Consider the following 126,002-nt stretch of genomic DNA (forward strand, 5'->3'; position numbering starts at 1 on the left):
TTTGTTAAAACCATGAGGTACAAAGGTGGAAGTATGTTACAGCACTACACTAAGGCAATGCTGGACACATTCCAGAAGTGCTAAAGGGCGGTGGCAATGAAACACGTAGGTTTCAGCCAGTGCAGATCCATCTCACTTGCACCTGCGGGAAGATAAATAGGATGACTCCCTTCTGCTTATCTCCCTCCCCTGACTGTAGAGGAATCCTGCAGGACTACAGATCACTGCTCACAGCAGCAACTGCTGGCTCCTGCTCAGCTCCGAGCCTTGATGGGTAACCAGTTAACCAGCACCAGAAAAAAGGGTGTCTGGAATGTGCAATATTCTGCAAGAGATGGGATGACGTGCCCCTCATGCAACCAGAAGAAACAGGCAGAGGCTGCAGTATGCAGCACAGCCATAGGGTTTCTTCCAAAGGTTTGGGTTTCCAAAGTCCTCTGTAGCTGTTTCTTCCTTGTGGAGGGAGGGGAAGTCCAGTGGGAAACACCCCCATGATGTTTGTCTACTCTTCATCAGCATCTGCTGTGTGTTTATCCTGCTGCACTGGGGCTGTGTGCAGAAGCCCTGCAGGCAAACAGCTCTCTCTTCCAGGATAGGACATGGTAAACAGGGAAGTTAATTTTGCAGGGACTTTATTTGGTACACAAGTGAGTTTGTGCATTGTAGTGTGGGCAGTTCATTAAAAACGGGGAACAGTTTTCCTGGGGCAATGTGCTTGTTGGATAAAGACTTTCCTTAGAGAGGACAGTTGATATTATTTATGGCTTGAGCTGATCTAACCGCTTGCTGCCAAGGGAAGGAAAAGTCCCACTTCTCCCTCCCTGCACCAACACCAGCCCTGGCAACACTGAGCTGGCTCTGCTCCCTGAGCTGGCAGAGATAACCTCCTCAAGTCCCAGGGGAGCAGAAACCAGGAACAGGACAACTCCTTGACTGGGAGCTGTGGCAGAGGGAAGGGATCAGAAAGCTGTTAGATCAAATCAGCAGCAGGGCGCAAATTCCCCTTCAGTGCTAGACAGAGGTAAGATGAAACTCTTTGATTTGGCTTCTTGATGTACACAAATACTAGTAGAACCTGATCGTAACATTATTTTCCTGCAGGACACCTGCTTCATTCAATGGGCAGCATGGACTGCCCAATACTCTGATTCATTCACTGCACAACATCTAGCACGTTAGGCAAGAAACACTTGCCAAAGAGACAAACAAACAAGTAATGAAGCAGCATTGTAACAAAAAGGCACCGAATGACAAAGTTGTGGAGGGAAGCACAACTTACTTTCTGTAAATGCCTTAATTCTAAGTGTTTTTTGCATACTACTACTTATTTTTTTCAGTGATAAAGACACCACATGCAACAGAATGTTGTACCAAAGCAAAGCAACACCCAGCAGTGGAAGAGGTTATTTGGGAGCATGTCGCTGAGGTCCCTCTTGTCATAAAGCACAGACAGGTCATTTATCTCACTGATCTCGTGCTACTTGGACCATTCTAGGGGGAAGGAGCACTGCCAGCATCTCCTGTAGCCCTGGTTAATGGATTAGAACTTTTCCCTGTTTGTCATCTCAGCACAGCTCTTGAGGGTCAAAATCTTGAACTGAAGCACCTGTAGTGACCAGGTAGCATTTTCTAAGTACTTCTGTGGAATGGATTGTAGCTCCTGTAAGTGCTGAATTAACCTCTTTCCATGACCTAGAAAGAGTATTTTTCCTGCATACACACCATTGCTCAGGGCTTATTGTGTCTGTCTGAATATTTGGTGTTTTCCTTAAATCTCTTGCCTGTGAAGAATCTGAAAATCTTAAATGCCATCAAAAAAGTTTTGATTATTCTGGTTGGAAAGGAAAACTCATTGCCCAAGTGCAGTCTGTAGATGCAGCAGCAGAAGGCAAACCTCCCCGGGGCTGCTCAGCTGCAATCATTATTCCCAGCAGCTGCTCTCCCTCTTCAGTCACTTGCCTCAGTACAAAATAACCAGAAGCAGTTTTAACACCTCTGCACTCAATTCAGGATTTTACAGGCAGGAGCTCAGATGACCATGTGAAGTACAGATTTGGGCAGGCACACTGTGGCAAGACAGTATGGCTATGCTTAGCCTGTATGCAGGACTAAACTATAGCAGTTGCTCTCACCTAATGACCTCTCCACAGTATGGAAGGGGGAAGAGACCTATGGTTTGAAATTAAAATTGATTTAATGAAACAGCAAAACTGATACCAATGCCAATGCAAAGTACACAAAGTTATACTCAGCACAGCAAATGTATGGCAGTCCCAAAAACCGGAAAAGTAGTCCTCAGGAGCAAACCCCTCCGGGAATGGGAGAAGGAGGAGTCCCCATCCTCAGCAAACTTCACCATTAATACTGCTCATGACTTGTACAGTCTGGAATACATCCTGCAGCTGTAATGCAATGGCCTGCATGTAATGTATGGCTTACCTGTGACTCCCTCCCAGTGAAACCAGTACAGTGTCAGGCAGAAGAGGGGAACAGTCAGATGGCAAGAGGTCCAGTGACATGAGTGGGATCCAGCCAGGCACCTCTCCCGAATGCATACCCTGAGAACCCATCCACCTGAATTTCTTCTCACCGCATGCTACACTGCTGCCAGAAAGCCACTTTAAGCTTGACATGATATAAAAGTCTCATTGATATCACCTGTAATTGAATGCATTTAGATCCATTAACATGTATTCAGAAAAGCTGGGAAACTGAGGAATGGTGGCTTTGCTTGCCATCCTGATTTCTTGTTGCAGTGATGCTGTGACTTGAGTCTGGGGGCAGCAGTCAAAGACCCACCGAGGGAGGTCTGCCTGCTCCCCAAAGGTTTCTGCTTCCTTGGCGGAGCTGGCTTGCAACTAGCAACAATAATACATGTCACTGTTTTTAACACAGATGGAGTATTTATAGTTTAGGGCTTTTGTACTCTCTTCCATAGTTTAATTAGCTATGTAATTTCCTGTAGATCTCCCTGTACTTGTGAGAGCAGAGGAGAATGGCAATTACTGAAGCAAGCCAGGGGTGGGGGGGGGAAGAGGAAGAAAAACACAGAGATATACACAGAGCCATCTCTCCACAAGTGGTGTAATGAGGAGAGAGCAGTGAGCTGGTGCTGGCCAAGGGGATGGTCTGTGGTGGGTTTGTAAGGAAGTAGTGACTCATTTCATCTTTGACTTTGGGAAGGTTTCCTTGTTGCATAGGAAGAAATCTCATACATATTGAAATGAACCAGCACAGCCTGCATTATCAGTGCCTTCACATTTAAACAAACAGGACCTAAACAACACTGTGACTGTGCCCAGGAAATCTGAACAGCTGTTGAAGCCCTGAAATAACTATGTTTGGGTAAGCACTTGAAGGCCATATTTTCTAAGAAGCTGTGCAAACATAAAAGACCAGATCTATGCACTGAATCTAGCTTTTTTTGTCCTGGCAAAGGAAAATAAGGGAAAAGAAGTTGAAAAAGAGAAGCAGTTATACAAGGAAGGACATCCAGACCGAAGGGTCTCTGAGATGCACTGTTCCCACAGACAAATCCTAATCAGCCTAATCAGATCCTCTTTCCCTAGACAAGTATTTCTCACAGAAAATCCTTCTCCAGCCTCATGCCCTGCCACAGACAACCAGAATTATGTATGTTTATATCATTCTACAGGCTTTTCTCCTGACCCCATCTCCTGATACTGGCTGCAAAGAACCCCCAACAGAGCTGTAGCTCCAGTTGGTGCAGGGGAAGGGGCTTCAACTGCAAAATTCCAGGCTGTGAGTTCCTATTTTCAACACCCCTAAGTATGACAGCACTCATGGACCTGGGCTGCTTTCTCAGCTGGCTTCTAGTTCCGTGTTGAGCAAGTTTATTCAGAAAACCTTTCCCCCCACTCCCGCCCCACCAAGCGAGAAATTCTGAAGCTCACATCTACATCAGTATTACAGAAACCTTTGTAGCATTATAAAGAGAGAAACAGAAATTGCTTCCCACAACACTTCGCTCCCATGAGGTAGATAAAACTGTTTTCACCTGAGAGAAGCTATGAACAAGAAGGTGGAAAGAATTAAAATGATCCAAAACTCAACATAGCAGCAGAGTTTTGACTGCAATCCAGGCCCCCGTGACTTGCTGCTCAGCTTTACCCTCTGCAGAGACGCTTTCTCCCACAGCATCCTTGGCCCCTACTGCAGCAGCTGCCAGCTGAGTCAGAATTCATATTTTAAGCAGTTCTCGATGGAGCAATTATGTATTTTACATGACTGGTTTGTAACTATGTGCACAACAGAGGTATGGTTCCCTTAACTGCCACCGTGTGCATCCCCCCAGGCATCATTTAAAACCAGCAGGGAAAACACTTAAGAGAAGAGTTAGGAAAGGTGAGCATCTGCATGTTTATGAATGAGAAGAAAGAGCTGGTAGCGCTGTGCTTGTCCCCAAGCATTGTTTATAAACCAGTTGCAGGATGAAATTGAAAATGCAGTTGTGGCCACAGCTGCAAGTACCCTGTAGCAAATCCCAAGCTGGCTCAGGCAGGAACACTGAGCTACAACTACAGTTTTCTCCAAGCTTCCAGCTCATTCAACCCACACACTTTCTGCCCAAATCCTTGTGAGATGCCTGCTTTGCTGCAGACGTCCCGGGACACAGCTCTGTAAAGCTGCCTTGATTTTGTAAGTTAGTGTATACATGTGTAGTCTGCGTGTGTATAGATGTACACAATGTGGCCTGGGGTCTCTTTAGCAAACCAGCAACTGCCCTGTGCTTCTCTCAAAGGTCAAGAAACAGCTCACAAGGCTGAATTGTTGCTGCGCCTGCCTGAATATCTTCTGTGACTGGGCAAGCCTGAACTCACTGCCCAGTTCATGCTTTACACAGCAACTGTAAGTTCCCTCCCTGCTTCCTCTGTCCCACCACATCTGATCATGAAAGCATCTCAGCCAGTGATACCGTAGTGCTAGAAGCAGCTTCCTAGAGCACAGACAGGGATCAATGGACCTCGGGTATTTAGGTACTTATTTGGTACATAGCTGGCACTTGGGCATCTTCAAACAACAGCACTCAGGCTGCCAGTGCCAGGCTGTGAGCAGCCCACATATCTAGGGGAGGGCAGAGGGATGCTGGGGGTGTGGATGAAAGTGGTGGGCAGCTTTTTCACCTTCCTTCAAAGCACTCTTTATATAGCTGGTTACATAAAGCTGTGCAATTTGGCTCCTGTTGGGAAACGCAGGCGTAGGAGTACTGTACACCAAACCCGACTGCAAAAGTCATCTGTGCGCTCTGGGTTTTTTTCCTGTCATTCACCACTAATCTCTAGAACAGCCACTGCTAAATATTTAATAAAGCAGAGCATAACTAAGCAGTAAGTCATGGCCATGCCTCTAAACCCCGAGCTGGCAGCCAGAGGATGGCCCCCGGTGCGGTTTTCCAGTTGTGCCTGTATCAAGGCTTGGGGGCAGTGTGACAGTGCTCAGCCCCTTCTTGTAGCAGGGAGACAAGGGTCAACGAGAGGTGAGGGGGAGCTCAAGGGGAGCCTGGCTGCTTCATCTCCAGAGGGGCGGAGCTGCCCCCTAGTAAGAGAGGCGAGGGGTGCTCCCTTCCCTTCTCCCCAGTGCTGACAGCTCCTTGGCCGCGGAGAAGGGTGAGCACACGTTTTTGGGCTTGGCCTCAGAATGGAAAAAGCGCCGCTTCCCCCAGACTTGACATTTATTCGTGGTGCTTTCCGTGCCCGAGACGAAGCCCAGCTCCGCCGTGCCGTGGTGGGGCCGCGCCAGCGCCGCTGTCGCCTCCTGCGGGTAAGGAGTTTTCCATAATGAAAAGCAATTGTGCTGAAGGGAGTTTGGGAGCCGTGCAGCCCAACATCACGTACAGACGAGCTCGCACTCGCAGCCAGCTCCGAGCTCCGAGCCAGGTCCTCATTACACAGGTCACTGCCATTCACTGCCGAACGCGAGGCGGCTGCTGCAGGGCTACGGGAGGCAGGGAGGGAGGCTGGCGGCGCACAGCAAACCCCGGAGCGCCTGCGGCGCTCCCAAGCCCTCCAACCTCTGCTGCAACGACGAAGGCGGCAAAGCAGCGAGGCCCAGACAGAAAATGTGGTGCTTTCAGCTAATGGCCCTGGGGCTGGTCCTGCATCAGTCGAAGTTTTCACGAGCTGTGGAGCAGATAACACTGTTTCTGCAGGTTGAAGTTCCCAACTTCCCACCACGTACCTCACCTTTCAGCATATATAGGGTGTGTGTAAGACAGATGTTTTACCAGGGCCTGCAGTGACAGGAGAAGGAGCAACAGTGTTAAAACCAAAGACTCTAGGGTGAGACTGGATGTAAGGAAGACATTTTCTATGATGAGCGTAGTGAGGCAGTGGAAGAAGTCCTGTGAAGCTGGGGATGCACCATCCCTGAACGTGTTCAAGGTCAGGTTGGACAAGGCTCTGAGCAACCATGGCACGGTGATCTTTGACCAAATCATCCTGAGATGCTATCCCTCGTAGGTATCCATCCCACACACTTATTATCCAGGCACAAGATCCAAGGTGCCAGCTATTCCTTACCTAGTGATGGCACAGCAGATGAAGGACCTCATATACAGGATGGCTTCACTAAGGGCAAATTTTTCCTTTCAGACAGTAGCCTTCGATGATGGAGTGACTACATCAGGGGACAGGAGATGATTCTATCTGGACTCATAGAAGACCTTTGACACGGTCCCCCACAACATCCTATTCACCAAGTTGGAGAGATATAGATGTGATGGGTGGACTGTTCAAGGATAAGGAGTGGTCTGGCTGTTTAGACCCAGAGGGCAGTGGGCAATGGCTCGAAATCCAGATGGAGATCAGTGACAAGTGGTGTGCCTCAGGGGTCCATACAAATGCAAGTTTGCAGCTGACACCCAGCTGAGTGGTGCTATTGATATGCTAGGGGGACAGCAGGTTAGCCACAAAGACCTGGGCAAGCTGAAGAGGTGGGCCCAGGTGAACCTCATGACATTCAACAAGACCAAGTTCAGGGTCCTGCACCTGAGTCAGAACAATATACAGGCCGGGAGATGAGGTGATAGAAGGCTGTCCTACAAAAAAGAACTTGGAAGTTCTGGTGAATGAGAGGCTAGACATGAGCCAACAATGTGCACTTGCAGCCCAGAAAGCAAATCACATCTAGGCTGCATCACGAGGAGTGTAGCCAGCAGGTTGAGAGGTGATTCTGTCACTTTGCTCAGACCTCACCTGGAGTAATGTCCAGGTCTAGAGCCCTCAACACAGGAAGGATATGGACATGAGGAGCAGGTCCAGAGGAAGGCCACGAAGATGACGGGGTGGGGGAGGCTGGAGCACCTCTCCTACAAGGACAGGCTGAGGGAGCTAGGGCTGTTTAGCCTGGAGAAAAGGTGGCCCCATGAAGACCTGATAGCAGCCTTCCAGGATGCAAAGGGAACCTGCAAGAAGGCTGGAGAGGACCTACAAAGGTTTGTAGCAATAGGACAAGGGACAATGGTTTGAAATTAGAGAAGAGTAGATTTAGATCAGATGTTAAGAACAAGTTCTTTACCATGAGGGTGGTGGAACACTGGAACAGGTTGCCCTGAGAGGTGGTTGAGGCCCCATCCCTAGAGATATTCAAGGTCAGGCTTGACAAGAATGAGGAACATGATTGAGTTAGTGAGGGATGTCCCTGCACACTACAGAGGGGTTGGACTAGATGACCTTTGGAGGTTCCTTCCAACCCAAATGATTCTATGAATCTACATCCACTTGACCCTGAGATCCCAAGCAATAGCACTTCTATATGTTGAGGGGTGGCTCTTCTCATAGGTGCTGCCTTACTTAGTCCTAATGTACTCTGCATCAATCTGAACTGAAAAAAAAAATAAATAGAAATGAGGTGGAGAAGGCAAATCAGCTCTCAGACCTCAGCCATAGCTCCCTGTGAACTGGCAGCAGGCAAATAGGCTGGCAGCTGTGGTGGTGGGGTCTGCTGGTGGGCAGCACAAGCAGAGGGGTCAGTGAGGATGTGGATGCAGCTGTGGGGAGAGACAGGAAAAGGCTCAGCACAGACACTGCTGGTGAGTGCAGTGGTGCTGCTGGCCTTGCTGCAGTTTCAGTCACCCTCTCTCTGCCTGGCCAACCCTGCAAGGACACAACTGGGCTGGAAGCAGTTGGTGCTGGTGAGATGCATTGGCAGAGCTGGGTGGAATGCAGCTACCACTCCAGGGGCGCATTTAGGCTCCTTGGACGGCAGTGAGCAGCCCTAGCGAGACAGGGGACCCTTACCCAGATACTTTCCCAACAATGACAAATAAACCTGTGTTGAAGCACAAAGCATTTTTCAAATGGACCATTTTTCTAAATTGGGTAAGACTCAACAGATCCTCTGGGCCACAGCCAGGAGTCATTTTCAGAGATCATTCTCCCCGATTCAGTGACAAAAGACAAGCCTGCTGTAGGAACCTACAGCCCAGAAGTTTCCAAACTTTAAGCAAACATGAACAAAGAGCATTAAAACTGGGACACAGCAAGCAGGCTACTTTGCTGTTCATAGCAAGAAATACAAGCTGGTGGTCTCGGCTGTGGCTGGGCTATCAGTCAGCACCAGCCCCACTGGGCTGACTTCCATGCAGCTCCAGGGGAGGACCCAGCCCCAGTCTTGCTGTAGATGTACACAACGTGCTGATAGAACAAAAAAGCCCATTAATCACAAACAATGAGCAGGACAAGAAGAGGGGAAGCTGTAGTTTGTAATTGCTCCTAATCTATCAAAGCACTGCTTCTTCCAGGGAAAGCTGCTGCCTTGTAGCCCGCAGGGGGATGAACTGCTACCAGTTTTGCTTTCCACACATCTGAATGATGGGGCTTGTGACTGCGCCAGCAAGGAGACACGTTGCAAATCTTGCTGGCTTCCTCTCTCAATAGGTGTCAGGGAACACCAAGGGCCCATCACTCAAAGCGCTGGTAAATACAAAGTGCAGAGCAGCAGAAAATGTAACGTACTGCAGCACTCACAATGTAGGAGAGGGGGAGCCAATGCGCTCCAAACCTCTGAAGCCTCTGTAGTCAGAAGAAAAGAGGGCTGAAATGATTCTTGTCCTGGGGGACAGGCTCTCCATTCCCAGCAGCCACTATTGAGACATGTAAAACATGCTCCACCAACAAAGTAGGAAATTGTTTTCTACAAAGACAGCAACAAATCTCCTGCCTGCATTTTCTGGCATCCACATTGGATGGAGCATGTAAGGTTGCAAGAGATCCAGTAAGGCACAAGCCTCAAGGATTTCTTTCCACAGCAGGAGTTAAGGAGCTATTGAACTCCCAGCAAGTAAATGGTATGCCTCTTCAAGCCATCTTGAGGCCTGCTAGGCAGCAGGAGGGGTGTGGGGTCTGAACAAACAGCAGCAGCCACTCAAACCCTCATCAGCCTACATTTCAAGCAACTGCAGTACAGATATGTGTTTGGCTTGGAGAAGTTAGTCATGCATGTTCAAAAACCACACGTGGAAAAGCAACCTTTTCATACCTGGCATTGCAGAGGAGCAGGGACACAGTGCCCTTAAACCAAGGCTGAATATGCAATTTTGTATGAAAATGATAATGCACCATAAACTCTACTAAACATCACAGCAAAGAAAGTGGCCTCAGTAGTTTCTAAGAGTGATGTCTGCCAAGTCAGAATTGCATTCATCATGAATTTGCACTTTTTAGCAGTTCACCTCTGCTTCACTTAAACACAGTGGGATTACTGGAAAAATGCCAAGAAATTATATTAGAGCTACCCATTTCATCTCTTCCAAATGTGGTAGGTTGAGAGAGGGCTTAGCTCTCCCCCCCTTACCTCCCTTTTTCCCCAAAAAGGGGTTAGAGAGAGAGAAAGGCAAGTTACTAAGGAAAAGAGTTGTTAGCAAGCTTCAAAAGCCCATGCAGGATTAGTGTTTGCTTATCTGAAGGCCAAGTCCAGCAGTTCGCAGAAGAAGCAGGCAGGGAGAACAGGCTGAAACACCAAACTCCCCCAACTCCCAAACCGAACTGAACTGAGGAAAAAATTTTCCAACCGCTTCACAATCTAAAGCTGAATTTTTGTTTATCAACCAATGGAATTCGTTTAGAATATCAGAATGTTTTGGTTCTAGTACCAAAAACATTAGCCAGTGTGTTCCAGCAGTGTTTGTTCTTAAAGGCACAGCCTCAAACGACCACACCAAATAAAGATTAAGACAGTCTATTCCTCCCTCCCCTCCCTACCATGTGTTCTTTCTCCAATATATTTCACAGAATCACAGAATTAACCAGGTTGGAAAAGACCTTTGAGATCATCAAGGCCAACCTATCACCCAACACCATCTAATCAGCTACACCATGGCAGTGACTGCCTCACCCAGTCTTTATTTAAACACTTCCAGGGATGGCAACTCCACCACCTCTCTGGACAGCCCATTCCAATGGCCAATCACTCTTTCTGTGAAGAATTTCTTGCTAACATCCAGCCTAAACTTCTTTTTTCTTGCTGTTTGTTCTTCTCCTACTTGATATCCCCTATACTCCACTCTGGTAAGACCCCACCTGGAGTACTGCATCCAGTTCTGGAGTCCCTATTACAGAAAGGATCTGGACACGCTGGAGTGTGTCCAGAGAAGGGCTATGAGGATGATTAGAGGGCTGGAGCTTCTCTGCCATAGAAACAGACTGAGAGAGTTGGGGCTGTTCAGTCTGGAGAAGAGAAGGCTCCGAGGTGACCTGATCTTAAAGGGGTCTACAAGAAAGCTGGTGAGGGACTTTTTGGGGTATCAGTTAATGATAGGATTAGGAAGAATGGAGGAAAAAAATAGAAATGAGTAGATTTAGATTGGATGTTAGGAAGAAGTTCTTCACTGTGTGGGTGGTGGGACACTGGAACAGGTTGCCCAGGGAGGTGGTCAAAGCCCCATCTGTGGAGGCTTTTAAAGCCCGGCTGGATGTGGCTTTGAGCAACCTAATCTAGTCTGAGGGGTCCCTGCCCATGGCAGAGGGGTTGGAACTAGATGATCCTTGAGGTCCCTTCCAACCCTAACAATTCCATAGAATTTGGCCATAGAATAGCTGACAGTCAAAGAAAATTATAGGTTGATTGGCTGTCTTCCTTTTGACACATGAGTGAATGTTACAAAACAATGCCAGGAAAGCCTAAAACAACACTCAAAACGATTCATCCCTGCTTTGGTCCATGGAGGGAAGGACACAGGCTGAAACAAATGCAGCTGGCACAGCTGATGAGGACTAAGGACTCTTAAGAAAACCACTCTAAGCTCTCCCCGGGGCTGGGTCAGTAGTCAGGCAGACACTGAACCGCTCTTACCGTGCCTGACCACCACAGCTCTGGAGTGGACCCAGCTGCCTTTGTGCCTCTGCATCTGAGGAAGGTGGGGTGGAGGGCAGCGATACACCCCCTGTGAAGCGGCAGGCAATGCTGCCCGGGCTGCTGGGGGGATATAGGCTGCTCGGCTCCCACATTCATGGCCTTCCTCAGCAGTTTTCATTGGCAGATGTGGGAGGCTCACCAATACTAATACATGGTGGCCCAGCAAGGTTCCCAGTACCTTATTTCAGGCTGCAGGATCCCTCGACGAGCTGTTCAGCCTCAGCACTCTGGAGGAGCTGTTGCCCTGCCCCCTGCTGCTCCTTCCCGCTCACCGCCCGGCACGGCGCTCGCGCAGGGCGGCTGGGGCCGGGGCAGCCTTCCCGCCCGGGGGCGGGGAGGACAGGATTGCGTTTTACAAAGCAGGATCGGTTCCCTGACAAATTCGGACTGCAGCACCCTCTCCACACGGGATTAACAGGGCAGGTCAGTGCTAACCCATTGCGTGAGCTCTGCCCTCAGCTTTGCCGCTTAGCTTAGCGGGCACATCTGGGCGCCTTGAGAGGAAAGGCATTAACCTGGCATCACTGGAAACCATCAAGCCGTACACGCTGGCTAGAAGAGAGGAGTAAGCAGAAAGCCAGGTGGGAGCTTGAACACCAGCACTCTGCAATCACAGGCATTGTTTCGCCCTGGAACATGCTTGGAAGGGCTGGGGCTGGCGGACACCACAACGCAGCCCCGAGTCCGCCGCTCATGGCCCCGGTGGAGGCAGGGGGACGGGACTGAGGCGGGGCCCGCGCGCCCCCTCACGGCCAGGGAGCGGCCCTGGGCGGGCTCCCGGTGCCCCCTGGCGGCCGCCTGTGGCAGGGCCCCTCGTGTGGTTCAGCCGCTGCCTCGGAGCGACACAGCTCCTCCCCGAACCCCTTTCTTAAACTGCAGGAGGCCCCTAAGAACCTGCTTTTCCAGTTACTAAGGTATGAAGGCAGAAAAGGGGGCCTGCCCATCTAGAGCATCTCTCATGGACAGTCACAGCGTAACTTGGTGCTCTTTTTCTTCATGTAGCAAGGTCCGAAGGCTGAACTGCCTGGAAAAATTTCAACCAAGCCTCCTCCACAAACAGCTTAACCTCATGAGCTTGTCTGAGTAACTCCTGGTATGCTGCACCACCAGTGCTATATGCTGTTAGCACTGCTGTGACAAGGTGTTCTGCACCAGTGTCTAGGAAAAAGCCCTTCCAAATCGCTTCCTGATGAGAGAAAAATAAAACATTGAAGATCATCGAACTGAAAGGGAAAACTCTCTTAACAAATGTGCAAAAGTAAGACTGGCCATGGTCTGCTGGAACCCAACTGCCATCTTTCTAGACTTTTTTTTTTTTTGAAAGATGACTGAAAACCAATGCAAGATCATCTTTGACATTACAAGAAAGCCATGTGATTAAGATACTACATCCACAGACTACCTAGATTTTTGAAGCAAAGCTAGTGTTCCCAGACATGGACTCAAATGGATATGCAATCTTGGAGCATGTGAATTGGTTTCCCCTCAGGCAAAACACCACCAGTATATAGACTCCAACCACTAACTGGGGCTCCAAGTTCCCCAATTCTTATCAGATACAGACCTGAGGCTGACACCAACAGCAAGAAGCAGGGGACTACAGCGCAGTGGTTACAGCATCTTCTTTGCCAGCTCTACATCATGCTGAAAGTGCCGGTCATGTCATCTTTTGATTAAAAACAACACAACACAAATCCAACCCCCCCCACCACAAAAAACACCAACCAAACCCTTTTTTGTTAAATGGCATCTCAATGAGACTCACCAGCTTTCGTCAAAAAGGCCTAGTTTTTCCCTAAAGAGCACTTTCTATATATGTACTGTGCTCTTTCATTCATAAATCAAGACCAGATGCAGCTGCTGGTTGTCATCAGGTCTTGTACAGGCAAACGGTAGCAAGTTCCAGGGCATGGATAATGTTTTGTTTCAATTTAAAAAGCAAGGAAACATCCAATCTTTAATTTGAAACACCCAGTGGCTGATCAATCTCCATCATTGTTACATGGGAAAAATTTACTTGTAACTCAGAGACACAATGTTGTATTTCTCTGTGCTAGTGTGAAGAAACCTGAGCCAGTGTACAGACAGCAGCTCGGTGTTTAAATTAGTACCTCTGGATCAACAAATGCTTCATCTAAGTGTAGCATTCATCAAGACTTTACACAAAGCCACACTCAGCTATCAGATCAAGGGCAGCAGAAAGTTACAAATCCCTGATTAAACCACACTAGGTAAGATATTTCCCAGGGAAAGGTGAAGAATGGAAAATTGCATAAAGACAGTACAATACTACTCTGGGCTTTGGGGGAAAAAACCGAAACAAAACCAAACCTCCCAGCCAAACCAGAGAGAAGACTATGATAAATACAGAAAATGGTGCAACAGACAAGAGAAAAACATTAACTGTATAAGAGAAGGTGGTAGATTACCAGTATTCGTTAGATAGAACAGAGTAGAATAAACCAGGCTGGAAGAGACCTTCAAGATCATCACCTCCAACCCCCTCTAATCAACTAAACCATGCAACCAAGCACCCCATCAAGTCTCCTCCTAAACACCTCCAGTGATGGTGACTCCATCACCTCCACAAACAGCCCATTCCAATGGGCAATCACTCCCTCTGTGTAGAATTTCTTCCTAACCTCCAGCCTCACCCTACCCTGGCACAGCTTGAGACTGTGTCCTCTTGTTCTGGTGTTGGTTGCCTGGGAGAAGAGACCAGCCCCTGCCTGTCTACAGCTTCCCTTCAGGTAGTTGTAGACAGCAATAAGGTCTCCCCTGAGCCTCCTCTTCTCCAGGCTAAGCAACCCCAGCTCCCTCAGCCTCTCCTCATAGGGCTTGTGATCCAAACCCCTCACCAACTTTGTTGCCCTTCTCTGGAAATGTTCCAGCAAGTCAACATCCTTCCTAAACTGAGGGACCCAGAACTGGACACAGGACTCAAGGTGCGGCCTAACCAGTGCAGCGTACAGGGGCAGAATGACCTCCCTGCTCCTGCTGGCCACACTGTTCCTGATGCAGGCCAGGATGCCAATGGCCCTCTTAGCTGCCTGGGCACACTGCAGGCTCATGTTCAGCCTACCATCAGCCAGCAACCCCAGGTCCCTCTCTGCCTGGCTGCTCTCCAGCCACTCTGAGCCCAGCCTGTAGCACTGCATGGGGTTGCTGTGGCCAATGTGCAGAACCCGGCACTTGGATGTGTTCAATCTCATGCCCTTGGACTCTGCCCATCTGTCCAGCCTGTCGAGGTCCCTCTGCAGAGCCTCTCTACCCTCCAGCAGATCAACTCCTTCCCCCAGCTTGGTGTCATCTGCAAGTTTACTGATGATGGACTCAATGCCCTCATCCAGATCATCAATAAAGATGTTAAAGAGCATACTAGTATTGATGCCTAATCAAGGAAATTGGTACGACACTGGCAGTAAAATAGGAATAGTTGAGTTTTTCCCTTTCTACTACCACAGCTACATAGGAGAAATAATTTCAAAGTAAGAAAATCCTTTGTTGAAGTAAATTTTTAAAGGGGATTAGGATTAGTGAGGCATTTTTAAGAGAACATAATAGTGCAATAAATGACAACAAGTGAAAAAAAAAAGGGTTTTTTATTTCTCAGTGTTTCTCCACTGTCAATACTGTCCTTTTGATGCAACAGGTTGCAAAAGAAAACTCTGCCTTTTCCATTTTCAACAGCTACAATATTTACAGGCCGTTTCCAGTAACACACGCAGACACATACACGCTCACAGACACGCAGGTACATATATCCCTATCCCTGGCAAGGTATTCATTTGCTGGTAGAGGCAATATATATTTTCATTGTCCATTAAAAACCAAAGCCATCCTCTCATTTATGCTTTACTCCCCTCTCCCTCCATTTCCTAACCAGCAGCTTATTGTCAAGCTTTTTGGGGGCGTCTGTGTTAACAAGTCAACATAACCAGCTATTGAACTGCTGTCTTTCAGGTGTGGACTAGGTGTACTGGGATTATCTATTCAAACTGTACAGCTCAGAAGTCCTAAAAATTGCTCATATTTGGATGTCTGTGACCAAGTGATGTACATATACTCCCAGAAATCTTTTGGAGCAGCCATCTTAATCACCTTTTTGGAAACATATCATGCTGGGGTGAAACAAGCCACATGCTTTACTTTTCCACCACGGTGTTATGCACCCACTTTTTTACTAAGGCACCAGTAATCACCAGTATAATTTTCTGAAAGAGTCCAGCGCCACTTAATGTACTGCATTGGATTATCAAATAGGAAGCCAGACAAGAAAAGAATAGATGCCTATATAATAGGTATAAAATCCCTTAATAAAATTAAGTACATAAAACCTGTGGTGGTGAAACTGCAAATCCAATAAAAGTTGAGTAATATTTGAATAGTATTATCATTAATGGTAAGAAATGCAATCTATCCTGCTCCAGTTTGCGAATGGAGAGCTCTGTAACCGAGAAAGATCTTTAAAGCAGTCTTTTTAGCTACACTCCTAGGTTGTATGGTGGTGTGTGCGTTGTCAGAGAAACAATTTGAAGTTGAATCCAACCGAAAGGGTTCTCTTTCCTTCCCCCTTGCCCCCCACCCCCCAATCCAGACCAAGCCCTTTGGCTAGTTGCCCAATAGCCAAGAGCAAGGACCCATGCCACAAGTCTTCCATCTTCATCCTCACCAGTCATCTGGGCTTCTCAGCAGAGTTCTTCAGTTCCACAGGGCCACAAACATGGGTAGAGAATCCACGGCGATAACTACACAGCTGACCAGAAAATGGAGATCACTGCTCAGAAATGTGCCAAATGTCCCAGGAAAAGTGGCTGTAGGACCATTCTACTGACATGGAATTACCTTAAATATTAACCATCATCACTTTCCCCCCTACTGTCCTCCTAACTCTGAAATGACCTCATAAAGGCTGCATCATGAGAGAGAACTCATCACAAGTACTGCACAGTGCAAGTGGCACAGAAGTCTGGCTGTCATCACTGGTGTCCCATACATGTCTCAGGGTTTTGTTTGTTCTAATTTGAACATTTTAAAAGATTTCACAGGGAGGTAAAATGGGAAGAGGTTTTTTTAAAAAGTAAATAATTAATTAGCAACCATTTTTACTAATAAACAACCTGATTAGTGGGTTTTTCAAGCACTCCTCTGTAACTGAGTATTTGCTTTAGGGAGCAGTTGCATCCATATGCATGTACACAGAGATACCACCTACAAAGAAATCAGAGAGAAACAGATTGGGAAATACCTGGAAGCTAAACCACTGTGATTCAACTGCAATGTTTTTATGGCAAGACAATCCTACACAATGCAAGTGGAGAGAGTTACAGCACTCATCTGCAACAGGTTTTCATGAAAGCTTGAAAGAGATAAAAAGCAAATAATTCTGCTCTATGCTCAATCTGGACTGACATGACTCAGTTGAAAACACCCCATCTTTTCCATACTCACAACAGGAGAAAAGTATTATACATCAAGACAAAGGCCAAAGAAAAGATGAAATGATCTCCATCTGGAAAAGAGGATTCCATGGACAGATCAATCCTGTGAGGAGTCAGAAGAAAACAAACTCTAATTTGTGACTTGCAGAGTGGAAACCAAGACAAACTTTGCACAAGCCAACGTAACATCATCTTTAAGTCTAAGATCATCTTTAAGTCTTAAGAGCTCCAAATGCAGGAAGAGTTTTTTTAAACAGCTACTTTTTCAAAGCCTTGTGGAAGTGTGAAAATTTCAACTGAAGTGGCTTCTGTTGAGCAGATCTGAAACAGACACAAGCACCATGTGAATGGCTTCCCAAACCAGAGTGTTTGCTGAGTATCTGAAAGAAGGTATTAACTTGCTAACTGGCCACATTAAAATTCACCTCCTGAAGGCAACACAGCAAAAGCCCTAAGATATTAAGAATTAAAGGAGAAAAGAGAAAGATCCATCAATTCTCTTTACCTCTTTTAAAAGAAAAACCCCTTTCTTCCCCATCTGCTCTCTGCTGCTCTAATTCCAGGCAGTCACTTATTTTCCAGGATATTTGTAAATGAGCCATTAATGCCTATCCTGCCTATTACCAGCAATGTACAGTGTCATGATCTTGCCCTGAAGAGAGTGAGATTGTTCAGAGCCACGGTTAACACATTGAAAGTTGCTTCAGTCCAGGTTTTGAGAAACTTGTGCACTGTATTTTGGTTTCAAGTAATTTTTTTTACCTCAAGGCAGTACAAGAAAAAAACCCCACAACCTTGTTCTGCTACTATCAAGTCAGGCCTGTTTCCAAACAAATTCCTTTTTCTAAAATGAAGCACTATTTCCAGCAACACAGGAAACCCTGCAGTTACCTGCAGGGAAAGACAATAAAAACCTTAACCAAAACACCCTCAACTCAAAACTTACACATTTGCTTTGTTCATGACAGTGATGTTACCAGGCTGCTGAAGAAGGTTCATTCATCTGCTGTACTACGTTTTCAGGTATGCAGGAGATGAATTTGACTACACTGCAATGTGCACATCTGATAAACTATGGGGAACAGCAAAATTATTTCACTGGTGGCAGATCCAGAACGGTGCATTTATATTAAAGGTAACTGGGACTGCAGATGCATGAACCAAATAGTAAAATGCAACTGTAACATGCACAGTACTTGGAGTACAGGTTTGCATAGTATATGATGTACCCAAGATGCCAGTAGAATTTGCTGTGAATAGTATCTAGAATTGATTAGTGACCAGGCACACAGACTTACCCTTTTCATGACAAGATGGCATACAGTGACTAGAGTTGGAATACCAATACCTCTTAGGTAGCTGTTTCTTCCTCATTTGTTTTCCATCCCATGTAATTTCACTCTTGCATTAGATATATAATGAACAAATTTTTTTTTCCCCAGTGTCAGAGAAATAATTGCAATGACCTCTGTGGTACATCAGAAGTCTCTTCTGGTTTCATTACGTAGAAAGAAGCGAAGGTGACTGGGAAGAAGATGGCTGCTCCCAAAAGCTAGGACCATGTGCAGTTTCCCCCCCAAAGTCCTAGGTCATTACAGGTCAGAAACAGGAAACGATCACAACAGGTACATTTGTTTTTTTCTTATGGGTTACGAGAGTGAGTCATAGGAAAGGCAAGCCAAGAACAAACCAGTTTCCCTCTCACACTCCCATGATAGTTGAGTTACTTGTTTCCCTGAATACACACTTTAAAAAACCAAAACCAAACAATTAAACCTAGGATATGTAACACATGAATAATTCAACTTCACAGTCATAAATACTCAAATTACACTTACATAGAATATATAATCACAGAAAATAAAATTCAAGTAATAGAAAAGAATGAAGACTAAAGGGAAAGAAAAGGCAAGGTGGTAAAAGTGATACAAGTTTAGGGCTGTGCCTTCTATAAAAGCTCTTCAAAAGTTGAAGTCAAGTTTTTCTTAGTTTTGTTTCAGGGGGTTTATTGTTGCTTTCTTTTTAGATTGGATGGTATCAAAAATACCTTCAAGCATCCATGAAGTATTCACAGACCTGCACCTCCCCCTACAAAACTCAAACAAGCGTCTCTGCCAGAGAAGAGCTAATGGAACAACTTAAGCAGCTCTGGGTGTAAAGAAGCAAAGTAGCCGTGGCTAGCAAAGGGAGGACAGATGAAAGGTAGTATACTGCAGAGTCCACTTTAAAGCTAGACATGTTGTACAGATTTGAGGTACCACTGCCACCACAATACAGTCTGATGCAGTACAGGGATACTCAGGTGCTTTTCTAGATATTTGTTATTTCACCATTTATTGTGAAGAGGATGCAGCAAATGCACTTGTACGAAATACAGAACATAGAACCAAACCCATGGCACAGCCCTTACCATCAACATGTATATGGAGAGGGAGGGGATTAATCCCAAAGGCAATTTAAATAATGGTATTTTATATACTTATATTTATATATATAAATAAATGTTCTCAGCAATCTCAGGGTTGTTTTTAGTGCATTGCTGTAAAAAAATTAGTGCAGTTCTCATTAATGTTTAGCTCACAAGGAATAAGAATCTATACATCTGTTCAGTCTCTTCTTGCCACACCTGAAAAACCCTTACACTGTTTCACCAAACTGAAGGTTTGTAGTCAATTTCTTTAAAATAAGGTGGATGAATTCCACACACTCTGTGACAAGACATGACTATTTTTGGCAAAACAATTAGAAAAATATGAGGTGCTCTGATCTTAGAACTGAAAAGTTTGTTGATTTAAAGCATTACGCAATGCATAAACAAAATTTATAAACAAAAAGATATGTCTCAACAAATCTATCCTTCATGCAAATGTTTCTTCAGCAGCTAACAACTGAAAAAAAAAAAATTTCTTACACTTGTTTATTTGGGAAAAGGGACTGAGACAAATCTGTGTTTCAAGTCCTTTCCTACACCTGGACTGAAGGTTCGTGTCCTGGGAGCTGCTGCTTCTGGACCCTTCTCTCTTCTGAACCATTGGAGAAAGGGAAGTCTCAGTCTCAAAGAGATTTTACACCTCAGCCCCGAGTTCAAGGACTCCAGTTTCAACAACAGCAACATATTTATCTTCAATTTGAACCAGCAGGATGGTTTTGTCTATGTGGGACCGACTACTTGGATCTCTGCTGCAAGGCACCCAGCGGTGAATCACCTGGGGAGAGAGAAAAAAGTATAACAAAAAAGAGTTTTATTGGGAGAGCTGTGGCTCATAATTCAGAAAGGGAGTAATAGTGCTACACTGACTTAGCCACTCATTTTGAAGTGACAACATACCTACAAATAAGCTATTCATTGCATTTTTGCTGCAGACCTGCAGCTTACTTGAGAACAACTAGCCTCTGATTTGAGTTTCAGCAGGAACAAATGACTCAGCCTGAATCAGAACAAAACAGTTAATGCATAGTGAGTAACAACTCAAAAAAGTACACATGGATTTGGGATAATTTTGATGTTCTAGCTGTAGTAGCTTTAAAATCCCTGTGTTATACAGCACATAATAGCACAGAACTGCAGTTTATCAGGAGTTAGGTGTAAACTACTGTTCCTTCTAAGTCAAATCCCTTGCCCTAGTTTCGTTCCTTACTGTGAATTCCAGGCTGATATTTTAAATAATTTAAAGATAACTGAAAATGAAAAAATATTACAAAGAGGAAAGGTTTCATGAAGTTCCACAAACTACTGTCCCATGCTTCCTTGGAAGGTACTTTGATCTGCTGCTTCCAAGGATCCCAACTATATTGGCCATCAAAAGGTCCCTTTTCCACACAGGCCCCTTGTATGACCTTATATGTCTCTGCCTAGCTATCTCCATAAAAATACACTGGGTACCTGAGCAGAACTACAAGGATGCTCCACTAACATGGTTTTAAGCATTGCCAGTTCCACAGAAACAGAATTATCACAGATTTGCCACTTAAAGAACCCTAATTTCAAGACAAAGTAAGGTAAAAAGCAAATAAAATCTAATTTACACAAAACCCAGAACACCACAGTTTTCAAGAAATCTGACTATACAGATAGGGAAATAAGGGCAGAACGCCACAAGTAATCTACATGTCCCTAAAATCAAATCCAACAGATCTCCTTAATCCTCACAATATCCAGTTGTTAATTACTCTGACACTTGGGTGAAGGAGATTCAGCTTTGTCCACTACACGAGATCTACACTGCATTCATGTAAGCCAGGGAAGCATGGCATCTTAAGGGTTTTTTTGTCTTTGATGGAATAGCACAGTATGTAAGAGGCATGCTCAAGTCTGACTTACACTGCTGTATATGTATGAAGCCAGGAATATTTTATCCCTGGACACATGAAACATTTCTCAGAAAATTTAAGTACTGCATCCTTGTCCAACTTGGCTACCTGAAAGACACTGGTTCTAAGAGATGACTCCAAAGGCATCCGTATCATGGCTCCTTAAAAACTGTGTACATGGAAGAGTAGTACATAGATTCTAACTCACTGGAACCATTCCCCCACACTCAGTTTTGCCATTTTATTTGATGCCCACAAAATGATTGATAACATGGAAAACTATGCCACTAGATAGTCAAGCAGTGATAAGAATCTCTTGAGGAAAGAAAGGGCTTCTTGCATGTGCCAGTGTCAGGTATTGCTGAAAGATAATGCAGAGTACACCTTCACCTTGAAGTCCTGGGGGGAAAAAAAAAACCTACAATACACAAAGAATAGCTAAAATCTCATTTCCTTAAGGAAACCCTATAATGTCTGTGTATCATATAGAATTGTACCATACTCAGCAAAATAAAAAGCAAAGTCAGGAAAACTGCCCCATTTTTTTTCCTATCCAGTAGAAAAGTTATGAACAACTGAGCACTGAACTGGATATCGAGAGCACTCAAATAAGGCTTTCACTGGTAAACTGCTTGATAAGCAGCATTTTAGCAGTCAAGAATCATTTCTGCCTGTTTGCAGAAAGGACTGCAGCTGCAAGATCAGAAAAGGAAGACTTTCTGAAGAACCAATGGCTTTACTGCTACTAGTAATTTAACCACAGACAGCTGAAGCTGGCAGTGGAAACTAATGTCATCAGGTTAAATCCTCCACTAATCACACAAAGGATAATCTGGTGCTTTCCCTCTTCCTTCTTCAGTTAAAAGATGATCTTCTGAAAAAAACAAAAACCCTGCCAGTGTGCTGCACCAAAAATAGATGAGAAACTTTCAGAATGGTAGCTTCCTCTGACCTTCAAATCCTCTTGATTTAATCTTTCTGTAGCATCAGTGTACGTGTCTGCATGTTGCACTTTGCAAAACATGCTCCTGAACTGAAAAAGTTAACCAGGCAACAGTGCACATTTTGAAATAGCCTTTTACATTCCTCACCTCCACAACAGTCTTGATCTGCAATAGCTAAGAAAGAAATTCCAAAAACATAATGTCTAAATTTGGCATTGAGTGTTTACAACAGCATTCTACTGCCAGATGTAACCTAAAAGGTAAACCTTCTACCTGAAGAGTGGAGTGTCAGCTATGATACAATTATGCATGAATGGAATTTACTTACAGGTCCCTTCCTTCCATACATGTAACACTGAGGTAGCTCTGGCAGACACTTTTATCAGCATTATTTCCATTTCTAATCTGAACTTTGCACATCCACAGTGATTAGATGCAGGCTTTCAGACACCAAAATCCAGACCCTGAATCCAATTTATGAGTAACACCTCCAGTGAGGTAAGCACTCACAGTCTTGCAAAGTGTCAGAACTGACATATTCCAAAAGTAAATGCAGTTGATCTGATGAATCAATGCAGACAATATCAGTGACTCTCCTCTTTTGCTATTTATCACTGAAAGAGCATCTTTACAGACACAAAGGACCAAAAAAAAAAAAAAAAAAAAAAAAAAAGGGGGGGGTAAAAACCAAAAAAGTCTTAAATGTAGACCTGGGTTTTTATCCTCCAAAAGAGAACATAAATTGGAAGGTTAAGTTATGGAGGGAGTAGTCTCTTGGGAGTTTTAGTTGCAGATTTCCTTCTTCAGGGAAATCTCAGGACACCTTCTTAAGAACTGTCCTTCTCAAACACTTAGCACATACCTAAGGAAAAAGAAATCTAAAGACAATCTTACCTAGCCCTATTTTAATCAGAGTAACTCAAGCCCAAGTACTGTTAACCATTCAGTTAAGGAGTTGTTCGTAAATCGACCTTCTGTATTGACAGCTAATGGAAAGCAAAATGAAGGCTGGATGAATGAGTGCAATGCCTGAGAGTTCATGAGAAGAGCTAGGAAGAAGGCAAGGAAGGAGAGGTGGTTGACAGCTTTTGAATCATCATCCTGTATTTTTTCATCTATAGATGATATATCATATCTATAGATATATTTCTGCACTTCAAATTAGGATCTGCTCTTGCAGCAACAGTGACTTGCAGGACAGATACTGATCTAACTTACATGATCTCATGTATGTTTGGCTTTGACGTCTGGGCAGACTGCCACAGAATCAAGACGCTGCCTTTTTTCAAGTTAGCTTGTCGACTTCTAAGCAAAACTTACATGGCCTTCCATGCCTTCCTGAGGACTCCAGTCTTTCCAGCTGTTTCTTCCAGCTTTTAGCCGTATCACCTCATCTGGCCACTGCAGCTCTTTCCTTTTTGACACGTTGATCCCTTCCAGTACTTGACTGGGATCCATTAACTATAAGTAGGAATTGAGTTTTGACTGTTAGTTCAGCCAAAATTTAAAAGAAACAGTAACCTTTTGCATACTTCCAGAACACTGACTTTAACCCCCAGACATTTATTTTTGATCAACTTCAACGTTGGAAACTCAAGCTCAGGAAAAAGCCTGAGCATCACAGAGCAGTTCACTGCTGTCTGAAATGGCAACTCTGGTTCCCTTTCGGTTACACTGGCTTGTGGCAGCGTCTGAGTTGCTGGTACAATGTAAACACTGGCAGCACATGGACCAGCAGCAGGGAAGAGTTAACTGATGATGAGCTGTTAAACTGGCTCATCACTTCCTACCCAGTACCTTAGGAAACATGAGGAATTTACTGTTAGGCTTAAAAAAATACTTGTCTACTAGCATGGTTAGTTGAGACCCACTCCTTGTTTTGAAGTAAACTGGACCTTCCACAGGGGCAGCAGAAAACTCCTTCCTCTTTAAGGACAGATAATATTTACTACCCAAGGGCAGAGATCAACTATGCCTGTATCCTCCTTACACAAAGGAAATTAAGCAGTTTCTTGCAAACAAAAGTTGTAAAGCACAGATCTGAAAGAAAGAAATAAATTCTTTTTACCACTATCATGCAGTTTACTAAGGATTGCTCTAAAATGAGGTGGTAACAGCAATGGAATCATATTTGTCATGATCTATCCTAAATGCTCCTCTTGGTGTTTCCCACCAAGGCATGTATGCAGGGCTAACAAAAGCTAGAAAAGCAAGAACTCAAATTTCTGGATTTTCACAAAAATCAGTATGGCTGCCATGATTAACTTCATTAATGGTGCAACATTTGCTGCTCAGGAAACCCAAGATCATGGCAATAACCAAAGAATGAATACACATGGAAATGAATAAATACATATGCAAGTGAGCAAATTAGGAGGTTTTGCCTACTTGTGTTGGTGGTTTTCTTTTATTGTTTTTGTTTGCTTTGTTGGGTTTTTGTTTTGTTTTTTTTGGAGGAGTTTTTTTTGTTGGTTGGGTTCAGTTTTTTGGTTGGTGGTTGTGTTGGGCTTGGGTTTTCCCCCCCCACAAACACACTTACTTTTGTGGAAAATATCCTTGGTGTAAAATAATAAAGTTAGTTGCTTTCTGCCCTGCAAATGGAACCACTTAACTTTACATGTTGGAATGAACAAAGGCAAACTAAGTATGAATTGGAACCAAGATTAGCTGACATTCTCAAAGCTGCACTACAACAAAACATACAAGTAATGTAAAAACCAGGGATGTCTAAGCATGCAGGAAGGCTGGCTGTCCAGAAAACCTTTGCCTCAGATTAGCTCTCCAAACGTAACTGCACAATACTGAGACATTCCAGGCTGTATGCACATTTGAAAGTAACAATTTGAACAACACACAAGGTAACACTAGCAAAAGCACATGGAAGCATAGGTTAACTTTTCTTCTGGACTATTCACCTGGATTCTGTAAATAACGTCATCCTTTTTGGCTTGCATTTGATTTGCAGGGCTTGCATTGCCGCCCGACTGAGAGTCAGTTGTATTACTCCCTCCTTCTGTCCCTAGAAAGCCCACAAGGGCATGCTGTTTACAGGCTGGGATGCTTTGGCTGGAGCTGCTAGAAGAGGGCAGTCCATGCTGCACGCTGACCCCAGTCTGGCCAGTAGGTTCCATTTGGTTCACCATGGAGAGGCGGGACTGGATGGATGATGGGAGGTTACGAAGGGATATCTGACTGGTGGAAGAGCGCCGACAAGGCACAAAGCCCGTTGTGGATGTGCGAAGAGATGAATGACGACTGCCGTAGCAATAAGATGAATGGCTAGCTACTGAGGCACGGGCAGGGGAATGTCTGACAAGGCTGGACTGCACAGAGTGAGAGCTGTGACTGGTGCCTAAAAGTAAAAGATACAGAATCAGGAGTTTGATCAAGCCTCCCACACCCGTATAGACAGCCCACACACAAATGTTTTAGAGCTTAGGTACAAAATTGATGGGTCTCATCAACAACATCTGAAACAGCTGTACTGCAGAAGACCTGTCGTATTTCGTGTAGCAGAGCATTTGAATAGGTTCCATTTTTTGGCCTCGAATTTCATGTTCTGTTCAATTCACAATCCCTGCAAGACAAGCAGCTTGAAAAACACTTCAGCCTTGCGTTTCCTGCATTAGCAATGTGTTTCTTAACACCTGAGTTTCCCGTACGCAAGGCATTAAAGCAGATGGGTATGTCCCGTGTTTCCAAACACCATATATTCTTTCTTAACATACTTGACTGGATGTTCAAAGATTAAGTCAGAAAACATTAGTGCAAAAGCTGTTTTCCAACAAGATCAGAAGAATTTAATACACTTAGAGAAACCCAGGAACTGCAGTTTATGAGCACTGGTGTCACTGCTATTCCTATACTACATACGTGCAGTTACCTCTCCACCAATGACAGACCTAATTATATTGTGCAAAAAACCCAAAGTTCAGTCAACTACACACACTTTTACATTCTTTATGAGCCAAGGCAGTGTTTGGAAAGCTTTTTTCCTCAGCTTTACCATTCATCACTCCCTAACTATAGATCACTACAGACTTTGGATAGGATTCAGCCAAAATACAGCAGAATTGACTCTCCATATCAGCGTAAATAAAGACATTTGTTAAAAATGACAAGTTTAGCATTTGCACACAACATGACAGAAGTGAAAAGATCCAATATGTAGAGATGTGTTATAAAAAGTTCTTGAATCTGTTTTGCCAGCATGACTATACCCCTTGTTGCTCAAATCTGTTTGGGAGCTTCACATTGCACAGAGCAGCACTGTGGCTTGAGATGGATCCAGCAGCTATTCACACTATGTCAAGGCATTTTTGTTTGCTTTTTTCTTTTAACTTTGGCCGAATCTGAAGAAATGAGAGGCCAGATATGGCTATAGGATTACATAAACTGTAGCTTTGCTGAGTTTCAACATTACCTAGAGTGGAGGGGTGAGCTGGTGGGTGAGCTGCAGGAAGAGCTGTGGGATGAGCTGCAACAGGAGGGTGCTGTACTGCTCCAGGTGCCTGCCCTGTATTTGCATTCCCTCCTCCTTGCGACATGCTGCTCTGAGACTCATTGATAGTTGCATTGTTACTCGTGCAAGAAGCTCCACCTCCAGCATCTGAATCTTCTATATTTCCACCACTATTGCAGCCAGCTCCACAGCCTTTCCTTAGTCTGAAAACACAATGCAATTGGCACATTAAGTCAGGCCTCCTAATCATTGGGATTCCATTAAATGCCTTATGATGACAAGCTTTCCACAGCATTTCATAAATCAGGTAAAACTGCACTAATATTTTCCCAGAACACACTTTGCAAATATAAATGCTGCTTTCTAAAAGATTGCCATTTTCTTGATGACAGCTATTCAAGTAGCAGTTGTTTTTGATAAGCCAAATGCTCATACAAAATTGCTTGGGGTGTGTGTGGGTCAAGTTAACTCTGAAGTACAAAAAAGTGAAAATATTCCAAATACCAAATACTGGTAGAACATCTTTTGCAACAATTTAGTAAAATTCATGCTCCTTAACAGACCAGTCATGAGTGTATTCTTATACTACAAAATCAGTGGGATAACAATGTTAGTTGGGTTTTTCACTTGGTTCGGGGTGGGTTGTTTCAGGGTTTTTTAATGTGTCCAGTTTCCTTCAGTAACTAACAGAGTTGTTTGAGGCTTGTATTGCAACTGTTTGAATACAAGTTCTTGTGCAAATTTTAAACATTCCAACAGGAGGTCAGCCAACTTTTTCTAGTGTATATAACCACGCAGGCTTTTCATCACATTGTTTGCATTAATAAACTTCAGACAGATAAAAAAAAAACCACACCATGTTCTTCCTCCTTTTATCTCCTACTTGTTACTATTCTTTCTGTTACACTCAAAGACACTGAGCACTCCTTTCCAATTTATTTGCCCCCAGGATCCAGGATCTTGAAGCATACCCAGCTCGGAACCAAATGCTATTGTTTGTTGTACTTTTCCACCTATTATTCTATGCATATGCTGGGCATGTAGATGGTGACAGAAGGCAAACGTCACAGACTGTAGCAAGTGTGGCATATCCTAGGTTGAAGCAACAGGTTGTGTTTTGATGGACTGTAGATGTCCAAGTGTAAATAAGACCACTGGAACAGCTACAGGATTGTTCCAACTGTGGGACCAGCTCCTGAAACTTAAGAACTAGGATGTACACTTCTGAGTGCCACCCATCACTTCCACTTGCTTTTGGAGCCACAGTCCAAAGGGATCAGGAGTGTAGTAGACATTCTCATAGGACACAAAACACCACCCAGCAAGAGTTTGTACTGGGTTACTGAGGGGTCACATGGAAAGGGGATTGTATTGTCATCACTCTGGTTACTTGTTCTTGTTCTAATATACAGGGCATTTATAAACATCCATGAAATAATAAACAACAGCAAGACCTTGTGTTCTATGTATGAGCATAGTCTAACAACATGAAAATCAGCACTTGCATGCAAAGTATTTGCCAGACTGGAAGCCTACCACAGTCTTGATTCTGTAAAGATAGTACAGATAAACAGTAAAGCGATGGTACTGCAAAAAAACCACAACAGTACAGAAGGTGCACTGCCTCTCATTATTAGATGTGACATTAGAACTGAAATGGTAGGTGTTGCATCTAGACTTCCTGTCCTGTTTTATTCTGAGGTGTTATTTACATACTTTGTGGTGTATTACATATCCATCTTGAAGATTAATCCTGTACCAAAGAAGCTTCCATATGCTACAGATGTGCCTGAAACCAAACTCAAGGCTTATTTATTTGTATGTGACTGAATATTTTATATTATGCTGTAATGGACATGTATGAAACTAGTTAATAGAATAAGAGAGCATGAACACATCAAGTGAACACTCATTTTTCCCAGCTTACCTGTGCCATGTAGAAACTATGAAGTTTCTGATATTTCCTAAGCTGATAGCTCCCCCAAGAATCTCCCTAAGCTGTTCATGACTATCTGAATAGGAAGTAGTTAAAGGTGAGACGTAGATTGGGTATCCAATTGGCTGGTCACAAGAGGAGTTGATCATGTTCCTCAGAGCTTGTTTTGCATTTTGGATGCTTCCTCTTTCTGGATTACGATTACGCAGGAAGACAAGCTCCTGCTGCTGTCCTGCCCACAGGCCTCGCACACACTCCTTATTCACCTGCAAAAGCCAAGTAGAAAAGCTGTGTCAGAAAGGGAAGCAATAAGAGTGTGTGATGATTGCTTTGCTTTTCCTAGGCCTGCATGAGCTTATGTAATACTGCACTGCAGAATGCAGGCATTCATATTCCCTAATGTAAAATTAACTGAATATACCCTTAAGAAAGGTGGACTCATGGGCACAGGTTGCACCAGTGAGAACAGCAAATCTACAAATAGAAGTATCACAGTATCACTAAGGTTGGAAGAGACCTTGAGGATCATCGAGTCCAACCTGTCACCACAGACCTCATGACTAGACCATGGCACCAAGTGCCACATCCAATCCCCTCTTGAACACCTCCAGGGATGGTGACTCCACCACCTCCCTGGGCAGCCCATTCCAATGACGAAAGATTTGGTGAAGAACTTTCTCCTCACCTCAAGTCTAAAGCTCTCCTGGTGCAGCTTGAGACTGTGCCCCCTTGTTCTGGCTGCCTGGGAGACCAACCCCTTCCTGGCTACAACCACCCTTCAGGTAGTTGTAGACAGCAATGAGGTCACCCCTGAGCCTCCTCTTCTCCAGGCTAAACAATCCCAGCTCCCTCAGCCTCTCCTCATAGGGCTTGTGCTCAAGGCCTCTCCCCAGCCTTGTTGCCCTTCTCTGGACACGTTCAAGTGTCTCGATGTCCTTCTTAAACTGAGGGGCCCAGAACTGGATGCAGGACTCAAGGTGTGGCCTAACCAATGCAGAGTACATGGGCACAATGACAAGAACTGGTTTTCTGATTAACTATTCCATTTTATAAGCAGCAGCAATCCTAGCAATGATAGGCCAATAACAAAAAAGTACTGACTTGCAAAGCAGCCATTTGGTATAGCTATTAAAATGCACCACAACATAGTGCCACGCTGGGGATCACGCACACAGCTTACCTTAATGACCCTGAAGCTGAGATACCGCTTATTCAGCATAATGATTTTATATTCATTGGTGCCATCATCCATCACATGGCGCAGAGCAAGGAGGGAAGGAGAATTGGAAAGCACTGCACTGCGCCAAGCAGGGTCCCCTTCATGTGCTATAACTAGATTTTCTTCATGGGTGGTTATGGCTTCGTAAAGGACAGAAGGATCATCATATTCATCTGGAGAAGTGAAATGATCCTGTTTCCAAGAAGTAAGGTATGATTAACATTTCATCTGTAACTTCAGGTAAAAATCAAACATTTCACACCTCCAACTCTCCCAGACATTTTTAAAAGAACAAACACACAGAAATGAATGGAACACACCTTCCTGTATAACCTCTCACCTGATGTAGCTTAAGTGACATCCGTATTCCAGGAACCACTACTTTCCTCAGCAATTCCATATCAGCAAAGATCCACTCATCTCTGATTGAAGATATACGAAAGTCACCCTTAAATAGGGCATGCAGGCCATACAAGAAGGATTCCAGATTACTGTTGGGATGGGGGGGTGGGGGAGGGGAGAGAGAAGGAAGGGAATAAAAAAAATAAGAACAGCCCAAATATTAACAGAAACAAACACATCCACAAGTATCATCATTTACAAGAGCAGCAAATACTGAGATTTACAGAGAAAAATTGTGCTTTTCTGCACAAATAACTTAGAGTAAGACAGGGAAAGTGTAAGAGTAAGGATACACATTTAAGCAAAGCTTGGACACTAGGTGGCTACGTGGCTACGTGCACTGAACAGGTAATGAATAAACCATACATGCAAGAGGCTGTTTACATAGACTAAAGTCAACAGAACACTGAAGAAGGCCTGAGTTCACACTGAAGATTTTTAAAGAGAAAACCTTTCAAGGAACTTAATACTACAATGTACCCATTAGCAATGATACATAGCTTCACTTGTGGATGGTTTAGTACAGTATAAAAACCTTGACAGCTTCCTCACACTTAAAGGCATTATTTCTTTTTACTAAGCTAACTGAAGAATGTGGGGGGAGAGGGGAATCATACTCTCACACGTGCATATCTTCAAGACCTTCAGAAGGTGACTGGCTGGTACACTTAAGAGAATTAGTCAACAGTTTCCCTTGAAGCAGAACAGGTTTCACAGCCAGCACCTAGCTGACCAATAGATTCCATGTCCAATTATGCTTGGTTATTTTCTTTTTCAGAAATCACCCTGTGATTTCTTAAAACATACAACTGTATTTTATATTTGCTTTCTAAAGTAAGTTGAGGTTATCATTCTGCAAGAAACAGGCTGCTGGATGATGACAGAGCTGAGTTGAAGGAGATTTGTCCAAAACAACTGCTTGCCATGGAGCCAGCTGTGAAACCTGTCATAATGGTCTGATTGAAATTCCATGAGGACTTGTGCTCTTCATTATAAGAAGCTGCTCTCCTCTTCTTCCTATTTCTATACAGAATGCATACTTGCAGCAGAAACTGGAGCTCACTTTCAGAACTCAACCAGTTCTTGCTGTTTTTTGCCAGTTATAACCAGTCCTTATCTACATCAATTCTCACCCTCCATGAGCTTGATAAAACAAATTGCTCAAATTCCAATTCTGCTTGCATTTCACTGGCTGTTATAACAACGACAAGTTACATTGTGCATATATGTCCTGTCTAAGGAAAGCTGGTATGAAATATATTTCTTTTATGAATGGGTTCTCATCTAATACCTGAAGTGGGAACACAGGAATTTTCAGGAAGGGAAGCTTACAACAGTATTTTATTACCTCGACATATGATGTGAAGCTGTTCCCAATGCTCTCCGCCCCAGCACACACAGTCCGTAACACAATGTTACCAGGGGTGAGTCTTTACTTGAATCCAGTGGCTTGTGGTAACAAAAGAAAAAGAACAGTCAGGTGAATGAAGCAAAGAAAAACCATTCTTGGACTAAAAAAGTCCAAGCACATATGAAGGCACACAAACTCCAGCATATCAGTTACTCTTCTCAGACTTTCTATAAGAATTCCTCTTTAAAAGTTTTGGAAGTAGAGGCAGACACAGGGCATGTAATGCTCTAGGTAACAAAGCCATTCAAGTGATTAAACCTGATTGTCAATACCTACACAAAATATTGCACAAGACTGACTTGGAGGGAAACTGTTTTCTTTGGCTGCTGTTTGTCATTTGACTGCAGAACGCTTCAAATCTTACCCTCGTTAAAATATGCTAGGAATTACTCTTTTACCTCCAAAGTAAAACTGAACTCTGAAGCCTCAGATCCTTCATTAAACATAAATTTCAGTTACATTCCCATCCCTTTAATGTAAAAAAAAAATTCCTTATTTCAAAGGGAACATTACTTTGAGTAGATCACACACGGGGGTTTTTTTGTATAACAGTAAGAAGACAAGGCATTCCTCTACAAACTTCCTGAAGTTCTATTTAAAAGGTGGAAAGTTTCGGAGAGAAGAGACTCATGTATGAGATGATCATTTTCATAAGCTGACAATTCCAGTGGTCTAAAGGAAGAGGACAGCATAACCACTAAGAAAGAAGTGTTCAGCTTTGAGTTGGCAATCACTACTTATCTTCTCAGGGTCTGTGTTTTGCTTTGGATTTTTTTCCAAGTTAGGGTTGATTTGTAAACACTGACACCTGAGCACAAAACATCATTTCTATAACTCTACACTTTGTATGTAGGTAAGTGCCTGACTAAGATTCAATTCAACTGGATTTTCAGCTGGTAAATGAAAACTCATTAGTGAGCAGGTTAAATCATACACTACTTACAGAATTTAAATTCACATCTCAAGAGCAGAAGGCAAAACCCAATAAACTACAAATTAATATTCTGATTGCAAATCTTTACTATAAAAGAAGATTAAACCCCTCTGTAACTCAAACCAACAGTGACAAGAAAGTGACCATCCTAGAACAGTATGTGGCTTTCCTCACAGGTTTGGACTTACCTTTTCTCTTCGAGAGCAGCAATATTCTATCCAGTTCAAATATATCAAACAGAAACTCTCTCTTGAGATCCCTGCTAGACGGTGGTCATAATCCTCATCAATATTGGGGTTAAATGTTGGGTCTACATCAACATAATTGCGGTCTGTGCACAACCGCAGTCCTTCCTGCATTGTCTCATTAGCTAACCATTCCTCTAGCTTGGGGGATGTTGTGACATAATAGATGATTCCCTGAAACAGCAGCAGTTAAAACCGTGAGTCAATAGCGCAATAAAGAGTCAGCAATCTTAATTGTTTCAACTAATCTGAATTCTTCTCCTGGTACTGAACCAAACTGACACAGGGTAGCTTTTACAAAGCTCATGGATGCAATAAATCTGCACAGAAACCACAGTACAGGTATGTGTACTGTCAAGACTTCTGAAGCATGCACTGAAGGAATAAGGAAAAGCAAGGAGGATACGAAAGGACTCCAATTTTGTAGAAAAACAAATACTTAAGATTTTTTTTCCTCTAGTTAGCACAGAGGCTTAGATACTAAATTTCTAAATAATTTAAATGACTAATACAACGCCCTTGTGTTCAGGGGTGGGAGGAAACACAACCATGTGTAAATGTCCTGGAAATATTCCAACCTCAACATTTTCAGCTTCCTGAAAGAACAGATCTTATGAAAGATGTCAATTAGTGCACTAATTATCTGTAGAGATTGGAGGTCTTGAGTGCTCCTACAACTGCAGGGCAAAGATTTATTATTGTTTTTAAGCAGAAAGTGTCTTCTTTCTGTTCCAGACTACAGAGTCGTTGTCATGTTCACGGACTCAAGTATCAAACAATCAGTCAAGCAAGCTCAGCCCTCTCTTGATGGTGCTCATACATCTGTAATTTGTATTACATTCTATGATCCTCATATGAAAGACATCGGAAGTTCAAGCCAACCATCTCCCAGATGTAATCCAGCCTCCCTCCCCACAAGGGTTGTACAAATTTGAATCCCACCTTCACGTAGTAAGTTGTGAGAATTTTCCGGAGATCAAAGACTTGAAGCATGGAAGCTGCACTGTTGTCAGTGATGCTGTAGCCCTCCAGAACATACTTGGTCACAAGTACCTCCCAAGCCAGCCAACGCTGCCCAAAGGCAGCATTAAAGGAAAGCATGTGAGGAAGATGGCCTGGTTCACAGCAACAAAAACCTTCATCTTCCTCTACACCTTCGGTGATGGCCTCTACTTCTCGTTGCTGGCAATAAGTTCCTTAGGAGAAAATAAGAAAGCATTGAACACTTTGTATGATTCCTTTACTGTTGACTTGTGGTTTAAAGTATTTAGAGTCCAACTCATGTCCAATTATTACAGAAGTGTAAGAATTCATCTGCCAATGAAAAAAGATTCAGACAATCTATTTTAACACATTTTAGTTAGGTGTCTCTAAGAATTAAAATGTGGTAGCCATGTTGCACTAAAATGGAAAGAGAAACTTCACATCAGCTCTGCTAGAGCAAGCTAGTATTCCTCACATGTGACAGGGGCACAAAGAGGCTCCATGGCCCATTTTCAAAGAAATTAATTTGTAACTGAACTGAAAATAACTTCCGTTTCCAAAGCAAAATCCCACTTAGTACAGACATTAAAAGTGTAACACACTCACCTCTGAACTCAAGCCCTCTCAGCTGGAAGGTGACCAAGCCATTTCCTATCTCTATAAGGTGTACTAGTGCATTGAGGTAGTCAGAGGCTAGGATGAAGCAGTCCCCAGTACTATAGTTTCCCCACCGACCCAACAACAAATCTCCACACAGGCTGTGCTGAAGGGAACGGGTTAAATGTTCATAGAAGATTGAATTCAGGTTGTTATCATCTGAACCTGCAGGAAGATTGGATTTGGGTTATTATCTGAATCTACAGAAAAATATCAAACCTGAATGTCAATTATCTCTTCACACTGAATCCTATACTTCTCCAACAGTGGCAGTGTTTGAAGGTCATTCTCCACACCCCATGCTACCCCCTCTTTTAACGAACAGCTACTCCAAAGGAATGCTAAGTAGCATTTAGCATTCCCAATAATTTTTTCCCTTTCTTAGTAATTCCCCCCTTTTGCAAATTATGCCATCAGTTCCACTCATGCATCTCTCATTCTATTCCATGCAATAAAGTACAAGAGCAAATGAGCACAGAGGTATCTCAAATGACTGTTACACTGGTCTCATCACCATGGCACTTCAAAACACAGTCTGGGTGTTGTGGGTTTTTTTTTTAAGAATAAAAAGAATAGATTAATACATATTATGATTAAATAAACCAGACATGCATAAAGGTAAACAAAACCTGTGATAATCTAAAGAATAAAGCAAGAGAGATAGAGGAGAAAGTAACAGACAAAACCATAGAAAGGCTGGGTACAGGTAGAGACAATGAAAGGGCAAATTGATCATAAATTCTATAAGAGTCCTATAGAAGTCATTTATATTTGACAAAACCACAACTGCAAAAAACCCCAACACCATGGAACCAAAACAAACAACACAAAAGCCCAACAACAAAACCTCAGTCAACCCAAAATAATTCACCACAGAACCCCCAAACCAGCCACCAGAATAAACTTCACCAGAATCACCTCATCACTCTAAAGAAAACCCAACCTCCCCAAAGAAAAAACCAACCAACCAAAAAAACCCCACTACACCAAAAACCAACCACAAAAGATAAAAAACACAAACCAAAAACAAACCCCAAAACCCCTGAAAACACAGACACACCATCATCAACCTAGGAAAGCTACCTGGATTTCGATCAAGCTGCGAAGCCAGTCTTGTGTTTGAATGATCCACACGCTTTGTGCTGAAGACAAAATAAAGCATATTCAACAGAAAAATCATTACTGTAAGAAAATTTCAAGGAGGAAACTATTAAAAGAATAAAAATTGCTTAAAAATATTGCACTGAAATACTTTCAAAAAGTTAATTCAAAATAATTGTACATGCCCATTTGCTGCACTTCTTCCATCCAAAAAAAGTATTTTCTGCCTGTGACAGAATTATGATCCAATACCTAATAGTTGGTCCACAGCAGGTGGACCACACACCTAAAGATAAAGATGACTAAGTGTACATATTCTCTTAGATAGAATTAAATAAAATAGAATAAACCAGGTTGGAAGAGACCTTCAAGATTGAGTCGAACCTATCATCCAACACCATCTAGTCAACTAAACCATGCAACCAAGCACCCTATCAAGTCTCCTAAACACCTCCAGTGATGGTGACTCCACCACCTCCTCGTGCAGCCCATTCCAATGGGCAATCACCCTGTGTAGAACTTCCTCCTAACCTCCAGCCTAAACCTCCCCTGGCACAGCTTGAGACTGTGTCCTCTTGTTCTGGTGCTGGTTGCCTGGGAGAAGAGACCAACCTCTGCCTGACTACAACCTCCCTTCAGGTAGTTGTAGAGAGCAAGGTGGTCACCCCTGAGTCTCCTTTTCTCCAGGCTAAGCAACCCCAGCTCCCTCAGTCTCTCCTCATAGGGCTTGTGTTCCAAACCCCTCACCAACTTTGTTGCCCTTCTCAGGACATGCTCCAGCAAGTCAACATCCTTCCTAAACTGAGGGGGCCAGAGCTGGACACAGGACTCAAGGAGTGGCCTAACCAGTGCAGTGTACACAAAGCCTTAGCTATAACAATCAAATTAGGACAGCTAATATTCTAGTAGACTTAATTGAAAGGGTAAATTTCATAATATTAATTCATTGCTTGCAGTTATAACCTTAACTTTTTCATGTAGGAGCTGGAGCACTGTATTTCAACTATTCCAGTGTTAGAACACGGGGAGGAAAAACCACAGCCCACAATAATACACCACTTAAATGAAAAATTTATTTTCCATGAATACCAGACATATCTATTCTTACCCTGTGTTGTCTATCTAACATTTCACTAGTCTGCTACTCCGTCAGCAATGGTGGACTTTGGAGAAATAAAACATAGGGATGGATAATCTGACATGAAGTGTCTTACTATTGATCTCACCTTGATCAAAAGAAGTTTACTTTAAGGATTGTTTTATATTGAGGTTAGCAAGTTTCAGCTGTGCCCACAACGTTTTTGTACATAAATTCACTGTGATTAAAATTGCACTTTGCAATTATGTAACTCAGATCTTAGAAAAAGATTACTAGGATGGCACACCACATGGAAAACATAAGTAGTAGTCCTCTGGGGAAAAAAAGATGGCAGCACTTTGAGAAAACAACAAAACACTAAAGCAACATGTTTAGCTACAGTTACATTTTTCAAAACAAAGGACACAAAATTCAAGGGGCTTATTTCACCTACTTGTAGTCTCTTTCCCAGAATTTGACAGGCCTGGCATATGAAGTGATGAATATTGCACTTCCCAGAAAAGGATTCAGGGGAGTAGAGAAGAAAGCTGACACAGCTGCTTGGACAAACAACATTGCAGAATCTGGACAACAGAATTAAGGAAAGTGAAGCAACAACTGCCTTCCTTACCCCAAAGGCTCCTGTGATAGTACCTGAAACAGGCTGCAACACCACTTAAGTGCAAAATGAGATCTCTGAAAAGTTGTATGCAGCACAGTATCTTTACACTACCTCCAGCAGTAAGGGGATGACTTTTGGTTTTAAAAACAGAAACAGGTGAAAATTTGGCACTAGACATAGTGGTCATTCCCAAATTCTGCAGAAAATACTAACTCAACACTCACAGAATCACAGAAAATAAAATCCATTTGGAAGAGACCTTAAAGACCATCCAGTCCAGCCTTTGACACAGCACTGCAGGACCAACACTAAACCATGTCTCTAAGTGCCAGGTCCCCACAGTTCTTGAACACCTCCAAGAACAGTGACTCCACCACTGCCCTGAATAGACCATTCCAATATTTGATAACCCTATCAAATTCCATTCATATCAGTCTACAGAAGCTAAAAATACAAAACCTCAGAAACTAAAGCCATAGTTAATGACTCTTGAAAAAGGAAATGACTGTCAAAAAGAAAAGCCACCTGTGTCATGAAAAAGCTCTCTCATTTTCAGAATGAGGTAATCAGTGCTCTACTTTTTTCAGAGCACAATTCTATTCCTCCTCTACCTGCTACTGTATTAATTCATAGCATTGTAGGAAGGCAGGAATTGTGTACATTTTTTTCATACATAGCCACTACACAAACATGTTCATTCAGAACATTCAGCCCATAATAAATAATCCATTATAACACAACATTCAGAAGCTATATGTACATGACTTCAGGATAATCTGTGTTTTCAAAGGATACGTGGCACAGCAAACGGCTGGGCAAAAGCATGGAAGGCAGAGCCCCATGTGATCTGCCAGGGAGCAATGTAGGTATAAACAAATCTCAATTTATAAAAGAGTTCCCAAAGCTACAAAAACAAACAAACAAACAATTTAGTGCTTTGGCTGAGAATCAGTATGATTTGCAGTACACAAACACCCTTAGGAATTTACTGCCCACCCTAGAGCTCTTGTCTATCAGAAACATTAAGATTTATAAAAAGGCTATAACAATTAAGTAACATAATACACATTTCATTGTTCTACAAGCAGTAAGCTCATAAGATGCTTTGAAAACTACACATGCTTTCTCAAGCTAACATAAATGCTTGGAGAAGGAGAAATCTTAGCTGTCTAACAGTATATTAATGACAGTACCAACAGGATCAATCTGGAAGATTATCTGCCCATTAGGACTACCTGGTTTCCCTTTTGGATGACCTTGAACACCTAGAAAGAGAGGGGTGATGTTACCTTGCTGAAGAGAATGGACATGAAGAAGAGATCTAGCAGCATGGTCTCAGTAAAACTTTTGTAATCAAAAGTGAAGAAGAGCACTGTGAAAATAACAGTGACATACTGGCACGTTGGGCTACTGAATGACGAACGCAGTAACTTCAAGCCAGCTATTGTGATCATTAAAGCACCCAACCTGCGTAAGAAATTCACACAAAACAGTTACTTCTCTGCTGTTAAAAAAATAGGTTAAAAAAAAAAAAGTCAGTGTTCTCATGCAATGACAATCTCTTCAAACTCAAGGTATAGATTTAGAGTAGGGGTATGTGTTTAGAAACAACTTCACTTAAAAAAAAGAAAGAAATGTGTTTCAAGGTTCCTAACAAAGTCTTTCTATCAGTATTTTCAAGCCAATTCAATTTCAAGGATTGTTATAACTTGTGCTCTGAACAGAAAGCTGTGTCTTTAAGGTTATAAATACTGAGATGTAAAAATGGTAGAAGTGCTCTAGATGAATCACATAGATGATGCTAATGAACTCTGGATTATCACCATTTCATGCATGACTACACTGCTCCAGCTTGTATTGGGGGAACTGCAACTTAACACTGAACTTATAATGATATTCTTTTTCAGAGATAGCAACTGACTGATCCAAGAGTTTAATGTTAGTGTAATGTCAATATTCCTCCCAAAGGTCTTGAAGTGACAAGTGTAATGAACCCAAAACAAAAGCCAGGGATTATTAAAGTTCTAAAAACTCCACATCTGAGAACAAATAATTCCCAACAGCTACCCATAAATACATATTCCATTGTGTTTCAAGATTTATTTTCTCCACAACAGTTCTGTTCTAAATTAACAGACCTTCAAGTCCAACAAGCCACCTGATCCTTGTTCTTGAAGGTAAAAAATGCAGGGTGTGTTACTGAACTCTGAATTGCTGAGACAGATGCAGTGCTGAAGTAATTATAACTAAGGCTCAATTTGAGAGGAAGTGTGCAATTCCATCAGATAATACTTAGGGGCTAGAAGGTCTGAGGAATTCCTTGAGAGCAGAAAGGTGCAGATGGGCTGCAAGCTGGCACACCAACTCAGGGAACATTACACAAGTCTTAAATTCACACCTGACAAAATACCAGAAGGTACTGTCACTATCTTGAACTTGCAGTCTGGGTAATCCTATCAGGCTCTGAAGCTCAACAAGGAAAGAGTGATATCATGCCAGAAGATAATTCTGCACCCTGCAGTTGTTATAATATACATCATGAATTGAATCGTTTATCTTTGTGCGGGTTCCTTGTTTAACACCGCAATACTCTGTTCAGTTTAAGTCAGTAAGGTAACATGGTTCTGTAAGAGCTTTCAAATAGATGAAAACTCTTTATACCTTTCCTTAGTTTTAAGGCAATAGCATTATTTGTCTTCCCACTGAGGTCAGAACCCACTAATTTCCCACTGCAGCCAACATACTCTGATTACTTGGTAGTTTTACTTACTCAGTATCCAGTTTCTTTGGACTAGCAATATTCTTAGCACTGCTACTAAGCTCATTGAGGACTATCAGTGGATAGATAACATTCTTCTCTACAAAAAGGAGCCAAATGTGAAGTTTCTCAAACCACATAACGTGTGCAGCATCTATCAAGATACATTAAAAACAAAAAATCAGTTTGCACTGTCAAATCACACTCAGATAACAGAAAAGAGGTTCTTGATCCAAATACTAACTGTATTTCCATACTGGACTTCCATAGTTTTATCTAACCAAAAATAAAGAGAAGCTCCTTCAAAGCTATTGTTGGTAGAGTCTTTACACTGCTGAACATCCATACAAAATGTATTGCAATACAGCAGTTTGAAAGCTATCTGCTTACTACACAGGAAACAAAAAGGAGTGCCACCTTTTCCATCATTTCAGCATTGATACTGATCAAGTTGTCTGATATCACACATTATCTCTCTTGCAAAAGGACATTTTCCAACCACATTTGAACTAACCATTTCTGATTTATGACTAAATATAGACGAGCACATGTAGCCTGCCAACACAAATGTCTGAGACATAAGAACTTCTTTTACATTTCTACATTGACTGCAAAATATGTACCAGGATTGCTGTGTTCCAGATTAGCACAAATGTAGTGTTACAAAGCAGTACAAATATACATAAAGTGTCATGAAATCAAAGAATAAGGAATTGAGAAGCTAAGACATTTCTAAATTAGATGTCACTAAATACTCCATGGTGTGAATAACAAGGGGAAAAAAGAGTAAGTGTGTCAATCTGGGAACACAAGTTGGCCAGCAACCACGGCAACTTCAAAGAAAGTGTCATGAATCTTACTTACTTCGGACTTCAAACTGATAGTATTCCTTGGTTTTCAGCAGCGGGTGAGAAAAGCAATGCCAAGGAAGCTGCTTTCGGAGTTGAGGCAGAACATAATGGTTCACAAAGCCTACCGTACCCACCAATGCATAGAGAACATAACTTAAAATAGGCTAAAAAACAGAAGAATTGGATAAATTAAGGCTTGCATTTTTTAATTAAAAATCACACTCTAGTAATGCAATACTTTTTACAGCATCTAGGCAGGTGCTCCTGTTAGAGTCAGTTGTGAATATCTTTCTGCATAAGTATTACTGTATTACCAAATTTAAGATCAAACAAGAAAAACCTGTGAGAGAACAAAACCATTCTATCAAATTCCACTGAGCTGGAAAGTATTTTGAAGTAAAGGTAGTATACCAATCTCCCTTCACAGTCCATTGGTTCCTACCCACCTGCCTTTTAATTTTACAAATAACAAAGCTATAATCCCCTAAAGCCCAAACTCAATTTACATGTTCATCTCCCAGATAAAAGGAGATATAGGCAAAAGCAAAACCAAATCATTAACCTTAGGTTCTCAAGAAGGCAAATAAGAAGTCTCCCATCAAGACCAAACCCTTTCACAGAAGTCACAAAACACTGCTTATATTAGCGTGGTATGGAGACTGGACTCCAAAGTAAACACATTCTATGGGTTAAACTTCTCTAAATGTCAAGACATGTCATAGTAAAATCAGCATTACATTACCTTGTCATATGTTCTTTACTAAGAAATTATGTGAAGCTTCAAACCTATTGAACAATACAACTGGTAAGAAGCCTATAACCAAGTTTCTCAAATGCGTGAGAAGGTAGCACTGGGAAGGAGTGCTGAACCCCGGCCACACAATACAAAAGATGTTTTCCTTAGGGAAAAAATCCACTTGAAAGCCTAAAGCTACCTAAACGTACATGCTTTTTAAAATTAGTTTCTTACTTCAACTGTAGGCAGCAGCAGGAGGGTAAAAACTTTAATTTGATGTGAGGCTGGTCATAACCAGCCAAAGGTTTCATTAGAGGAACATCGAAATAAGAATTCAACAGTTGCAACTCTTTAGGCAAATGCCTTTAACTCAAAAGAAATTCAAGCATAGGATATGGTCCCATGCCATCATTGTCAATTAGCATCATATATACACATTAAAAGAATGTGAAACTAATATTAGCTAGACTCACAATCAAAAATGTTGAAAAAAACAACAAAAAAATCAAAGGCTCTTTGAAGTCCTGGAGAGAACCATTGCAGTAAAGGGCAATTTCCCTATACTACAAACAGCTACAGAGTCAGCTTCCACACATCTACATCATTACGAAACAACCTTTTTTCTTAAAATTTCATTTTTCTTTACTCCAAAATGATCCTGAAACTATTTGAGAGAGATGATACAGAAGAGGGCATTTTGTATGAGAGACTAAAATAAAAATCCAGAATGTAAGAAGAAACTAGGAATAAGAAGAGTTTTTGAGCACAAAACTGGAATGTGAAGATCTTCGGTCACATACTTGTTATACCATACATTTGAAGACCACCTAAAACTAGTCAAATTATCTGATGCACTACCAGAATGAAGTGTTCTATCTCCTTAGGAGTGTTTGTATACAGAAAACAAATGGCAGACAAGATGGAACACTTTACCTGTAAAACTGTAAATACTGTGCTGACATGAATTGCAAAATAGAGGACACCAATGACTATACACACGATCAGGTCAGACTGCAATCGCTCACTCTGGGGAGTCAAAACAAAAGTTAGTTTAGAAAATGCCAGCTTTGGTGATTCTCTTTGTACTCTTAATGTCCATCAGCAGTAACAGTTAAAATTATTAAAGATTTTTTCAAATTACACCACTATTACAGAAATTTCACAAGATAAATCTTACAGCTAAGAGCATTTGTTCAATGAGGTAAATGGAAAGATGTATACCCAAGGTGGGGCATGAGAAATTAATATACTCAACATGTTCCCTAATTCTGGGCTGTGAGAAGCTATAAGGACTCCCTGACAACACTGATAAAAGAGTTAGAAAGGCTAACCAAATTCCTCATTTGTGACTAAGAATTTATGGATCATTTAAGAGCTCTGGAAGAGAGCTACCTAGACAGAACTAACGATCAGAACAACTAGGCTCTTTAACCCATTTCCCCTCACCTTTGTAGCAGGGTAAAAGGACAGCTCTGGAATGAGTTTATTTTGCTCTTAAAAATTAAGACAAAAAGCTGTCAATGAGCAAAAAAGGCTGAATCAAACAATGCCAGATGCAGTCACAAGGGGGCAATACATACTTAGGGGTCACTGCAACTCCAAGTCTACCAAGTTCAAACCTGTTCCCACTGTAAATACAGTGTTAACATTTTCATCCCAGAAAATCATTAAAGGATTAACTATTATGAAATCAGCCAAACAATTAGACACAGCAATTACCACTGCAAGGCCTTAACTTCTGTGGCTACAACTTCAAGATCAGTAAATCCTTATTTAAAGAGCACTGGAAGGAAAAAAAACCCAACATCATAATCTTCAAACCCCATACCCGCTTGGAAACTAACACCACAGCTTCAGAGCGAAAGAACAGCTTGCAGATCTTCTAGTCATTCTTTCCTGCCAACTGTTAGAAGAACTGCAGTTTCTCTGCTCTAAACACCTTTTGCCATCATTACCTCTTTCCCACTGAGTTCTGTGCTAAAGGAAGCATCATTTATTATCAATATGAACTAGTAGAAAACCCTGAATTCACACTAATTCTCTTATGTTTCCTTTAAATAACTTTAATTACAATATAAGTATTACAGTCCTGTAGTACACAGTTTCATCTGTAGATGTAAAGGAAATGTTCTGATAGCCATTCTAATCAATGAGTATTGTGAGCTAAGCAAGATCCATATTGATTCTATACAAGTCCACATGTAAGTAAATCCTTAGATGGAATAAAAAAAAAAGCCCTTTCAATAAAAGCAACAACAACAAAAATATAAGACAAAAAAAATCCACCAAAGGATACTTACCACAGAATTTCTAAGCTTTTCAGGCAAAGGATCTTTCACTTCAGACAGAGGATCCTCAGGGTTTTTGTCTTCAGAATTAGGAAAAAATTTTGATTGCACTAAAGAGCTTAAAAGACAAAAAAGAACCCACTGAAAAGCCTGCCATGTTCTACATGGTTTCAGAAGCAAACAAAGCCAAAAGTTCTATTACAAGTTGATTATGAGGGGGGAAAAAAAATTATCCTGACATATCAGTGCTTTTACATAGCAGAGCAAGTTTACAAACATGCTATGTCCACTTTATAAAAGGATGAGTTCTCTGGTTGCACACAATGACCATCACTAAAGAGGAGCACACACATGGTGTTCAAACAGTCTCCAATACCAACAATAAAACATCTACTGGATTTAAACTAGAGTGCTTAGTACTTGTGAAACAAAACTTTAGTTCATAAATAATGGAACAGAAATGTAAGTTGGTGCAAAGTTTAGAAATGGCCTATTTGTCAACACAAATTAGAAAAATCAAGAACTCCTTGGTTCAAACAAAACCAAAAATTTAAAGAAGAAAAAAAGATTAGGAAAAAATTCTCACTGCTCCCCTGATGAGTCTTTGAATTAGCCATGCTGACCAAACTGATTTCTTAGTAGACCTCTCTGGTACCAAAGCCCAAACTACTTATACCTAAGATTTTAGGAAAGCAAGTGCAGCACAAGTTAGCCATACCCAGGTATCTTGCATTCCCTTGATCTGGTGACAATGCAATACAATATACATTGTGTGGTACAGAAATACATATAGTTTCATTCTATAAACAGCTCACTATAGAATGAGCCCATGATCTTCAAAGGCAATTACATGCTAATCCGGCTAAATAGGTGAGCCTGAAGGTCAAGCATAAACATCCAATCTGTAGTGTTTGGAAAGAACAAAAGAACAGGTACCTAGGGACACGGCCTTCATACCAACTGAGTAAAGTCATCTGAACTATGAGTACAGGACAAGGTTTAGTTATCAACCCAAAGATAAGCACTTTCCTTCCATGTGAATACTCAGAAATCATTAATCTCCCTGTTCACTGAAGAGGCTTCTCACTAGCTACCCCAGACTGCTGCTTATCAAATTCATCCAACATTATGGCTAAATATAAATCCAAGTTCACGCTCCGACTAATCCAGGTATGTGACTAAGCCTCTATTGGCTAGGCTGTGGGAGGTGTTTCTCCTACTGGGAACTATTTTGCTTTACTCATATAATTATTAACTGAATCAGAAACTGTCATCATCAGATCAATACTCCAGAATAGCAACATGAGTGTGTTTCCCTGTGCTAGTTGGGAATGTTCACCATGAAAACAGATTCTGTTTTGTGCCCGAGATGAAATGCTTTGAATGAGTGCTCTGAGCGCACATTCAAGAACAAAACACAGTAATAAGTGAAACAGTTCAAAGAACCTGCATGTGGACTTCGGTTTAAACTAGTTCTTTGAGCACCTCTTGAAATACAGATGGGGTGCAGGTTGTTCAGCACAAATGCATCAGCAGAAAGATGGCATCTGACTGGCATTTTGCAGAACATCAGCAGGCAGTTGAATCAGATTTTGGCACACAAGTTATTTGGCAGAAGTCACAAAGTCTGTCGTTAATAAGAGGGACTAGGTGCAAAAAGTGACAATTTCTAACCAGTGAACCAATACCATGCTATTTTTGCTAATGCTGACAACTACCAGTTCAAACAGTACTAATCTCCAACATTATTTATAACATTCTCTTGTGACTTGCTTTTTCCTTGAAGAAGGGACACAAACTGAGTCACTTACAAAAGTACAGAAGGATCACTACTTTGTCTGCTGAGATGATAGGATATTGCCACTAACAAACCACAAAATATGGAGAAGAGAACTGGAATATGCTGCCCATCCCAAGAATCCTGGAGACAGAAGCAAAAAGTTAATTAAAAGGAAGCAACATATAGAACACCTAGTGTGCAAGAACTGTATCTATCAATCATAGCAAGAAAAAGGAAAAGTCAACTACAATTACACAAAAAATTAAACAGGGCTTCAGGTACAAAGTATGGTTCGGTATTTACTCATGTCTAACTACAGATCAGAAACTCTCACATGAGGTACAACCTCACAAGAGGTAAGCCTGCATTATATTTATCTTTCAGTCATCAGTTGCTACAACCATTCTGAAGAATTTCCTGCCTTCCTTGAGACCACAGGTTCCTAGAACTGAATATAGTCACTTCTCAATTTGGAAAGGTATCTGTTTTTAAACTCAGATTTAGTTTTTTTTCCTCATCTGCTGAATTCAAGATAAAACCAGTGGTTTTGTTTTCATCATCTGTACTGGGCCTGCAAAGGTGAGAGAGCAATGCTTTGCTCAAGCTGGTTTGTCTTGAACGGATGCTTACAAAAGGCTAATGAGACAAATGCACAATTTCACAGTAAGCTAATGATGTTCTGCAGGCAACAGCCTCATGGGAGTATTTCACCTAGCAACTTTTTCCTGTGACAGAATGGAAGAAAAAAGCCAGTCAGCTCTGAGTTGGAAGGCACAGCATGGTACAGCTGTGAGAGCATTGATTATTGACACACAACTAAAATCAAGAAGCTGAACCAGCACCATGTTTTTAAACAGAATAGTATTTCAAGTTTCATTTACAAAAGATTTCCCCCATTTACCAGCTAACTATACATTTTAGATAGGCACACGTCTTCACTTTGACACTACAAAATATTTTCTGGCTTCTTCACAACTGAAGACTAGCTTGAAGAGACTTTCTGGTTTGTAAAGCTGGAAAAAAAAAGTCACCTGAGCCATTTTGAGAGATTAAAGCTACACTAAGAGTTTTCTAGAAACAAGGCCCTTGAGGGCTTTTTGTTTGTTTCTTCAAAAACTAATGTAGAGGGCAACTGATGATAAAGCTCATGTGTTTTCCACCAAAAAACTTTGCCTCTTAGTGCAGACACAAATCATACACCTTTTGAAAGCAAAAGATCTGCTTTGTTCCTACATTGTGCCCCCTTTACAGATTATATGTATGTATACATCCACACAGCTGATCAAATGAAAAAACCTACCAAATGAAACTACTGTTTCTAATTCACACTTTGCATATTTATCCAAGATACATGCAAGCAGAGAACAAAACCCAAACCATTCATGTCTGCTGTGTTTAAAGTTCTGCTCACCTTCAGGGCACCATAGCACAGTCCATACAACAATGCTACTGCCACAATACTACAGATAAAACTGTAAAGTGCTGCAAGCAGGCTTGTGGTAGCTGAATATCAAAGAAATAGAGAAAGAAAACAATGTTGTACAATCAGGTTATACTACAAAATACTTCAGATTAAGAAAGATATCAGTCCCCTAATTACAACACCACTCTGACATTCTAAAAAAATCCAACCCACAGCAACTACTTCCATTTGACCCACCCCTTCCCCCCAAATTATTATTTCTTAAAGACCAGTTTATGTGGCTTTATTTGCCTCTTCATTTATTGAACAGCATTGCCATGGGAATGGGTAGCAACTGCAACAGAAAGCAGCAGAGGAAGAAAGTACAGCTCCTGACAGACTTACCAGGACAGTAATTCTTTTACCTAGTAATCAATCAGAAGAACTGCAGCCCTTTCAAAAACAGTCAGTATTCTATGTTTAGAGAGTAGGAGGAATGCAAACAGTTTAATCATTAAATTGTTTAGCTCGCCTCCTAATCTGATGGCTACTCTTAACTAATGCTTTTGATGCCGACAGAAAACACACCACTCACCATTGCCACCAAAGACATGAATATCCAGCTGTTCACAGAGATACATCACAAATGTATTCACCTGAGGCAGGAGACCAATGAAGAATACTATAGGGAAACATAGCGTAAACACTATGGAAAAAACAAAACAAAAGTTGTTAAAAAGTGGTGAACATGAATAATATTGCAATGGGCTCTTCAGTTTAAGTCCTAGGGTATTACATACACCCTTTCACTTAACATCACTGAAGTATTTCTACTATTACTTCTAAAGACTACATCCATTATGTAAATCTCTACTTCAGTGATGCAGAAGTGACTACATGGAGGTTACAGAGACCAAGAGTCAGAAGTTTCCTGTACTTCTGCTTTAGTCACTGTACAAATGGATGCAGGCCAATTCAGGCTTTCCATTTTTATTTATCATAAGATCAGCTAGGAGCATTTATAGATGAGAAGATTTCCAAGTTTCCAGCCATTGTAAGTGTGGCTTATGTGAGCCTAACTGCCTGTCTGCAGCCACAGGAGCAAGCTAACACCAGCCACGCTGAGGTAGAAGAGGCCAAGCATTTCACCTCTGGGTTTTCTGCCACTAATAGCGTCCAACAATTTTAGTCATTTCCCCACCCCATTTATGAGAAGTTCTCATCCTAAATGATGTTATTTATTAATTAAAATTAGTAACTCTATGAACCATAAAGCCTCTAAAATTGCAGGACCTAAGAATACAAAGAAATACAAATCCCACTTAATTTTAATACAGAGAATGGTATGTGCCACCCTGAACCTATCATTTACTTTCTATCTTAAGCAATAAAAGATGCAGGAGTAACCTTTTACACAACTGTTAAGTAGTGCAGACATAATTCCCCAACAACAGCATATCAAATTCTTGGAGACAGAAGGGTCAAACCATGAAAACAAACCCAGTAGATAAAGGTGACAGTTTAGGAAGGACTGAAAACAAAATTACAAGATAGATCTGGGACTACACAATATATACATAGTCCAGGAAAAAGCCAGCATTTTTGAAGTCTGTTAACAGAACTGCTCCCAGTGGGGACCACCTGGGTCAAAATGGAAAATAACTGTTACAAATATGAAGCAGATTTAGATTAACTGATCAAGTCCAGTAACTGGGGTACAAAATAAACTATTTATACCAGTCCTCACTTGTCTGTTGGCAAGGACACAGCAATTACGCTATCTAACCACCCCATTTGCTTTGCCCTGCACCTGTGTTGTTCTAGTAGCTATGTCTGGGAATGGGGAAAAAAAAGAGCAGCTGAGATTTTCGCTTTGTGCTAACAAAGTATGTTTGCTAGCTGCCAGCTTGCTTTGCAATACGCACAAAGCTTTCCAAAGCAGCGCTTCAGCAACGTTAAGACTTACTCCAAAGGCAAAGCTGTGCATGTCTGTGGGAAGAGTAGAGGAGGTTTTTACTTCGGTTTGTTTTGGTTTGCTTGGATTATTATGTTGTTTTGGTAAAGTGAGAGCTGTTCTGGAAATCTGATTTATATTGGGTAGAACTGCTAAGAAATATAAACCACCTAAGCTGGTGGAAGATACCCAAGGACAACGTAACGATCAAAACACATTCAGAGCTTTTGAATTAATAAGTTTGAAAAGATTGAAGTGGACACAACCTGGCAAGGATACCAGCATGTCATTTTAAAAGTGGAGAAGACTCTTTATAGTAGAGTGACTCAAAATAATGACAAAGGGAAGGCTTCTGAATTTGACAGAGCATAGGCAAGGGGAAATGAAACTAGTTTTGGATCTTGAATGACTCCAAAGTATCTGCTGTCTCAGCTTGTTTTTCCATCATCGATGCAAAGTATGACATAAATAGATCAATAGAATTTGTAGAAAAGCACCTTCAGAAATTCCTGAGCAATGCTCTGTTCATAAATAAGTGGCTTAGATTTTTTTTTAAAAACCAAGTGTATTCAATTTGGATTAATTACTAGGTATTTTCTTCCTGCTCCAGAGAGGCCATTCAGTGAAGGTCACCCAAATAACTTTGCTCCATTAAAGAACACACAGAGTTCCCACAAGAAGAGAGTTTTGCAATGTTTACATTCTGTATCCTTTCTGTGGGCTCTGCCTGACATTACATAGCTATTTCAATAAATTTTGTAAGTAAACAAGGGAAAGGTTTGCTGCTTTCCAGGGGCTGTTTCGCTGTTTGGGTTTTTTGGGGTACGTGGGGTGTTAAAGGCCAGCCCTATTGTGAATGCACTGTGCTGTTCAGAATACAATGGAAATACCTCATACAGCCCAAAGTTATATTTTTAGTATTGCTGATAAGCCTGTTCTGAGAGGAAACAGATTAAAACAGGATTTAATTGGTCTGAAATGGGGATGTGTGTATTTTTTAACTGTGACAATACTATTCTCTAGAGGTTGTGTTTAGCAATCAGATAGAACTCAAAACTTATTTGCCACAATCCCCTCTAAGGAGTACCTAAGAACCCAGATCAAATGAAGTACTGAGCAGCTAAGTCCCAGCACAGGGTAGTGTTTTCAACTCCAAACTAAGAAGAAAGAAGAGAAGGTTCAAGGATGTGAACTAATACTAGATAATCTAAACACTGATTTTCCCCACACACCATCATGCTAGTTGACATTTCTGCAATTTGTTACAGCAAAGCTATAGAAAGGAGGAACTTTCCCATAAACTTCAGCATAGTTACAAATATTCTTTCTAAAGGAAACTAAATAAACTGCATGAAAATGAAGCTGATGATACTGTTGCATAAGACAGCGTGGGGAAAACCAACCAACCCACCCCAAAACATTTCTGTAGAATAGAATAAACTAGGTTAGAAGAGACCTTCAAGATCATCGCATCCAACCTATCATCCAACACCACCTAATCAACTAAACCATGCAACCAAGCACCCTATCAAGTCTCCTCCTGAACACTTCCAGTGATGGTGACTCCACCACCTCCCTGGGCAGCCCATTCCAATGGCCAATCACTCTCTGTGTAGAACTTCTTCCTAACCTGCAGCCTAAACCTCCCCTGGTGCAGCTTGAGACTGTGTCCTCTTGTTCTGGTACTGGTTGCCTGGGAGAAGAGACCAACCCCTGCCTGTCTACAACCTCCCTTCAGGTAGTTGTAGAGAGCAATAAGGTCTCCCCTGAGCCTCCTCTTCTCCAGGCTAAGCAACCCCAGCTCCCTCAGTCTTTCCCATAGGGCTTGTGTTCCAAACCCCTCCCCAGCTTTGCTGCCCTTCTGTGAACACATTTCTATGGCGGTGAAGCAAACAATTCAAACCTGTGAAAAAGCCACTCACCTATAACTAAGTCCCTGGCTGACAGAAGCAGCAATGGGTTGGTGAAAGCCATTCCATACAACTTGAATCTTGTTGTAGATATGTTTCTGCTGCCATAATCCAACAGCCAAATAAGACCACAACATAAACAGAAGTATACAGGCCTACTATAGGCTATGATACGATTATGACCCTGTGGGGAAAAACCCAAAGAGAACCACTGAAAAAAATGAACATTTGTTTCATTAGCAGAAAAAGGAATTGTTACTCTTCTGTTACAGATAATCTCAGAACCAAAATTATTTGTTGTTCATCAATTAATGTGCTGTCACCTCAGCATAGCTTTAGGGTTTTTGTCCAGAAAATCCTTAATGCTTTGTCTTGCAGTGATGTGTCTTTTTTCCCCCCCTGGCTTGGATACAAGGACATAAGATTTAAGGTAGACTGAGCTTATTCTCTGCTAAGTTTTAAAGTACGTTTCTTGCAATACTAAATGCCAGAGAAACTGACTAGGCTTCAGAAGCAAGAGAAAATATTCACTTTCAAGAAGCAATTACAGTTTATGACGCAGATACTGCTCCTGCTGAAAAAGAAGTTCTGATCTGCATTTGCATGTTCTTTAGAACATGCAACTTACTACCTAGAATGATACTTTCTGCAGCACAGCAATGCTTTTTCATATCTTGTTTAGGACATAATACTTTGTCTTGGCAATGTGCAGTAGAAAACAAACACACTGTGCAACACTAGCACATTAACATTTCCATGCTCAAATGTTAATGCTTACTAAAGCATTGCACACTCAGCTTAACAGAGTGAAAAAAAACAAGGCTGTGTGCACACTAGGGCAACTGAATGATCTACAACAGAACAGACCATCAAAGCTATCTGTTCACACCAGCACAACAAATTACAACATAAATACTCAGTGTGAGCGACAGCTGAATCCTAAAGATTCATCAAAAGCCCTATCATGATATGGCTCCACAGCAAAACCTGGGGATGCCATGAAATGATAACTAAACCCAAAGCACATAGGAGGAGAAAAATAGCACCAGTTTCTTTCTAACACATTATGACTATGTAAGCCTCTTGTGCTTTATGAAGGTAGAAAGAGAAATGCCCAAAGACTAAGCCAAAAAGACACTCTCTGTGTGAGTTTTACGCCTGTAGATGCCCGTGACTTACATGTCGAGGGGAAGAAGAATCTGGTTGAACGCTCTGAAAGCAAAATGGAAAGAGGAAAGTTAAACCACAGGTAAGTGTGTGTGGATGGAGGTAAATGCACTTAAGTTTTTAATCTTTGGTGATTTTTTACTGGCTACAATTAATTTTAAAATCATCAAGGCACGCTACAGCCTTCAAATAGCACAACACAGTAAACAACAAAATCTGGTCAGAGTATATGTTTTAGAGAACACATCTTCTTCAATACTTTACTTTCCTTAAACAATGTGCTACACACTCCAACTTTAAATGTAATTTGTCCCCCTAACAGCCTAACCATAAGGAAATAAAGTTATTCTTACATTACAAAAACACTGTTAATGATTGTCCAATAAAACCTAAAATTCTGATTAAAAATATGCTTAGATGCAATTACCTAACATGAAAGCACTGAGGTGCATGCACTAAAAACACACACCCAACCCCAAAATAATAGAATTTGAAGTTGCATTTGTAGACTGTTTTCAATTAGTAAGAATGTGCTCCTCTCTGGGGAAAAAAAGTGCATGAGAACAACAAATAATAATAATAAACCAGGTTAGAAGAAACCTTCAAGATCATCGCATCCAACCCCTCAACCAATCCAACCCACCTAAACAACTAAGCCATGGCACCAAGCACCCCATCAAGTCTCCTCCTGAACACCTCCAGTGATGGTGACTCCACCACCTCCTCAGGCAGCCCATTCCAATGGGCAATCACTCTCTCTGTGTAGAACTTCTTCCTAACATCCCACCTAAACCTCCCCTGATGCAGCCTAAGACTGTGCCCTCTTGTTCTGGTGCTGGTTGCCTGGGAGAAGAGACCAACCTCCGCCTGTCTACAACTTCCCTTCAGGTAGTTGTAGAGAGCAATAATGTCACCCCTGAGTCTCCTCTTCTCCAGGCTAAGCAACCCCAGCTCCCTCAGCCTCTCCTCATAGGGGCTGTGTTCCAAACCCCTCACCAACTTCGTTGCCCTTCTCTGGACTCGTTCCAGCAAGTCAACATCCTTCCTAAATTGAGGGGCCCAGAACTGGACACAGTACTCGAGGTGCGGCCTAACCAGTGCAGTGTACAGGGGCAGAATGACCTCCCTGCTCCTGCCAGCCACACTGTTCTTGATGCAGGCCAGGGTAGTTTAACAAACATAGGCAGAACCATTCTAGTGAAGTGACCTTGTAGTACCACCTATCAAACCTTCCTGGAAGCTAGCCTTCACAGTTTCTCTTTAAAACTCTATGTAACCTGCAACTCCCAAAGTTATTTGTATCATTTATAGATAATGAAGACAGAAATTTAAATACCTTCAACAGCGAGTACTGACAACTGGCTATCACCAGGCAGAACTGGAAGACCCAAATATCCTTGAAAAAGCCCTCTATAAGAAGTACAGAGCCCAGAAATGCAACTAAAATAGCTAGGATGACAGATAACACATTTTCAAGGATCTCACGATTCCTGGATTAGAGGGAGAAAAAAAAGATAAAAGAGAATTAAAAGCTAAAACTATATCTAGAAAAAGCTGCAAGGGAACAGTTAGGGTCAGAAGGTAACACAATTTATGCTGCTGGCAGCCAAGCAGTTAGGACCAGATTTGAACTTGCATAGACTATACTAACACCATGGCCTTTCAGTGAAAGTACCAGGATTTCAATGATAGCTGAAAGCAGTAAGCGTCTTACGGAACTGAACTTTAAACAGCAGAAGATAGTTCTGAAGTGACCTGCTGAAGTTAACTCAAATACTCAACCAGAAGCATGGTCTGTAAGGTAAATCTAGTCAAGTTACACAGGCTGATTACAAGCCTGTAAAAAAAAACACCATATATGTATGGCATCTGTACATCCTCTGTCATTCATGATTTTGTAATGAAGAAACTAAAAGATACTCTTGCTTGGCTAAGATATGCCAAGTGGAAGAAAAGAGAATTCCATATGATATTGGCAGAACTTAGGAACAGAATTAATAGCATTTCTGCCTGGACAAATTACCAAGTTGTTTACCTCTATGAAGTTTATTACCAAATACTCTCTACATTCCCAAAGCTCTTAACTGAACAAGTATTGTATTCCATTAGTTAAACACAGCAGGGACAACAGGTTACAGTATTAGATGACACTTTGAAAACATGCTTTGAAACAGCAGATAAACTCTATTTGCTGAAATAACTGAAGTGTGTGTGAGGTTCTGAAGTTTTTTAGAGAAGGTTATTTTCTCATTTTAAATATCAGCAACATTCCCTCTCCCCCCCCCCCAATTCAAAGACATTACTCTCCCACTCATGCAAAGTGAGGGTTTCTTATTCCCTTTTCAGCACTGCCAGAGGGGACAAAAAAATGAAAACAGAAAAAGTGCATTTTGTGTTTTCTTTCACCTTTCAGAGGAGAGTAAATCAGTAAAATTCCTTATGGATGGCTTTATCTGTAGTGCTCAGCTCAGTTACCATTTTTTAATCCTTACTTCTGAGGTCTAGTAAATACAAGGTTCTCACCTATCAAATAAAGCCAGAAGAGTTAATCTATCAAAATTGATGCTAATCCAAAGCTTAGGCAGGATCCAAAAGCGATAGTACTGCTTGACTTTTTGAGCTGCTTCCTCTTGAGGTTGCATGTGGTCCTGAAGGTCAGGGCTCAGGTCAATATCTTGCTGCTCCAGCAGATCTGTATCCATGGTTAGCAGCCTGTTCAACCTGATCTGAGGAAGAGAAAGCTAAAAGAAAGTGAGTATTAATAAAAGCTTATTTTTATTATGCCACTATATTATACTGAAAATTGTTTTGGAATAAATTGCTACAATTATTTTAGTTTCACTTTTGAGAAATTTCTGTTTAACAGCTCCCAGGTTTCTCAGCACTTAACAGAGGAAGTTCCACCTCAACATGAGGGTGACAGAACACTGGAACAGGCTGCCCAGAGAGGCTGTGGAGTCTCCTTCTCCACAGACTTTCAAGACCCATCTGGATGCATTCCTATGTGACCAGCTTTGGCAGAAGTGTTAGACTCAGTCTTCTCAGGTTCCTTCCAACCCCTATCAGTCCATAAATCTATGATTCTACTTACTTTTCCCGTCCTTATCATGGCAAGTGAATGGCAAAAGCAGTGATAGTAGTTTGTAAATAACACTACTGTTTGGCACTTCAGCACATGCTTTTTTTAAATGAAGTATGAAAGTGTCTTCCAAACATATTCCCATTAACTTCAGAAACTTCAGATTTGAAAACAAACTGATATGTGAACAGGAGTAACATACTACAAGAATAAACCAATTCTGAAGTTAAATCACTACACATCTCTTACAGTCAGTCTGCATGTACATCCAGGACAAATGATGGGTTTTTTGCATGACAGAACATATCTGTGCTTCAGCTGTGAAATTCCAACTTGCTATGTTTAGAATATAGATACTCAAAGACAATCTGCAAAAAAGCTCTGCCCTAACAAGACAAGGGCTGTTTATGGCTGACTATTTCTCACTTATTTTGTACTTTGTCAGTCTAGAGTTCTCTTGAGGTCACAGTAACACTGAAACCATAAATGACATTAAGGAGAGTACTCGAAAGGCTAAAAAGCTACTATAGTGTGTGTGTATGTGTGCGTCATCTAACCCACTTCATACATTTCATTATCAGGTCAAAAAACACCTTAATGCACTGTCCTTTATCCTCAGACAATACCATCATTAAGATGTCATTTGATGACAAATCCTCACAATCTTAAGCAAAGAATAAAAGTGAAATATTTATGGTGGGTTTGTTTTGAGGGCTTTGAGTCGGTTGGGGTGAGGTTGGTTTTTCTCTTGTTTTGTTGTTGTTTGGGGCTTTTGGCTTTATTTATCTTCATGTTTAACATCCAACATCTTGTTTTTGAAAAGTCTCCTGCCTCTGTAAAGCACCAATGTACTGTAATTATGCTAAACCAGCTTTTCCTTCCTAAAAACAAAAAAAATCCCATTATGAAGCAGGAACATTCCCTTTCTAAAGGCATTTCAAAAATACCAAATATACAATCTAAGATAAGATGCCTCAGAAAACAGGCGGGTTTTGGATAACTTCATTACAACTTCATTTCTTAAGGGGCACAATCACCACAATCTAACACTCATGACACCCACAATAAATTTAGTGGACATTTCTTTAGGGACATGTGCTAAGCTTTCACAAATAAATGTCTGCCTTAAACAGAGGCACTCCAACACTGACAGACCAATAGCACACAACAAGCAATGCAGCCTCTTTTTTTGAGGATTATTTTTGTGGGCGATGGTAGAAAGCAAAGAAAATTCCTCTAGCAGACACCCAGTTTGAAAAGCACATTCCTGATCAAAAGCATGGTCAGGCAAATGGACCTCTCTTACTTCTCTGCCAAATGCTGAATTCATACTTGTTTCTCCTCTCTTGAATAAGTCATTAGGTACTCCAATATACTTTACTTTCTCTTCCTAGCTTAATCATTACTGTAAAAATCATGACCACTTGCACTGTTCTCATGTCAAAGCCACATAACACCACAGAACTGACTACAGTTATGTCTGGACTTCACAAGAACATAAAAAGCTTAAGATCACAAGACTAGGGAAATTCTAAAGCTATTTGCAGTAGGAAACAACATAAGCCTCTGCTTTTTCCCCTTCAGTCACTCTTTGCATATGAAAAAATTTTGTACAGCAGATTGCAATGATGAGGGTTTTAATTCTTTTCAGGGAAAACTACTGAAGTTTTCTCTTGGTCAGAATACGAAATTCGTTTTTACTGCTGCTTGTCCATCTTAGTAATGCATAGAAAGAAAACTGCCAAGTTGTGCAGTCACCTCTGCAAGCCTTTACAAGGTATATCAGAACACCTCATTTCCATGTGATTTAGGAAATCACTATGCTTTAGATGAGAGGAAAATAATTTGGTTTTAAAGTGTTATGCAGAAAGATCAATCTTTATATATATATATATATATATATGAAGGCACTGCAACAATGAATACTTTCTCTATACAACTCAGGCAAATCTTTGTTCTTAAAGAACTACCACATAGGATGATTAATCAGTGCTATAAAATCACAAAGTCTTCCCTTTTTTTCCATGCTTTAACAACAAATAAGAACAACTTACTAGATCATGTGGATAAAAGCGAACTGAGGTAGAACTCGATACATGAGAGTCCGTGTCACTACAAGAACAGGGGAAAGACTTCAGATTATAAAAATACATTTTATTTCAACAGCCACTCTTGTATTCTAGCATCCCAACTGACCTTTGACTCCTTGCAAATTTTATCCAAAAACCCCCCTGAACCCACACTTTAGAACTTTCCTTCAACCATGTATTTTTAATAGAAGTATCCAAGTAGAGACTCTTTACCCTTGGTATAATTTTCTCAACACCTAGTCCCTAGATTGTCTAACAAGGATTATCATGACAATAATCCATCTTCTTGAAGAAACACAGACGTGCTCTGATCCATTGGCTAGTGATGTGTAAACACACATCCCAATTCTAAAGGAGTGCTCAGTCCACTCTGCGTTCACAGAAAGCTTTTGTTCATTCTACATTGTTTTTACCAAGGTCCCAAAACTGCCAAAATTAGTACATACTTAACAATAGTATACTATGTTAAATGGCTTTTGAAAAACACTTTAAATAAGCTGAAACCTCTGTTAAGAGCAAAATTACTTTGCAATTTCCATTCATTAGAGATGAAGAGAAATGTCTCTTACTGTATGGGAGTCCATATCCAACCACTGCTTTTTCCCCCAATTTTGGATAGCTTTTGTATGTTTGTTTTCCATGTAAATCACATGGCTGTAAGCCTTGTATCAAACTTATGCAACTTTCCTTCAGTTCCTTGCCTTAAGATAAAAACATTCTTTGTTATGAATTTTATTTCACTGAAACTCGAGTATTCTCTAAAGCTGAGCTCCGATTATTTGGTAGATGCAGGCATTCACAGCTTTGTGCAAGGAGTACAGAACTTCCTATAAAAGTTCAGCCCTACAAAAAAGACACTTGCACACTTTCACAAGAAAGGTATGAAGAGGGAAGCTTTCATATTCGTGACTAATTCCATTAGCTATTCCACCTATATGCGGTGGCAATTTGTAGCATTCTGCATGATGCAATAGCGTGAGAGGAGTTCTATGCAGTGAAGTAGATTGGGGAGGCTAGTAGGGTAGAGGGTTTGGGTTGTTTTTCCTTCTTCTGGCTTATGTGCCTTCAAAGAAAGGGCATCTTTCCAACAGCAGGAAAACTTCCCTGCATGTAGCTGTTTATTTCAACTCTAAGTCAAATTTCCACCTCTGTCAACATTAACATTTCTATAGATTCTTTTATGCCATCTATGAGCTTGAGAATGAATTTATCAGTCTACACTTGCTTCACAACTCTAAGTTCATTTGTAAACAAATTAATAGCCATTACAGTCAACAGCCACAAACTTCCCCAAAGTCTGGGTTAAATTTTTCAACAAAGACTTTCTATAAGCCAATCCAAAATACAATTGTCAAGTTCTCAGCTGGGACATTCATTACTTAAGCTAGTAGTAGTCTTAATATCCTGTGATTTAAATTGAGAAGATTATTTAAGTAGTTACTGACATCCTCTAGTAAAGATCAGGTTTCAAAAGTAAAAGTATATGGCTAAGATTTTACACAGATTTTTTTTTTTGGTAAGTCCATACTAAATAACCTTTGAAAACTAAAATCAAGTATTTTGTTGCAGTAATACAAGAACCATCACTCTTGACTGGCCTTCACACACACCAGATGTTGGATGCTCTTCTTGCAGCTGGCTCAAAGTTCACAAGTGACATGTCGCAGCCCCCCGTCTCGTAGAGCGTAGAACTGAACTTACCTAGCAAAAGAAAACGTCAAAAGCAGGTCAAAATCTCATAATGCTTCATCCCACTGACAGTATTTTACATTTATTAACTTACTACTCTGATAAATTTAGACATCTATTACATCAGTGTCAGAATATAGTGTGATTACAGAGTAATGTCACCAGGGCAGACATTAGCTACTTTGTCCTCTATCATACCATTTTATATGACATATACACAGCAAATTGCAATACTGAACTAAATTTATTTAAGAGCTTGTATTTACAAGACACCACCATTAATACAACAGACTCTTCTTCAGTTCTTCCCTGTGCCCCCACTCCCAGAAGAACATCAGTATATCATTAACTATCAGCATTTAAAACTCAGTTAAATGCCTAAGTGTCCTTGAGTGTCCTGAAAAAAAAACCGTTTGAGAGGCACATATCTGTTTGAAAAGAAACACAGAGTGAAACAAGCAAACAGAGATGCTTAATAAAATAAACTTCTAGAAAAACTGAGAGAAGAATGGCAGACAGATTCTACAAGCCAGAAACAAATGCTTCAGTATAAGAACAGGAGACTGCAAACTGACTTGTCCAATAAACCATTTAGAGTTACTGGAACTCCATAATCATAATTTCCTAAAGGTGTTATTAAAACTTTTGAAGTACCAATATCAAGCTATTCCTAAATACATAATTAACAATAAAGTGGCCAGAGATTATAACTCTAATCACAAATTACCTTTTCCACCGTGCCCTTCTCCCACAATAGTCTGACAGAGAGATAAGCAATGCAATTTCCCCTGAACGCCAGGTTCAATATCTTTCAGCTCCGAATGAAGGAAGCTGCTTTTGAAATTGTGATCTCATATGAAATGTTCTGCCAACTTCTCCATCTCTTCTAACTCAAAACTGTTCTTAAGCCATGATGCAAAGAATGCAGTATTTTCAGTGTTGTTTACACAGAACAAACACCCATCCCTCCCTTTGGAGCTTCTGAAGCAAAAACTACATGCACCTCTCAGATGCATGTCTTGCAGCTGTTTCTTCTCTTGTTGATAAAGGATAATAAGCAGTCCCCAGAAAAATACCTAAACAGATCAGAGCTTTCAATGTTTGTGAGAACACAACCTGCTTCTGATACAGTGGGTTTTGATATCTATTTAAAAAAAAAACAACCCACCACACTATGATCCTGCTCCAGCTTCTCTACAGACCCACAAGCAATTAAATTCAATTTAGAAGTGCTTGAAAGCAGAAGATGTTTAAAAACTTCAACTAAATTAAAAAAAAAATCAGTGAAACTAAGGAAAGATAGTGGTATATTGCAAGTATCTTCATAAACCTTTCTATCTTCAAGAGACGACACTTGAGACCAGCCAGACACATCACAGCAGCCATGCTAAGACCAACCATTTTGACAAGACAGACAGCTACGTAGTTCAGGAGTCACATGCAGCATGTTAAGGCTCAGTAGCTCAACAGCTCTCTGCCAGTATTTAATGACATCTGCTATAGGCATTTGTAAGAAAACAAATAGAAAGTTCACTTGTTCAGGTTTTTTTTCCCCTCAATAGTTAAGATTTCAATGAACCACTTTAAATATCTTTGGGTTTTGGCACATAGCATAGCACATTGTTTATTAGTTCTTAGGAGGAAGATTATCAATGTCTTACACTAGTTTAAAAACTAAACTTTAGTAAAAACAATCTCAGTTATGGATGTCAGCTTTTAATTGCATCAGTAAAAAAAAATTCAGCAGCAAATGTGAAAGTATTAGATAATACACTTCAGGTTCTAGTTAAGACTAAATTATGTAAGGAAAAAGAATCTTCTGGTCAGCTAGACCTTAGAAGAGATAATGAAGCTTGGGTTAAATCTATGTTTTTGCACTACTGAATTAGGAGCCTGGAAATTAACCTTTCCACTATTTAAATGAATGACTTTCTAGTAACAGAAATTAGAATATACTACTTGCAAGATACAACTTCCTGTTCACTTAGGCTCAGATAATACATCAGATATATTTGTTGTTATTTAACTGTTATACTTGTGTGAAGTGTCTGAAAAGGGCCTTAAACTATGAAAAAATACCATAGAACACTTAATCTCACATAAAACTCATCTTTGAATCAGTCAAAAAACAGTGCATTTGTACTGCTGCTGTAAGTACTGCATGGCTGCAGCGGGATAAGCCACACCTGCTCAACAGGAGAGCAAACAGAACACTTCAACGGTTTACATGCAAACTACAAAACCAACTCAGGTTTCACCATATTTGCTTACATAGGCTCTCTGCCAAGAAAATCATGGCTTCTCAGTAAGACAGCCTGGCCCCCCCTTTCCCCACCCCCCCTTGTTGAAATCAAAAGGCTCTCCAGAAAAGCCTCGACTCATCACAAATAGAAAAGATGACAGGACTACTCAGTGCTGTTGAAGACACAAGGCCTAAGGTGTGCCTGGAGACTCTATGGGTGATCTCTAAAGTCCCATTAGATTGTGCAAGACGGCAGCAGCTTTTGCACAGCACACTACCATGCCAATGAAGTCTCCCAGTGCTCACAAGATCTGATATCTATAGGTAGATATAGTAGTTCTAGTTACCCTTATAATTTTCCAATCGCTCTCTCAGCATTCTCTGAAATTTTTAAGCTTCTTCAGTGGGATGCTCTTAAATTTACTTTAAGAACTGCAGTTTGATCAAATTGTGATCAAATTACAGACCCCAGTTTATTTTAGAAATCCAGAAATACCGCCAATAAGCATGTTGGTCCATCAACAGAAATCACTGCACCTTCTCCCCTCCACCCCTCAAAGGGAGAGCTAGGAAATCTTCACAAGTTAGTCACCTAAACATTACGCTATTTGGACCAGACCCAAAAAAACCCCGAAACAATAAAACCAAGTCATTGATGCTCAGGCACACAAATACAAAATACATCTTAGTTTTGACATAAGGAGAGAAAAAGACGACCGTACTTCCTTTGAAGCAAGCTTCCTCGTTGCAAAAGCACAGAACATCTTAACCACCAAGTTCAGAGACAACCACATAACAGCTCATAATGTATGAAATGGTGTTCCCACAGTTAGAGGGATCAATGAAAGCAACAGGCTGATGACTGCACAGATAAAACACGGAAGACTCAAATGTCTCAGGTTCCAACAAAATTGGTGCTTAACGGTTTGTTGGTTTTTTTTTTCAGCTAAGTTATTTTCAGCACATTTCCCAGTTTCCCATCTAGTAAATATTAGTTGGTTTCAAAGCTCTCAAAGTAGTTCTGAATGTTGCTAACGCTTCTTGGCACAAAGTCTACACTATTAAATCAAGACACATCTACTTGTGACAGTACTTTAAAAATCCTAGTCAGCAAAACCAAAGACATCAGAAACTGATTACTGTAGAGTGCAAGGAGCTATCATTTCCAAAGGTCACATTTTTACCTTCAGCTGCAGTATGAAAACATACAGCTTTTCTGTTAGAATGCCTCAAAGTGTTCCATTTTTAAATTCTCTATGAAGTTTGTCAAAGAGTAACTTGCTTATCATACCAAATTCCACAGACTACAATTGGGGTATTTTCAATAGGCACAATGGGAGATGACTATTTATTTTCTGCCTACACCTTGGAAAACACTGCCCCATCCACCCCAAAACATATCTACTTAACTACAAAATGAGACTGAGGACTAGATTCTCAATTGTTTAGTAAGTGATTAATGTATACATTTATCTTCACAGAAAAGTTTTGATCAAGACTATCCAACTGCCTTCATAAACTGAAATACTTCAATAAATAGGAAAGATTTTCACTTGCAGGTATGGGATAAAAATCCAGAGATGAACACAGCAATAAGTGCATTGAAAAACTCCAGGTGACCATCTCTCTTTAATCACAAAAGCAACTTTCCTAAACAATAAATATATTACAAAACCCAAAACCAAAGCACACCCATTCTAGCTAAGGATAAGAGGTTGCTACTCCACGTGTTTCAGAAAGTGGGCATCTGTTATAGTGACTCAGTTCTTAGATTCTTGACTACTTTACAAATTGTAAAGTCTGCAGCTTTTGCTGCAAGGCCTAGAAATTCTCACCCATTGTCTACACACCTCAAGCATTAGATACTAGCGAGAACATCAGGCATTAGTACTGAAAACTATCATTCACTTAAGTGAAGGTATGGGGCTTTTCCCCTTCTTAATATTAATATTCCCCATCTTAATATTAATATTAATCATGTTGTTTGGTCTGCCACCTTTCCTTTCTGTCCATTCTTCACAGGATTTACTTCATGTTTACTGCTCCATATTAAGTATTCACCTATCCTTTCAAGTTCCTTCTCCCTTGATAAAAATCTTTCTACTTCAGATCTAGAAGACTAAAGACACTGCCTCCCAGCATCTCTCACTTTACTCTCACAGCAAAGCCCAAACAAAGATGACGGTTCATCCTTCACAAAACAAGTCACCAGAATCAAGTTCATGGACACAACTCTCTAAAGCCAAAAGAAAACAAACCCAAACAAAAACCCCCTTTCTTGTTAAGAGCTACAGCTTGACATCAACACAGATGACACTTAATTAGTGCACAAAACCAGGAGTCCTGAATGTGGGGGCTTTTAATGTAAAGGAACACAAGCCCCACTTGTCTTCCTGAAAAGCTAAAATGTCCTAACAGAATTTCAATAAGAATAGGAATTCTTAGATGCATTGCAGAGAGATATATAACCACACCTACTACATCAATTACATATTCCCAGATGCTGTAAATCACATTTTGTTTCCGTATCTTTTCCCCAGCCTCTATTTTCACTGCCTTTTCTGCTCTGGGCGGTCACAACAATTTTCAGAGTGACAAAGAACTGGTCATATCACCAGCATCTCTTTGATCAGCTTCACAAGTGACAAACTAACTACCCCAACATCACACCCAGACCATACAATACCTAACATAAAGCAACAGGGTCATCTTTCAGTGGCAAGTATCCTGGGACAAGGAAGCAAAGCCAACAACCTTAGACTTAAGGCAAACAGAACAATAAACAGCATGACCGAGTATAAAACAACAACAAAACAAAAACCCAAAACAAGCCACATATCAATTATAAGGAAAAAATACTTTCCCTTCCTGTCAGGTCTAATAAAGGAATCATGCTTGTGAAAGCTTGCATCATCTTGCATGAGTCTAAGAGAAGACAGTACCTGTCACAAAGCCTGCTACCCAAACTAGAAAATTTGATTTTCCTAAATAAAAATAGAACTCGCCTACAAGAGCTGCTTTCACTCAAAAAAGGTCTCTCAACAGATGCTCAGAGCTTCAAATCAGCAATAAATCCCTATTATGCATCAGATTTTTAACTCAGCAGATCCTGGGAAATTTTTTGCCTCCGAAGGCAACACTCTGCCCCAAGTCAGTGTAATGTTTTTTGAACTTTTGCCTGTGCTGTGCTTAGCCCTGTAAATTTCTGAAGATTCCAATGCATGCCAAGCACAACAAATGCACCTTTTCAGAGAGCATGAATCCAATGCTGAATTTGTGATCCACTTTGACTTCCACAGCAACACAGTAACATATTCTTCAATAAACTCAGACTTACCTAGAGTGTGTATTAAATCCTGTATTTTATAAAATCGGATTCTATTATTATGAGGAGGATGAATCAATTCTTTCCAAGTACAATAATGACTTCAAGAAGAAACTCCAACATAAACCAATATTGCCAGGTTTTACAATTAGATTCCACTTTTTCCAAACAAGAAATAAAAGTTCAAACTCAGTGACCTGTAGTTTCATGTGATAAGCTTTCATAGTTCAGCTTTCAGCACTGAGACAGGAAAACTGAGACATCTAGATACTAGTAGAACTACAAAATCTAACCTGAAAATTACCAGGTAATTAGATTATGTGAAGTTAGTGCATCTGTAGTTAAATTTTAGAAAGCATCTCAGAATGTCAGGGTTGTTTCCAGTTTGGCTTAGATTCATTTTTTCCTTACATTGCAGCTAGATGGTGCAGAAGAATGGCAACTTCCTAGTCAAGCTAGTATTTAAAGGGGTACCACAGCGCCACAACCCTTGAAGTCTTCCTCACAACGAGTGAGTACTGGGACATGGTCAGGTCAGAAAGAAGTGTTGTGTCAGAGTTCTGAGCTAACCTGTACATCTAGGGTATTAGAGCTGACAGTTGTTCAATATACTGTCAGTAGTAATTGTCAATTCTAAAGATACCCATTTATCATAATTTGGGGGGGAATTCCATACTAATGCTGAAGTCACAAGTAATTCAGGCCATGTATAGACAGCTGCAAAGGTGCCTGCCAGGAATTTTTCCACATCTGACCCTGCATTACTGTGTCACAGGAGATCAGTCACTGATGACCACCTTGACTTCCTCCTCCCTAGCAATTTTATTAGCTGCACGTAAATTAATACATAGTTAAGAATGGCACATAAAACAGACCATGATGAACTAAGAGCACTATAAGGCTCTGTGGATTGATGACATTTGGTATTAGAAAGATATCAGATTTTCCTCTAATCTCAAGCTCCTAAATCGAAGTGCACATGAAAAGCAAAGCCGGCTCAGAGGATTTTGTTTTAACAGCAGCTAAGCAACACATCTAAAGAAAAGATCAAGAATTCCTAGGGACCATGACATTTTTTTTTTTTCAAGGAACAAGAAGATACCTAAAATTGGTGTCAACTTCTGCTTGACTACCTGCAACAGTGCAGAGAAAGCTTAGGCATTACATGGTTCAAGACATGAAAGCTCACACCATCACTACTTATATCTATATAGCCTTAAAGTATTACACTTTGTCCTGTATTTCCCAGGTAGAGAGAGAGCCTGGAAAGGCAAGGAATTCATGAGCAACACAGCCTGCTAATAAACGCACCTACAACGTTAAGAAAAAGCTACGGTTAGCCGATTTCCACCACGTTATTACCGATACATCTGCCGTATTAAAACTTCCATGTCACCAAGGTTACATAAGGCCTGCATACCAAGTTCATCGTGCAAACTGCTACCGCCTACAGCAGATGCAGTGGCATGTGATGCTTCTAAGTGGACACTCCCATTTCTCACCAGCAAGGAGGCGCTAGCGCTGAGCACAGCTGCCTGGGAAGGGGGGCGGGACTGCACTCTGACCTGGGAGGAGGGCTGCTGGCCTTGCAGACCATCTTGAAGGCTAGGAGAAAACACGGATTTGGGACACATTACCAGGAAGAAGAGGAAAAACAGCTAGAAGTGAAGCAAAATAAAGACTTTTTAGTTTAAAGAGGAAAATTTAGAAGTATACATTAAGAAGCTGCTTATGAGGGTTAAAGGAACCCATGAGTACAGTATAATAGAATATTTGGACAATAGTTACCATAAGAAATATAGAGATACAATTCCTGTTATACTTCTTAGAAGTAGTACTGCTTTATAGCGTCTCCTCATGTCACCCACAAGTGTAAGTCTTAATTTGTGGGTGCAAAGGCAAACTAGTTGTGGTTAGTCTATTTGCAGCATAACCTAGGCTATTTCTCTACATATAGCAATGACTATTCTGGTCTTCTCACAACAGTTAAAATCCTTTTGGCTCACTAAAGTATGTCTTCATCAGCTGTTTAGTTGGCTGCCTAGGGGTTTTTCTTTTGGTCACAGTAACACCACCTTTCTTGATATTAATCTGTACTGCAACTACAAAAGCATCTTTAAGCCTTGTTAGTAGGCGTATGTTAGCACAGACCTTGTAAACTACTGTAGTTATATCATGGAATTCAGAATTTTTTGAACATATGAAGAATGCTGATAACAAATTATGAATTGTAGTTTTTAATGTTATTTTGAAAGTACAACAACAACTTTTATTCAGTATTATTACCACAAAGAAATTCTTCTAGACCCAGACACATACCTGCACCAAAAGTCAGGTTTATAAAAGTCAACTTGGGCTTCAGAGAAATTTTTAAGTTTGCAATCATATGGTAAGACAATGGTTGATAATTAGTTCTCTTCATAAGCTTCTCATTGCAAAACTATTTTATACAGCAATTTAACAGGTATCTTTTAATAGCTAGCTTAATATTTAACACTACAAAGTGCTAGAAAACATGATGTTTATGCTTTTTTATCACATCTACTTTGCAAGAGCAGTGTTTTTATTATCCTCCTTTTTGTGCATTCAAGGAAGTTAATGTCACAGCCATTAGCTGTGGGACATGATCGAATTACATTTAAGACAGATTAAAAATAACTACTTTAAACACAACAGAAAATACCTTAAAACATTATTCTGAAAACTGCATCACCTGTTGCTCTTAACATTTCACTGTTTAGTGTGATGCTACAGTGATGCTTAGAGAGAAGAAGTAAGATCTTTCTAAGAGCTGAGGGGTTAAAGCTAATGAACTTGCTCTTAACGGTATTTTCTAGAACATCTCCACTTCTAAGTTCTTTTGTTAGAGCACTACTGGAAAACAAAACATGGCTATAAGAATAGATGTTAAGAAAAGCTCATGCAAAATAAAGCAGACATGCATATAGCTCATCAAGTAAAAAATTGCAACTCAGTATCATATTCTAACATATTCAAATCTGAACTTGAAATCCAGTGTTTTGCTGCTGCAGACAAGGCTATCAGCGAGCCACACAGCAACAAGAGCCCTAAGGAAGTTCACAGATGTGTCACCCTTCATTGTCTCCCTTAAGTATTACCAGCAACATCAAAACAACACTAAACAATGCTGCTTTCCTTTCTACAATGTGTTGAAAAATATCTACACTGCCCGTTCAGTGGTTATCCATACACCACAATAAAAACCTCTAAAATGCTGACATTAAGAGACTGCACAGATATGCAAAAGCCAAGTTCAGCTGCTGCCTAATTAATAATCATAAAAATACAATTCTGCTTCAGACAGCCACATTCTCATGAGACACATGCATACACCATTGACTACAGAAGATGCCAATGCATACTTATGTTTAAGTTACTCAAAACACTGTTGACATTTAGGCAGACAAAAGCAGGGGTGGTTGGGGTTTGCGAGGATTGGCTTGTTTCTAAGTTACCAGACAAACTACTCTCGATGCTAGATTATACACAAACCAGCTGAATATACTAGACGAGGTTTTACTTTAAATGTCTACCATTGCCCAACACAAATACACATAATTCCATCATCTCTAAATATTCCAGGGGAAGTAAGAAGTAATTGCAGTAACAAGGAATTGTGAAAAATAAAATCAGGTGGAACTCAACAGGTTCTAGAAGAACATGCCCACAATATCCGATTTTATGCATGAGTCAGAAGATTAGGAGATTAAAGTTCTGCTGGCAAGAATAAGAAAGAAGTAACACCAGGGCAACTAAAGATTTCTAAATCTAATACTGTTAGATTTTTAACATCTGAAGTCACATGGATTAGCAGTATCAGGTACTAGACTGAGGCAGCTCACCACTAGCATGTTCCATTGCTACCAGTAATCAGTGATCTTTTGAAATGATCTTGGCGGTAACTGGCTACAAATTTGTGTTTCTTCATGTTTTTTCCTTATGCATGTCTTAAGAAAAAAATAAAAAATTCTTAGAGGTATCTTTTTCCAGAAACATACAGAATGTGCATTAAAATGAAGTTACCCACATAAGGGGAAGTTTTTTCAGACTATTTATCCAGGACTCAGAATAGCAATAAATACAATTTTTCAGATACATTCCACAGTTGGTAGTTCAAATGGAATTTGTCAAACAAATCTGAAAGCACTTATGTGTTTGGTTGGACTAAAATTCTACTCCAAGGGACAGTTACTTAGTATCACCAACAAAGGTTTGGGCAAAACATTGCTGCTCACTAACTATTAAATTCTGAACACATTTATAATACAAGCTTTTTAAATAATGTCATCATGTCAGTGAGATTATAGTGTTGTGGGGTTAGATTTTTAATGTTTTTTTTTTTAAATCTGGAAAAGAACAGTAACTAGAAAATATAAAGAGAAAACAAGTATAGAATATTTGTTCTGCTTGTTCACCCTTGAACATCTTGCCAATTAAAAAGTTACTTCCAACAACTTCTGTTTTCACATGATTTCACTGAAGTCCAGCTAAAGCCACAGCAACCCTAATGACTGTTCCAGCTTGTAAAAATGTGGCAGCTGTCAACCTCTGTTTAAAACAAGACTCCTTTAATTTGCCCTACATTCTACCCAAGAAAGAAGCCTCATTGTTTTCTGGTTAAGGCACAGTTAAGGAGCTCAGATTAGTCTGCACAGAACAGAACTACACTATCCCTTCTCTTGAAACTGCTGTAAAAACAAAACCAAAACCAAAACCAGATCTGAAGCAATTGAATGCCATGAAGAGCAAAAGCAGTCCAAGAGAACAAACTTTTAGCATCACTAGAAGTTGAACAAGCTACGTTCAACAAGACCACAAGCTTAATGAAAAGCTATCCAAAATGTGACAACTGCTTACATATCACACTAGCCAGTAAAACATCTCACTACTTTCAGTACCTCATGTGGCAAAAGTCAATCCTTCAATTGTTAGATTTTAGGTACTACTTTTGCAATTCTCCAGGCTGAGGAAAACTTAGGAATTTACTCCTTGATTATTTCAGTAGTGTCACATAGATGGCATGATTCATTCCCATCCTCTACTGTAACTGAATTGCATTTTCTTGCTCTTTGTTCAATTTCTATAGCTTTGTACAGTTACAAGAAATCACACAAGTATTCCTCAAACACAAGTGCAGCCTACTACAATTATTAAAAGAAAGCTCAGCATATGAAGGAAGATTATTAGGAATACACACATCTACAATTATTGCTGCATATTTATCCTATAACTGGATGAAGAGTTACTTTAATATGGGGTATGTGTTCCTTCCTCTACAGGTAACATTCAGCTTGCCAGATTCTCTAATGCTGTCAGCAACCATTGGATTGAAAGGTCTAAAAAGTCAATTTTACACCTTATCGTGGTTGCTGTTTCCACTGTTCAGGTTAACAGACCAGAGTTACTGTATGCAGTATGTATGTGGCTCGGTGTTAACAAATGCATCATTGACCCTTGGGACTCCTAGGATACATGCATGTAGTTATTTCTAAATGCCATCAAGGCATGCAAAATGCCACAAAGATTTAATACTGAGCAATACTGTATATTCTATAACAAGGTGTTATTACCCCACTATTTGTGTTGCTGGAAGACACTGCAGGATGTTCACACAATGTACAATTTATGTGTACTTTAGATCTGGAACCTTTAAGGGTATGACTGAGTTCTTTTCTTCCATATTGTTATTATGTTCTCCCTGTCTACAGATCTGAGACCTGATTGCGGTGCTATACCCTAATGCTGACTTCCTTAATGGAAAGAAAACCAAAATGACAAGTAATATTTCGTTGGGGTTTTTATCACAGCTTGAAATAAAAAGTTTCTAAACTTTTTTTTTTTGAGAAACAAAAAACAAACACTAAGTCTCAGTTTGTTAGCTTTAGTTCCTTTTGTTATCAATCTGAAATCAGCTATAACAGGTTAGAGACTGGCTATCCTCATCATTCTGAAAATAGTGCCACATATACATGCACAATTCAACAAGCCCACAGTGACATGCAGTAACAGCTCAAGGAGGTTATGGTGGGGAAGGAAGTAAAAAGTGCTTTTTTTTTGGCAACATTGGTGGGTGTGGGGAGAAGTGGTCTGCTACATGCATGCTAGATATGGTGGAACATTTAGATACCCTACCTGAGGGGTGATCCGATGAGCAATGTAGGAGGGGTAGGGTTACTCCCTGCATTGTGCCGGCGTCGTACTGCCTGACGCCTAAATGTGCTGCGTTCACGGCGAAATGTGACAGTCTCCTCGCTGGCTTGTGCTGCTGCATCAAGATAGACTTCAGGTCAAATAAGAACCCATCCTAGTTACGTACACAGCAACTTAAGACTCCTTTCTTCCCCCTTACCCTCCCCAAGTTAATGAACTTGACCTGCAACAAAAGCAGCTTATGCACTGACTGTTCAAACAACCTGCCTCAAGACAGGATTACAACACACAGTTAGTAGTAAAAATCTGGGTGTTTGGGGAGCGGGATGTGTCTGTCCTTGAACATATAGAGCATACTGGTTTTTTTCCCCACCCCCAGATTCAAATATCAGAGTTGCAAAAAAGTTGGACAGCCCCAGTCCCTTCCATCTGCACAGGGCAGGAAGAGACCAAAACTCATTTCACCATTTTCCTCATTCAATACATAATTAAAGGAGAAGCCTAAAAGACAACGTAGAAAGGCTGTCTTCCGCTCACCATAGTATTCCCTTCTCGATATTACAATTTCTGTCAAATGGGTAGGGTTGAGGTCAACCTCATCATCTCAAGGAAAAATGTCAGTTGGTTTTTTTTCCTTGTTTGTTGTTTTGGTTTAGGGGGTTTCCCTCTTATAAGCACCAGGGAATATATGTTGCTTATCTTAGACTAGTTACACTATAATTTGGAGGAGCAGGGGGTTGAAGTTTGATGAGAGAATTAACTCTTTTTAAGGATTGGTGATTATTGCAACTACCCCCCTACCAAAGAAACCCAAACAATAAAAACATTTGGTCGTCTTCAAGCAACACTGTAAAATGCAGTCTATACATACTCAAAGGGAATCTAAGATTTTTCCATAGATTACCCCCCAAAATTCACCTGTGCTCCCCAGTCCGAACAAATTAAGTTTAAGAGTGCTTTATGGTGTGTCTGCAACATCAGTATTCCTCATGAACCAAGGAAGCTACTAACCAATTTGAATGCAGAGCACTAGAAAACTCAAGTGAATGGGTCATGGAGAACAGAATTTTTGGCAAGCAAGTGAAGGAGAAGAAAAAACAAACAAAGTCAGTGCAAGAGGACAATCACCATCCTGAAGGGGAAGTCACAACTTGGTACCCAAGAAGCCTGTTACTAGAGTGAGAAAACCAAGGATTGTGTCAAAATAAATGGAAAAAGAAGGAAAAACAAACAAATCACTATGAGAGCAACGTATGTTTTTCTTGGAAAAAAGATCACAGGCAGAGTAGCCCTTGCTCACTTCAGTGCTCCTACAACACTCCTGCCATTAAGCTTTCAAAACTTACCAGCTAACACTTTAACGCTGGTCTACAGTGAATGGCAACCTACAGCCACAGACTGCATGGAACGAGAGTCTAATTCCATCCGTGAACCACGGGTTATCAAGTGAATAATGTATATGAAGCTTGATTCTATAATTTGCTTTAAAAGCCAAGAAGCTACATGAAGAAATTACTTTTAAGATAAACATTAAAGTCACAAGTGTTTCACCACCAAAATGTCAAAAGTATAAGACATCCTTAATTCTGTATTTTCAGAACTGCTCACTTCCTCCTCGCTCCTTCACAGCTGTTTGTGTTATTCTAAGTAAGGATAGATGATACTTCCTTGTCTATGTATCTCAGCAAGAATTTAATACATTTCTCTTTGGGCTTAATATACAGTTTTATGCTTTAATACACAATCTAATTTCTTCAAGGATTTCATTATAGCTCCCAATATGATAAAGTGAAACACCCCAAACAAGGCACCACAAATCCTGATTTTTCTGGTGGATTAAATCACAAGAGGTCAAAATTACCCACTAATTTTGGGTGCCATTTGTAAAGCTCAATTTTTCCACTGCACACATCAGCATGTAAAACTCATTCACAGCACAGCTTCCATTGAACTCAGATGCAAAAGCAATTCCCCAGACTTCTGCTAATCAGGTCATAGTTATGCATCAGGAAAGAAAGAACAGTAACTGAATTGAAATGAAAACATCTTAAATACAATTAGGGTGGTAAACATAAGAGTTACATCGTAATTATAATCTGCAACTACTTAGCAAAAGCAGAATCCAAGTGCAATTCTTTAGCCAGCATTCTTAACACCGACAACATCTACTCTTTTTCATTGTCTTTATTCAGTAAACATCTGCAATGACTGAAGCCTAGATTGTGGTAACACTAGAGGTCCTTCCTACACAACTCCAGGTTGTCATTGAAGCAAGTCTGCCTCAGGAACTGACTGAAGCAGTGTCCCATGAGGAAAACATTATAAATGTAAAGGACTGCAAAGCTTTTCAGCACAACCAGCCCGAAGTCTAACCTTATGCAACACCTCAAGAAACTACATACTGAAATCATGACTAAGTGAAAAATGAAAACACCTACTTGGGCAGAAACTATCATTACTTGTTTGAAGTGGGGAAAGGCAAACTTGAGTAAAGTTTGGGTTTCTTCTGGCATTTTTATTGTATTAAAGAAAAACAACACGAGAAACCCCACCAAACAACCCCCCAAATGTTCTGAAGATTATAGAGGTTAAAAAAACCCAAAATATATACATGCACACACACCCCTGTATGGAAAGCTACTTATGTCAATACATACTCTTTTTGCTTCCTTTTGTCTTTAATGAGAAGGAGCACTACAGCTGCTCATGAGGTCACCAGTAGGATGTAACAAAGCTCCTAACCTGTCCTCTATCGTGTTCTGCGAGCAGTTTAATCATGAGGGCACTAATTTTGGTTTAACATAAAAAGCTTCCTTAAATATTTACAAATTAACTCTGTTTTGACGTTTAAAGGCAAAACTAAGCAGATCTAAAAGTATCCCTGTAGGACTTCTTAAAACATGTCTTTAGACCATTGCTCACACTTCCCCAATGCTGCTACTTACAAGCACTTTTTCTAGACTTCAGAAAGCTATTTTTCACCTTCTATACCCATGTACAAAATCTAGATCTAACAGGGATTTCACAGTTCCTGCTTACTTGAAGACAGACTGCAGAAGCAAAGCAGCTTTCCATCCTAAAAAGAGTATTTGTTGAAGTATTTTCTTTCTGGTTTATTGCAAACTTACATGTTGAAAGATTACACTGCACTAATGTCAAGAAATTTAAGTATAAGTTTCTCCTGCATGTTATCATGAACTTGAGCCCACAACATTATCTGTTCTCAAGAACAGAAAAATCAGGTTTGAAGTTCTAAGTGCACAAGTTAGAAATACAAACCCACATCCCAGACAGCAACAAAAATCAGAGGTGCAGACCTTATAGCAAGCAACCCCCCTACATCCATTTCCACCTATAATATACCTAATTTAAAAGGGAAGTCGTTTGACTTTAGTGTTTGTAATGCAACTGTGCATATATTTATTAAAATCCACTCACTTTCTTTCTTCCATTACTCTTCTGATTGGGAAAAAAGCTGAATTCAGTTATGCACTTAAGAAGACAGAAGAACAATTTTGTCATCACACATTTGGGATGATAGCTTCCCAACAGAAGAACTATAATTTATTCTAGAGAAAATTCTGCAATGACAGATAATTCACACTCCTTTGCCAAACAGCTGAGAACACCTGAACATAGGCTGAACTACCTTGACTGCAGGTTATGCTTTTTCAAAATTTCTCTGTGCTGCACTAGTGTTTTTGATGGGGTTCTCTATAGTTCCTTAAATGCTTTACACAACAGTGAAGACTTCAAGTCTTATACTACGATACAATTACTGAACACCACAATTAGCGTCAAGAACACGAAATGCAAGTATTTTCCTTCTGACAAGAACGTCTACATATACAAGCCATAAAACATTTACAACATCACTCTGCATGTATTGCTGCTTGTAATGCAAACTCAGAAGAAGGAAATTGCAGAAGCATGAGATGAAAAAGCAGAATTTCCCAATTTCATTGCATCAACAAACCCCATTTAGAACAAACCACTAAACCCAGTGTCTCGGATAAATTCTGAAATGCAGATAAATTCTTCCCATGTCAGAAGACTCTGGAGAGATATGATATGAAGGCAAGTCACAAGCAAAATATCCAAGGAGAAAGCTCCAGAGTTCTCAAGATAAAAACCACAAACTTCAGGCTGACTAAAGAGAAGAAAAAAATCCACATACAGTGGAAACAAAATCCCTCACTCAGGAAAATAAAAGTGTAGATGGTTTTGAACATTAGTCAGGTTAAGCATGGTTGAACATGTACATGAGACCCAAATGATTCTTGGGCATACCATTTTTCTCCCTATCAAACTGGAAATCATGGTCTATGTATTTTTGGCCAGTTGTAATGACCAATCCTACAAATACTCACTGGAACTCAGAATGATGTATGGCTCATAAGCCATAAAAATCAGTTTTGCAACACTGAACATACTTTGCCAAACCAAATAACTGAAATTTAATTCTTCTGTATCGAGCACCTACATCTTGGTCAGGATGAAAACCCACGAAAAGCTATACTTCTCAGATACATTTGTTCATTAACACCACCCCTCTTCTTCTGATGGTTGAAGCTTCCATTGTTTATCCTCATGAGCCCTAACATGATTTTTAAAACCATACTTGTCAGCTACTCATGTAGAAAGGAGTTTGGTTCAGTCTGTATCTTCAATACACGATCATTAATCACCATGGATTATGCAACATTGTAAGACATACAATTGCAGGGAATTCTTATAATTCTCTGATGAAAAAGCAAAATATTGGCTTATAGTATTTAAGTTATGGTGGACATTTAATGAACAACATCACTAATGCCACCTTCTGAACAAAGGAGATGTGAGCAGCACAGGAAAAACAATGAAGAGGGACATCTTTAAGAAATAAACTCTTGCTACAAAATAGGGCAGAGGAAAACACCATACAACTTAAAAAGGAAGATTGTCTCAACAACAAAATAAACAAACAAAACCACCACCACAGCAAAAAGAGCATAACTGAAAGAGAAACAGGCAAAGGAAAGCCTAAGACTTCAGTGTTGTGGTTGAATGTGTGAGAAAAACAAGTCAGGCTAGGCCCGAAGAATATTTACAATTACATCAAACCAGTCACTACAACAATCTGAAAAGCAAAACGCTGTCAAACAAGAAATAACCAGGACAATGAAACCATTTGTTTTGAATTCTGAAACAAAAGTTTTCCACAGAGCAGCTCAACAAAATTCAATGCTAATGCCAAACACAAAAGTAGGAGTCTGTTATTCTCTCACTGTATTTCCCACTTGAAAACATTAAGTGCTCCTCATTTCTGGCTTCTTGACTATAATGTTGATGGACTTGGGGTCAAACAGCTTAAAACGTGATTTAAACTTATCACCTGCCCAATGTAATCCCTAAACCCAGGGATTTAGGTATCAATGGATAGAAGTATGTCCATGCAGCAGAAGAATGTTCATGACCTACACTCATCTTTACGAAATTTACATCTGACCTTGTATGTGGATTTATTCACCTTAAAGAAAACATGCTTTCAATCTTCAGACATTCCAGCAGCAAATACCTTTCCAGTGGCTTCCTCTATTAGCATATCACACACCAAAAGTCATGCTTATTTTGAATGGGCTTCAATTAACTCTAACACCAAATGTTAATTAGTAGGCAACTTGTACATATTCTGGAATGGCATATCATGACTACACTCGGCAGTGATATGAACACTTCCGTTACTGCTCAGAGAGCTCTCAGAAGTGTCCTTGGCTGTATGTGTAACAACAAAAGCAGGTTCATCCACAGAAAGAGCATAAATAAGTGGGGGGATAAACGTAAGTAGACTCAGCTTTGCTTATATCAAGTATTGAAAATTCTTATTCAACTCCTCTTGGAGATGAACACTTGGCAAATTTATGCATACCACATACTGCTTGCCAAGAAAACAGAACCATTCTTTCCAAATCAAATAGAAATTGTGTAAAATACCTGCATGAACACCACCAATCCAAGACATTTTAACAAACTGACTCCCACAGCAATGCAAAGTATTTTAAAAGTACTACTGCTCCTGGTTTCTTTGGGAGGCTTGAGAAAATTCAATCAAGTTTTATAAATAATACTCCCAGAGGAAAAAAAAAAAAGAAACAAAACATTACATGAAGTGTTACTTGCTTCATTTTTGTGTTTCAGTATGTGTACACCACATATTTTTCATCAAGTATCCTGAATTTCCCTCAGGTAGCCCAGAACTACAGGTAGAATGCCTATTATTCTGTGGATGACACACTGAAAGGAACACATTTCTACCAAGTGACATGAAGTCTCTTACCAGGAGTAATCAGGGGTTTTGTCAAGCAGTCACACACATTCCTGGCTCTCAGCAACCACTGCTGAGAGCTGGAAAATCTGCAATGTGTATTTGTTCCCCATTATCACCTTTATGGATCCACACATTATCAGGAAGACTGTAGTTATTTTGGTTGTAAGCCAGCTAATGAAAGTCCTTCTATTAACTATAAATACCAGAAGAGGACAAGCCAGGCAAGACAGAGCCCCCACACAGCATACTAAAACTGCATTTTACTTCAGCAGGTAGAGATTAGCAATTAGTAAATGAAAAATTCGTGACAAACATTACTTCATTGTTAAGTTACAAAACTGCAGTTATATTTCAGCCTCCCACACCACTTCTAACACCACTTAAACCTTTAAGAATTTAATGGCAACATCTTGGCTCTACTGGTATGACAGAATGTTACAGAATTACCTCTGAAAACCCAACCTTTACACACAAAACCTATGACATAGAATTATGCATTCAAAGTCAGACTTCAGGAAGGCTAATACTGAAATTTTGAATGTCATTCTGCATCTAACAAATAGGTAATAGACTTCATCCTTTTGGTTCCAATAAAGGACCTTATGTGCAAGAGAACCTTTTTGTCTGATCCAGTTACAGGAAAGGCCCTGTTGAACACAACGAGAGATAACTAACATACATACAACCAGATTACAGTAGCTTCACACAGCTTCTAAGACCTCTTTCATAGTTTGATTTCTGATGCAAAACTGTTTGGTTTAGTAGTCTGAACATGTACTGAAACGCTCCCAGAAAAATGACCAGAAGCTCCATTTTCTGCAGCTGTATTAATTCCACCTGCAGAAAATACATCAAACTAAAGCCATTGGAAGCATGGAACAGCTCTACAACACAGATAAAAAATTAAACAACTGAAGACCACATGCAACATAAGCATCGTGAAAAAAAGGTGATACACTGGTAACAGCTGACATGATCATTGGCTGCACAGCAGAGATCCAAGTTGTAGCTTTCACATTGGGAAGAGTAGTGTCTAATGATTACAGGTGGACACACTAAGCATACATGTACAGAAACATGGAAACTAAAGAGATGAACATGTTTCCATAAGCCATATGAAATTCAAGATTCTAATCCAGGCTCACAAAAGCCCGTATTTCCTGCTTATAGAGATGTACTGTAGCCCACAAAACAACAGTATGAGCAATACACGGAAGAAAAAATGCATTACATTACATGCTGTTATTTAAAAGAACTTAGATAAACCTGAAATTACAGCAAGATGTAAAAGAGAGCAGCAACTTAATAGGTGCATCTTTTACAGTTAACATAGAATTGAGGGAGAACACTTCTTAGTTCAGCTCCTATTTTTATAAAACACCACTGTGTCACATACAGTACTACCTTGTGGGTTTGGTTTGTTTGGGGGTTTTGTTGCTGTTTTTATCCCCTCCTAATCTTTACAAACAGTAATCCAGAAATAGCTCATATCTGACAGGAACCAGGTATAGGAGATATCAGGGTGGTATTTCCAAAACACCACAAGACCTCTAAACAACTTCATCTAGCACATAACCATCAGTTCACTAGCTCCTTTTAGAGGCCGAGTAGTTAAACAAGAATTACAGCTACTGTAAAACATCTTCCGTTTTGTTAAATTAGACATCCACCATATGCATTTCATTACAGCATTTTCAGATGCTGTTTGTCTGCATCTTAATGAACTGCAATTCCTATTCAAATGCACAAGTTATCTTATAACATGTGAGTCATTCACCACTTCCTGGCACAATACCATAGAAATGAAACTGCTATGTTGTACCTGTTGAAGTATAAGATGGACATAGTTATATAGCATCCTGCTTACTAAAAGATTACTCAAGGCTATATTCATTGTGAAACATGTTTTCATAGTTACAGGAACAGCTAAGAATGTCCTTTTCTAGTCTATTCCCTTAAAGGCCTAAAATGAAGTTATAATAACTGATTTCAATCATATTTGAGAAATGGGAATTGAAAGCTGCTGACTACTAAAAAAAGGGGTGCTATTAATACAAGTCTTTTGGTTATCCAGTGAGCATCTGTTAATTATGTTTCAGAAAGTTATCCTAAACAATCACAGAAATAGAAGAATACTTATATAAAATAAGCCTTTCAGCAGGAAGATGGACTAGACAACCTCCAGCAGTTCCATCCACCAGTTCAGAGTTTATAAAGAGCTGAACAAAGTTTATTCTGTGATTCACCTGCTACACAAATAAAACAATCCTCTCAAACAATTTCTATACAGATGATGTAGACTTATATTACACATGCATGTCTTCAAAAACACTCCCAAATGGTGAGGACAGCTCAACAGTGGGAAATAATAAATATAAAGCAACTTAGATCCTAAGAAGTTGAAACATTTTTTTTCTGATTACTATTAGACACAGGTAAGCCCAAATCAAAAAGGCTCAATCAAAAAACACAGCTGTTACAAAACTTAGAAGTCATAGCTACCAAAACCAAACCACCAAACAACAGAAATACACAGAAGAAAAACCACTAGAAGTGAATGGCAACACAATGGAATTGTTCAGATTTATCATGAATACATTCAATATAATTACTGGCTTGGTGCTAGACATAACCACACGGACATTTAAGTACTGCTAAAGAGAAGTTATTTTTGTTCTGCTTTAAAAGAAACCAAACACACACACAAACACCCCACACAACAGAATATCATTCACTTCTTACAATCAAAAAGGAAACCTTTCCCATTCAATTGGTAGTAAGAAACAAAAGTGTGTTATTCTTGATATGACGTCATCAGATCTGGAAAGCCTGAATCCAAATTGCTTCTTACAGTCAGCCTGAAACCCATAGACAAGTAATACCTGAGTGCTCATCATTTATCATAGCTGCTAAATAGGCTTCAAAATGACAATTAACTACACAAAGTTTAAAGGGGAAACTGAAAAGAGTAGTCCATCAAGAATGACAGCAAGACGTCTCTGCTTAAGCTCTACAGATTTCTATCTATAAGATTGCTTTTAAATGTGCTAGGGCTAGTCTTCCCCATCATTTAATTCTTCAGAAGAGCAATCAAAATATTTGGCAATATATGACATCAGTCGTGCACTGACTGTTTTACACTGCTGGTGACTGGTGAGCACATATAATGCCTGAACATGCTCTGTAAGGTAAAGTAAATTAATCATCCTTGGCACATCAGGAGAGAGCCTTAATAGCTTTAAAGCTGAAATAATACAAACCAAAATTCAATTAAATCTTGTGCTAAGGAAAGCATAGAGGCAAAAAGGTAAACATATAAAGCAGATCTTTTATCAGACAAATTACTCTTAGTAGACAAAGAAGAGCTGTCACTTCAACAAGGCATAAGCAGCATGCAGGCCAGTGTTTAGCTTACAGTTTGTACTAAAAATGCAACCTGGACTCTTTCGTTAGTGCTATGGCAGAACTCTGCTACTAGGAATAACAGAGAGAACATACCAATATATACCGAGGGGGTTTTGTTTGGTCTTTTAGGGGAGCATGTGGTTTTGTTTTGGGTTTAGGTTTGGTTTGCTCTGTTTTAAGTGAAAGCATTTAAAGAGGTCTGAGCTAACTGCAAACCAAGTGTAATCTGTTCAGTAATCAATACGTAACTGAAATTCTGTGCAGCACATTTTTCCCCCCACCAAGAGATGAATTGAAGCTATTTCTGAAGTTCGTTCTCAGGTCAGTGTCAAGGGAAGGGGGAAGAGAACAGGAGAGAACTATTGGCCATATCTCACTGATTTAAAAGTTTCTCCTTTTCAGAGAGAAGAGTCACTATATTTTGCTTACACAGTCTAAACAATAAGGATAGTAAATTTGCTAGTGCTTAAAGAAAACAAAACCAACCAACCAAACATACATAAAACCAAACCCAACAAACTACACCTAGCTCTCGATGTACCATGTAATTTTATGAAGCATTTGTGTGCTTTGCTAACAAAATATATATTACCTCATGGGTATTTCACTCAAACAATCCCAAAAGTCAGAATAGGAAAATTAGCAACCCCATACTGCTCTGAAAATGTTTTTTAAACCCACTTATCCTCCATGGCACAAAAACCTTTCCAGTTAAGGCAGTTAATATGGCTAACCAGTATGTAAGAAACTGAAGTGTCATAACATGAGCTCCAAGGTGATTTTTTTAATACCAGCCACTGCAGTTAAGTTCAGTACTCACACCACACCAAGCAAGGCAATAGTTACAGAAAGTTTGAGGAAACTACATTCCTCTCTTCAGCACAGGGAAGTTATTGTTGTTCTCATAATGGACCCAAAAAACCATCCCAAACCCAAAGTAAACAATGCTGTCTAGCCAACAATGGCAAGGCTAAGCAAAATCAACCTCCTAAGAGAATTCAGCTTAGTAACTAGAGCATCATAAGAATGCACAATTCAAGACAGCATAGTAAGGGTTTGGGGTTTGATACCACCAAGCCATGCCAGAGATCATCTTAAAATAATAAAAATCAGCAGTAACTTCAGCCAACCTCTCTCATGATCTCAGTTCTCTAAACTTGACAATAAAAGACAAACTTCTCTCTTTTATTGGTAACTTTTAAAAGAGCATACATAATTTGACATTTCAGTAACACAATGAAGCAGGTGTCATGTGATCACAAAGAATTTTATGATACAGCTCTGCATAGCAAAGACTCCCAGTTAAAAACCCCTAACACCCCTGCCTATAGATTTCATAGCAGTTGTTTGAATTCAATGCCCACTTCTGTAGACCTTCTAGGAAATTATGAAGGAAATACTTTGTCAGTTTTACTATACAGGAAGAAGAAATGAGAAGACACTTAAGTGCAGTAGTAACTTAAGTCACAGATACCACACTCACTAACAAAATACAGCAAAGGCACTTCTGGTAGTTCATTTACTTACCTCCACTTGCTGATTCTTGCTCTTCCCCGTCAGGAAATGTAGCCTGGCTTGGTAAGCTATTCCTAGAACGTGTGACTGACTCTAAGTGTGAAGCCCTTCCCAACAGAGATAGCTCATCTAGCACCTCTCCTTCTTTGGCTTCCAAATCAGATTTTGAAGTGGTTAACTGTTTTATGTTACCTGGTGCCATTAAACTATTTGGGTCATTTAAACAAGCCACAGTACCACTGTCCAGGCTTAATACTCTGGCACGATTCTTGGCACTGTTTGTGCTAGAAGTCCGACGCGTAGATCGTTTTTTGCTAATTCCTTCAGAGCTTACATGGATTTTGTGAGCGTTGTCAAAGTCTGTGCCCCCACGCTCTTTAGAAACGTATTTGGTCTTTAGAGCACTGTATTTTCCCTCAGGAGACTGGCAGGAATGGGAGGTGGTGCTGGAAGAGCTATCACTGCTGAACTGGTGAGCTGACTGCATACTTGAAGTCCTGCTCAAGTCACTTTGATCACTGGAGTCCTCATCATGACAAAACACAGCACTGTGAGGTTTAGTACCAGATACACCTCGGAAGGAAACATATTCCCTGTGCCGACTTGAATCAAAACTACTAGCCCGCTTTTTTCCTGTCCTTCTCCGGCTGGACTTGTGAGTAGAGGCTGTTCGATGTATTAAACTAGAAGATTTTGGTCGAACATCTCCTTCTTTTTGTTTTCCACTTGTTTCTTTAGAAGCTCTTGAATCTACTAACACAGCCAGTTTCTCATTCTGCTCATCTCTTTGTTCAGCAGCTTTCCCAGGCGGCCTGTCAGCCTGTGTAGTCAATTCATTGGCATGTGGGTTCTTATTTGCCTCCTCTGAAGCAGAGGCCCCAAGACCTTTCTGACTGTGCATCTCATCAGATGCATTAGAACCCTTTACCACTTGAACACCATCATTAGTGCTCACTTCCACAGCAGTCCTTTCACTACTAGTTCTTTTGTCAGTAGAACTGTCATCTGAGTCAACACCACAGTCCTTTTTCTTACCATCCCTTTTCTCTTCTCTAGGCGACTCCTCCTCGTGCTCCGACAACACACTCTCTATGTGTGTTGAGCTTGTATGTTCACTTTTATAGCTACTGATGGTACTGTTAGTGTCACGATCTGTCCCACTGCAGTAGCTTTCTGTTGAACCACTGCTTCTAGTACTCAGGCTTCTCAGACTGTCCACACTTTTGTCTGCTTTCAAGGATTTGCTTTTCCCACTCTTAGCCAATGGTTGAGGGCTGCTACTTTTCAGGATGTCATCTAATTGAAAAACTCCTGAAATGCAAGAGTTCTCAGCCAAGGACTCTCTGGACCCAGACAGAGGCTTGGAAGCTTCTAACTCGCTCACAGGATCGAGTCCTCGTTTTTGCTGATAGAGGGGGAAATCATTTAGTGAAGCATCTGGAAAAGCAACAGCAGAGCTAGAAGTCCTTGGTACACCTCGTGGTCTATGATCCTTCCTATAGGAGTGAGAATGCAGAGTTACAAGTGAAGCTACGTCCACATCACATGCACCGGTTTTAGACTGGTCCACAAGCTGGTTGTTCGAGAGGCACACTTTGTCACTGTTATCTCTTGGCAGATCCTGTCCAGAGGATAGTGAAGGTTGGATGGAGACAAACGAATCATTCGACACCAGTCGAAAAAGCTTCCGATCAGCTGCCAAATCTGCATAAGCACATATTTTGAAACATTAAATGGAGAACACTCACGTAAAGCAGACTGTGTAACTTACAAATGCTAGCTTACATCAGATCAAGCAAATAAAACGACAAATCCATTTTCAAGTACCATGCATCACATCATCATTTAAAAGATTTCCTGGGCAAACCTCCTATTTTTAAACAAAACAAAAGCCACCAACACCAGCTTAATTTTCGCATCTTATAAAAGACAACACCATTCTGACAAATCCCAGCCTCCACTAGCACACAGACAGTGTGCTGTGTATCCCACAGTGTTCTCATGTATCCCAAAGTTTAATTGTTTAAAGGGTACCCTGCCTTTTCTATTGCCTACATGCAGTACAGCAGCTTTAAAATTACTGAAGAGAAAAAAGGTAAACACGATTAACGCTGGGAAGGGGTTCCAGGAGCATGAAAATCATCTTTTTGACCAGATGCCAAGTAAGCTCACAGTTAGCAAGGACACAGGCACAGGTCTGTCAGTACTATAATGAACCTCTCTTCAAAGTTACTGAGTTTTACTACCTCAAAAACTGTGCTGTTAAAGCAAACTGAAAGGATTTGCTGTTAGCACTTGGTCAGAGCAACTGGTTGTTATCCATGACAAGTGGTCTTCTGTCAAAGTGTCCACCTGCAGGTAGTACTGAAAGTCAGGCTACTTGCCTTTTTGGTACTGCCATTAAGCACAGATCTGGAGGACAACTTATGTCACCACAATTTCTAACTTTTTCTACCATGTATTTGCTGATGTGTAACTTAAGAGACTTCACAAAGTTGTTCAGATGAACCTGCTGCCTCAATGCAACAGCACAGCCAGCTGTAATCCTCTATTTGAAACATACTTTCTGCACTGACTCACAGAGTAATGAGTGAAAGGAACCCATCAGTCTGATTAGATTGGTCAAAATGAACTACAGTATTCCAAGAGGTAGTTTCCTGCCAATCATCAGGTACCTTACAGTCAGCAAAAAAGATCTCCTTATAGTTTTAAGCTCTGTCTCAGTGTAAGCAGACTTTTTTCCTGGCAAGAAAGCTAAATAGAAAATGAGGTCTGAAACAAAACTGGACAACCGAAGAATGCAAGCTAGCAGTTTCCTTACATACTAGGAAAACACTGGACTCCAACAGCTTGCATGTTAGAAGCAGTCTGTAGCTGCAGAAACACAGAACTCAGTGCAGGATTACTTACTTCACAAAAAAAGCATACACTTGATTTAAAAATTCACTTGGCTGTACTAGAAAGCAAAGCACATTAGTCCATTATGTGAGTTCATGAATCCCAGGACATTTTCTGTATGAGAGAGATCACCCAGGGACATGTAAGCTAGCCATCTTTCAGCAGAAAGAAGACAGTAAATATTTATTACCTACGGGAAGATACCAGAACAAGAAACACACAGCCAAATAATAAAGTATTGAAGCTATGCACCTCTGGAACTCAGAGTAATTAAGAAAGGAATCAGAGCTTCTAGATATCCTTTCCTAGAATCTCTCAATGAATTGCATGAATTTATTTAGCACATTAAGCAAAGCACCTTTGGTAACAAAAGACCACGTTTAATATGCAGAAGAAGAAATTTTACCTTGTTCTTCACTCCCTTCTTTACACAGGCTAGAACTCTGTCCAAGACTTAAACTGATATCATCAGAGGTCTTGGCAGTGTCAGTATCTCCTGTGAATTTTAAGGAAAAAGAATACTAGTGCTCAAAGTAGTGATATATACATCTATATGCACTGCTGATTTCTCACTTGTCATGAAAGAATGTTCCTTTTATTTCCTCATTTGAGGAGTAATAATTACAAGTAACACAATTTAGAGATAAGTATAGTCTACTCCATTTCTTTCATTTTATATATAAGAAAGTTTACATTTAACTACACACAGCTTCAATGAAGAACTAGTAAAGCATTTTATACAGAAGCCAACAGAATTTTTTTTCCCCCCTGTAAAGATGTATGTATTGGAACATTCCTTTTAGCACTGCTGCCAATAAAAATGGGATGTAGATTGCAACAAAATACTTGTAAAGATAGAAAAGTCAGGAAAATGACAAAAATTCACATCTCATTTTGTCTTATTAGGAATTTAATCAATTTACAACACAGCAACTTCACGTATTACAAATCATGTATCTTTTTGGCTCAGATGATGTCTCAAGGGCTGACCTAGACAGTATTTCTGCTAGGTGACAAGCAACTAGGAATAATCAAGTAATTGAAATAAAATACCAGAAGAAAATTGGTCACACACAACTCAAAATAGTAGGGAAAAGTGCACTCAAATTAACTCCTCAGCTCTTCATTTACAGGGAAAAGAAGAGCCTGTTGTAAAACAGAACACGAACTCCAGGATACTCTCTCCTACTGTTTTAGGCACATAATTCACAACTCCAAGACTTCTTCCAATTAGAAAGCGTCTCACTTGGCTCACAAAAAAAGTTTTGAGCATGAGCCAAGTAGTTCAATACCAGGTAGTATTTGGAAACAAACACAGCATGCGATAGTGATTTGAAGTGCTACTGCACGGTAATGTTAAGTAGCCCAAAATCTTACCTTTGATGGTTGCTGCTGTTGCCAAACGAGATAACCCAGATCCAACCTAGAAACACAGAATTATGTAAAAAGCTGTAACTTCCAGGAATTACCCAACTATTGTTTCCTATTGCTGCAATATATGCATTTACCTATACACTTAGAGATTTTTCGAAGGTACAACAGCATGCAACAGTGCAGTGCTGTAAAATCCTTTGATTCAGAATGCTTTCACTGCATGATGATAGGCCATCTAACTAGGAATCCAACTATATACATTCTTTTGTATAGCCAATGTACTTGGAGATCTTATTATGATGATTTCAAAAGTAGTTTCTAATGTAGGAATTTCCTTTGAAAAGACTTAAAGTGGAAACAAACTACGAGTGTGGTGGCACACCAGTAACTGCTACTATAAAGCTGAATATTTAATGGAGTCATCAGGGCTGCCTAAAACACTTAAGGAAAACACCGTGTTAATATCAAACTTATCTGTTTGATATAGTACACACACCAAGTTAAACCATTAAACTGAGCTCAATGGAAGAAACATGTATTTTTTACCATGGTTAGTTTTGAGCTGTGTCAAGAGTCCATCCAATGAACAGGTCACCAGAGGACCTAAGTGTTGGTACACAGCATGAACATGGGATATGGTGGGATGATCCCAGCTGGCAGTTGAATAGATGAATTTAATCTATTCGAATAATTTTACTGTATCTTATTCCTTCCTCCAATTCCTGGAAGTGCAGTTTTCCTTCTGAGCAGTTTCCAAGCACGCAGATTACTATTGCCTCAAAGCACACCAACTGTTAATGGAAATCTGCAGTATTCCTTGACCTATTCTTGGATATTTCTTACAAGCAGATTTCAAAATTTACAGCATCTGCTTTTCTGCCAAGTTCACTGGCCAACCAGAAAGCACGAACCTCCTACTATGAAAATGAGCTAGCAGTTTAGGTTTGCAGCCCTTCCACATGTGCTGTAATGTGTAGCAAATTGTTTTGCAGAGACGCTGATGACAATTTAGTCTTTCCTTCAATAGTATTTCAAATACCACCTCTCGGAACAGCATACAAAAATGCACGTGTCAAATAACTGAAATAATTCAGAAATATGGTAAGCTTCAAAAGAGATGCATAAAAAAAGATGACAGTTTGACTCCACTGTGTACTTATTGGGATGCTGCTTTTCAAAAGCCCCTAATTCAAATGACTCTGGAGAAAAGAGAGCCTAAGCCTACGAATTCTTGTCTAAGCACAACAAATTTCAGATGATCTGAAGATACATACAGATTTTATTCAGCCATACTACAGAACAATGGGTTTGCTATGTGCAGTGCAAACAAAAAGCGGCTAGAGCTTCTTTAGTGCACTTTCTGTACTATACTGTCATGCACACTCCTACTTCGTCATTTTGCTATGCTTCAGCTTCTTTTTTCTCCTTCAGTGGCATGCCTTGCTGAATGCAAACACATCAACATGAGGAAGCTATCTCACAAAAAACCCTAAAGAGATCTCAGATGCTTACTGTTCACATGCCCTTTTGATGCTGCAAATTCAATCACAGGGGGGCTTGTAAGCACTAATTTTATCAGCATAAACACATTTTAAAGACTGTACTTCCTTTCACAGTAGCTTTAACGCTCTTACAGTGTTAGCATTAAAGCACACAGGAAAACACAGAGCTTCTTCACATGCTTTAACTTTAGAACTGTTGAGTATGTTTGGAATCGTTTTTTTCCCCAAAGATGAAAGAAACAGGATCCCCAGCCTGTCTTCTTACAGGGCCCATTGCTTCCTATTCCTTTGAACACTACTAAATACCTGCTCTCTTCAAAAGAAGAAAAATCTCTTAGGACTATCTATGCTGCATAATGGTACATCATCTAGATAAAACACCAACATTAGCATAACACTGCACTACATTACATACTGTTCGCTCAGAGAGCTAATTAGAAGGACTTGTTATTGTAATACCACACCAAGTAATTGAAAAATAGCTTCTCTGTCTTTAACATGATGCTGCATTGCTCATTGTCAACATAATGATACAGTCTGGCCAGTCAATCTGCTCATCCTTAAGAGCTGGTATAAGAAGGATGCCATTACTGGCTAAACATCACAAGCCGAATAGAACGAACAGCACACGCAGCACTATGGAAGTTGAATGCATAAATCTAGCAGCCATATTAAGGAAGCAGAACCACTTCCCCAGTGAAATTACAAGGCAACTAGAGCATAATGAATTGGCATTAAAATCTAATAAAGACAAGTTCTTCAGCACTTCCATCTACTGTGCAGCAGCCCCTATTTATTGCCTTCTTCCCAACATTGTTGAAGTGTCTAAATAGCGATGATTTTGCAGAGGTCATCTAAAAATAACCTGGTTTAGTCTTTCTATTTCTACCAGTTTGTTTTGCCTTGTACTTGAGCAAATTAACATTTTTAACTGCAGAGTCTGAACTATCAGAAATAATCACTTTCAGAAAGCCATTTAGCATTGCAAGAGATAATCAGTAGTGGAGACTTGACAGAAGTGTCCTCAAAAAATCAGTACAGCTGAAGTTCACCAATTAAGCATCGAAATGAGACAAAACTAAGGGAGGAAAACAAAGACAAAACATAAGGATGAAGTTATAGTTTGAGCTATCTAATAGCTCACTGATAACAAAAGAGGGAAGCCCACTTGCTACTTATCCAACCATATCCTGAACCATTTTGATTTATTCAATCAAAAGAATGCTAATTGAGCAAAAGGACTATTTTCTGATGGCACAGTATGTAGCCTTATAAAATCCAGTCATTCCTAAAACAAACACAAGGTGGGACAAACAAGAGATATGCAGCTGAAGAGTGCAATACCACCCTAATAAATAAGTTAAGAAATACAGAAAGGTAAATTGTTTACCCTAATACTTTTTCCAAAAAGCTAGTAAAAAAAAAATAAATTTAAAACACACACACAACACCACAGCCACCTCTGAAAATTACTCCACATATTGCCAAGTCAGCGGCACTACAGCAACAGCTGTAGTCGCTTTAATTCTTACCTGGTTGTTTGGATCTATCCCAGCATAAGAATTGCGTGAACTACAGCCCACAGGAGGAGTTGCTTCTCGTATGAACTCTGACATCTCTATTCCTCCACCAGGGTCACTGAAAGAAACAGAAAGGAAAAAGAAAAACAACACCCCAACGTTAATCTACTAGTTAAAAGGAAATTTGTCTACACTGAGTGGAGGCTCAGAACAATTTTTCCCTTTTCAAACATCAGGACCTCAAACACATCCCAGTATCTCAGATGAACGCTGCCCTTTTGGCATAGGAAGCTCAGTCAGACCTGGCGCACCCTACCCACTCACAGAAGCTACTGCCTTGTAAGAGTCCACTGTCACCAGCCAACACAAACCATTCCAACTTAGGAGCTAGAAGGCATTCTGAAATACTAATTTGAAATTCTGTCTATACACACACCCCCCCTGCTTTTGGATCCAATACCCAGAAGTCAATTGACAGTATAAGTACTAAGCAGAATTCTTACAAAGATTAGACAAAGGACTCCAGATCCTTTTCTTAAACTGGATCTAGAACCAGACAATAAGGATAGGTTCACTGAAAAAGCCACACATCGTCAGTGAAAGTTATTGGAAAAGCAGAGATATACAGGGACACAGTATCTGTCCCAGGGACGCAATCCACTTCTTTCTACCAGAAAATAATTTCCCTTTGGATAATTTACACACCTTACCAAGAAATATTTCTAGGTACAATATATATCCTATTAATATTGAAAGGGTGAAATTATTATATATTGGTCTGGATCAACATCACTGAATTGCAGTCTACCACAATTCAGCTTGCTAAAGTATAACATCTATGAAACAAAAGCAAGTAGGGCTGTCCATTAGGACAATGGTGTGACACGAGTTGGGGAGTGCAACTCGGGGATCCAAGCCAGCATATTCTGTTAAATGCAAAGAGGGAGAAGTTGAGACATCCTTTTTTGCTCTCTCAATACAGTTGCCTTCAACCACCCTGATACAAGAGACTTATGAAAAGAAGTAACTGCTGTGTAATTTAACAAAGCCCCTCTCTGCTCTTTCCTGAAAATAAACAACTGCCTCCTAACAATGACTCGGAGCTGCAGCAAGTCCACATATGCACAACCCTTCTCCAGATGGACTACAGAAAGATGAAACCCCTCTGTAGAAGGGGCCAGAAATGGACAAGAAGCACTGCAGGACTGACTTAACGGGCAGTTAGTCTCAGATAAAAGAAGTCTCACTCATGCTGCAAGATCAACACCCAATAATTTTTGTAATATATGGACACAAGCTGTAGACTAAAGGACCTGAGAAATATCATTGATTCTGCAGCATGACATCTGAAGTTATTGTCATCTTAGAGAGGCATAAAAGCACAACCTTCAGAACCATTCCAGATGATGCAAGAGGACCCTGAACCTTCCTACATCAGAGAGATGACAAAAAAGACAGTTTGACATTAGGAATATTGCTTCAGTAAACAGAACTTGAGACAACCAGCCCTGAGTTAGCAGAACAATTATGGACAGACTCAAGCAAACTGAAAAGCCACCATTTTGGTATACTTCATAAACATGCTCTGTCTTATTGACAGCTATTACAGAGCCCTGATATCTGACCTGATAGTATCAATTATGCTAAGGCAGAACCAGGTAAGGAGAAGAAAAAAAGAACAAGTAAAGACTCCACTTCAGTAATTTCCACCAGCTTTAGCCAAATAAAATATGCCTTATGTAAGCACTGTAGGAACACAAGGACACAACGAAGCTAAAGACTGAAGATTTCTCACTTAATGTTTAAATTCAGCACACATTATGATGACAACTGAACATCTCGCATGGGACGCCTTTCACAAAAAGACTGAATTCCTTTCCTGTTTGAATAATTCATTGAGAAACACTGTGGAGGATTATAGTATGTCCCATAAAGCACAGATATAAGTCAACATGAATAAGCTCTCATGCACAGAACTGGGTAGTTAGCCACAGTGGAAGGAGGAGATGATTTTGCTTAGCAGTAAAGCAATAGATGCCAGCACAGGCAAGAACAGAACTCAACACTACAACTTCGCTTACAGCTGCTATATTCTGTGACAGCACACACAAACATGGCTTAACAAAAGCTAGCAACAAACAACAACTGAAGTCTGCAGGAACGAGCAGTAAGTACAGATTTCTAGGATTTATCATTGTGTGTATAAAGATCTATTCTTTAACACGTAGAATTCTTTGGGAGCACTTTTCTCCTAGTGTTGGGGCTGCTTCTTTCTGCTGTGAAGTTCTGCATTTGTTTCTTACAGTTTGCTGAATTCATACCTTAGATCAAGTGCTACGCTGCTTAGTTTGCAAGCAAAACCACCAAACAAAAAAAAAAGTTAATATACACATTAAGACGACTGAATAAACTACACCCAGCTATCTGAAACAATTCTGTGGAAGAGAGTCAGAGACTGCACTACACAAAGTGAAACTGGTATTTCTCATTGCTAGCAACTGTCCTACCTAAAAATTACTAGCTGCAGCTATATTACATTGGTTAGTTTCTGACACACTAAAGTCTGAGGAGGCTGCAAGTCCAGTTTGAAACCTGACTTAAGTTGACTGACTACAGAAATCTGGAATTTGGACTAACACTTCCAGAAAGCATCTGAATTGAGCCATTTTGCTTAACAATAGCAGAGGAAGAGTTTTATTCTTTTCTTTTGAACACCTCCTTCTGTCCTTATTCTCCAGCTAAAGCAGCAGAATAACTAATCAGGAGGCAGCCCTCAAAACACAGGACCACCACAGCCTGTACTGCACATGCTAGACCATGACAGTTTCAAAATATAAAGTTTTTCATAAAGCTTAAATCACTAATTAGAGTTAAAAATGCAAAAAACCTCCAAGGTCTGACAGCAAGAAAAAGCTGCAAGGAGAAGAAATAGCAAAAGGCAAGGCAAGAGGTGTAGAGTTTTGGTTTGTTTGGGTGTTGTTTTTCTTCCCCCCCCCATCTGTCTTGCTCGTAGTTGTTTAAACAGTCTGTGTAACTCAAAGCTGAAGCATTCTCCAGCTGACAGTTTTATTTTACAGGAGAAGTACATGGGAAATTCATGTAGCATCATGATTACAACTCCCCCATGCTGATGGAGATACAGGACAGCAGCATCACCAGGTTAATGCTTTTTGAGATTTAGTGGTCTCTGACAGTAAAAAGAAGCCATATCCGTGTCCTCGAAAGCAAGACTGTCAAGCGTTTTAAGTTAAAGTATCAACTGATACCCAACACTTGCACTGCTCCTCTCATCTTTTATGTGAGATTAGGAGCCTGTATCCCCATTACTTGTTTCCATGAAACCTCACAGAAGCATCAGTACCACCACCCCAAGTATGAATGCAGCAACTTCACTAGAAGCTACACAAGGTGATTCACATTCCTATCTCTAAATTACAAGTAGCTTCTTTCAAGAAATATTAATTGGGGAATTGCAACTTTATAAAGAGCATGAGGACAAAAAAAAACCCACCAAACAAGGCATTCTTTGGGGAATAGCAAGTTGTTCTTGAATTACGCAGGCCAAAGTCTTATGAAAAAAAATCCCCCAAACCTCAAAATTGGTACTATTCACAAACCAATGTGAACTGAAGATAAACGAGCAGTTAGTTCATTTAAACCTACAAATGTCAGCACAGAACTTTTGCCAAGTACTTTTTGAAAGCACCACTTTGCAGATAAACATCTTCAGAAAGAAACAACAGCCGCTCTTCAAAGCTAAACAGATTCCCTAACATCACTTCTAGCCAGAAACCAGGCTGTTGCTTAATCCTTCAAAAATACCAGGATTGGTATCTAAAGTGGTCTCAGGAAGTGTGTGGGGTGGGGTGAAAGCTCTAGGTGTCACATGCTGTAACCTAAGCTATCAAAACTCATCCTCTGATTATGCAGATGTTTAAGGTAGTATGTCTGCTCAGGCTTCCCCTACACCCAACCTATGCTAGGGGAACAGAGGTTTAAAAAAAAAATAAAAGCCCTACATACACACTTTCTTCCAAGACAAGTCTTTTTCACTAGTGTTCTGACTTAACTTACTATAAAGGGTGCCAGCTCAATATTACAGTCACTCTACATCCCCTCTTGCTGCTTTGAATGTTATCCCAGAGTTCTTGTAAGCTTCCAGGCAAAGATTAGTATATACTGTACATCCCACTTACCAAAAGTAACTCCGTAATTTCTGCATTGACCTTGTTCCCAGTTCTAGTTAAGAGACCTGAAAGTGGGAACAAGGATCATACAAAAGTTAATGAAACTTTAGTTGGCAAGCAGGACACACAGCATCAAACTAACCTCTACTTCTGAGCTCACAAATGCTTATAATGTAGTAACTCGTCCCATGTCAACTGCTCCTTAGGCAAAACAGGACTTCTGAAACATCCAGAAGTAATTCACAATACTAGTAGAAAGAAGTCCCTTGCCAAGTCTTGGCTACTGTTTTGGAAGCAAAAGCTATATGGCTTAAAAACCAAAAGGAGGAAAAAAAAAAAAGAAAATAAAAACACCACCAACAAACCAAAACATCTAAGGATCACAGCTCAAACATGCGTTAGCAAGGTTGCATTGAAGCAGAACAGACCACTAGTTTACTTTAACAAATTTTATTAAGCAGAGTAAGCATTAATACACATTTAGGCACACTTTCTGCCAGAATAGCTCGATACAGTTTAGTAGGCTATGCAGTGATGTAAATGGAGTCATAATTAAAATCAGCAGGTTCAGTTACCAAACACAAGATGGAAAAAGGGTCAGGTTATAAGAGATTGATATGAGAAGCATCTGTGTATCAACTTTAAAGGTTTTTGCTAACAATACCCAAGGTGAGAGCAGATACAAGAATTTAAACCTGTCTTGTGAGAAGCTACTCTATATGCTCAGTAAAGTTTTTACTCCTAGGCTGAGCGGTTTATAGAGCATCAATGTAACACTTCCTTTCTTTAAGCATTCTAATAAACAAACCTAAGAGGCTTCTTTCAGCCACATTTCCTTACAGTTTCCACATCAAATGTTCAGCTTGTTTCTTTTTAAAAAGACACACAACCTCTTGTCAGAACAGCACACTAATCACCTCACTTTCAAAGCTATTCATGGCTACTAGTACCAGAAACTCACAAACCAGAGAGAAGTTTTGTTTAAAAGCTAACAATTCCAAGGTTGCAGTCCAACCCTCAAGATGGCCTCAATTATCTGGAGACAGGCAGAAGCTTTGATAATAGAGCTCATAACACATCCACAGTCTGATCAGACTGGTTAGGCTAGCCTTGCTGATGAGTCATCTTTTGCTCTTCCTTCTCCAAATAGCCCGGGTCAGAGGAGGAAAACCTCTGGCATTTTTAATCCTAGCAACAGCAAAGCTCTGTGGAAAGGAATCACCTCCTACTGACAGGACACCAAAGTCACCATCTTCATCACTGACCTGAGCAATTCTAAAATTTCCAAATTCAGAGGACAGTGTTCTCCTGAATTGAGACTATGACTGGAGTCAAGCATTGTATCCAACTCCCGCTTTTGTAAAACTAAGCAAACTCAACCCAACTGGGCATTCCTTTCAGTGACAAAAGCACTTAGCATGTACTATGTGGGTCTTAGATACATTTTTAAAACTAAGTCTACTACTGAAATAAGAATCTTTGAACTGGTTGTGTTCATTAAGTATTTAGTGACCTCATCAGCACACATTTTCCATGGTATTGTTCCAGTGCTTCCAGCATTTCCAATGTTCTGGAACTCCCCTAGAGAAAGAACTAGGAAATTAAGCTGGATCCATCATTTCAAACCTAATACATAAATAAGTCTGCTTTTAAAGACCAGAATTAAACAGTCTTTCAGAACTACAGAACTCTGCATCTATATTCTTCAGTGTTTATTTCAGCCACCATTCCAGGGCGACATCTGATGAAGACAGGATTGTTCATCATTTGAAGCAGCACACAAACATGAGCAGACACCTTACCTGGGCCCATTGCTGTCTTTCCTTTTGGCTGAAACACTGCTTTGTTCTGTTTTAGCACCTCTGTCCATATGTTCACTGGCATTCCTCTCCACAATTTCTCCCTCATCCAGTGCCCTGTGCAAACGGTAATTCACCATCTTCAAAACGATAAAGAGAGCTGCTATCACCGGGCAGTAGACAGCTACTATCATCATGGAAGAAGGAAGGGCCTTTCAAAAGAGAGCAAGAAAGAGTTAATGAACACAAGGCCCATAAGAATACATAAAGCTATCTAGAGTTTAACAGTTTATTTCAAACAGAAAATACTGATTATACAGAAAATTAAGGTTTAAACACAGTTAATATGTGTGGAAACTTTTAGAAGTCTAATGACAGACAAAGGGACTACAAGATGCCAAAGCACCACAGCAGCATGTTAAGTAGACCTATCACTTGAGCCCAAGAACCAAACTCAGCTCTTGTTCTCTTTTTTCCAGGCTACTGGAACACAAGACAGACTAGGAAACCTAGAGCTGGCATGCTTTGTGTGTGTCACATCCAATAAGTTTGATAACTTGTTAAGTTAAAAAAAAAAAGGAAGATTTTAAGGAACCTGGAAACTAAACCAAGCCGGGGTAGGACCTTATTTCAGGGCCAGTACACAGCACATGAAGTCTACCCTGGAAAAAATGATGCAAGTTCAATACCATGGTGGAGGGGAGAAAAATCTGCCCAACTACTGCTCAGCCACAAAAGACAAACTTTTCCCTACTTGCATACCAAAAAAAAATAAAAAATGGTAACAAACCAAAGAACAGCTGTTTACATTTGCAGCTCACTTTTGAGCAGCAGAGTCCACAATAACCTGTGATACCACACTGCAAAGATTATTTGTGCTAGACTTCTACATGTCCATGGCAAGGCTGCCAGTGCCTTGAAGGGAACTTCTCAGCTGTGTCAAAGGTCACCAGAAGCCACATGAAAAACCTCAGTCCTGAATTCAGCTTCTGAAATTCCACTCAGAGTTAAGACTTCTCAGGCAACTTTTTCTGAGGCTTTTACAGATCAATCACTGCAGCTAAAAGTATTAAGTGCAGCCTAACAGCTATTTAAAATAAGTGTTCGGTGTTTAAACCTCACATTTCACTTTCAGGGCTTCCACCCTTCTAAGTATGAATAGAAGGTGAGTTAGAAGTTTGCCATTTCCCTAGGTAGTCACTAAACTAAATGAAATACTAACTTTTAGTCTTTGTCTACAAATAGACTACTTTCCTTAGAAAAGCAACAAGATCCTGGGTTGTCAAATTATTTCTTGCATTACTATTCTTTCCTCCACTGATGGTGTAGCTTGATAAAGTTCTAATAGTCATAACTATATACACACACAGAAACACAACAATTTAGAATTTGTCACCCAGCACAAGCAGAATTTAGTAGATTAAAAAAAACCCAAGTGGACTCTTTTTAAACCTCCTGGCCTAAAGGAGAATTTCAGCTTGTTTGTACACCTTGCCTCCCTCCCTATACAGATCACTGCAAGAGAAGAATCTGTAGGGTGATCAAAGCCCCATGCAGAACCAGGAAGGGAAAATGACATAGAAAGCTATCTCCATCCTGTATATAAAGCGAGTTTCAATCATTTAAAAGACATCTAATTACTACATTAACATATCTACATATTCAAGATAAGTCCTGGAAGAACTGGTCATGAGTTTAGCGAAAACACTGTTTGAGAAGACCTCTAAATACCAAATATTGTAATAATAAAAGGGATGGAAGAATCAGCATTTTAAATATTGTACTGACTATTGACTTCAGGGGATAAAAACAAACACAAAACAAAACAAACACAGCAGTTCTTAATCTGCCTACTCACTTTCTGGCAGTAAGCAAAAACAAATAATCAATGTATCTTTTCTAAAGCCAAACAAGTACAAATAACCAAATCTAGAACAAATCAGGAGGCAGGCTACTTATTAGGATTCTTTTCTTCAGGAGATCAAGTTTAACCTAACTTTTCCTCCAAAACAAGTCAACACCTAATGCCACCTTTGAAGTAGGACAGGCAAACTGAAGTGTGGTATGCTAACTTTCACATGCTGACCTGGACAAGACCCTCATGTACAGCAACATACACTTACCATGCACTGCCCCAGGAGGAGAAATTGGAAGCAAAGCTATTTTAAACACAGCATCAGTAAGCAGCTAGGAGCCACAATGATGCTACTGGCATCCACACAACCCCTGAGGCAATGCCACAAGAGTTTCTTCAAGAAATGTGTTGCTTCCGCTTCCAAGAACTTCAGAGGCAGCTAGCTCCCTGCAGGCAAGGGCAAGCCCGTTAACTTCTGCAGAACACAAAAGGAGCTTCCTGTATCTGCTATGCAGTTTGCTACCCAAACGCAAGCACCACTTCAACCATCCTCTCTGTTACCAGTACCTAGTGTTCACATGCCACTACCAGAAGAGTCAGTTTAACACCAGATGATAAATGCTAGACTTAGTCTATGAAAAACAGACCAATCATTTTCTGTCTGGAAGAGCTCTTCAATTTCTCTCCTTCACTCCAACAACTGTGAGGTCACATAGCATATTCAGTTCATCTTGTGGAATGCAAAATCTACACATCCTGTTCTGCAAAACAAAGCCTTAAGAATGAGCAGGGGGGAAAGGCAAAAATGTCATGTAACTTGCACCAATCCCAGGGAAGAATTAAAAGGTATTTTTTTCCCCTCAATTCCTTCTTCCCACAGCAATTGCAAAGGTAAATTAAATTAGTTGAAAAGGTAAATTAACTCGCTACTTTTCAGCCATCATATTCATTAGTAGTTATTCCTCTCCTGAGAGTGCATAATCTGGGAAAGAAGACATTTTAGCATGTCCAGCACACTCAACTATCTGATCATGCTTTATATAATAAAGTCTCATGCTGTTCTACCCACGGTACCATTCCAGCCTCAAGAGGAAGAGTAACAGCAATCTAACCTAAACCACTGCTGCCTTCTCTATTTTTTTTTGCTACTCTTAAAAACATTCAACTTCCATTTGGGGCCTCTCCACAGACCAACACAAAATAAAGGGAGATTAATATTTTAAACTATGCTTGACATTTTACTACATTTGAGGAGAGACAAGTTTCTGAGCAGCATAACTCAGCTTTCCATACAGTATCATTTTTAAGACTGAAATACAAATGTCAGTTCTACAAATTCATAGCTACATCTCATTTCAGTTCTTTTCACAAGTACTAAAGCATTTTTATTGGGCACAACAGACTTAAAAACCTCAGGTCAGAACTTGTTAGCAAACAGCAGCTGGTTACAAGCCTGTAGCTGCAACAGCATTTCAGAGAACATCTCATTTTACTGCACATCTCTAGTCACTTCCATTACCAACAAAAGACAACACAGACTATTTGAATAGCAAGAGTCACAACTGAAGCTCTCACAGAAGTGATAGACATGACCATACAAAATCTAACTACTTTAATTACATTCTGTTGAAAACTTCACTCATCTATTGAGTGAACAAACTCAATCTCTGGCTGAAAGTCTTTACTTAAATTTTAAAGAGAAGTTAAATAGTACTCTGAAAGATGAAGGCAGAGGGGAAGGACACTGATTTTCCATCACCTTTGCCTCAGGAGTTACTTTCCAAATTTAAACCTTTCAAGGCTGCGTATGAAATACATACTATATATGTGGACAAGAGTAAGATGCAGGAAAGCACAGGTGAGGAGTGAGACTGCCCCTTCTAGAAGCTGCTGGCTGTTAGGTCAGCTCAGTTTTATTACAGCACACCTTTTGTGAAAGGGTAGATAGAAAAAGCTTTAAGCACTCCTAGATTCCAGTGGTCAACCCAGAACAGAAAAGAAACCTCAGACTACTAGTTACTGGACCAAACTATTCCCATACGAGATACAAAGGTCACTGCATCCTAATACAGCATTTCAAATACGTAAGTGCCAGGAACCAGAGGGAATTTCATTGATCACGGGTTGCACTGCATGCTTCTTAAGAAACAAAGACTAAAAGGATCTTACCTAATCACACCTAGATTTAGCTAGACACTACAGATATAATGAAGCTGGTTTTTGAAAAGAATCTGGAAGATGTGTAGGTGTTACCTGTTGAGAACACTCATAAGAAAGTCTCCCACTGCAAATCAGATTGCAAGTCCTTACACAGAGGTGACTTCAATCAAACACTCATTAAGCTATAACAGTTGTCTTGACAAATGCTTTTACGTTCAAGTATTTTGAGGGGAGTGTTTTATATATCCATTCATACTGGAGGAAAGAAAAACAACAAATCTATCTTTACCACAATTTTTTATGAACATAGTCCTTAAGAACTGTAGTTATCAGGAAGCATGCTCAGCTACCTGGGTTTTGACTCAGCGTATGAATGAAACACAAATAGCCAAGAAACTGCATGTGGCTTACAGTAATGTGGAATACCACGGATTCTCCTCATATAACCAACTTCAAGTACTTAACTCTTAAAGAAACCATACCCATTTCAGAAACTTCACTAGAAAAGACTTGCATGAAGCTACATTTATACGACCTACTTCCAGAATTATGTACACAAGTCAGGAAATCATGTGCCTATTAAGTGAACTGTTGTCTAAATGAGCTTGACTTTAACAGACAAGTTCTGTAGGTACATACAAGCCCATTACCCCAAGCAAGGTACAGTTGTGGCTTCTCTTCAGTCACTGGCAAAGGTCCCCGAGTGCTAGAGCCAAGACTTCACCCCGCTCTGCGCACGTGGTGGAACTGAAACAGCATTCCGACTAGGGGAAGTGCTTTGGCAGCCTCTTCTCTTCCCATATCCCTTGTAATACTGATGCATAAACAGAAGCCTCTGCATTTAGGGTATTTTTTCCAAATCTACCACTGTATTTTACAACCCACTTGTATAGTTTCTCCATATTGTACCATATTTTCTTCTCTCGAGTTTTGGATTAGAGTGAAAAAGGGATCAGCTTTTACAGCAGATAAGCAGATCAACAAGCACAGCTGAGACTGTACTGAATACAAATATCCAAACAGGATAGGTTTAACTAGTCTAGAAAGCAGATTTTTGTATGTATGCTGCCAAGCTACAGATCCACGAGTACAAACTCAAGCAGCTTCACTACAGCAGACATCTCTCTCTTCCTCTACATCCCAATTCTTTCATAATCAATAATTTTTGGTTAGCCACATCTCTGAAAAGGACAGGTTAAGTCTACTAAAAAGTACCTGGATCTGTAATACAGTTGTGTATACATCTGTCTCTCACCCTTCATGCAGAGTACAGACCCTTATTTTCATGTGCTTAAATTCAGAAGGCAGATGAGGAACCAGGGAAGAAAGGTTAGCAGAATTCTGTGAATTTCTTCAGGTGGTTTGCACCATGGGTTTAAACCCATCTATATTAACAGCACCGGCAGACATGTGCCAAGAAACACATAGATTTATGGTACATGCTGACCGCAACCATTACCAGAATCCATTCTGAAAATACAGGACCAATAGAAGGAATGTACAGACAAAAGATTAGTTGGGTGCAATAAACCAAGTCTTTAAGCAATAAATGCATCTAAATTATCAGTGCTTGTTCCTGTTGGGAGTTCAATGACATTTGGAAAAAAGTGATTAGATTACTGTAAAATGTATTCAGCCTTGAAAGCCAGCAACAAACAAAGTTCTTAGGGGATCCTTTAGCCTTTGTTGCTACAGTACAACTTAGGAAAAACCAGTTATTGCTGCTCCAATGCGTCAAAGAAACACTATGATCTTGGAATTTCTTATGTGAGGAAGTTTTGTAAGTAATATAAAACCTGCCAGCATGCTAAGTCTTTCTACATACCTTGTTTTTTAAACACACAGAGCTGTCTGCCAGCAACAAGTCATTTGAAGCTAGCTTAGAAACTCCCTCCTACACACCAGTGAGCCATGCTCAGAAATCAGGTTACAATTACCTAAGAATTTTTAATCAAGTTCTGCTTATTTACGTATGTCCTACAGCAACACAACATTTAAACCCTTTTTCAGAATAAAAAGCAGTAGAGATACTGAAGAGCTGAAGATGACCATCACAGCTCTGCCCTGTTTAGTTTATGTCTAGACAACATTTAAACGGCAGAGGGTGGAAAGAGGGAAAACAGCCAAATATGATTCAATCTGCTTTAACTTGTTACTCATCTCCCTACTTATTCTCAGGGAAGTTGGCACTTGTTGTTGCATTTTTACCTAGTCCAGAACTATGAAGCAAAAGAATTTCTCTGACCTCAACAAAATCCAAAGCAGCTTGCCTTTGCCCATCTTTTCCCCTTGCACAGGAAAAGACAAAAAAATTTTAAACAACACTGAAGTTTACCCCACAATATGAGCAACTATGCCTTGAAAGCAACAAGGGACTCAAACGCTGGAACAGATTGTCAAAGAAAACCTGTGTAAAACACAGATCAGCCCTCCTTCAAAAGTCTCTTGCACATGCCGGATATAGCTTGCCACACCTTTATGAACAGCTCTCTGAGCAAAGCAGTACTAATGAAGTAAACTAGTCTCTCAATGTAGAAAAAAAACTTTGGGGCGAGGGGAACCACATAAAACCCCCCCAGACTCACAGATCATTTTATAGAGGATCTGCTCAGTTAAGTTTTATCTAGCTCTCGTCACATTAACTTTTAAAACCAAAGTGCTTTGTCTCAGCCTGCGGTTTCCTTGCCAGCAGTCTGAAGTTTTCAACCAAAAAGCCTTGGAGCTACCTTTTCCAAGGCACAGCAACACGAATTAAAAACTAACCATACAGGGCTGTAACCTCCTCTTCCACATTAGCTGTTTCTTATTGCAGTGTTTCATACCACAATCTTACAAATTGCTCTTTAACAAAGCAAACGTCTGACCCCAGAGCTCTCAATCTCTGCAACTGCACTCAGGTAGAGTTTTTCGCTCCAAGGTTTCATTCGCCACCTCATTTTTGTCACAAGGCAGTTTCCACTTTTAAGTTGTCACAGGCTCTGGCCCTGGAAGGCTTGCAAATTACATTCTACCTCCTATGTTCAAAACTGGTCAGAAAACACATCGAATAACCACACTTTTCTACTGAGTTTGATGAAGTGAAACATCAGTGGTTCATAAATTACGCAGCTCACAACAGAAAGAAAAAGCACTAGCCAACCGGAAACTGCCCTCTTCCTCATAACTGATCACACCTCTTCTGTATTTGTTTCCAAGTCCAAAAGTCAAGAAAGTTTCGAGGTTTAAAGATGAACATTTTAACAGCTTTAAGGGTGAGCAACAAAGACACATCCAAGAGTTCTCCCAAACCAAGCATACTAAGAGCCTTGACACAAGCAAGCCAAAGTAACTTCTCGAGAATAACACAGTCCAGAGACACCTCTAACCAGTACACAGCACCCTGCACGATGGCCAAATAAACTTCTACGTTACGGACCCTGAAGCGCATCCCCCTGCTTCAGTCTCAAAAGTCAGAAAAGTGATAAAGCTGACAGCCAGAAACACTGGCTAGATCCGACAGCTTCTACAGAAATCGTGGGGTTTTTCCCCTGGACTACCAGAGGATCTGCAGCGGAAGCCGGGAGAGTTATGCCCGGTTTTAATGGAAAGCAAACAACAAAACGAAGGCAAACCGCCAGCGACTGAAGGCTTGCCGCGCCCGACGTGCCCCGCTACCCACCCCTTCCCCTTCACGGACGCTAACAGGTCCCTGCTTCCGAAACGCCGCAGCCTCAAGTGCATTCCTTCGCCGCCTCTATCGCGACTGCCGGGCCCGCCTCGTGCCACCGTACACAACGGCAAGGGCTGACAGGGGAAAGCCTCGAACAGGCGGGTCCCGGGGCGCCTCTTCCCCGGGATAGCACGGCAGCGGCGCGCAGGCAGCGCCACGGGCAGGGGGCGCGCGTGCGGCGGCCCCACGGCCCTTCCCGCCCCCTCCTCCCCCCACCCCCCGGCCTCCCCGCCGCCGCTGCCGAGGCCAGCGGCCCCCTACAAGGCCCGCCCGCTTGCCCCAAGGCCCAGGCCGACACCATTCTCCTGGGCGCGGCGGCCTGCGCTCACCATGTAAAGGGTGAAGGGAAAGCCGAGCAAGAAGAGCCACAGGTAGAGGTGCAGCGCGTTGACCCCAGCGCCCTGGTGCGGATCCTGGTACCAGCCGCCGCTCAACGCCGCCCACACGCCCTGGCGCAGGATCTGTAGCACCTGGGAGCCCATGGCGGCCCCGCTCCACCGAGCCGGCCGCACTCTATCCACCCTGCGAGCCCGGGCAGAGCTGCGCACCGCCCGCGCTCCGCGACAACCCGCACGGCCGCAACCGCCGCCGCCGCCTCCCCAGCAACGCTGCCGCCATCTTATGTCCGGGCCCCGGGCCGGCCGCCCGCCCCCGCGCCGCCGATAGACCGGCAGCCCTTGCGGCAGGGAATGCCCGCCCCGCGCTCTGTCGTCGGGGAGGGACAAGGCTGCGGGGGCCGGGGCAAGAGGATGGCCACGCGCACGCTCAGTAGCCGGGGCCCCCGCCCCAGCCGAGGAAGATGAAGCTGCTGCCAGCCCCGCCTGGCGGCGCGGAGGAGGCGCGGCGGCTTGGGCCAGCTCAGCGCTCCGTGGGCGAGCTGCTGCTGCTGACCCTAATCCCCATCCGAGGCCCAAACCCCACCTACGGGGCGATAGCAGGCTGGGGTCTGCCTGCTGTACCGTGGGATTGAGTGTACCGCTGTGGCACGGTCACGTTTGTGGCCTGGCTAGAGCGGCCTTCGGCTATCATCCCATGTGAAGGTACTCCTAGAGATAGACATAGCCCTCCTGAAGCTATTCCCTCTCTCGGGGTCTTAATCCTTGCGAGGCACAGTGTCTTCTTTTTGTGGCAAGGCAGAAGGTCATTATCCCATCATATGCTTTAATTCTTTAAAATTCATGTAGAATACCAACCTTGCTGCTTTTGGAGTCCCTCTCTTGACAATACCCCATTTTACCAAACTACTTGCGTACCTGTCCCTACCATGGGGCTTGTTTTGTTCCTTTCAACATGTATAAAGCTTGGCTTTATCAGAAGACAACACAAAACAGCATGAGTCTTTCACAGATCTTCATCTCAACTTCTACATTCATCTGTTTTTACAGAAGGTCACTAGTTCTCATCAAGTCCCATCTTTTCAACCTTTCCTCTTAGACAAGGATGTCCCAAAGGTCACACACCAGCTAGAAAGAGATTAGGGAAAGAGTTTTGAGAGGGCTGTCACACAGGGACAAAGGGAGGTCTCTTCCTTCAAATCTTATGAATGAGTAACATTGAAGATCCCTCATTAAATTACCAGCCATATTTGGGGAAAAGGAGCTTTGAGGGCATGTGATGATGCCACTGTGGTGGCAGTAGGATCCCACGTAGGTTCTGTCCTGAAACCAAGCTGTTGCCCTACTCCAGCAGATAGGGGAACAGCACCTTCTGGGTCTGTGCTGCAGAGGAATTGCAGGAATGAAACAACCCAAGCACTCAGTTATGACTCATGATGAGCATGCATTTGGGCTGGTGTTTTCAAGAGGCTGTGTTAATGCCACAGTCTCCATGGTGTTTTTCTCCCTGACAGTGAACCAATGGCAGCATTTGACTATTCTTGGAAAACCAGAAGGCAGAAGTGACTGACTGAAAGCAGATGTAGAGGATCTATTTTTTGTTTCCCCAGTGGGAAAGTAGGGAGAAGGGATAGACACAAAACCCCAACTATGATGGCTCTCTCCCCACTGTATAAACAAATAAACCATTTTTAACTTTATTGTTTCCATGCATTTTCAAATACATGACTCCTAGCAGTATTCTGCAAAGGAATATTTTTTCACTCTATCATACAAGACTGAGATAGGAAAGGAAAACCAGATGCAGGGAGCAAGGCATTGAGGGGGGAGGGAGCAAGGGAGATGCAGAGAAAGAGGGGAGAGAGAGGAAAAACTAAACCAAAACCAAACAAAACAGCAGAGAAAACCTAAAGAGGATAATCCATGGATGGGGAGGGGGAATTCCTTTAATCCCTTTAGGATAAACCTAAGCATGACAAACTTCACCAGTTACAGTAAGCTCAGAAAAAAAAATTAAAATATGAAGCCCTTCCACTACATTATTTGCCAAAATACCATTTAAAACTACAATTAAAAATGAAGCTTTTGAAAGGTCAAATTTTTAGGATGTGTTATCCATAAACATACTATGGTACTGTAGTGATCAGGATTATGAAGCATTAGGGTTTATTCAGCAGCTGTTTTATGAATGTTACATAAAAGCTGTTCACCTTGTCCACACAAAAAGGAGGCAAGAGGGATAACATTCATTAATAACATGTCTAAAGGTTGCAGTAAAGGTTTTTAAAACCTTTATGCTTCTGTTTAGGAAGAATTGATTAAATCTGGACAGATGAGCCTCAGCTTCATGCTAGTGATTCACATTAAACAGTGCCCCGGTATGAGAGGCTGGATACTCCACAAGCTTATGGCTGCTTCTCCAGCTCTGCTCCTAGAAGGCACTGGACTAGCCATAAAGTGACAGAGGCTGGGGTGAGGTCAAAGCAAAAAAGCAAACAGAAGAAACAAAGCATGAATATTAGAGGCTCAAACCTGACCCAAACAAGCATAACCTAGTTTAGCACAGATAGCCCTGTTCAAGAGCACTTCATCATGGGATGATGTCGTCTGTCTCCAGCAAAATAAGCAAGAGAATATCATGTGCTTGAGAGGACAATTACATTTCATTGTTTAGCTATTTAAATGCAGACAGCCTGAAAACATGAGGACACAAGATGGGGAAATAATATTACAGGAATACATCCATGCCTGAAGGTAAAATTGATAACAAGCTCAGTTGTAGGCATCAGTAACAGAGTAACAACAACAACAACATAAAATACTAGCTTTTAAGGGAAACAAACAGTCCACACTTGGATAGAAAGTAACAGCAGTAGACTCACTGTGCATCAAACCTCTACAAATCCAACAAATAACTTATCTTCTGCACTCTAGCCTTACAGTTCTTCTTTAGGATGAGTACAGGAAAAGAGTGTGCTCTAGGAAAAATAGAGCATGAAATCAGTGGAGAGTGAACCATTTATAAGATAAAATATTTAAGTGGGGGGACATTACATCAAATGATTAGAGATCAACATATTTTTCTCCATCATTTCTCTTGTCTTTTAGTATGCCAAGACTAAAGCAAAGAACTCATTTGCCACAAAACCCAGCAATACACAGAAGGAGACCAATTAAAAACTGTAACTTCTTTCAGCCAGGCAATACTTCAATTCCCTTTGTCCTCACATTCTTTATATATGTACATAATCAAGTGCCCTCCTCACATCTGCAGGCTATTAAGGAAACTTCTGTAGCAAATTATATTGCTGCCCCTCTTGGGTATACCATCATATTAATGCTATGGCTGTTTTGACTTGGCCAAAGAAGAATGATCTTGTAATCACATAGAGAAACACTTTTCTTTAAAGGGCATTTGCAAAATCAGGGCAACAGCAGATGTTGATCAGTTGATCAGTTAGAGGGTAGAAGGGCTCTGCAGAGGGACCTCAACTGACTGGACAGATGGGCAGAGTCCAATATGATGGCATTCAACAAATCCAAGTGCCGGGTGCTGCACGTTGGCCACAGCAACCCCATGCAGAGCTACAGGCTGGGGTCAGAGTGGCTGGAGAGCTGCCAAACAGAGAGGGACCTGGGGGTGCTGATTGACAGCCGCCTAAACATGAACCAGCAGTGTGCCCAGGTGGCCAAGGAGGCCAATGGCATCCTGGCCTGCATCAAGAATAGTGTGGCCAGCAGGAGCAGGGAAGTCATTGTGCCCCTGTACTCTGCATTGGTTAGGCCACACCTTGAGTCCTGTGTCCAGTTCTGTGCCCCTCAGTTTAAGAAGGACATTGAGACACTTGAACATGTCCAGAGAAGGGCAATGTGGCTGGTGAGAGGCCTTGAGCACAAGCCCTATGAGGAGAGGCTGAGGGAGCTGGGTTGTTTAGCCTGGAGAAGAGAAGGCCCAGGGGAGACCTCATTGCTCTCCAAAACTACCTGAAAGGTGGTTGTAGCCAGGAAGGGGTTGGTCTCTTGTCTCAAGCAACCAGCACCAGAACAAGAGGACACAGTCTCAAGCTGCACCAGGGGAAGTTTAGGCTCGAGATGAGGAGAAAGTTCTTCACTGAGAGAGTCATTTGTCATTGGAATGGGCTGCCCGGGGAGGTGGTGGAGTCACCATCCCTGGAGGTGTTCAAGAGGGGATTGGATGTGGCACTTGGTGTCATGGTTTAGTCATGAGGTCTGTGGTGACAGGTTGGACTCAATGATCTTTGAGGTCTCTTCCAACCTTGGTGACACTGTGATACTGTAATACATGTGGTACACAACAGAAAATATACCAGCATACACCAAACACTTGGATGGGTAAACTAACTACAATTTCTTGACCAGCCTTATGAGCACGCTGTTTCTAAAGCATGATATTACAAGAATGTGAAGTTAATTAAAACATTAATAGAACACTGGAACCTGCTGCAAAAATGTTTCAACATGTTGCCATTTCTAAGAATAATATTACAGCATGCTTTGCACCATCACTAGTGCTCTAGTCTCTCCTATCTGCTCTTTCAAGGGAATGAAGTTCTACACTTTGCCTCCAGATCTCTTCTGTGGGATACCCAACATTGTAATTTTTAAATTAGTTATCAAGAGAAGTAGTAAGTTTTATGAGACTATAACTTTGATAATCAGGAGAAGAGGTGAAGCAGAAAGTTAGAAAGAATCTTCTGCCCAAATTAGGTGATGTTTATTATGTCCAGAAACAAGCTTATAACTGTCAATTCTTTGTAATTTTTCTTTGCAATAATCTTCATAACATGACAGCAAACTTCAAGCAGATAATTAAACTATTGGGAGAAAATAAGAAAAGCACTGATTTACTTCACAATCTTGAGGGTCAGCATTTCTCTCTCCATGCTGGACACAGCATTTGTTTCCCAATGAAGGCTGACAAACTAGGCCTTTGTGGCTACCGATTTTTATTTAGTTCTTCCCGTTGATTCCTTGTCTTAGGATAGAATAGAATAAGCCAGGTTGGAAGAGGCCTTCAAGATCATCGTGTCCAACCTATCATCCAACACCACCCAACCAACTAAACCATGCAACCAAGCACCCTGTCAAGTCTCCTCCTGAACACCTCCAGTGATGGTGACTCCACCACCTCCTCAGGCAGCCCATTCCAATGCGCAATCAGTCTCTCTGTGTAGAACTTCCTCCTAACCTCCAGCCTAAACCTCCCCTGGTGCAGCCTGAGACTGTGTCCTCTTGTTCTGGTGCTGGTTGCCTGGGAGAAGAGACCAACCTCTGCCTGTCTACAAACTCCCTTAAGGTAGTTGTAGACAGCAATAAGGTCACCCCTGAGTCTCCTTTTCTCCAGACTAAGCAACCCCAGCTCCCTCAGCCTCTCCTCATAGGGCTTGTGTTCCAAACCCCTCACCAACTTTGTTGCCCTTCTCTGGACTCATTCCAGCAAGTCAACCTCCTTCCTAAACTGAGGGGCCCAGAACTGGACACAGTACTCGAGGTGTGGCCTGACCAGTGCAGTGTACAGGGGCAGAATGACCTCCCTGTTCCTGCTGGCCATACTGTTCCTGATGCAGGCCAGGATGCCATTGGCCCTCCTGGCTGCCTGGGCACACTGCAGGCTCATGTTCAGCCTCCCATCAACCAGCAACCCCAGGTCCCTCTCTGCCTGGCCGCTCTCCAGCCACTCTGACCCCAGCCTGTAGCACTGCATGGGGTTGTTGTGGATCTAGCGTTAAATAGGAGCATTTCAACCCCGATTTTTGGATCCTGCTGACACATACTGCTTACTGTGGGTTGGGGAGAGTATGCAAGGCAGGAACTTTGACTCCAAAAATAAAGAAAGAAAAAGGCAAAAGTCGATTTTCTGTACAACTGGTCAGCCTAGAAGAGCGTACCTAACCTTCTGATTTGCCCAAAAAGCAATGGTTAAAATACATACTTACAGCTTGGGCATTAGGAGATTTTTGCATCATTTTAAGCCTTGGCTTTTTTTTTTTTTCTCAACTGCAACCTGGTTAAAAAAGATGTTATCTGAATCCAGAACACTGTCATGAATAGTGATAAATGCTTTCTTTACTCTCCTATGAGAGCTAAGAAGTAGGCTTATTTACAAGGGTGATATAAAGTAGAAAGTCATTCTACGGCATTTGTTAGTCTGGTTTCACTGTAAGATAGCTAATTTTCTTATGCAACCTGTCAGGAGATTGTTCTAGATTTGTTTTTAATTATGGTAGAGTGTTTTTTGACAGCTGCAGAACTCTTGAACATGTTGCCATCATGTTAGGATCCGATGGGAGCTTATCTGCTATTTGCGCAGTTTTAAAACATTATTTCTAAACAAGACCCAGATCCTTTCACAGACCACACTCCCTTTCTAGCAGAGCAGTCTCACTAGATTCAGCCTTGCACACTAAGAGGTTGTTGTGAAATTCAGTTTTGTATATTACCCCTGCTCCCAACTGGAATACTGCCTTTAGAAACAACGAGAAAATTATGCCTCTTCTCTAATGTTTCAGTACAGAACAGGCACAGGTTTACAGAAAGAAGGTTACCTGGCAGGAGACCTCCTCTCCCTGCTGTGCTGGTAGGGAGGTGCACAGCAGCTGCACAGCATAGAATGCAGCCCCAGCTGTGTGCCATTATACAGTCCCCACCCACTTTTATCTCTGCCATGGCACCACATGCCTTTTGGGATACACCTTAGCCAGCAGCTTGAGGGACAGGCCAAGCCATTCCTTCTCTGTCAGCATGGGAGAAGGTAGCTCTTTCCCTCACAAACCAAGAAAGGGGAAGAAAGGTTTGGATCTTGTATTTTTATTGGTGGGATTTTTCCTTCTTTTTTTTCAACTATTCTTGTGTCTACTCTAGATCTCCATAGTACTTCACAGTGCTACTTAGGCAGAGATCAATTCACTGGGTGGAGGATGCTAATTACGGATCTGCAAACAGCTACCCATGAAGCTCACAGTCCCAATAATTCTGTCCTTGCATTTTGTCTCAGCTGCCTGCTGCACCTTTTGAGTATGTAGGCTCTTTTTGTATGCTCTCTGAGCCCTGTGGTTTTCTCAAGACAAAATAAATAGACCAAAGCAAGATTCTCTCCAAAACGGAGCACTTACATAAGTTTCTTATTATCAGAGAGTGCTGAAAGGGGAAAACCATTTAAAATAGATCCATGCAGACAAAGAATTCCCATGACAGCCAAGAAAAAAAAGAATTCTTACCAACTTGTTGGTAGCAACCTTCTGTAAGTTACCACTGGGACAACAGCATCTTCAACTCCACTCCTTTTCTTTGTTGCCTAGAAATTGTCTCTATACAACTTTCTGCTGTACATTTTTAGCAGCTATGTGGGCCCTGGTCTCACTGTCCTAACCTCTTGCTTCAGTGCTTCAGTGTGGCTGAAAAAAAACAACTTTATAATGGCTTGATGCTCCCATTGCTAGAGACCAAGGGCAGTTTTAAGAGAACTTTCATCCTAAAGGTAGTTCTGGTTGTGGTTCTTCCAAGCAAATTGCAACAGCATCATCTGCTTTCACATTACAAGACCTAATTGTGTGAATGTGTCCATACAGAAATGGCACTGAGAAGAATCATCAGTGTCCCAGTGACCACAAGGTCTCTCTTTAAAGAGAAACTTGCCTGCATTGCTGGTACAAGAATTGCCTAAAAACACCATGGAGATGAAACATAATAAACAAGGCTAAAATTAGAATATCCAAACACCAAACTGGCAGTAATTTAGCAGCATTTATGCCACATTCTTTAAGGTACAGCACAGTGGTGCTGCACTGTAAGAAATTTCTACCAAACAGTGATTCATACTGCCACTGGGATAAATTCCTATTTAAGATCTTTGTTTACAGTTAAAATTCTCTGTCTGAAGTACAAAGCTCCCACAGCATGCAAATGAGTCTTCAAGATCTTCTACATTTGAAAGGATTTCCTCACTCTTATGACTGTTCTTAGCCATTTTTTTAGAAAGTCAAACCTTATGAGTTGGTCAGTACCTGTCTAGGAAAGGGTTTCAGTTTCAAGCACATTAACAGAGGTAGAACTCAAAAGTTATTAAATGCTTCCCAATTTTAGGGTAGTGAAAAGAGACCAACATTAGGATCCCCGAAGGGAAAAGGTAAGCATAATCTAGAGTACACTCTGTTTTATGAACAGGCATGTAATTTCATATTACAGAATACAGAATTAATGAGGTTGGAAAAGACCCTTGAGATCGTCAAGTCCAACCTATCACCCAACACCATCTAATCAACTAAACCATGGCACTAGGTACCTCATCCAGTCTCTTCCTAAACACCTCCAGTGATGGTGACTCCACTACCACCACAGGCAGCCCATTCCAATGGCAAATCACTCCTTCTGTGAAGAATTTTTTCCTAACATCCAGCCTAAACCTCCCCTGGCACAGCTTGAGACTGTGTGCTCTTGTTCTGGTGCTGGTTGCCTGGGAGAAGAGACTGACCCCTACCTGGCTACAACCTCGCTTCAGGTAGTTGTAGACAGCAAGAAGGTCTCCCTTGAGCCTCCTCCTCTCCAGGCTAAGCAACCCCAGCTCCCTCAGCCTCTCCTCACAGGGCTTGTGCTCCAAACCCCTCACCAATTTTTTGCTATCCACAATATGGACTATGTCTTGCCCAATTTGTAGGCCAAAACTGTTCAGACATGGAACATGGGTTGGAGAGATTATTGTGGGGGAGTATGGAGGAAGCTATGACGTTGTGGTGAGGGACTGAGAAGATGCTGTGCTTACTGTGTATATGCAGAGACTGTGGAAATCCATGGAATAACTAGTGGCATTGCAGGACCACAATGTTGTAGGAGACACAAATCACAATTTCATGAGTACAAGGGTCTGCTCAGGCAGATTAGCTGAGAGGCCCTGCAGGCAAGCCTTGGCAGTTTCCCTGGATCTTGGATTGCAGCTCCATTCTGAATAAACAGAAGACTAACTTTATATTTCTAATTTCAACTCCTTTGCTAACTGTGTATGTAAGACTTCTCGCTGAATACAGCCTTGTCTGAAGGAGAAAATGGCAGTGACTGTGTGCTTTAGTAGGAGGTGTGAAGAATAATTTTGACATTCAAGACTATTGGAAACAGTATGTAATTCATTGCCTTGAGATGGAATATGGCCATAGTTAACAACCTGAATTTGAGAAAAGATCTGCAGAACCTCAGTTTTAAATCCCTCTTGGAAGGTAGCATCTCTCCTCACACTCTGCTTTAGCACCAATATAGGTCGGTCGCAGCAGGAGCAGTGCTATTTTTTTCAACTACCAAGATTTAAATTTCCAGAGATGTTGTATGATTTTTACTGGCAAGAAATCTCAGCTGCCTCACAAGATCTGCCCCTTCCTGTATTCCTTCTTTTCTCTGGAGGTCTCCCAGATGAATATTGAGCAGGTCAGACCTGCTCAGGGTAGAAGATCTGACGAAATCATGCCCTGAGGTGTTGTAACTACTATTTTTGTATTTACTTGACTTGGCAGTGCGTGAAGGTACAGTTGACAGATTTCTGTATCTGAAAATGATTAATCTGGGGGGAGCACCCTGAAGCGCTGCCACTCTATCACAGATCCAAGGTAACTTGGATTCCAGCAACCCTTTAAAGAGCTGTTTAAAAATGAAACCCATATGAGGTACCCAATGAGTAACATTCCAGGATTCACAAAGGCACAGACGCAGGCTGTCCCAGACAATCTTTCCTTCTTCTCTAGGCCACATTTTCTCTAAGCACTAGCTTGAGGAAGACATCATACTACAGCCACACCACTGCATGAACCAAATGAAATCAGGCGTAAGTACAGCAGAATGAGAGAAGCCTGAAGGAGGTGTGATGAGAGCTTTATTAGAGAGGACATATGGCTTTTAAAGAAAGGGTCTTTAGCAGCCAGCTGGGGGTGGCTTAATTATTTGTCAGAAAACCAGCAGCAGCTACAAAGATCTTCTTCCTCTCCTGCTGGCAGAATAGATTTGTTGCAGCCATTCAATGGGCAACTGGTTTTACCCCACCCTCCACAAAAGCATTTCATGTTAAGCTGATTTAGGAGCAAGCTCTTACTGGAAGAGAAACACACAGCTATACAGAAATACACATTCAACTCAGCATCTCTTTGCAGCCCCTACTTTCAGCTAGCTCTTGGCTATAACCCCATAAAACAGTCCCTGGGAACACAGATCACACATGCATGTGTTCATGCACATATGTAGAATAGAATAGAATAGAATAGAATAGAATAGAATAGAATAGAATAGAATAGATCAGGTTGGAAGAGACCTCCAAGATCATCGCATCCAACCTATCATCCAACACCACCTAATCAACTAAACCATGCAACCAAGCACCCTATCAAGTCTCCTCCTGAACACCTCCAATGATGGTGACTCCACCACCTCCCCAGGCAGCCCATTCCAATGGGCAATCACTCTCTCTGTGTAGAACCTCTTCCTAACCTCCAGCCTAAACCTCCCCTGGTGCAGATACAGAACAGGATCTGAAACAGCAACGTTTTTCGTGCAAGTATTCTTCAAACTGCCTTAGCTGACAATCTTCAGCCTATTTTTACATCAGACTCTGCTTTATCTAAAAGGTAATGTAAACATTTATCCTCGTGTCCATAAGGTCTGTCATCAGAACTCTTTGCCCTCATGCATACAGGTAAGGCCTGATGATCCTTATCAACAGCAGGGACACGGTGGCACTATGTTGAGTAGGGAACTCTGTGCAGCCAAGAAAAATGGTCTTAAAATTAGATTTCACTTTTTTTGCAACTCCATGTTACCTGTTATGTGGCACTGGCACTAATGTGTTGGAGGTAGGGGGTTTATCTGTGGACAAAAACAACTTGTAAAAGAGGTATCCTTAATTCCTTTGTACAAGTGCTAAAACTGTTGCAAATCAAGAGATTTACTCTGGTTTCAGACACAAACTGTTGACAAAGCCAGCACCCAGATCTCCCAGGTCCTGATCCCTTAAACAGGGTGATGCCTAACAAGAAGAGCAACTGTATAAACTGTCACAACGTCTGCAGAGTCAATACTGGACAAGTGAACTTTTTCTTGCTTCAGAGACAAGGCAGAAAGGTTCAGAAACTAAGGATTTTAATTCCTCTACATTACATTGTTCCCTACTTCATATCAAGAGCAGATACTGAACAGCACAATAGCAGTAGAATTCACAGAGCAGAGAACAGGAGACAGGTTCATTCCAACTCTCAGCCAGTCTAAAGGTTTTTCTGTAAACACTGCTTGTTAGTCTACCCCTTCTATGGTGAAAAAAAAAGAGATAAAATAAAAATGCAGGATAAGGATTCACAAGCAAAGGAATTAGACATAGGTGCATGTTGCTGATGACAGTCCCATATTTCTGACCACATCTGCCGGAGAAACATATAACCTTCACCTTTTCATATGCTTTCCCAGAACAGTGATGTCTGCAAAACGGCCTGGAAATACTTTTCTGGAGATAAACACTGGAAATGATCTAACATTAAAAATAACCCTAAGGGGAAAAGATTTTAAAAAATAATAAGAAAAAAAAAAAAGTCAGAAATGACTTTGAAACAAAGGAAGGGTGGAGTAAGCAACCCCTTTGGAGAGATTGATACTGTTTCATGCTGCTTATAGAACCCAGAAGTGCCAATGGAGATTGCACCAGAAATCTGTAACCTATATGCCTATAGCTGTTACATACAGTGTTCTAAACAGTATAGAAATCAGTGAACCCATTTAAAACATTGCAGCAGTTACAATTAGATTTGGAGTGATTTCTCTTTTTGCCATTGTTTCAGCATGTGACATGACACACAAAGTTTTGTTGCAAAAAGTATTTTAACCACAAAAAGCTATTTTGCAGTAGAAAATGTACTTCCAAGATTTAATTCATCACTGCATGTTACACAAATCATATGAAAGTCTCAGTGGTAACAGCAGAATTAAGCACAGGTGGCCAAACTGTTTTGACTCTTGGACTGAAGTTTGAATTTCTGGTATACACTGCTGCTTTGCAGTTATATTGGTAGCAATGCAACTAAACCCTTTCTTGTAAAACTTTAAATGGCATATGATGGACAAAAACCAGAAAGAGATGCAAGTCAAAGCTTCAGGCATACTTTGGGAAGCTCTTCATTGAAAAGCATCTCTGTTCACGTGTATTACATCAGAAAAACTGCACACAACTTGGATTTTTTTAATGCAGAAAGCCTGTAGGATCTGGGTCTCACAAGTAAACAGCTGAAAGCTTACAATAATCCAACTTTTCACTAGCCTCCCTTCTGCCTTACTCCTTACAACAGACCTAAGCAACACATACTTTCTCAAAAAGACTGCTATGTGATTGGCAGGCCTGGTAGGAGCTTCTGTTGGATGCTATTCTCACTAGCTAATTGCATCTTCTGGTTGTATGAACCTCATTGTCACATAAACTTTGAGGCAAGTGCTTGAATTTTCAGCTTTGCTCATGAATACAACAGAGAAATTATGAGGGACCGATTTTAACAGAGTGATGGAAGAACATCAACTTCAGGCTAAAAGTGTTTAGTAGGAGTGGGACTGATGTCTATGGAAAAATCCATCAAATTGAGTTAGACTGACCTTCAAGGAAATTCAGTAGGAGGTGGCTGCACAGACAAGCATGTGTGGCCTTGTGTAGTCTACAGGAGAAAGAGAGATTAAAATTCCTGAAAGCTTAGCCTTTATAACAACACCCTGTCTTCTTCCCACTGATAAGATAGCAATAGCTATAGTCTGTGATCCATCTGTCCTTTTAACACTTTCTATCCAAAGTAAGGGTAGAAGCATGCTAGGAGTTAGTCTCTGTGGGTACCAACCTGGAAAGTGTCATGTTCTCTGAATCAATTGGTTGCAGAGCTAAGCAAAAAAAGCCAGGAGTCCTAGAGGTGCATTTGATTAAGACTAATTCAAACTTTAAGGGAAAATTAATTAACCTGTCTCAGCCTATATTTTGTTAAGAAACAATAAAACAAACCAAAACAAAACAAAAAAGCATGTGTTGGTTCATTTCCTCATTCACTCTTACAGCACCCTTGGGATTTGTTAATGGCACACAAGTCCCATAGAAGATTAAAAAGGGTAAACTAGAGGGCAAACAGGAAAACTGAAATCAACCCCAGATTCAGAGGATAAAAGGAGTTACTCTGAGGGGGAAGCTAGAGGAGAAGGATGGCAGTACTACTGTGATGCGTGGATCACGGGAAGAGCTCTTCCAAGGAAGAACTGCATGTTTAGGGGAGCCTGTGGACTTCAGTCTTCCAAACCTCCTTGCAGCCCTAGATAAGGCTGGGTATGGTGGTGTCATTCATAATAAAATACAGGTGATGAGAGTTTATGCTGCTTCTTGAATATGCTAGGAGCTTACTAGATACAGTTCTATTTTTGGTGCTACAACCCTGGCTGGGCTTACTGGCTGCAGGATGTAAGTGGGGCCTGGCAAACTCCCTCCTGGATGGGTGAGAACTCGACCAAATGAAGTGCTCATGAGCAAGATGAGTCACACTACTTCATTCCTTCACTGTTACGCAACTTGCCTTTTTTTCCCCAGAGTAAGGCTTTCGTCCACATTCTGTGCCCCCCCCGCCCCCTTCTCTCAGTAAAAGCACCTACCTTTGTCATGATTTCACCCAGAAACGGGTAGAGAATTCAATAATGCAACCTGGCAGGGTATCAAAGGTCTGTTTTCTCAAGGGAAACAGGGAAAGGCAATAACGGTTTAAGGAACTGCAAAACAAATATGCCTGATGTAGACTACAATTGTTTCATTCGAGTGAATAAAAACAATGAGCTTTGAGGCCTGAGGAAGCAGCGTGCGGCTCCAGCAGGACCGAAAATAGCCTGGGCGAGAATTTCGGCATTGTTCACCGCTGGATGGAAAAATAAGCTGCCTTCACTCGGCTCCGCTGCCGGCGAGGGGACGGACGCGGGCCTGCAGCGCCCCGCGGAGCAGACCGCGCCACTGCCGGGCCGGGCGCTGACATCGGCTCGCGGCGCCCCCCGGCGGCAGTAGGGACGCAGCAGGGTCCGCCCACCTCTCCCGCGCCTCTCTCCCGGGGCTTCGCTGGCATCCGCCTGAGGGAGGCGGGGCTGGTGACTTCCCAGGTGCCAGCCTTCTGCCGCGTTGGGACCCATGAGAGTATCGGCGCCAAGCGGTTATGGCTCCTGCCGGTGAGGTGATCTCGATTCTCCTTCGCAGGTAAAAATGGCCAAAAGAAATCATAGAATCATATCCAACCTAAACCTCCTCTGGTAAAACTTGAGGTTTTTTCTGCCTATTGCTTTTTACTTGGGGGAAGAGACTGACCCTCACCTCACTGCAATTTCCTTTCAGCTAGTTGTAGAAAGTGATAAAGTCTCCTTTTAGCTTCCTTTTCTCCAGACTAAACATAAGACTTCTCTAGACCCTTCATCACCCTTCTTGGGATGACCACTGCACCTCAATCTCCTCGTGTAGTGAGAGGCAGAGCCCAAAACTGAACACAGGGGTCAATGTGTGGCCTTGTCAATGCTGACTACACAGGGGACAATCACTTCCTTAGTCCTGCTGGCCACACTGTTTATGGTACATGCTGCTGTTGTCCTTGGCCATCTGGGCACACTGCTGGCTCATATTCAGCCATCTGTCAATCAATACTCCAATCACTGTCCACCAGACAGCTTTTCATCCGCTCTTCCAAGCCCACAGCATTGCATGGGGTGGTTGTGATCCAAATGCAGGACCTGTCACCTGGCCTTCTTGACCCTCATACAGTTGTTCTCAGCCAATCAATTCAGCTTGTTCAGATCCCTCTATAGAGCCTTTCTACCCTCAAGCAGAGCTACACTCCCACCTGTCTTGGTGTCATCTGCAAACTTCGTGAGGGTGCTCTTGATCTCCTCATTAAGATCATTGATAAAGATTCCAGGCAGAGCTGGCCCCAATACAGAGTCCTGAGGAACACCACTTGTGACTGCCTGGAAGGATACTGTAAACACCATATTATTGCTTATGTCTCTGGAGTGGGTCCGAGGAGAAGAGAGACTGCCCAGGACTTCCACTGCAGCTCCTCAGCATGGGCAATATTCCCATTGGCACACTCATAATGAGACTTGTCATGTTAGAAATGTTCCTCCCCAGACAGCTCTGGAGTTTAACTTTTCCTTTTTATCATCAACATAAAGAACTTCTGACAGAGTATTGACAGCTGAAGGACTGGTACCTTCTACTAAGGTTAAGTAGGCAAAACAATTCATACACCAGACAGAAAGGAAGCGTATTTCTTTGCTGGTAGTGAAGCAGCTATACTAGAAAGGATGAGGTAACTTTGTAAAAACAGGGAAGCAAACTTTTTGTAGCCCTCAAAGTAGCCTCACTATTTATTCAACATAATATAGGCAAAGAGCATGCTAGGTTTTCCTGAAGCTGATTAGAAAGTGGTGGGTTCCATTCAGTGTTTCAGCCCCAAGGGAGTACCTATCTGCAGCCCAGGGAGGTACCTGCTTGTGTTTTAGGCCTCAGTCTTACAGACCTCCATAGAAGCATCATGGAGGTGCATTTACGGGGAGCAGATACATTGTGGAGTACTAGAGAGGCTCTGCTGGCATGAATTTGAAGTGAATATCTAATGAGCATTAAAGCTGGAATTATGCAACTCATTCTGTTGAGTGCTAGTTCATCATTACCTTATTCCCCATTAGGTTGGCACAAATTACAGACAAATATATAACCCCCCCTGCCCTTGAAAACTGCAAAACCTTTTATTGCGACCCTCTCAAATCTTCTCTTCCTGTAAAGCCAAGTGTCTTCCTTATTTTGAATACAAGGGCCAAAGCTGATTTCAAGAGAAATCCATTTATTACTCCTCTGTCCATGAACATTTTAAGTAGAGTCTTACCAGAGACCTTCTGAGATGAAGCTGAGACTTTCTGCTTCCCAGGGGTACAAAATCTCAGATTCTACCAACAGTGGAGCAGACTTAGGCTTCAGCAAGCCTGTTATTCATGCACTAACAAATCTTACTCTTACAGGCCCTTTCACCATGAGAAAGGAGGTGGCATGTATCTTTCAGAAGTTAATTATATTTAATGTTATCTTTTGAAAACTACTCAGGTAGCAATTAGAGTCAAAGACACTCAACAGTCTGCAGTCTGGAACTGATCCACGTAGGCTCACTCCATGAGTCATGCTTCCTTCATCCTACAAAAGCTTCAGCTACACAGTGAGCTGTGCAGTGTATAGGACCAGAGCACACCAATTAACATCACCCATTAGAGAAAGAAAGACGTAAACAGAAAATACAAATTAATTTTGGAGTGTAAAAGCAGTCTCATTGAGATGGTTGCAACAGCACAAAATTAAATCCCCGCACAGTGGGTTGATCACTACAAGAGGGTTGGTCTAGATGATCTTTAAAGATCCCTATGATTCTGTCTCTGGCTGTCTATAGATTTGGGGCTTCTGAAGTGAGAGACAGCATCACAATTAAAAACATGTCTCTCTGCCCACACTTAACTAAAAGATCAAAACAGAGATAGGTTTATTCCCACACACATACAGGGAAATCCTCTTCCAGTTGCCTTATGAAATATCAAATTAATACAGGATCATACCAGAATTCAGTCACCAGTCATGGAGTGGATACTACATGGGAAAGTCAAGAAAGAAAATTTTCCAATATAGTCATACACATTTTTTGAAAGAAGCTCCTCTAACTTATTTTGCTAAGGATTCAAACTGTGGCTGTAAATGAAAGGAGACAGCAGGCAAATGTTGTCTGTTCCCTCAAGACAACATGGAAAAAACCAAACCAAACAATTACTACTTCACTGACCTAGTTGGTCTTATTTTAGATTGAGGTTCATTATTCTGAATGGTAAGTTAACTTACCAAATGCAAATCAGAGAACAAAGGCATCAGCCTCCACGAACAAAAGGATTATTTTAATCCAAATAAAAAGGCTATTTTATGTCTGGTTTTATTTTGCAATGACAGATTTAGCAGAGTGTCCACATTTAGCCTGTGCCCAGGACTAAACTAGAGCAGTAGCTCCATCACCTGACGACCCCTCTCCAGCAGAGAAGGGAAATCATAATACAGAGAGAAGACACATGGGCTGAAATGAAAATGGAATAAAATAAAACAGCCAAGCTAATACCTCTATAAAATATAGAAAGCTATACTCAGCTCAGCAAACATATGGTAGTCACAAAAGCCAGGAAATCAGCCCTCAGCAGAAGAAGGAAGAGGACCAGGATCAGAAGGAACCCAGAAAGGAAACACATTCAACAAACTTCCCCTTTATGGTGAGCATGACATTTATGGTCTGGGGTGCACCTGTAGCTAACTCAGTTCACCTGCTGACTGAAAACTGCTAATGACCTGCAGACCACGGCTGGCCTATGCTTCTCTGACAGCAAAATCAGGACAGAGTTATGATAGGGGCATAAAGCTATGATCTGAGTGTGAGAGCTGGTATCTAATGGATGTTGTATGTCTGTATCTTGCAGGAATAAATTTTGCATCTGTCTCCTGTGGTTTGAGTTCAGACAAAGGATTCTTCATTTTTGTGTTGTGTTTCTGAAGCTATTCAAGGGAGGTTTCAGTGACCTGAAAACTTGCCCAAAGGCCTTATTTGACAAACTTAAAACCTAAACAAAAACACAGGCTAGCTAATATCTTGCTTTCTATCTGATTTCCAAACAAAACCTCATTACCCTCACAAAGAAGGGAGTCTTGGCTATTCCTTGGGCAGCTTGCCTTGGAGGGAAGCTGAGGTGCTGCAGGCAGCGCAGAACACTGAGTCAGTGCTGCAGCATCTGCTGGTTGTGGCACTGAGGTAGTGTTCTGCTGTTTCACTTTTCACATCAAACATGAAAAGGAAGATGAAGGCTGCCAGTGCCTATAAAGATTTCAGAAACCTAAAAGGTTTGCTGAACTCTGGTCTTGGGTGAACTCCAGTGGGAGCACTGTGTTGCACTAATCTCATTTCCTCTATTCAAATCAGTTACATTTTTGTTCCGCACACTTGCAAATCTGTGGCACAATGTTGACAGTTCCTCTGCAGAAGCAGCAACTCAGCCAATGTCAAGTTAAACAACAGTTATAAATGTGGCTTGGATTGAGTTAATAATACACAGCATGCAAATGGTGGTCATTACTAAGCCAGAGTTATTTCTGTTAGTTGTATATCTTTTAGTATAGGCAGAAATCCCATTTGAAAAGCTTCCTTTGCCTTATTTTTCTTACAGAGATGCTGATAAAGGTATGAATGCTTTGTGTTACATTTGGCATTATAGTGTAACCTATAATAATAATGCCCTGTTTTCACTGTGGTGGAACCATAGGCCAGCCATGGTCTGCAGGTGGTTAGCTGTTAAGAATCAGTTAGGAGCTTACTCTGGGAGGGGCAAAAGCCAGGGCAGCTACCCCAAGCTGGCTGCAGGAGTGTCCCATCCTATAAACATCACACAATATAAAGGAGAAAGTTTGCTGAGGATGGGGTTCTGTCTGTTACTTCATCTTCTCTTTTTGAGTGTTGTCCCCAGAGGAGGGGCTCACTCATCATTCTGCCCCTGAGCACTGCTTTTTTGTGTATTGTGACTGTTATATATGTGCTGGGCTGGCTGTAACTTTGTGTATTCTATATTTGCACTAGCATTAGTTTTGTTGTTTCATTACATCTATTTTAATTCTAACCTATAGGTCTCCTCACCTTTTCCTGATCCCCCTTCATGGCTGGGGGGAGGGGTCATCAGGTGATAGAGCAACTGCTAAAGCTTAGCTTGGGATATGAGCTAAAGGTGAACAAATAGTCACATCACCATTATTTTATTATCAATATATCACCAATTTTTTATTATCAATGGAAATTCTAACTAATTGCACAAGCCAAGGCTCTTTATAAAATCTACTGGAAACTCCTAGATTTTGGCCCAGAACTTCTACTCTCCAGTGATTTTAGTTATTTTCCAGGTCATCTGTTCTGTGGAGAAAGAAGATACAGCCATCTGGGAGATTAGCATATATATTTTATGAAGCAGAGTAGAGCTATCTCTTTTACTGACTCAGATGCTAAAGACACAGATTTGCAGCCTCCCTCCTAGCTAGCACAGAACAGTTCATGAAGCTTCTGTTGCCAGTGTCTTACCTCTCTTCCCTGCATGAAGAACGAACTTTCACTGAAGTGATATTGGCAAAGTAGCATTGTGTGAGAATAGGGGAAAATCCCCAGTCCAGCTTTGCAGACATGCAGAGAAGGAACTTCTCATGACAGAAGAACCCATTTGTCAGTAAAGCTCACATTAAGGAGAGACCAAGCAGTTGACCAAGCAAATCCATCTACATCTCTAGAGTAGCATACATGTTTAAATCTGTGCCTATAACCAGAAGGCAGCTGAGCTATGTCCTCTGAAATATGTAAAAGCCAAATCAGAGAATTTGTGCTGGGTTCATTCAAGATGCAATATAAATTACCATGGGAGGTAAAAGGAGTGAGCTGCACTAAGCAGATGTGCCAGGGAGCATCTCCTTAATATTTTATACTTACTGTGCTGGTAGAGATGTGCATTCATTGTAGCAGTAGTTGGAAGCACAGTGATTTTCTAGCACTTTGGTGTAGTTGGACTGTTCTGGATATTCCTCTTCTGCCCCCCCCCATCCCATGTCCTGTTCCACCCCCTCTTCCCCCTCCCTTTGATTTTTATGGTAGTATTCCATGTTTGTTGGGGTTTTTTTCCTCCCAGAACACTGAGACTAGGAACCTAGAGTGCCAACATTTTGATAACCACCAATTTTGATATCCATAGATTTGTAACTATGGACTAGCACAATGGTAACCTGTGGTTATAGACTGCCCTTTTTGTTCATCCTTTAATTTATGTTTTACAGATGTAGATGCAAAAATAAGGCTGGATTAAAATCCTTGGTGCAAAGTTCCCACTTTGGAGGAAGTCTGAACTACATTCAGCATGTCATTTGCATTTTGCAGATTAGAATCTCCTTCTTAAACATATTCTAACAAAATCTATATTCAGACTTGGGGGAGAGCCTTGAGAAATGGATCTGTTAAATCTAGCATCTAATTTCTATTGTTCAAATCTGCTGAATAATACTGGACATGTGTACAGTCTTACTAGAAAATGCATAAGAAGAACCACTCTGGTGTAGCATTTAGGCTGTATGTTCACTGTAGGGGGACTTAACCATTACAAGATATAGAAAGATTTTTGAGAACATTCAAATGCCATCTTTCACAGACTGCATGCAGGCAATCTCTAATGTTCTTTTCTTCTGCCATTTGCCAGCTACTGAAATATGAACTTAACATTTACTTACTCTTCTATTTACATTGATCCTAAGAACAGCCTTCTAATCTGGCCAAATCTTTTCATTCAGAAACCAGTCTCTGATGTGACTGTTAAAAGATACCAAGGGAAGTCTGTGAGAATAGGAGTATCCTAACATGGCTCACCAAAGCGTTTCCCTGGGCACTCTCCCAGTCCCAGCCACCGGCTTCTCTGGGCTTCCTGAGCCAGTCACACCGTCTCTGTAGAAACAAACACACAATCAGTGAAAATAAAACGGAGGAAGGCGGAGAAAAAAAAGAAGGGGGGGGGAAAAAAGGCAAGTCAGAGAAGCAAAGCTGCGTGTATCAAGACGTTCCACAAGATGGCAGGGTTCTGTCTTGGCAGGTCACTACAGCAGGCAACCCGAGCCTCTGCAGAATTCATGTTTCTCCTGTCACAGTCTTTACCATGGGTAGTAGAACTCTTCACTTTAAACCCATCTGCACTCTATAGCAGTGACCAAAAGCAGTGTCAAACAGCTGAAAAAGCAGGAGGCTTCTGTTTTCTTCTACCTCACTCAAATTTTTATACTTCAGCTTTTAAAGCATGATATTCACATAAAGTGTAATAATTCCTCACTTTGTGAATGAAAGATACACGCACACACACACATATATATTTTTCTAGATAAAACTGAATAGACAATTATTGCCACTGAAGATGTTTTAACTAGGGACATTAACATCAGTTCTTCAGATTTCACCTCAGTAATCTATTATTTGAACCCCCAAAATCATGAATACATCTGTTACCCTCAGCTTCATGATCAAGACAAAGTAACCTAATTCTGGGCTGTTGCTGCAAGAGCCAGGTCTGCTGTCCCTTTTGCCTGTCCCATTCTGCTTCCTTACATTGTTGTGGCTCTAACAACTGTTTGTGCAGTCCTACAAGTCAGATCTACCTGTAAAGCTGATTGAAAACTAGTTGCTTTTACTCAGTGGCTTAGCTCTCTTAGTTAGATAAATGAGCTGAAATGACTCTACAGTCCTGCAGTCACTACTGCTGCAATCCGAAAAGTGGGTCAAGGATGTGACAAGGGGCAGCAACAGAGTAATATTGGATAAGCTTATGCTAATTGTGAAAATGCACTCTCATGTAATAAAAGTAGGGAGGATGCATCCTCAGCCCTGCCCTCATGGGCAAGAGGAGATGGAGATACAGGAGAAAATCTAAAAGTCAAGTTTTACTGAAAACTACTGCTGCAGCATGCCTAAATCTTGCCTGTGTTATGCTGAAATGTTAGGTCTGACCTCGACTTGATATATTTTGCTCTTTATTTGTAAAGCAACAATATTAATATAACTGCTCATTCTAGTTGAGATATTTTTGGTTTCTGTCAGAAACAAAGACTGTGAAACCGGGGGGGGGGGAATCAAACAAACCCACAAACCCATGAGAAATATCTCAGCCCCCCATGGGGTTCTTTGCAATACTGGTTAGTTTCAGTTGGGTGGAGGTGTTTTCCCAGAAAACAGACAAGTGAATTCTAATATTGTGCAAACAACAATAAGGACTTTGAATGCCCTCTTTAACAGAGCATGGTGTTCTTAAGATTTTCATCATTCTTTTAGAAGTCTAAGCCCTGGTGTTTCCCAGGTGCAGCAGCACCGTGCTAGCAAAAAGGTAGATAAATAGACAAAGCCCCACTGCACAAAACATAAAAACTCTTAGCAGTTACTCTGTACATTAACCAAACATTTCATTAGTGAATGGAGAATGTAAAAACCTGTTCCTGTGGTCAGGGTACCCGGGATTCTCATTATTAGTGGGCTTTGTTACAATGAAGCATGAGCACAGACACATTTCCAGTTTTACCACTACAAAGCAGATGAGGATTTTAAAATAAACAACTTAACTGGAAAGAAATCTCTCTTTTATGTCATTAAACACATTCTGTTTACAAAATGTAGTAACGATGCAGGTTATAAAGATGTTGATAGCAGGAAGAAGGAATTGGTATTTTCAGGACCAAAGAGACTGCAAAAGTGAGAAATGCATTCTGTTTAACAGACACTCAGCAGGGACGTGCTCGTATTAACCTCGTACTAAAATCATCTAACCCCTGTGCTTAAGTATAGAGTGAATATGGATGAATATGGAGCAAGACACTTCCCTGGCCCCTGCCTTGATTTTTGGCCTAAGCCCTTCTTCCAGGCGACTACACTAGCGTTATGTGGGTCCCTTGGGCTGCCAGGGAGCACAGCAGGGCGGCTGGCAGCACGCTATGGGGGCCCAGCACAGGTAGAAATCATACCAGTACAGGCAGCTCTGGCCACACACGGCCATCACCCGAACTCCAAGCCGTTGCTGCCCGCGAGCCTCGGCACCCAGGAGCGGGGGCACAGGGCGTCAACAGGCGGTGCTTCCCCGGGGACCGCTGAGCTGCTCTGTGCTCTGGGACAGCTGCACACACCTGCACACAGCTGCAGGCCCGGGCCAGGCCTTCCCTGGCCTCAGATGCGCCGCCCCGCCACTGGGCGGCAGCTCCCCGCGTAGCTCCGGCAGGCGAA

At 41.0% G+C, this 126,002-nt stretch overlaps 1 protein-coding gene across 7 annotated transcripts; it reads right to left on the reverse strand.

The window, feature by feature from the left end:
• Positions 1 to 17,293: 17,293 nt before the first annotated feature.
• PCNX1 (pecanex 1) lies at positions 17,294 to 103,463 on the reverse strand. 7 transcript variants are annotated; one of them, XM_054161563.1, is made up of 36 exons: positions 103,123 to 103,463; positions 95,073 to 95,281; positions 89,096 to 89,201; positions 86,065 to 86,110; positions 85,094 to 85,183; positions 81,802 to 83,493; positions 70,545 to 70,674; positions 65,812 to 65,996; positions 58,746 to 58,836; positions 57,100 to 57,157; positions 54,490 to 54,707; positions 53,303 to 53,456; positions 51,979 to 52,011; positions 50,812 to 50,983; positions 47,531 to 47,641; positions 46,945 to 47,036; positions 45,565 to 45,674; positions 43,766 to 43,871; positions 42,399 to 42,491; positions 40,743 to 40,893; positions 39,891 to 40,032; positions 38,410 to 38,587; positions 37,916 to 38,024; positions 36,953 to 37,082; positions 35,403 to 35,461; positions 34,269 to 34,484; positions 33,621 to 33,874; positions 32,622 to 32,852; positions 31,437 to 31,537; positions 30,027 to 30,177; positions 29,648 to 29,878; positions 28,459 to 28,733; positions 26,493 to 26,734; positions 24,985 to 25,421; positions 23,390 to 23,530; positions 17,294 to 20,020 (listed from the first exon to the last, which is right to left on the reverse strand). In XM_054161563.1, exons 1-36 carry the CDS (start codon positions 103,273 to 103,275, stop codon positions 19,880 to 19,882), a joined length of 7,038 nt encoding a protein of 2,345 aa, XP_054017538.1. In that variant the 5' UTR covers positions 103,276 to 103,463; the 3' UTR covers positions 17,294 to 19,879. The 7 variants fall into 7 exon arrangements, with proteins under 7 accessions (XP_054017538.1, XP_054017539.1, XP_054017537.1 ...); XM_054161564.1 differs by having other exon boundaries at positions 54,490 to 54,692; positions 70,545 to 70,677; XM_054161562.1 differs by having other exon boundaries at positions 70,545 to 70,677.
• Between the last annotated feature and the right edge of the window lie 22,539 nt (positions 103,464 to 126,002).

The sequence above is a fragment of the Dryobates pubescens genome, chromosome 5 (assembly GCF_014839835.1).
Source record: "Dryobates pubescens isolate bDryPub1 chromosome 5, bDryPub1.pri, whole genome shotgun sequence".
In the NCBI taxonomy this organism is placed as follows: domain Eukaryota; kingdom Metazoa; phylum Chordata; class Aves; order Piciformes; family Picidae; genus Dryobates; species Dryobates pubescens.

Coding starts and splice junctions, on each gene's coding strand:
- PCNX1 (XM_054161562.1), bottom strand. CDS start 103,275: ATGGGCTCCCAGGTGCTACAGATCCTGCGCCAGGGCGTGTGGGCGGCG. Junction 37,083..37,915: donor CCAGCCGTTTGCTGTGCCAC/GTATCCTTTGAA, acceptor TCTGTTGTCCAG/ATTCTGCAATGTTGTTTGTC. Junction 32,853..33,620: donor TCACAACTTACTACGTGAAG/GTGGGATTCAAA, acceptor CTGCTGTTTCAG/GGAATCATCTATTATGTCAC.